The sequence below is a fragment of the Pristis pectinata genome, chromosome X (genome assembly GCF_009764475.1).
Source record: "Pristis pectinata isolate sPriPec2 chromosome X, sPriPec2.1.pri, whole genome shotgun sequence".
Classification (NCBI taxonomy): domain Eukaryota; kingdom Metazoa; phylum Chordata; class Chondrichthyes; order Rhinopristiformes; family Pristidae; genus Pristis; species Pristis pectinata.
The window spans coordinates 6,377,095-6,493,783 of record NC_067450.1 but is presented as its reverse complement, the minus strand read 5'-3'; the positions used below and the strand labels follow the sequence as shown (position 1 = coordinate 6,493,783).

General features: G+C 42.8%; 3 protein-coding genes across 3 annotated transcripts; 2 read left to right on the top strand and 1 right to left on the bottom strand.

The window, feature by feature from the left end:
- Window positions 1-7,284: 7,284 nt before the first annotated feature.
- racgap1 (Rac GTPase activating protein 1) lies at window positions 7,285-46,738 on the top strand. Its single transcript, XM_052009514.1, has 17 exons — window positions 7,285-7,350; window positions 10,739-10,827; window positions 11,974-12,176; window positions 25,308-25,447; window positions 27,018-27,087; window positions 28,307-28,360; window positions 29,046-29,111; window positions 30,468-30,585; window positions 32,027-32,163; window positions 32,597-32,761; window positions 33,046-33,141; window positions 33,728-33,926; window positions 37,538-37,643; window positions 38,465-38,597; window positions 39,082-39,208; window positions 42,445-42,556; window positions 44,659-46,738. Exons 2-17 carry the CDS (start codon window positions 10,743-10,745, stop codon window positions 44,732-44,734), a joined length of 1,887 nt encoding a protein of 628 aa, XP_051865474.1. The 5' UTR covers window positions 7,285-7,350; window positions 10,739-10,742; the 3' UTR covers window positions 44,735-46,738.
- Window positions 46,739-49,668: 2,930 nt separating this feature from the next.
- Window positions 49,669-59,605, bottom strand: si:ch211-210c8.6 (uncharacterized). The gene is made up of 7 exons (XM_052009429.1): window positions 59,596-59,605; window positions 56,191-56,325; window positions 55,089-55,194; window positions 52,268-52,374; window positions 51,194-51,366; window positions 50,395-50,559; window positions 49,669-50,227 (listed from the first exon to the last, which is right to left on the bottom strand). The coding sequence occupies exons 1-7, from the start codon at window positions 59,603-59,605 to the stop codon at window positions 50,183-50,185; spliced, it is 741 nt and encodes a 246-aa protein (XP_051865389.1). The 3' UTR covers window positions 49,669-50,182.
- Window positions 59,606-66,012: 6,407 nt separating this feature from the next.
- LOC127566959 (protein lifeguard 2-like) lies at window positions 66,013-112,581 on the top strand. Its single transcript, XM_052009522.1, has 12 exons — window positions 66,013-66,161; window positions 79,121-79,298; window positions 86,435-86,538; window positions 88,411-88,475; window positions 92,539-92,592; window positions 93,598-93,648; window positions 94,533-94,572; window positions 96,466-96,503; window positions 99,711-99,798; window positions 101,041-101,136; window positions 103,317-103,370; window positions 104,390-112,581. The coding sequence occupies exons 1-12, from the start codon at window positions 66,147-66,149 to the stop codon at window positions 104,537-104,539; spliced, it is 933 nt and encodes a 310-aa protein (XP_051865482.1). The 5' UTR covers window positions 66,013-66,146; the 3' UTR covers window positions 104,540-112,581.
- Window positions 112,582-116,689: the final 4,108 nt, after the last annotated feature.

Here is a 116,689-nt window from a genome sequence, read left to right as displayed (position 1 = left end):
AATACATACTTTCTCCTATTTCCCATGGACCATACGTTGACCACTGCTGGAATGCGACTGATGGAGGAGCGAACAAACCTAACGCTACCATGTGGCATCGTTCATGTTGCAAAGGACAAGATGCAGCGCCATAGGGAAGGAACAGGATGAGCGGCACTAATTGTTCAAAGCTGGCACAAGCATGATGCTTGAATTGCACCCTTTGCTATATGATCCTATATTGTCCCACGACACACATACCCTCATACACTTGCCCAGATCTTGCCCAATGGATGACCAGTTTTGGATGAAATCGATTTTACCATGTGTGCTGCCAGAGGTGTGGGCTGACTGTGGTGCAGTGAGGGTATGAGAACATCTGAGATCTTGGTGAAAGTACAGTGTATCAGCTGGGGATCACCACAGAGCAGAAACAGCACTGGACCGGCTACATAAATACCAAGCCTATAAGAGCAGGTCAGGGGCTGGTTATTTTGCAGCAAGTGACTCACCTGACACTTCAAAGCTTCTCCACCACCCATCCACTGGCTTGCAGGGAAGCCTCACAAATTCTGCTCCAAAAAAAGAGCAATGGGACTAAATAGCACCCCTAGCAACAAAGAAGGGACAACCACCAAGCAGAAGAAGGGCAGCAGGTGCAGGGGAACACCACTCCTTGGAGGTTACCCTCCAAGTCACAAACCATCCTGACTTGTAAATATATCGCCAATCCTTTGTTATTGCCGGGTCTAAATCCTGGAACTCCTTCCCCAACAGCATTGTGGGACCACATTTGCTAGGACTGCAGTTGTTCAAGAAAGTAGCTCACTACCACCTTCTCAAGGGCAATTAATGGTGACCTTGCCAGAAACGCCCATATCCTGAGAGAAAAACTGAAAAGTAACCACTCTAAGCACTGCCATCACCTCTATGTTTTTGAGTCACCCACTCAGTCCTTATTGCTCCTTCTGTCTTCTGTCCCATCCTCACATTTAACCTTGTAGCCACTCTCACTCACTTCTATGCAAGGTTGGATGTCCACAATGTTTTTAACAGAAGGACACTCCATAAGTCTCCCTCAAAGAGGCTGTAGCTTTTGTGATCAGTGGCTTGTTCGTTAGCACCTTTGCTGCTGTATTAGAAGCTCGTGGGTTCAAATCTCACTCTGGAGACTCCACACTTCAATATGACGATGATGAGATAAGATGTTGAACCAAGGCCCTTTCTGTTCTCTCAGAGGGATGTAAAGGATCCCACAGTCCTATTTCTAAGAAATAACCAGATAGTTCTCCCTGAGGTCCTGGCCAACATTTATCCCTCAATGAACACCTTAAAAAAATGGGTTAACATTTCATTGCTGTTTGTGGGAGCTTTCTGTCAGCACAATTGGCTGGCATATTTTCTACATAACAATAGTGACAGTGCTACATTGGCTGTAAAGCACTTGTCATGAAAGGCACTGTTGAAATACAAGCAACACACAAAATGCTGGAGGAACTCAGCGGGTCAGGCAGCATCTATGGAGGGAAATGGACAGTTGACATTTCAGGTCAGGACCCTTCATTAGGACTGCTAGATATGAGGACACAAGTTCAGTGGGAGAGGAGCAGGCTGTATGTGTTACTCCAGATTCCAGCATCTACAGAATCTCTCGTTTCTGTTGAAATACAAATCTTTTTTATTCAGTTTTATTAAAATCATCTATATGAAAGAAAGAAATCATGTCACTTTTAAAGCTTTTGCTTTACTGACTGCTGACAGTAAAATGTGAAAGTCACCGAGTTAGTAAATTGCTAAAAAGTATTCATCAACTTGTCTCACAAAATGTGTGGAACTGATTTGTGTGACATACCTACCACCTACTGGCCACCAGCGATATTGCGAGTGGAATGTTTGTTTACATGACCACATTGCTCTTTCCAACATCCTCACCAGAAAACATTCAGCCATTTTGTTTCAGAGTACAAGCTGCCATTTTAAAGAACAAGGCAACTGTTCATGACCTGGCTCACAATGTATTGGGATTGGCCAGGCATCAGAATTATGAATTAAAAAATTCTCCCATCTCCTACCACCAGCCAGTCTCCACCAAAAGGCATCAGAATACAGCATTCAACCTGCACACAAATGAAACATGCGCATTTTTCTGGAATCTTTCTCAACTTCCTAAAGCAAGTGATGTACTTCAGAAGTGTGATCGCTGCTGTAATATGGGAAAACAGCAGCCAAAATGTGCACGGCAAGCTCCCACAAGCAGCAGTATAACAATGGCAAAATAATCCATTTTCGTGATGATGGTTGAGGGATTATTATTGGCCTAATCCTGCTCTTCTTCAGACAATGTCATGCAGGAAAGTAGAGAGGCATACAGTTTAAAGTGTTGTCAAAAAACAAACACATCAACACGCCCAGAGAACCTCAGGCTCAACTTTTGCCTCTTGTCTGGGCTTGAACTCACACCCTTCTGAAACAGGAGAACACAGTGCCCATACACACAGGAGAGCGTCGTGTCCACACACACAGGAGAGCACCGTGCTCACACACACAGGAGAGCGCCGTGTCCACACACACAGGAGAGCGCCGTGTCCACACACACAGGAGAGGGTCCTGTCCACACACACAGGAGAGGGTCATGTCCACACACACAGGAGAGCGCCGTGTCCACACACACAGGAGAGCGCCGTGTCCACACATACAGGAGAGCGCCGTGTCCACACACACAGGAGAGGGTCCTGTCCACACACACAGGAGAGGGTCCTGTCCACACACACAGGAGAGGGTCATGTCCACACACACAGGAGAGCGCCGTGTCCACACATACAGGAGAGCGCCGTGTCCACACACACAGGAGAGGGTCCTGTCCACACACACAGGAGAGCGTCGTGTCCACACACACAGGAGAGGGTCCTGTCCACACACACAGGAGAGGGTCCTGTCCACACACACAGGAGAGGGTCCTGTCCACACACACAGGAGAGGGTCCTGTCCACACACACAGGAGAGGGTCCTGTCCACACACACAGGAGAGGGTCCTGTCCACACACACAGGAGAGGGTCGTGTCCACACACACAGAGAGCACCGTCTCCACACACACACAGGAGAGGGTCGTGTCCACACACACACAGGAGAGGGTCGTGTCCACACACACACAGGAGAGGGTCGTGTCCACACACACAGGAGAGCACCATGTCCACACACACAGGAGAGTGCCGTGTCCACACACACACAGGAGAGCGCCGTGTTCACACACACAGGAGAGGGTCCTGTCCGCACACACAGGAGAGCATCGTGTCCACATATACCGGAGAGAGCCGTGTCCACACACACAGGAGAGGGACATGTCCACACTCACAGGAGTGTGCCAAGTCCTCTCCCTTTGTGTTTTCCCTCACCTCCATGGCAGCCATTTCTACCACCTTTCTGACTCACTTCCCAGTGGCCAGTGCAGTAATGACTCCATACTGCTCCAGACTCAGCGCTCGGATGTGTGCGCAAAACGTCATGGCGCTGCTTCAAATGGGTTTTTACCCAATTTCACAAGTTTCTGTTGGTTATCCCAGTGGGTGTGAGTGTCACAGGCAGCACGTGTTTCATGCGCCAAAGGTGGGTGAAGACCAATATCTTGGCATAACTGAGGAAGTTCCATCAGGTTATGGGAGACAGAGCAGCATGATTTCAGCAACATTCAATTACTTTTTCTCTCATTTCATATGGGGAAATGGATGGTCTTTGTGGATATGTAAAGGTATGCTTTTCTGCTCAGTTATACAATTGCCACTGTGAAGCACAGGGGTAGATAGCAAATAACAGTTTTTCAAGTTTTAAACATTTTTTTTGCTTGCTTTTGTTCTTAGGACGTGCCCATCACAAGACAGGCCACCATTCTTTGTCTACTCTGAAGAGCCTGGGCATTTCAGGGGGCAGTTAAAAATCAGCTATCTGGAGCCTTGAGTCATATGCAGGCCAGAGTCAGGTCCTTTCCGACACAATATTCATGAGCCAGTGGGGTCTCCTAATAACAATTTGGTAGTTTCACAGTCTCCATTCCTCATGCTAACTTTTTATATCAGTTTTATTGAAATACATGCATTTAAATTTCTCAGTTGTTGTGCTGGGATTATGAACTCACCTCCTCAGACCTCCAGTGTAGGCTTCTGGTTACTAGTACAGGAACTTAACTGGTATACCAGATACCCGTTTAATCAGGCTCCTTTAAAAGGGAGGCATTTTTGCTACAGTACTGTATCACCTTACCTCATACGTATAAAAACAGAAAATGCTGGAAGTCCTCAGCAGGTCAGGCAGCATCAGAATTAATGTTTTGGGTAATTGTGAGATGTCAACTCTTGTTTCTCTCTCCACAGATGCTGTCTGACCCACTGAGCCTTTCCTGCATTTTGTTTTTTAATTTGGAATTCCAGCATTTTGCTGTATCTTTCTTGACTGATTTAGCAAACGGCAGGTCTGGAAAATTTGCAGTTGGCCACATAGAGCCTGCTGGGCCTATTAGGGCAAATGTAAGAGTTTACAGACTTTTCCCAGTTTCTGAACAGTGCCAATGTATGGGTGGGAATATTCAACCCAGAGTGGCCAAATTAAATGCTGAAGTTATTTTGTGACCTGATGTTACAAGACAGCTCAACTATTTTCAGTGCTTCATCTGGGAGAACTTCTTTGTGACATGTGACTTGGACGAAAATGTAGGTTGGTAAATTTGCAGATGACACAAAGATTGGTGGAGTTGCAGATAGTGAAGAAGGCCATCAAAGGATACAGCTAGATATAGATCAGCTACAGTTATGGGTAGAGAAATGGCAGATGGAGTTTAATCCAAGCAGGTGTGAGGTGTTGCACTTTGGGAGGTCAAATGTAAAGGGAAAGTATGCAGTTCATGGCAGGAGCCTTAACAGCATTGATGTGCAGAGGGATCTTGGGGTCCAAGTCCATAGCTCCCTAAAAGTGGCAACGCAAGTAGATAGGGTGGTAAAGAAGGCGTATGGCATGCTTGCCTTCACCAATAGGGAAGTCACGTATAAAACTTTGGTGAGGCCGCACTTGGAGTATTGCTGGTTGCCCCGTTACAGGAAGGTTGCAGAGGCTTTGGAGAGGGTTCAGAAGAGGTTTACCAGGATGCTGCCTGGATTAGAGGGTATTAAGCAATAAGGAGAGGTTGGACAAACTTGGATTATTTTCTCTGGAGTGTCGGAGGCTGAGGGGAGACCTGATAGAAGTTTATAAAATTATGAGAGGCATAGATAGGTTAGATAGCCAGAATCTTTTTCCCAGGGTAGAAATGTCAAATACTGGACAGCAGAGCTTTAAGGTGAGAGGGGAAAAGTTTAAAGGGGATGTGCGGGGCAAATATTTTACACAGAGAGTAGTGGGTGCTGGGAACGCGCTGTCAGGGGTGGCCGTGGAAGCAGATATGATAGTGGCATTTCAGAGGCTTTTAGATGGCGCATGAATATGCAGGGAATGGAGGGAAAGGGATCATGTGCAGGCAGAAGGGATTAATTTAATTTGGCATCATGTCGGCACAGATATCGTGGACTGAAGGGCCTGTTCTTGTGCTGTACTGTTCTATGTACTATCAACGATCTCACTCAAAGTCAGACATATTGCCTGCAAACTGCAACTCACTGCCATTTGAAATTGTGTCTTGATATTGTCTGACCTAGGTAAATTCTGGATGTACTGTCAAGTGCATAAATATAAGGACTGAAGCACAACAGAGGTTATGCTCTAGAGACTTCAGCACAAAGATCTCGGCTGACACTCGAGTACAGTTTGGAAGGAGAGCTGCAACAATGGAGGTGCTGCCTTTTGGATTGCAGAACTGTAATGGCACAGGAGGAGACCATTTGGCTATTCATATCCATGCTAGCTTCATCAAGCAATCTTCTCAGTCCTATTCACCTGCTTTCTCCATATAAACCAAAACTCTATGTGCCTTCTCAGGTGGATTTAGATCCCATAGTTTTACATTATACAAGAGAAGGGAAGTTATCCTCAATGTCCTGGCCAATATTCCTCCCTCAACTTACATTTCTAAGATAGGTGATCTGGTTATTATCATGTTGCTGACTTTGGGATCTAGTGTGTAAATTGGGAGCTGTGTGCCTTCCATGACAACAGTGCGTACATTTCAACAATGCACTGGGCATTAAGTGTTTTGGGACATATGGAATCAGAAAGTTATGACAACAGAGAAGGAGGCTATGCTGTAGATCAATCCAGTCAATGCTATTCCCCCTGCCTTTTCCTCATTGTCCTGCGAATCCTCTCAGGGCTCTCTCCAGTTTCCCCCAGGACAACAATGGAGTCTGTTTGCACCACCTCTTCACACAGTGAGTTCCAAATCATCACCATTCCCATCACATATCTTTCAGCCAACATTTTTAAAGCTGTGTCCCCTGGTCTTTGAACCAATGGGAACAGCTTCCCTCTATTTTACCCTCCAAGAGCAATTCAGGATGGACAATAAATGAAGGTGTTGCTAGGGACATTAACATCCCATGAATAAAAAAAACATAACTTTGTTCTCCTCTGTCAAATTCCCCCTCAACCTTCCTTGCTCCAAGAACAAGCCCAGCAGCCAAAATAGTAAATGACTTCTGCACCCTGCCAAAGCCCTTCAAATCCTTCCTAAGGTGTGGCAACCAGAATTGGACATAATATTGTGGTCTGACAACCAGGAAGATGCTGCAGATACACAAGCCTGTATCCCTTTTCTCTTTACTATGTGGGTCAGTTTCTGATGTGGTTGTGGGGGGGTGGGGTGGAGAAGGGAAGGAGCAGGTGGTCGCATGACAGAATAGTCACAGAAAAGGGCCATTTGATCTATTAAGTCTCTACCAGTACTATGTAAGATCCAGTTATTCCCACTCCCCTCCTTCTCCCCACAACATGCAATGTTTTCCCTTTCAGATACTTACCAAGCTGTCTTTTGAGCACTACCATTGAATCCCCTTCCACTAACACCCCAGCAGTACGTCAAACCCCAATCATTTGCTGTGTGAAGAAGTTCTTCCTCATGTCACTTTTGGTACTTTCACCAGTCACCTTCATTCCACATTCCCTCCACCAATGAGAACAGTTTCTCTCTATCCTAAGAGAATGAATCTTAAGTACCTGTCAGAACATTTTATCCACATAACTAATACACCTCAACCAACTTCCCAGCGCCTTCTTGCGGCCGCCGCCTTTGAAGTGTGCTGTGACGTCATGCGGCGCCGAGGCGGGCTTCGCGGAGCAGCGTCGTCCTGATTGGCCGTTGGGGAGATTTCAAATCGCGCCGCGAAAAAAAGAACCGGTGGAGCGTTAGAGCAGGGCGGGCGGAGAGTAGCAGGCAGCGGAGTCTGGCAGGGCTGGTAAGTATGGGGTTGCTGAGGGATGGAAATTGTGTCATCTACCCGCTGCGTCGGGGTGGGAAAGAAAAAAGTTCCTTTTTCTTTAAAAAAAAAGTAGTCGCCGATTGCTGCCGGCCTTCCGCGGCGCTCTGTCCTTGCTCCGGGGCTGTTGTCCCAGGGCGGCAGTTGCTGTTGTGACTGGTGCATTGGCCTTTGGCTTTCTCGGTTGGTGTTTGTCTCCTCGCCACCGGTAAGGACCCGGCGTCCGCAGTCTTCGCTGACCTCCCCCATCCCATCCCTCCACCATCCCGTTGCACTGATGACCAGGCGGCGTCTCATTATGCACCGTTGTTGAGCCACGCTGGGGGATGACTGCAGGGATGGTCCTCTCTGCCAGCAAAATCCAGCGTAATCTACCCTCTTAACCCGGTTCACAGATGGGGCTGTCATTCGGGCTCCAGTTAGTGTGAAGATCAGGTGGCAGGGCATGTTGTGTGGGGTAGGGTGGGCTGAGGGAGCGAGGAGGGAAGGTTGGGTAGGTGGTAGAAGGATATACCATCTCGTAACACAGACCAAAATTATTATAAATTGGCAGTTTTGATTCTTGCTGTCACGATGGGGAAATTTCACTTTATACTTGTTTTAGTTCTGATGGAGCCGTATCCCACTGGATGGGCACCGCATGAAGACTGTCATTGTTGGATGCACTATTTAATACTTCTGTGGATTTGCTGACCACTTTATTTTCTGTGCCCGTTGCAGACTTGAATAAGAATGTTTCTTCTGTGTGGCATGTAAGAGGCACCAATTGCACATCCTTGTAGAGTGCAGTTTTCCATCAGTTAGCAATTTAACTTGGGCTTCAGTCCAATTGTCATTCAGTACTGTTGTATATTTGAGCAGTTGACAGGATTGCTTCATGCAGTTTGAACGTTTTGGCAACTTTTTTTATTAAGCTAGGGTTGTCTTTGGTAAAAGTGTGCTGCTGTTAGAAACAGGATGATTTTTTTTAAAAAAGTAAATGAATCATCCACTGATCCCATTGGTTTGTGTTACTGGTAGCATTGTAGCCGATCCAGTTCATCTGGGATCCTTGAGTTGCTTTTGGAAATTATTTCTCAAACTTTGATTATTTGTGATCATGCAAAAGTTAGTCTTTCATAATATATTTGTTACCATCTCATCAAATCTGTGTTCTCTTAGTAGGGCTGAAATCTTGACAGGAATGACTTGCTGTTTTAGTTTTTTTAATAAAGTTAATACTCTATGGTGTTCTTGTCATTCCTCGCCCTGAGCTTGGGTTCCTGCATCTGAGGACGGTGACGTTGAACAGCTGTGGTCTCCAACTTTGGGCAGTCAGCCATATTATAATTTTTTTTTCAAGGGAACATCTGGAGTTTTTATTTTAAGTCAGTTAAACTGACTATCTTGAGTTTGAGAGTTCTAGCCAACTGTTGATTTCCAGCAGATGAAAGAGACTGCAAGAAGTGATCTGCTTGACCATGTTTTAAATGTTATTATTTGAAAATGAAGTCTTTTGAAGAACATGCAAATTAGGGGCAGCAGTAGGACCCTTGGTCCCTTAACACTGCCCACCATTTAGTAAGATCATGGCTGATCTGGTTGTAATCTCAACTCTGCATTCCCACCTACCTGTGGTATACTTTAAGCCCCTTAATTATAAAGTTACATCTGCTTGTATCAAGTTGCATCTGTCTATTTACATCTGCTATAAAAAAATATTCAAAGACTCTGATTCCACCGATCTTTTGAGGAAGAGAGTTAAAAGACACTCACCATCTGAAAGAAAGTCTTGAATCTCAACCGTTTTTGTACACTGTAGTCCAGATATGGCCTCATCAACGTCCTTTCCAACTGAAGCCCTGTACTCTTGTGTTTAATTCCTCTCTCAAACATTCTGTCAACTTTTGTACTTTACCTGCATTCTTGCCTCTTGTGAATCAAACATTAGAACACCCTGGTCCCTCTGCATCTCAAAGATCTGTTATTTTTTTTATTTTTCCTACCAAAATGGGCAATTTTACATTTTCCCACATTAGTCTTGCATTTGCCAGATTTTTGCCCACTGGCTTAACCTATTGATATCCCTTTGCAGCCTCTTTGTGTCCTATTCACAGCTTGTTTTCTGACATGTCCTAATGTCAGTGGTAGGAAAAATGCTGGAATCAATAATGAAGGAATAATAGGACCGAGCAGAGTTGGTATGAATTTACTTTATAAAATGATGAAATCCTGTTTGGTCTACTGGAGTTGTTTAAGGATGTAGAATTAATAGGAGAGACTAGTGGATGTGGTGTATTTGCATTATCAGAAGGCTTTCAATAGGTACCATTCAGACAGTTGGCCAATCAAATTTGAGCATGCAGAGTTGAATACTATACCAACAGGGGTTGAAAATTGGTTATTGGAGAGAGAATGGGAATAAACCAATTGTTCTGGGGCTCTAACTCATTGGGGTACTGCAGGGATAATTGCTTGGGCCCCAGCTATTCACAATCTACATTAGCAATTAGGCTGAGGGGACCAAATGCCATATTTGAGTTTGCAGTCAACACAAAACTGGTGAGATTATTAGTAGGGAAGAGGACATAATGAGAGGCAATCTCATTGAATCTTATAAAATTCTTGAAGGGCTCTACAGGCTGGATGTCGGGAGGATGTTTACCCTGGCTGAGGTCTAAAATGTGGGCTCAGTCTCAGAATAGGTGATAGTTTTTTTTCTCCCATTTTTCCTACCAAAATGGGCAATTTTGCCATTTAGGAGTGAGATCAGAAATTTCTTTTTGCAGATGCTAGTGAATCTTTAGAATTCTTTACACTGAAGAGCTATCAAGTCTAAGTTATTCAGTTAATTCAATACAGACTAATAAATTTCTGGATGTTAAGGGAATTCAGAGATGTCCTGAGATAGATCAGCCATGGTTTTGAATAATGGAGATGTGGCCTACTCTTTTTTTTCATTGTCGTATTCTATTGTTGTGTCATCAGCAAATTTAGTGGCCCTGCCTTTTAAAAATTGTAAAAACTTGAGACCCCAGCATTTATCCCACACCACTCATTGTAGCTTGCTAACCAGAAAAGGATCCATTTATGCCAATTGTTTCCAGTTAGCCAGCCAGTCTTCTACGCATGTCAATGTTACCTCCAACACCATGAGCTTTTATATTTTGTAACAAGATGCCACATCAAAGATTATCAGATGCCTTCTGGGAAGCTCAAGATATTGGATCCACCAGTTCCCCTTTATCCACAGCAAGTATTATTTCTAAGACTTGACTCTTCGTTTGCTCTCCCTATGATCCTAATGTGTGCGAGGAGGTATTTCATAATGAAAGCTATATCATTGTTGTGATTGTATTACTTTGTAACATGAATGCTTTAATCTCAGGACAATGGAATCCACAATGGTGACTCTGCGTGGCTCATTCGAACAGATGCTCAGACAGATGGAAATACTAAATGAAGGAATTGAACCCCGTAAGCATGTTTACTTTGGTCATAATAAAATACAGTAGTGATCAGTGCATTTGTGCACCTTGTTTATGGGATACCTAGAAAGTATGTTGCGTAAAATCAATGGGATAGGTTCCATCCTGGTTTAGTGAATTGCATGGCCGTGTTTCATGAAGCCCTGTAATCCATTCAAAATGCTTAGAGTATGAAAGTAATTCATTCTTCTGAAATGTAAGAATTTTAATTGTTAATATTTCTCATGTCACATCTCATTGTCTTTGTTTATACCAGTTGAATATGTTCGTAACTTGTATTAAATTGTGTTTATATCATTAACTTTCTCGTGCCTTAAGAACAGAAGAAATAAGAGCAAAGATAAGCTGTATGGCTTCTTGAAATTGACTGCCTTCAACAAATTCATGGCTGATTCTCTATCTCCAGTGCACTTTCCTGCCTGTGTTGCTTGATTCAGAAATTTCTCTTCCACTCAGTCCTGAAAGCCTGGTCAACAGTTGAATACAGTTAATAAACTCATTTTTCTCGCTATTGCTCAACTTTTCATTTGTTTAAACCAAATGACTCCCATTGTCTTAGTGTGCTTGTGTAGTGGTCCTATCTGATGTGCTCTTATTCATCCACATGCTGGTTTTCAAACCAGTGACAAATTAGTTTTTAATACTTGTTCCCCAACCCCCAATAGTTGCTTCTGCTGTGTATGTGACAGGGTTTCTCCTAGAATATTTTGGGCCCTGGTGGTTTGAATGTATCTGTTTATGACCCTACTCACCTTGGATCTGTGGACTTGTACCAGTGAGCTGGAATGACCCTTCGCGTTTACCTTTTCAAGTAGCTGGGCTTGAAAAGTTTAGGGGGTAGAAGTTGGTAGAATTGGTGACATAAACTTGAAAGAGTCAAAGGCAGAATGACAAGGGATGTTTATGTTGCATCCAGGAGATGTATTCAGTCAGATTTTACATACTTTAACCTCTTCCTTTTCAGGAATAAAATGGTAAATTAATTTTCAGATAGCTTTGATGCCAAATTTCTATCAACATAACATAGCATCAAGAGGGAAGTTTCTTATTAATGACAATAGTCTTGAATTTGGCAAAAACTTGTTTCTTAAACAAAAAAAGGAAAGCAGTTATATCTGTGGTTATTTCCTTGCAGAGTTTATTCAGTTAGCTAAAAACTTTGAAGAGTGCCGACGAAAATGGCAAAAGTCTCAGCTGGAACTGTCCCGTGCTACGGAGTGCCTAACCAAAGCTGAAACAGAGCGGAGTGCCCTTGATGTCAAGCTGAAGCACGCTCGTAACCAAGTTGATGTGGAGATGAAACGTCGTCAGAAGGCAGAAACTGAGTGTGAGCGGCTGGTATGTCTGGATGATTGTAAATTTGCGCTTTAAGCTACCGGTTCTAAAAGCCAACAGGTTTCTTCCTTTCTACATAGAGAATTAACAATTAGATGATGTAGGCACCTCATAACATTGAAGCAGCTTTGCACATCGCATTACACTGTTGCAGTGAGTTTTTTTTTAAATCCTCTCTTGCCTTGACCTGCCACCATGCACCAAAACCCACATCTTTAATTTGGGTGTGCGCTAGCATTTTTATTCCTTCATGAGAGGTGGGCGTCACTGGCAAGGTCAGCATTTATTTCCATCCTGAATTGCCTTCGAATGTAGTGGTGAGATTACACCACAGCAATTCTTTTTTGATGGTACTCCCACAGTGCTTTTGAGAAGGGAGTTCCAAGATGTAGACCCAACAATGAACAAGGATCAGCAATATATTTCCAGTTCTAGGTGGTATGTGTCATGGCATTGGCAGAGTTCTCATGTTCCTTCTGTCCTTTTCCTTGGTGTTAGAAGTCACAAGTTTGGGATGCAGCATTGAAGAAACCTTGGTAAGTCGCTGCAGTGCATCTTGTAGATGATGCACACTATTAGTGTGCAGTTGGTAAAGGGAGTGAATGTTGGGGTGCTGGATGTGGTTTCGGTGAAGCAGGCTGCTTTGTCCTGGGTGATGATGGACTTGCACTCATTCAGTAAAGTGGAGAGGATTCCTGATGTGCTTTGTAGATGGTGGGAAGGCTTTGGGGTGCCAAGAGGTTTACTGTAGAATAGAGAAACAAAGGACTGCAGATGCTGGAACATAGATGAAAAAACAAGAAGATGCTGGTGTCTCCTTACCTTTGACTCATCCCCTGGTGGATCTGCTCTCCCCTCCTCCCCCGCGTCTGCCTATCTCCCCACTATCTCTTACCTGCATCTACCTATTGTCACCTTGTGCCCACCCTGCCTCCCCTCTTTTGTCTGCCTATCACTGCTCTGTTACCTCTCCCACCCCCCCCCCCCCCCCCCCCCCCAATCACCACCATATATTGGGCTTCCCCTTTTCCTATCTTAGTCTTGAAGAAGGGTCCTGCCCAGAAACATTGACAATCTGCTTTTCTCCACGGATGCTGCCTGGCCTGCTGAGTTCCTCCAGCATCTTGTTGCTTTTTGTTTACTGCAAAATGTTCAGCTGTCTCCCATTATCTCTGAAGTTGCACATAATAAAATCAACTGGTCAACATGTGCAGAGTAACACTACTGGACCCAAGTCTACTTGTGGGTTATGGAATATGAAAGAACTTCATGAAATGGTAATATATTCTATGTCAGCAAGCCACATTTTGCTGTCCATTGACATTTGATGGATTCATTGGGTGCACAGTGGTTGCCTTGCATGTTTGTGTATAGATGATACTAGTTTCAATTTGCCCAAAGGCTGAGAGTTCTATATCGTGGGCTTTGTTTTGTATTAAAACCATTTTTTTTGGCAGCATAATTGAGATGTTAAGTATAGTTCTACCTGACTGAGGTGTTAAGCATTGGAGCATAGTGTTTTTGCATATTTCCTTGACCCATTTCACACTTTTTATACACTTGACTCAGTTGGTGACACTCCAACTGCAATCATTTGACTGAAATGGAAGCCTTGCTATAGGATGGTACTGCAATGCAGTACTGAGTACTAAGCATAAAGTTGTTTCCTTTGAATAAAACATCAAGATGCTTGTTCAGCTTCCATTGTATTGTTCAAAAACCAGCGAAGGAATTCTAACATCCCGACTAAATTCGACGTTCAGTCAATATTGTTTATTTCAGATTGACAATTGCATTTTCTGCTGGAGATTCATTGAGCGCAAAGTGGCTCCTGCATTTGCCAAAGTGGTGATCCCACTTAAATATTGCATTGGATGTTGGCCACTTTGAGATGGCCTGAAGATGTGATGGATGCTTAAATGAATGCAATTTCTATCTTTCTAATTTTCCTAATGGCTTCATAATTGGAAAGATGAAGGCTATCAGTGCCATATGCTGTTCCTGTTTTCACCTCGGTTTGTCTGCCTCAGTATGATTGAAAAGAACAGGAAATGTACAATTGCTAGAAATCAGAACCAAAAAGTGAACTTCTGCAGCTGTTAAACAAGTCAACAACAATCATGCAGACAATAGTGAAGTTAATGTTTTGGATGTGTAGTTTTTTGCAGTTGGCAATTGACTTGAAAAGTTAGTCCTACTGTCCTTTCCACTGGTGATTCCTGCTAAGATTTCTGTAGCTGTACTTTGCACTGAAGCAATAAACAAAATTCAAAACATTTTAATGCTATTGACATCCCTTCTGCTTTTCTGTACACTAAATAGATGCTTTACAGTGTGAATGAATAATATTGATGGAAGTTTCAATTCTCTAATATAGGCACTGCAATTCCCTATGATATATTCCTTATGTTTGCTAGGAAATGCCGTATGAATCTGGAGATGATGCATCTTAATGGGATACAGAAACAGAAATCACTAAAAGAAATGATGTAGGTTAATAAAACAAGATTTTTTTTTCTAAAAGAAAACAAGTTAGGTGCCGTGCAGTGTGGGTTCTTCTGAACTGATCTATAACTGAGTATCACCTTTACTCGCTGAGACAGTGTCAAGTGTAAACAGCCATTCATTCCGGTAATCAGATCTGTAATAAAGCTGGAAGTGTTGTACAACGGCTTTGAAGTAACCACATGATGTGCTTTCTTCAGTTAGTGGCAAAGTACCAATCCTGAAAGCAGTATTTTCCTTGACAGTGAATAGGCTTGCATCACGTCGAGCACTAGGTTTATTTCTAAAGGGATAATTGAAAGGCAGAGAAGTTAGACCATACTTGGTATTGTGAACTGTTGTGGCTTCCAGATTATGAAAAGGATTTGAGATGCTGAAGAGTGTACGAAAATTAGATGCCTAGGATATAAGTGGGCAAGCAGCAGAAAGAGGAAATTAAGGAAGGATTTTTGAAATTATGGAAAGGCTTATTGGGATCAAGTAGAGATGTTTCCACCTGTGGGCAGGACTAGAATTTGGAGCCATAAATACAAGATGGTTACTGATAAATCTATTGTGAGAAACATGAGGGGAAAAAGGAATAGAAGAATTGACTTGCAATAAGATGAATGGCAGTGAACACGAGAAAATTGGAGCAGGATCAGGCATGATCATGGCTGATCTTTGTTGGCCTCAACTTCTGTTCTAAGTCCCAAACACCCTCAATTCCTTGATCTTTGAAATATTGATTCATCTCTGCCTTAAATATGTCTGGTCTCCATTGCCCTTGGGAGAGCAGAAAAGTCCAGAGAATTCATCACCCACTGAGAGAAGAAGTTTCTGTGCGCCTCAGTTTTAAATGACCAGCCTCTTATTTTGCACCTATGTCCCCGCGTTTGTGACTTGTCCACTAGTGAAAATGTCTCAATAGCTATCCTGTCGTGTCCCCTGAGGATCTTGTATGTTTGAATAAGATCACCCCTCATTCTTCTAAACTCTGAGGAATACAGACCCAAACTGTAGTCTGTCTTGTTAAGAATTAGCCTGGTGAATTTCCTTTAGACTGCCTCGAATGGTACTATATCTTTTTTAGGTAAGAGGCCCACAGGTGTGCACAGTATTCCAGGGGTGGCCTCGCCAACACTCTGGGAAAACTGTAACAAAACCTCCCCATTATTAAACTCCAACTCCTTCGCAATGAAGGCCAACGTGCCGTTTGTCTGCTTAACTTTTGGTGATTCATGCACTAGAACACCCAGATCCCTCTGAGCTTCACTCATTTGCAATCTCGCTCCATTTAGGTGGTAATCTACCTCTTGATTCCTCATACCCAAGTGCATAACCTTGTACTTCCCCACATTAAACTCCATTTGCCAGGTTTTTGCTCAGTCACTCAATCTATCTCTATCCTGTTGTGATTCTGCAATGTCCTCCTCACAACCAGGGTAGGGGAGACCAAAACAATGGGGCATAGGTTTAGGGTGAGAGGGGAAAGATTTAAAAGGGACCTGAGGGGCAACTTTTTCACACAGAGGGTGATGAGTATATGGAGCGAGCTGCCATTGAGGTTGAGGCAGGTAGAACAGTATAATTTAAGAAGCACTTGGATAGGTACTTGGAGGGGAGGGATATGGGTCGAATGCAGGAAATTGGGACTTGCTGGGTGGGCACCGCGATCGGCATGGACTTGTTGGGCTGAAGGGCCTGCATCCGTGCTGTATTGCTCTATGACTCTCTATAATGTGCCCTTCTACTGATTTTTTTAATATATATCATTGACAAACTTGGAAACCTTGCACTTCATTCCTTCCACTGAGTCATTAATGTGAATAATAAAAAAAAATAAAATAGAGGGCCAAAGGCCAATCCCTGGGATACTCCACTAGTTAAATCCCTCAAGCCTGAAAAGAACCCATTTATTCCTTTTTCAATCTTTTTTTATTAGTTTTCAACTTAATACAGATTAATATATAGCATCAATATTTATACATGTAATACAAAGAGATCAGGATAACAATCATAGCATATATAATCATAAAGAGCAATAAAATATAAAAAAAATCTGTAGATCCAATGATCTCTTAGTAAATTAATATAATATAAAAGAAAGGAAAGAAAGATTTATTATATAAACTTTAAAAAAAAACCCAAATCAATAAAAAAAATTATAAACAATATAAACTAAACAAAAAAAAACTTTTTTTAAAAAAAAAACAAACAACAAAAAAAAAGAGAGAGAAACTGGGCTAAAATTTCTCAGTGGAAACAGAGCAATATTATGTCATCAAGTCCGTTCCTCCAAGTTGGAAAGTTATTGAAAGGGGATCTACATCACGTGAAAATATTGAATAAATGGACTCCAAATATCTTCAAATTTAAGTGAAGGATCAACAGTACCACTCCTAATTTTTTCCAAGTTTAAACATGATATAGTTTGAGAAAACTATTGAAAAGTAGTAGGGGGTATTGGATCCTTCCATTTAAGCAAAATGGATCGTTTGGCCATTAATGTAACAAAAGCAATCATACGGTTAGCGGAAGGAGATAAATGGCCAGACTCTATCCTTGGTAATCCAAAAAATTGCAGTGATAGGGTGAGGTTGTAAATCAATCTTCAATACGTTTGAAATAATGTTAAAAATGTCTTTCCAATATTTTTCCAGAAGAGGACAGGACCAAAACATATGTGTCAAAGAAGCCACATTCGATTTACATCTATCACATATAGGATTTATATGGTGATTAAAAACGAGCTAACTTATCTTTGGACATATGGGTCCTATGGACTACCTTAAACTGTATCAACGAGTGTCTGGCACACATTGAAGATGAATTGACCAAATGAAGAATTTTCTTCCAAGTCTCTATAGGTATAGATGTCTGGCGTTCACTTTCCCATTCATTCTTAATTTTGTCTAATGATTCTAGACGTATTTTCATAATTAAATCATAAATTATTACTATCAAGCCCTTCTGATAAGGATTAAGACCTAAAATTTTTTCCGTAGTTTCAATTTTGTAAGGTGTCGGAAAAGAGGGTATAGTAGTTTTTTTAAAATTTCTAATCTGCAAATATCAAAAAAAAGTGTGATCTAGGTGAATTATATCTATTAGACAATTGTTCAAAAGATGAAAAACGGTTATCAATGAATAGATCCCGAAAACATACTATTCCTTTTCTTTTCCATATGGAAAAAGCTGAGTCAGCTCTAGATGGATGAAGGAAAAAATTAGATTGAATGGGACTTGACAAATTAAATTTATTCAATCCAAAAAATTTATGAAATTGAAACCATATTCGTAATGTATGTTTAACAATTGGGTTAGTCGTATGTTTACTTAACTTGGTAAGTGCAAAAGGGAGTGAAGCACCTAAAATAGAAACTGGATTAGAGCGTATTGAATATGAGGAGAGGCTTAAGGTGCTAAGGCTTTATTCACTGGAAAGGAGGAGGGTGAGAGGAGACATGATAGAGGTATATAAAATATTGAGACGAATAGATAGACAGTCAGCGCCTCCTTCCCAGGGTACCAGTGCTCAAGACGAGAGGGCATGGCCTTAAGGTTATGGGTGGGAGGTTCAGGGGAGATGTCAGGGGGGAGATTTTTCACCCAGAGAGTGGTTGGTGCATGGAATGCACTGCCTGGGGTGGTGGTGGAGGCAGATACATTGGACAGGTTCAAGAGCTTGTTGGATAGGCATATGGAGGAATGTGAGATAGAGGGATATGCGGGAGGAAAGGGTTAGGTAGTGTGAGGGTGGTTTGATGGACAGCACAACATGGTGGGCCGAAGGGCCTGTCTTGTGCTGTATGGTTCTATGGAAAAGTCAAGAACTGATTGGTGCTCAAGGCATACCCATTTGGGAAATTGAATTACATCAGAATCTTGTATCCAAAAAATTAAATATCTAATATTAATTGCCCAATAGTATAATCTAAAGTTAGGCAAGGCCAAACCACCATCCTTTTTTTAATTTTTGTAAATATTTCTTACTTAACCTTGGGTTTTTATTCTGCCAAATATATGAAAGAATTTTAGAATCAATAGTGTCAAAAAAAGATTTCGGGACAAAAGTTGGAATCGCTTGAAATAAATATAAAAATTTTGGTAAAATAGTCATCTTAATCGCATTAATTCGGCCTACCAATGATAAAGACAGTGGAGACCACTTAGTAAATAATTGTTTAACATGGTCAATTAAAGGCAATAGATTAGCTTTAAATAAGTCCTTATGTTTCTTGGTAATTTTAACACCTAAATACATAAACTAGTCAGTTACCAATCTAAAAGGTAATTGGCTATAAATTGGGGTTTGCATATTCAATGGAAAAAGTTCGCTCTTACTAAGATTTAATCTATAGCCAGAAAAAACACTAAATTGATTTAGTAGTGATAATACTACGGGGATAGATTCATCTGGATTAGAAATATAAAGTAACAGGTCATCGGCGTAGAGAGATATCTTATGAATCATCTGTCCGTGAGTAATGCCGCATACATTTGAAGAGTCCAGAAGTGCAATAGCCAAGGGTTCTAAAGCAATATCAAATAATAAAGGGCTTAACGGGCAACCTTGTCTAGTACCTTGAAAAAGCCTAAACAAAGGAGATCTTTGATTATTAGTAAGTATTGAAGCCATAGGTGTATAATAAATCATTTTAATCGCAGATATAAATTTAGGGCTAAAATTAAATTTTTGAAGTGTAGTGAATAGATATTCCCATTCGACTCTGTCAAACGCCTTTTCAGCATCTAGTGAAACAACACATTCTGGAATTTGGGATGAAGGGGTATATATAATATTCATTAATCTAATATTAAAATGTAAATAACGATTCTGAATAAATCCTGTCTGGTCTTCAGAGATAATTTGTGGGAGAACCTTTTCCAGTCTAAAGGCCAATATTTGGAAAATATTTTTGAATCTACATTTAATAAAGAAATAGGTCTATAAGATGCACGATCAGTGGGATCTTTATCCTTTTTAAGAATTAAAGAAATAGTTGCTTCATAGAAAGATTGTGGTAGTTTACCCACTGATAGGGCATCTTTAAAAATTTTGGCTAACCAGGGAACAAGAATATCAGAAAGGATTTAAAAAGTTCAGCTGTATATCTGTCAGGGCCGGGTGCTTTACCCGAGTTCATTGAAAATATTACTTTCTTTATTTCTTCCTCCGAAATGGGAGCATCTAATGTAGAACGTTCATTTAAAGATAGTTGGGGAATCTTCAGATCTCTTAAAAATTCATACATTGATGTAGGATCCTCAGGGGATTCTGATTGGTATAAAGAAGAATAAAATTCTTGAAAGGATTTGTTGATTTGAACAGGATCTATCGTGTAGGTACCATCTGGTTTACAAATTTTATTAATCTGACGTTTAGATAAAGTAGCTCCAGATTCGGAGTATCAGAATATTTTTTATCGATTTCTTTAATCTTGTCAACCAATATACGTATTTCATTATTAGTTCATTTTTTCAAGCCAGCGGAATATGAAATAATTTGACCACTGATATATGCTTTAAAAGTATCCCATATTATCCCACTGGAAATTTTTTCAGTAAAATTAGTTAAAAAGAAAAATGAAATCTGTTCTTTGATAAATTGGATAAAATCTGAGTCTTGTAATAGAGAAGGATTAAATCGCCATTGTCTGACATCAAAGGATACATCTGGTAATTTAATTGATAAAATCAATGGTGCATGATCAGAGGTGGCAATTGCATCGTATTTACAGTCCATAGTAATGGAGCTAATCTAGCATCAATAAAAAAATAATCAATGCTCGAGTAGTTATGGTAAACATGAGAAAAGAATGAAAATTCTTTATCATATGGATGTAGAAATCTCCAAGCATCTAAAATTCCAGATTCAACTAAAAAGGAATTAATAAAGACAGCGGATTTGTTTGGAAGTGCAGGATTTGATACAGATCTATCCATGGAAGGGTTTAGACAACAGTTAAAATCTCCACCCATAATCAGAGTGTATTCATTTAAATTAGGAAAAAATGCAAATAGATGTTTAAAAAAATTCAGGGTGATCTACATTGGGTGCATAAACATTAACCATAACAACTTTTTTATTATGAAGCAGACCAGTGATTAATAAAAATCTACCATTTGGGTCTGATATTGTCTCATGATGAACAAACGAAATTGAGGAGTCTATAAAAATAGAAGCTCCTTTCACCTTTGTGAATTCGAATGGAACCATTGACCCCTCAAATCTAAAAAAACGTTGGTTATCTTTCTTCCTGATGTGAGTCTCCTGAACGAAAATAATCTGAGCATTTAGTCTATGAAAAACTTTAAAAATCTTCTTACATTTAAATGGATTACTTAAGCCATTAACATTCCATGAAATAAAATTAATAGTCTTATCCATTTTAACAGATTAAAAAAAAATTGGTATGTAAAGGGTTAATCTTAATATTTCCAAGTCTTACCAACAGGAAGAAGTAAAAAAAATATTCAGAGGAAAGGGATGTGACGACAATTTAGAAAAATTTGTAGTTTAGCCCAGAAGAAAAGAAACGTAAAAAGAACCCTACCCCCCCTCCCCCAACAGCCCGAAAACTGGCCAATAGGTAACCAGTACGCTACCCTCTAATTGAACTAACCCCTGTTCTATTGGTGGCAATAGTCCAAATTGAAAAAATATATAAACCACCCATGTTTTGTCTTAAAATGAACAACATAATACAAACAGAGATAACGAACTCACAACATAGTTGTGAGATTGAAACGGAGCCAAAGGGCGTTAACAGCCGACAATTAAAAAATACAGTTTAATAATTATTTCGAAAAGAAAGCAAACGATCAGTTATTTTGTTAAATTCTTAATTGTTATTAAAACAAGACATTGAAAATATTAAAAGAAGAAAAAAGAAAGGTTTAAATCTAAAAATTAATTAGATAATAAAGCAAGTAGGTAGTAAATCAAAGGAAAAACACTGTCTCTTCCGTAATTTCTTAGCTTCTAAAATTAAAAGCTAATTCAAAAGAAAATTCTCAGCTTCTTGAATAGATTTAAACCATTTACAAGATTTATCAGGCAGTGTAATTCGCAGCCTTGCTGGGAATAGTAATGCAGGATGATAATTGCTTTGATAAAGATGAGCCATAATTGGTTTGTAGGTCAGCCTTTCTTTCATAACTTCTGGGGTGTAATCTTCAACCATTCGAAACTTCCATTGTTTAAATTGAATCATGCCACGTCTACGAGCAGTACGAATCAGGAGCTCCTTGACGCTGACAAAATGGAATCTCAGTATTACTGGCCGAGGTTTTTGATCCGGAGCAGGTTTAGATCTTAATGCTCTGTGAGCCCTCTCCAAAATGGGCTGAAGAGGGAACATTTTGGAACCAAAAAACATCGACCAAAAGATTAGAGAAGAATTCCGTAGGGTTACCAGTCTCGGTATTTTCTGGAAAATTGATGATCCTTAAATTTTTCCTCCTGCTGCGTCCTTCCAGGTTGCTGATCCTCTGTTGTTGCTTTTCCAGGTTTTGCTTGGTCGTAATTAAGGCTTTTTCAAGTGAGTGGAGTTTGGCATCTCTCTCTTTACCAACTTGGTTGAGTTCAGCAATTAATTGCCTTTGTTTGGCATTCTCCTGGATAAGAATATTTTGCTTTTCTTCAAAGTCTTTTAAAATAGACTTCAATTCGGCAAAGCTCCGATCAAACTTTCTGTCCAGATTAGAAATAGCTTCCAAAGTAGGTTGTTCTCCACTACCTTTACCATTAGCAGAGGCTTTAGATCTGGTGGTCATTTTCACAGTTAAAAATCAAGATTAAACTTGTGCCAGTATTTTAAAAGACTTAGTAAAGGGTGGTAAATAATAGATTGAAAAGTGCCTGGACCAAAGCCAAATTATGACTTAGTCCATGGAGCGCCACCAACAGACTCGGACCCATTTATTCCAACACTGTTTTCTATGTGACAGCCAGTTTTCAATCCATGCCAGCACACTTCCTCGAATACCTTGGGCTCTTAATTTATGCACCAACCTCTTGTGTGGCAGCTTGTCAAATACCTTTTGGAAATCTAAATGCACTGTATCTGCAAGTTCCCTTCTATCAACTCTCCCTGTTATATCCTCAAAGAATTTGTGCAAATTTGTCAAACATGATCTACCTTTTCATGAAACCATGTTGTCTAGGTTTGATTGTATTCAACTTTCCTAAATGATTTATTATTTCCTCTTTGAATACAGACTCTTGTATCATGCCAACAATAGATGTTAAACTAACTAGTCTACGGTTCCTTGCCTTCTGTCTCCCTCTCTTTTTAAACAGTCACATTGGCTGTTTTCCAATCTTCTGATACCTTCCTGGAATTTAGTGACTTTGAAAATTTCAATCAATGGGTCCACTATCTCTGCAGCCACTTCCTTTAAAACCCTTGGGTGCTGGCTAGTGGATCCTGGTGATCTGTCTGCCTTTAGCCCCATGGGTTTCTCTAATACGTTATCCCTTGTGCTTAGGATTTTTGCAAATTCTTCACTGTTATTTTACAGCTTGGGGATATCTGCAGTGGGAGAAAGTTTGTGGAGCATAAATATTAGCAAGAATCTGTTGGGTTAAATGGCCTGTTTTTGTATTATGAATACCATGTGAACTTCTCAAAGGTAAAAATAAATAAAATGCTTTTAAAGCGCAAGTTTAAATGTATAATTTTTGTAACTGAAAATGTTTTCCTTTACCCTGGAATATCTAATGAAAGATGCCCTGCAGTATTACAGGTTTTTTAAGGGTTGCAGCTGATGGATGACAGCAAGGGTCCAGTCCAAATGGCACCAAAGTTTATTGATCCTAGTGTGTTCTCCAGCTACATATGAGGCCTGTAGGAAAATATTGCAACAGTGCATGCAAAACTTTAGTCCTAATCTTTGATGCTGGGCCCTGTCCAATTTTATAATGTGGCTTGCTTTCTCTTCGTGCCCGACCTGATGAGGCTGTAAGCAGAAGAAAGGCTTTCCCCGAGAGGATGGCCTACAGAATATATAGTTAGTGATTGTACAATTGAATGGACTGCACCTTGCTGAAAATGCAGAGGTGGTGAAGGTATCTGAAAAAATTGCTTCATTGTTTGCAGTGGAATAGGGAGATGGGCAACGTTGCTACTCTTTAAGTCTTGCAGGAGACTTGTCAAAGTGTCCCAAATGATACAGTAAATGTCAGGTGTTAACTTCATGAAGGGAGGTCCTGCAGCTCCCATGGCTGCCAAATGAAGTAGTAGTATGTTGTCACAAAGGTGGTGAACGTGACCACTTTTTCCAACATTGGGCAAACTGCATTTTGGGCTTGCTGCACGTCCTATGACAGGTCTCATTCAAAGAACTCTACAGCTCCCTTGAGGTTTTGCAAATGTTGTATTTGAGCTATTTCCCCACACTACTTGGTGCCCAAGACAGCTGGGGTGTTCCACTGCTGTAAAGGGTTTCCCCTGTGTGCCCAGCAACAGTGGTTCTGGAGGGTAGGCCTGTTACAACGTCCATCCAGTTTCTGATAAAGTTGTCACTGGAGTAATGCATAACAAAGTGACTTCTTCATGAGTCAGTCACTGATGTGACACCTGTGCTCAACTGCCAATTGAGAGTAAGCCCTTCCTATTCACTGAATGTCATGGTGCTAATTGGCAGGGTTCTAATGTACTGTGAGCCCTGCCACCTCATGAAAACGATGCTGTTAATCTTTCTGCAGAAATGCTAATAAAAACATTACCCCTTACAAACATGGTGCTTCTTGCTTCTGGAATGTGCATTTGTGTTGTGGACTGTGGCAGATATTTCCAAATGTGATGTCGCAAAAGGGGCACTGAAGCACAAATGTCTTGATTGAAGCTTGCCTTTTGAGTCCTGGATGAGCAGGTGAGCTCTCCTGCCTTGAAGATTTGCACTATGGGCAGAGCCTTTGCTTTTCTAAACAAAAACATAATTTGGGGACAGAAGTATTTCATGTAGGATTATCTCTGATTTACTGTACCTCAATTTTCTGCTTGTAAAAGTGGGCATGCTTTTTCTTGCTAGGTGCAAGTTTAGGACATGATCTTGTGATCTACTGCCTATACACCTTGTTTGCGCCATTATAAATTGAGGCTATAGTATTATCTTTATTGTCTTCAGTCTAAGGGCAATTAGGGATGGCCATCAAATGCTGACCTTGTTTCCTGTGAATGAGTTTTTTAAAAAAATCCTTGTACAGATTCAGAAAATAACTGCAAAATAGAAACCATGGTAGTCATTTGCAAGTATTTTTCTCCCCAGTTAGTCTCCCACGTCACCAATGTTTATTTGCCAGTACTGTGCATACAGTGTCACATAAGACTTCCTTCCCTTGTTGGCTTCCTCGTGCAGTCTAGTTTGATTCTTTTTTTTCTCTCGCTCCCCCTAATGGCATTGAGTGCATAGCAGAGGTCCAGGAGTAAGCTGATACCTTGCCCCAATGATCATTCTTCATGCGCAAGCTTAGATGGTGTGGACAATGGCAGATAGTTTGACTGTTGTAGCCGAACGCAATGTTATCCTCACCAGCCCACGTGCACGGAGAGAATGATCATAAGCTGTGTCCACATTAAACTTTGATTTAACGAGTCAGTGGTTCTTTCCATTTGTAGTAATTGCTTTCTTTCATTTAAGGAACGACAGATTCAGCTAATCCGAGAGCTCCTCATAACAGAAGGCTCGACCAGCATTCAGTTAAATGAAGAACAGAAGTCTGCTCTTGCTTTTCTCAACCCCAAATGCTCAAATTCTAATGGATATGCATCCAACAGACGGTAGTACTTTTAAGTCGCCCAACAATTGTTTGCACTATTGGTTTTAGGGTAAACCTTCATAATTGGGAAAGTATTGATGCGTACCTTCAGTGTTCTAAACAAGCATCCTTTTATAAAATTTCTTGAATAACCACTCTCCCTTCTCTCCCTCTTTTTTTTCCTCCTTTGGCTGCTCCAGTAACTGCAATTATGAAGAGCAAAGGCCCGGCCCACCCCCACTCCCTGTCTCCCCCACAGCTGAAATAGCTGGAGGTGCCATTTAAAGCCAGTCCTATATGGAAGCCATCTGCCCCCAGGAAATGGGGCTGAGAGAAATTTCCCAGTGTGTGTGGTTTTGAGGTTGATTTTTGTCTCTTGCTGCAAATATAACCACTCCAGGGTGCATTTGAATCCTTGTTGCAGTGATGTTGGTCGCATCAACCCTGTCAAGGTGGAAACTTTGTTCCAGTATCTTAATATCAACAAAAAAAATTTATTTGAGATTATGCTTTCTTTTAGAAAGACATACTCAAAAGCCTATTTTTTTTCTGCTGACCTCTTCCCTCAGATTTTGCTTTTTCTTTAATGGTTCCATGGAGCATGAGCATTCAGTACTTGTGAAGTTCCCCAGCTTAATGGGTTTAATGTCAAGTTGGAAATCCTCTCAAAGTACATTGGTGGGTTTCCTCAAATTACTTAAGAACACTTGTGCCAAAGCCATTATTGCATAACATGTATTTGTGCAAGTAATGTTTTCTTGCTTATGAATGGTTCCAAGTCCAATTAGTGTCCTAGATGAAGCATTTGCAACAGAATTGTATAAAACTTGATCAGTAAATTGTGCAGATCTGTGCTAAAGGATTTAAAGTGTCAATTTTTTTTTCACTAATGTCCACTAATACCTCTGAGTGTGAGCATGTGTTCAACCCCCATTCCAGATCTTGAGCATATTACCTAGGCTGATACAATGCTGAGGGAGTGCTGCATTGTCCAAGATATGATCTTTAAAATGAAGGTCTCTGCCTCTTGCACTGGATATTGAACATCCTTTAGCTCTGTTCGGCAGGGAGACTTGGTCAAAGCAATACTACCTCAATCGGTGTCATCAGAACGAATGGACTGATTATTCGTCTGGTCTTTTGTTTGAGAGTTAGCTGTGCGCAAATTAACTGCCGCAATTATCTGCAAAGCAACTGTGACTCCATTTAAAATGTCCTGCTCCTTGAAAAGCATGATACTCTTCTCTATATGTCATTTGACATAACTTTGGCCCCAGCTATGAGTTACCACATCCTTTTGCAATTAACTTCAATCCTAAAGATTCCTTGACAGAGGTGAAAGCGCAAATAAGTAAAAGAGATCTTCTGTAGTAGGCTGTAAGAAGTGACATTTATTTTCAGTGCAGAGAGACCAAATGATTAAGCTTTGTTTTTAATGTTTTTATTTGGGGTGAAGTGGTGGTGTTTGGGATACTTTGGGGAGGTGCGTATGTGCAGTTTCAGATATACAGTATTGCCAGTGTAGGTAAAGCAGTAAGTCAAATGTTTTGGGAAAGTTGATTGTTACTGTATATTTTTCCTCTTTTTATTAGACTGTCTACAATTGATGAGTCTGGATCATTTCACTCCGATATTAGTTACGACAAGACTGATGACTCAATGGTAATCCCTTTTTCATACAGTATTTTTTGAGTAATCTTGGGACCATGTTAATAGGACTTGATTGAAGAATGTCCAGCACTGCCAGTGAGTCTGAAGTGATTTGGTACCTTGTTGCTCAGTTATTTGCATTGCAAAATTGAGTTCTTCAGCAAAGCAAATTGCCAATGTACAAAATGGCACAGAAAAATGTTCTCTGGAAAATGTGATTGCCCAGTGACTTGGGTTAACAGGTTTTGCATTAAGAAGCTGGAGGATAGGTTCTTGTATAGACTGGGGGAGGGAGAATAGAAGCTGGTGTCATTGGATAACCTTCCAAAGTACTCACCCAAAAGGATTGGTGGTCAGAATTTTGATGGCCTGTTCAAAATTATAGGTGACTTAAATTTCTGCAGGAAATTGTTTTTCAATAAACTGTGGTGAACTTGTTCCTTTGGAGCATTGCGCTATGTAAATGGCAGCTTGTTCTTTCCTCATTGTAGAAATAATCAGAAAAATGTTTTACACGCTAACTTCTGACCTTTAGTCTTTTTTGTTTTTCGGTAATATTCTCCACATAGTGGTTACATAGGTTTATTAAAATCATGATTACAGGTTTGCTGCTTTGAATTTAAATATTGAAACAAGCTGAAATTTGAGAGCTATCGTTAGTACCAAAAAAGGATGGTGCCCTGACCTGATTAATGTGGTTGTAGTGTGTTAATGTTGCTCATGTCATAACTCATTATAAATACATTGCATGTCAGAACTCCAATGTGCACTGCTGCAGACTGGTAGAATATGGAGTCTGTCTGTATTTCCACATTGAGTTATTTTCCAAAGTTGGTAGGCAGCAAGATTGTGCTTGTCACTCCCCAGCAAGAGAGGAGGAAATTCAGAACAATCCATCTTGGCTTCTCTGAAGCATCATCAACTGGCTAATAGATTAGGTTATGTAACATGGACAGCCTACAGTTAGAGGATATAAAAGCCTTAAGTAACTGGGTCTTAGTCCACACTTCAACTTGACCTTATGTGAACATTGTTCTGGTGCTTTAATGCCAATCATGATTCACTAAACGACTGGTCCAGAACTAATTAGCAAGCTTGGTATTTGTATTTAAATTTTAAAAGAGCATAACAAGCAAATCTTTCATAAATGTGTTTAGGGTGGAATTTTTTTTGTTTTGCTGCTTTTTGACTGTTGTTGCGAGATCAAATTACTGTCTTTTTCTTAATGCAGGACTGGGATTCCTCCATTGTTAAGACTGTCAAGTTAAAGAAAAGAGAGAAAAGAGTAGGTTCCAGACTTTCATTCTTCATGTTATGGCTCAACTCTGTACATGTTTGTACAGTCAGTTGGCTTGGTTGTTGTCCATAAACAATGGGCACAGTGCATCAAGTCAGTCCAATTAAATTTTTGTTAAAAGTATGGTAACTAAGTCCCCATGTGCATTCCTGCAGTTTGAGACATTTACTTCAAATAAATTGAAGACTTCCTCCTACAAGTGAGGCAATTGTTTAATTATTGCAAATTTCTTTGGAAATTAGTATTGCAAGCACATCAGTTGTAAATCATATGTATGAACTTGTAGCTTGTGAAGCTCTTGATTGAGGCTGTTCAGGGTTGTGTTATCTGTCATGTTAAATCTAAGGAATGGCACTTTTCATTTCATTCTTTTGTGTGTTTTCTCTTCATTGTATGACATTTTGTTTAAAACTGGTTTTGCCTTCAGTAATGGATTTCTGGTTAACAATGTAAATTGGGACTATTTGTTTTTATCTAGATTAAAAACTGTTTAATCTGGCATCTACTTAATTACATTCACTCATGGCTGTCAAACACAATGCCATTTTAATTTATCTGAAAAGGCTTCAATATATTTTGCTAATGTAAAACAGTGTTGCAGTGTACCAGATAATTTGCTGGTTAATCAATCAATTGTGGCTACGTATAAAAGAACTTTGTACCTGCTTTCCAGCGTTCTTCCAGAGTTCTTGTTGATGTCCAACCAGCACCGGCTAAACGGTCACGATCAACTGAAAAGGTGGGTATTAGTGACCAAAATGATATGCAACAATTGTCGGTATCAAAATAGAAGTTGTACAATTGCTTGATTTAAATGGGGCGGGGGTGGGGGGAATTGATCATGGAACTTGACAGAAATAGGTGTGGTAAGGATACAAATATTAGTTTCCATCGTTGCTTGACAGTAACAAAAGCAGCATGAAAATCTGGATAAAGGGGTAATATCCATTCATTTATTACAGTGATGCAATTTGGGATTCTAGGGTTCTTGTCCGGACGTTTGTAATTGCATTCAGCTGCAGTTGAATTACTTCAGTTATCGATGACTAATGTGGGCCCTGCTTTGAAAGTTTGCTTGACCGAAACGGAAGGATTATGCAAATTCAACTGTTATGTTCACTTAAGGTGACATATCGATTTCCATCAATTGTCCAGAAAGCTTGAATTTCATAAATGTAGAGCATCACCTTAAATTTTGTGATAGACTAAGTTAAATGTTGCTATAATCACTTCAGAGGATTAATTATACATGCTGTCATTAGTTTTGCCAAATAAATCGGGTGTTCAATTTTCCTGTCACGGGAATGGTTTCATTTTTTGACTGGTCAATGGCTGCTCATTTTTACTTGGATGATTGGCCATCAGAAATTATTTTGGTCCATGGGCAAGACGGAAGTTCACCTTGACCCTGTGCAGTCTACATAAAAAGGTTCCAGAGTCCAGAAATTGCTGCACTTGAGATCTGTGTTGCAGTGCTTTAACCTGCCATTGAGAAGTCTGTGTCTAACCCCCTACACCATCCAGTTCTAAAGAGTTTTTTTTTGTCTGAACATTGCATTGCTCTGAACTCCAAATAAACCTCCTTGTTGGTGAAAACCTTTGATTTCATGATCACAACATGGCAATTGTATTACTGTGTCACTTTTACTGTAAAATGATTTTTTTCTGCAATTGTTTTTGAAAGACAATTTTTTTTTTGAAAGACTAAAGATCCATTCAGTTGACTGCAATAATATCCCACCCTACCCCTAATGAGTATGTCATCTTGAAGCTGCAGTTGAAATTTCTTATTCTCTTGCATATCAATGAGGACTTAGCTATTTCTGTTTCCAGCTAATTAATGAGGATTTGAACCTTTGACTGCCCTGACAAGCTTTTTGTTAGTGGTCTGCCACCTGATTGAAACGAAACCTCAGAATCAAGTTCTTGAAACACTGTTTTAAGAGGAGTGCATCCCAAAAGTGTACAGAACTAAAGTGCACTGCAGTTTCCAAATAGGTTATGTGGGTAGGGAGAGGACGGGGGATAAAGAAAGATAATATTCTGTAGGCAACAGTATCTGTCAAGGTGGTGATTGGTTTGCTGATCTTTTCAGGCAAATGACTCCATTGTGGCTAAAACAACACTGACATTGCCTAATAATGGCGGACCAATTGAGGCAGTTTCCACAATTGAGACTGTGCCATACTGGACGAGAAGTAGACGGCGAACAGGTAAATTCCATTAACAAAATGTCTGTGTCACAGCTTTATGGTTAGAAATGGAAGACTCTGTTCCTGACAGTTGTTTGTGAGTGTGCGGGGTTTGCTTTGAGTTTTGTGAAGTGTTTCATAGATTTTTGTTGCAGGTATTCTGAGAGTTTGGTATTTTTGGATAAGCTAGAGGATTTCTATAATGGCGTCTTGGTCTTTCCTGCTTTCATACCACTGCTACCAACCCTGTCCTCCACCCTCTAAACAAACTGCCAGGGTATGACTTGTGGAGCTAGGCTTCAACCAAGTAGCTGCTTTTCTTTTCAGAATGACCTTGGGTAGTGCAAAGCAGCAACCAAAATAAGAAAGCATTGTCTCTGCCCAATTCTCCTGACATATGTGTGTACCTTCCCAATTGGAAGTGATGGTTGGGGGCATGGCGGTCAGTATGTTGATGCAATGCATAGCAGAAAAGGGAATTATGCACAGATTATACCCCTTAATTTGGGATGGGATGTGTGCTGCTTTGGACATTCACGACCACTGTTTTGTCCCCATGAAACCTGTGAATTTTGCACAAGCCAGTTGTTAGATTTTGGTGCTTTCACTACCTTGGAATCAATTAGTCACATTTTTAATCAGCTGAACTATTGGGGAAGCACAGGTACTCTGTTTTAGTGGTGGATTGATTTTTTAAAGTTTTTTTAGGTAATTTTAAAATGTGACTTAATAAATCTGTTCAGAATTGTGTCCTTTAATGGAAAGGTTGCCATGTAAATTGATCAAATTAATCCCACTGAGTAGCTTTCAGTTGAATTTGAGAGAGCCAGTTTGAAAACTGGAGTGTTGGATCTACTTGCTGCTCAAAATACTTATTTCCTTTCTATTACATTCCACTTTTGAATTCTTGGGAATTTGGGTCTGATGTATGGGCTTGACATACCTAGAAACTGAGGTATAATTGTCATGCTTGAGAAAGGTTGGTGTTTCCTCTGATTAGTTGTTTCCCGTATTTCGGTACAAGTTTATATATAAATTTAGTAATTGTACCTTGCTTGTTCACCTGTTATCTATCTCTTGCCACGCTCACCACAGACCTGCACGGCTACTGATAACGCTACTATGCTGCTGCTTACTGTTGTAATTTTGTAGGAACTGTAGAACAACTGGGAATGACATGTTCTTGCTCCCAACCAAACTGGGAATTTGTCAGACTGACTTATTGATGACATAGTTTAATTAATAGTAGAGTTAAAATTGTTGACTTTTCGCATTTTATGATTTTACAGAACATTAATAATGGCTGAAAATTGAATTACCAATGGTCTATTAGATCACCTGTAAATTTGGACAATTGTATGTATTTGAATCTTGATGGTGTCAGTGAGTTTTGAATCCTACTCCCCTTCCAGATGTAATGCGAATTCTCCATGACTTTACATTTCCAATTTCTTTCCTGCAGCAAATCTGAAGGAACAAGAATTTGATGCCATTTCAGACACTCCCTCTAGCACACCATCAGCCGCCAGCAGATATGATCACTGTAATACACCTCAGACTAATGGAGGGATGAGGACTCATGAGTTTGTCTCCAAGACGGTATTTCTGAATTCTACTTCATTCCATTTAAATTTTTATATATTTCAATTTTTGATTGTTTTGCTCTGTGCAGGAATTGTTGACTTCAATTTATTTTTTTATCCCAGGATGTTTTTTGAGATTTCTTATAACTTTAAGATGTAATCTATCCTTAAGTACCTTGCTAGATGAGAGCAAAGAAATTTCCAATCTCTTGAGGCCTAATTTAAAATAGCACGGATTCTCAATTGTCACAGGCCTTTACCCATGGTTCTCTGAAGAGGCCTCTCGGAGGCATATATAGTCAGTTTGGGTTCAGTCTCGCTCAGCATAGCAATACAGATGAAAATGGCCATGCATTTATGTAGTACTGTGACCTTAAACATAGTATCCAGTGCCCTCTACCAGCACTACGGTGTTCTAAGTACCAACCTGTTTCTCAATTTTTTTGTAGGTGATCAAACCTGAGTCATGTGTCCCTTGTGGCAAAAGGATCAAATTTGGGAAGTTGGCCTTGAAATGTCGAGACTGCAGAGTTGTGTCTCACCCGGAGTGCAGAGATCGCTGTCCACTGCCCTGCATCCCAACCTTGTCAGGAACGCCTGTAAGAATTGGAGAGGTGAGATTTACGATGATCTAGACTTCAACAAAAATGCATAATTTAAAATCAAAATATATGATATGAAAACGTTGTGTAGAACCCATTTAGTCCAATTTATTCTCAAATACAATGATTAAGTGCTCCATTCGGTTTCCATTGTGGTAAATGATGTCCACAGTTTACTCAATCATTCACTTGGATGTATACAGTTACTTTGACTCAAATGTACAAGTAACCTGGCTTATCTAAATGTTCAGGTAGTTGTTTTGAAATATTATTCATTAAATTTGTGTTGCTTTTAGGGAGTGTTGGCTGACTTCACCTCTCAAACGTCCCCCATGATCCCTTCTATTGTGGTGCATTGCATCAATGAAATTGAACAGAGAGGCTTGTCTGAGGTAGGATTAATTTTTTGCAAAGATTTCTATATTATTTCTCTGAATGATTTTTCATGTACAGGTATTAAATTTTCTAAGCATTTGTATACAAGACTCTTTATTTTCAAGACTAGAGAATTCAGGCTTTGTGAGTGAAGCACTGATGTTTTGTGTCATATAAATCAGAGTAACAAGAGCCCAGGTTATTCTGTTGGGTCTGGAGGAGCTCTTCTGATCCTTGAGGTCCTTCAGAAAATAGTCTTTCATTGATTGGGCCTTGGGAATTGGATTATGCTTAAAGTACGAGCCCGTGGACACTGTGTTGTAATGGGTTACCACCTTAAAAGGAGATGCTGCTCGAGTGATGAGCAGTTGCCACTTTTCAAAACTGCACTTCCTGAATCACTGGGGTTTGTGGGACGCGAGGGCTCCTGACTCCATTTTGAGACCATTGGCAATCTTTTAAAATTGAGTGTTAATTGGGCTATTTGTCAAAGCAGTGTATCATTTGAAAGGGGTGTTAAAGATCTCCAAGGAAATTTCAGTTTGGAATTATGAAGTATTGATTAGGTTTCAATGCTCGGTACAAGTAATTGTTGTCTCCTAGACTGGTCTATACAGAATCTCTGGGTGTGACCGCACAGTGAAAGAACTGAAGGAGAAGTTCCTGAGAGGGAAGAACTTGCCTCTACTCAGTAAAGTGGATGACATTCATGCTGTCTGTGGGCTTCTGAAGGACTTTCTAAGGAATTTGAAGGAGCCCCTTGTCACTTTCAAACTGTATTCGGCATTTGTGAAGGCATCAGGTTGGTAGATCTTTAGTTATAATGTTGAGAATTGAACAGCCTGTGTGTTGAATAACTGCACGTGTAGGTCTCCCTCTGTATAGACAGTGAACAATCCAACTGCTGTGTATTTTGAAGATGCATATGTTCCAATAGAAGCTTTTTCTTGCTATCACTGCTGCTGGGAAGGTCTGGAGCCTTATTGATTCCTTAGAACTAATTGTAGTTGTATAAGCTTAGAGGCAAATGAATCAGGAAATCCAAAGAAATGAGGCTTATGTTCCAAGCAAATTCCTAGGTTTGAAGTCTAGTCAATACTGTCAGATCTTGTTTACAGTGACTTAACGTGACTCAAATTAATCTTGGCCCCTTTTGGATTAGCATTGAGATAACTAACCAGGCAAGTTCCTGATGTTGCTGGGAAACACCTATATAGAAACAGAAAACCTACAGCACAATTCAGGCCCATTGGCCCACAAAGCTGTGCTGAATGTGTCCCTATCTTAGAAATTACTAGGCTTACCCATAGCCCTCTATTTTTCTCAGCTCCAAGTACCGATCCAAAAGTCTCTTAAAAGACCCTATCGTATCCGCTTCCACCACCGTTGCCGGCAGCCCATTCCACGCACTCACCACTCTGAGTAAAAAAAATACTTACCCCTGACATCTCCTCTATACCTACTCCCCAGCACCTTAAACCTGTGTCCTCTTGTGGCCACCATTTCAGCCCTGGGAAAAAGCCTCTGACTATCTACCTGATCAATGCCTCTCATCATCTTGTATACCTCTATCAGGTCCCCCCTCGTCCTCTGTCGCTCCAAGGAGAAAAGGCCGCGTTCCCTCAACCTGCTTTCATAAAGCATGCTCCGCATTCCAGGCAGCATCCTTGTAAGTCTCCTCTGTACCCTTTCTATGGCTTCCACATCCTTCCTGTAGTGAGGTGACCAGAACTGAGCACAGTACTTCAAGTGGGGCCTGACCAGGGTCCTATATAGCTGCAACAATACCTCCCTGCTCCTAAATTCAATTCCATGATTGATGAAGGACAATACGCCATATGCCGCCTTAACCACAGAGTCAACCTGTGCAGCTGCTTTGAGCGTCCTATGGACTCGGACCCCAAGATCCCTCTGATCCGCCACACTGCCAAGAGTTCTACCATTAATACTATATTCTGCCATCATATTTGACCTACCAAAATGAACCACTTCACACTTATCTGGGTTGAACTGCATCTGCCACTTCTCAGCCCGACTTTGCATCCTATCTATGTCCCACTGTAACCTCCTGACAGCCCTCTATACTGTCCACAACACCTCCAACCTTTGTGTCATCCACAAACTTACTAACCCATCCCTCCACTTCCTCATCAAGGTCGTTTATAAAAATCACAGAGTAAGGGTCCCAGAACAGATCCCTGAGGTACACCGCTGGTCACCGACCTCCGTGCAGAATACGACCCTTCGACAACTACTCTTTGCCTTCTGTGGGCCAGCCAGTTCTGGATCCACATTGCAATGTCCCCTTGGATCCCATGCCTCCTTACTTTCTCAATAAGCCTTGCATGGGGTACCTTATCAAATGCCTTGCTGAAATCCATATACACTACATCTACTGCTCTCCCTTCATCGATGTGTTTAGTCACATCCTCAAAAAAAAAATTCAATCGGGCTTGTAAGGCAGGACCTGCCCTTGACAAAGCCATGCTGACTATTCCTAATCATATACCTCTCCAAATGTTCATAAATCCTGCCTCTCAGGATCTTCTCCATCATCTTACCAACAACTGAGGTAAGACTCACTGGTCTATAATTTCCTGGGCTATCTCTACTCCCTTCCCTGAATAAGGGAACAACATCCGCAACCCTTCAATCCTCTGGAACCTCTCCCGTCTCCATCGACGATGCGAAGATCATCGTCAGAGGCTCCGCAATCTCCTCCCACAGCAGCCTGGGGTACATCTCATCCGGTCCCGGCAACTTATCCAACTTGATGCTCTCCAAAAGTTTCAGCACCTCCTCTTTCCTAATATCCACATGCTCAAGCTTTTCAGCCTGCTACAAGTCCTCACTACCCAGATCTTTTTCCGTAGTGAATACTGACATAAAGTATTCATTAAGTACCTCCACTATTTATTCCGGATCCATACACACTTTCCCACTGCTGCACTTGATAGGCCCTATTCTTTCGCATCTTATCCTCTTGCTCTTCACATACTTGTAGAATGCTTTGGGGTTTTCCTTAATCCTGCCCGCCAAGGCCTTCTCATGCCCCCTTCTGGCTCTCCTAATTTCCTCCTTAAGCTCCTTCCTGTTAGCCTTACACTCTACCAGATCTCTAACATTACCTAGCTCTCTGTACCTTTTGTAAGCTTTACTTTTCCTTTTGACTAGATTTATTATAGCCTTTGTACACCACAGTTCCTGTATTCTCTCATGACTCCCCTGTCTCATTGGAACATGCCTATGCAGAACTCCACACAAATATCCCCTGAATATTTGCCACATTTCTTCCGTACTTTTCCCTGAGAACATTTGTTCCCAATTTAAGCTTCCAATTTCCTGCCTGAGAGCCTCATAATTCCCTTTACTTCAGGTAAACGCCTTTCTAGTCTGTCTGTTCCTATCTCTCTCCAATGCTATTGTAAAGGAGATAGTGATCATAATTCTATCTCCAAAATGCTCTCCCACTGAGAAATCTGACACCTGACCAGGTTCATTTCCCAATACCAAATCAAGCACAGCCTCTCCTCTTGCAGGCTTATCTACATATTGTGTCAAGAATCCTTCTTGAACACACTTAACAAACTCCACCCCACATGTGTGGGTATTATGACCAGGAATGGCCGTGGTGCCTTCTGTGGGGTCAGATAGCTTGCTCACATTTTTGTGTTTAAAAAAAACATGTCGAACAGCCTTTTGCTAGGCTACCCAAAGTCTATCTTCTGCTTCTGAAATCATACCCCAGGGAGGAGTTGACATAACTGACAGTGATGACTGATTGGGGCGGGCTGGAAACCTGATGAGAAAATTAATGTAAAACTTGCATTTCACTTAATAAAAAAGACAAATTAGGCTGCTATTTAGTTGGTTTAATGGCATAATTTCAATACCTTTTGTGATTTTAACATTAGGTACAATGGTTATAGGAAATCATTTTGTAAATGGAAAGTAGTCACTAGTGTTTGCTGGAAATCAGCAGGTCAGGCAGCATTTTGTTTCTCCAGATTCCAGCATCTGCAGAATCTCTTGTGTCTCTGCTAGTGTTTGCTTTTTCTTTAAGCTCCTCTCTAGCACTATTTGTTTTCCCTTGCTATCTAAGCACTTGTTTTAAATCTCTTCAAATCTGCTTTTAAAGCAAGCTTGCGAGTTGTATTCAAGGAGCCACGTGATTATCTGGCCTACCTAAAATTGAATATTTTATCCTAAATAGTGATGTGATATATCATTGTGCTCAGTTCCTTTGAAGAGGTGATGGGATGAAGTTATGCAATATAGATTGATACTGCATGTTTTCTGTTTTGGGAGACGTAAATGTGATCAATTTCTCTCAAAGTTCACCATCTTTGACCTGTGCCCAAGGGCCTGGATGTTGCACTGGTTATTTCACCAATGTTGTGTCTCATTCTGCAGAAATCCCTGATGAAGATAACAGCATTGCAGCAATGTACCAGACAATCAGTGAGCTGCCACAACCCAACAGAGATACTTTGGCATTTCTGATAATTCATCTGCAGAGGTATGTTTGGGATCTGTTCAGAACATGACTCCAGCTTTTTGCAGTACCTGTCTTAGCCAATGAGTGGGTCACTTAAGAATAACACCTTGGGTCAGAAGCCTGTCTATCCAATTCTCATTTTAGCTATATATGTTTTTCCTTTATTTCTTTCTCACTGTTGGTGGTAAATGGTGACCTCTGGTGGGGAGGGGGGTGTAGTTTGCAAATGTTCAGGTTTCTTGCTTTCACGGACTTGGAGTTAACGTGCATACCCAAGCTTTATGGGCTGCTTTAAGGATTACGCAGACAAAGGCTAGCCAACCTCTCTTAGATACAGACAGCACTTAAAATCTAAAACCCACCAGAAGTAGATGAACTGGGCAGATCAAACTCCTAGTGTCCAATTGCAGTTGTGATTGTAGCATTAAGAGGTAGGTAGTTATAAATCTGCCTGCTTCATAATTCTCCACCACCTGGGCACCTTCTCCAAGTAGTTTGTAATTTAGAACACTTTATGTAAATTGGAACTTCAGTTGTGCTGATTTGTACAGCTTCAAAGTGCTTTGAAATAGTGAGTTTGATGTATTTTTAAAGCACTTTAACTTTTCTGTTCCAGAAATTTTTATCTGAATATTCAGAGCCATTTATTTGGAGGTCTAGTATGTCAGTCATTTTAATTGAAGCCATTTTAAAAAGCTTCCTAGCAGAATTTCATTACATCATAATTACTTGTGTGGTCTGTGCACCTGCTAAGTGGTTCTGTACCCATGTAGTGCTATAAAGTAGCAAAATTTTTGGTTCACATTTGATATGAAGATCCAAACTCTATTTTTCTCTTTTAGAGTAGCTAATAGTCCGAACTGCAAGATGGACATAATCAACCTTGCCAAGGTCTTTGGCCCAACAATTGTGGGTTTCTCCACACCTGATCCATCTCCTGTATCAATGCTGCAGGAAACCAAGCAACAACCAAAGGTACATAAATTGTCATGTTTTTCAACGAAAGTTGAGGAAGAGTGAAATGAATGGGTTGTTTAGGCTTTGAATTTGGTTCTTGGCCAAAGCTTCTGGTAGACAGAATCTGAAATCCTTTGGTGTGTGTACTGCAAACTTTCTAACATCGTACCATCACTGATTCACTGAGGGCACAAGACTGTAAGGAATTCTGGTTCTTCCTATTGAAAATCCATCTGATGTTGCCACTTTGTGCATTTTTGCTACATGCAACATTCTTGGGAGTGATACTGTTTTGTTTTACCATCATTGTTGTGAACCTTGCCCTTTTGCTGTGGGCTAACAGGGAATTTCTCCAACTCAATCTTTTGACCAGAATGCAGTTTTATGGTCTTGTTAGTTATTCATTGCCACAAGGTTTGCAAGTAAAATGATAGCAAGCAGGCACTGTTGTGCATCTCTCTTAAAACCTGGCTAATCAAAATCTCTCTTTTTTTGTTGTTAGGTGGTTGAGCGCTTGCTATCTTTGCCAATGGAGTACTGGAGCCAGTTTACAATGGTGGAACAGGAGAATATACATCCAAATCATATCATTGAAAATTCCAATGCTTATAGCACTCCTGAAGTAAAAGGTACCACTTAATGTCTCTTCTAATTGACAGTATGGTTCTATGCTTTTTTTTTAAGATGTGCGTTTGAGTACATATTCTGATAGTTGAAATAATTTATGGGATGTCTAGCTGGATATAAATTATCTCATGGCACTATTCAAAGATCAAAAAGTTATCTTGTGCTATGATCAATTATGCAGTTGGCAGAATCTTGTTGCATGCAAAAATGGCTGTGCTCTTCACCAATATTGTGGGGCTTCTAAAGTGGCGAAGTCTGACAAACTTAACATGTTGCTTTCTTAATCTGGGTTTTTTCTATTATGATTGGCACCTGATAGTGAGTTACAAGTCAAAATCTTTTAAATGCATTTTTGTTTACTGCCAATTAAGTAATCATTAGTTACTTGTTAAACTGATTTCTTCAGTATTAGAGAGAAAAATCTCTAGACTTTATATTGCTTCTCATCTAAAGATGAGGTCTAGAGATGCACTAGTTTATACTTGTCATGTGAAGGGCTTTGCTCTATTGTAATCCATGTATCCATTTTGTTAAAAAGCTGTCGTTAACAGCAGTTCTGACATTCAAATAACAAATATAGCGTCACTTTGCTGACTAGATGTTTTGAATAAACTAAGTGTGGTTCCTCAGTAGAGAGAGACTGGCTGAATAGACAGACAAGTGGCAGCCAAAATTTAAATCTGAGCAATATGAAGTGATACACTTTGGCAGGAAGAACAAGGGGCACAAATATGGAGTAAGTGGTGCACTACTAAAGGCTATGCTGGGACAGCAGGTGTACATGTGCATAAATCCTTCAAAGTACAAGGTCCCGTTGAAGAAGTGATTAGTAAAGCATATGGGATTGTTGGATTTGTGAATAGAGTCACAGTGCAAAAACAGGGAAGTTACATTGAACCAAGACACAATGCTCGTCAGGCAAAACCAGAATATTGTCCAATTTGAGTCGGCATACTTTGGGAATGATCTGAAAGTCTGAGGGGGGTGGGGGTGGTGTAGAAGTGATTTACTGGAGTGGTGCCATGGGTGAGAGATTTCAGCTGTATGGAGAGGCTGGCGCAGTTCCTGGAGCAAACAAGGTTGAAATGAGATTTGATAATGGTGAACAACATTAGAAAGTCATTCCCATTATCAGTTAGTTCAAAGACTTGAGGATGAGGTGGAGGACAGATATGCCCAAAATGTTATAAGATACAAGGGGAATATAAGGAATGCTTTTGTTTAAAACTTGGGTGGTTAGGGTCTGGAATTCACCACCTAGGATCGTGGGGAAAGAGTGGGGTGATGGAATTATACACAAATTGATGGGAAAGCTCAAACAGCAGCCAGCATAGACACAATGGGCTGAATATCCTTTCTGTGCCATAACAGTTCTATTCAGTGAGAAGATTCATTTATCGAGTAGCTGTGAATTATTAATAACTACAAGAAACCACTGGAGAATTTTAACGTTCGTGGAGAACAAGTCTTGGTTTTGACTCTTAAATTTTACCCTCTGCCTTATTCAGTAAATATTCTGACTCATTTTGTCACATGAAACTCAATAGGTACATACATAAGTAAGTGAACTAATAAAATCATAAATACAAGATGGCAAATATTTTAATTTCAGAATTGGGTTTATTATCACTGACTTGTATGACGTGAAACTTGTTGTTTTGCGGCAGCAGTACAGTGCAAAGACAAAAATTACTATAAATGACAAAATAAATGGTGCAAAAAAAAAGGAATAATGAGGTAGTGTTCATGGATTCATCGACCGTTCAGAAATCTGATGGCGGAGGGGAAGAAGCTGTTCCTGAATCGTTGAGTGTGGATCTTCAGGCTCTTGTACCACCTCCCTGATGGTGGTAATGAGAAGAGGGCATGTCCTGGGTGGTGAGGGTCCTTAGTGATGGATGCCACCACCTTGAGGCACTGCCTCTTGAAGACGTCCTCGATGGTGGGGAGGGTTGTGCCCATGATGGAGCTGGCTGAGTCTACAACCCACTGTAGCCTCTTGCAATCCTGTGCATTGGAGCCTCTTTACTAAGTGGTGATGCAACCAGTCAGAATGCTCTCCGCCGTAAATCTATAAAAGTTTGCAAGTCTTTGGTGACATACCAAATCTCCTCAAACTCCTAATGAATTAGAGCCGCTGGCATGCTGCCTTCATGATTGCATCAGTGTTGGGCAGGATAGATCCTTCGAGGTGCTGACGCCCAGGAACTAGAAGCTATTCGCCCTTTCCACCACTGACCTCTCAATGAGGACTGGTGTGTGTTCTCCTGACTTCCCCTTCCTGAAGTCCACAATCAGTTCTTTGGTCTTGCTGACATTGAGTGTGAGGTTGTTGTTGCAATACCACTCAACCAGCCGAATGACCTCACTCCTGTACACCTCCTCATCGCCATCTGAGATTCTGCCAACAATAGTGGTGTCATCAGCGAATTATAGATGGTGTCTGAGCTGTGCCTAGCCACATAGCAATGAGTGTAAAGAGTAGAGCAGTGGGCTAAGCACACGTCCTAGAGGTGTTCCTGTGTTGATTGTTAGTGAGGAGGTGTTATTACTAATCTGCACTGATTGTGGTCTCCTGATAAGGAAGTCAAGGATCCAGTTGCAGAGGGAGGTACAGAGTAATTTACCAGTAAATTAGCTGTTAATCGGGTAAATGACTCTGCAAGTGTCTGGTAAAGTTGTATGTTTGTCTCTTGATTTCTTAAAAATGGGAAATGTGACTTTCTACTCCCAGTCTTCAGTCTCCTACAGTAACTGCTGTGATATAAAGTCCCAATGTACTCTGATCTTTGTTCAAGGGAGGCCAAGAGCAATAATTTAAGAGGAAAGTATTTAGTACTTTCTTAATGTGGCTCTATTTACGCAGGTACAAGTTTTTATCAGTTTCATAAACCTTCACCTCTTGAGTTTACCAGCCTCTAGAATTGTTCTAGTAACGCATGTGATGACATAAGTGCTGGTCCAGCAAGAAATATTGACCTGTGGGATGTTGCTACATAGGAAGACACTGCAGGTTTCCTGGGGCAAGACTCTTCCAAAATACAGCTTTAACCTGCTGATGGAGCTGACCCAGTGTTTAAGGGTTGCCTGTGAGCAATCTTGGTTTAAATGCAGACCTGAGAGAGCAAGTTTACAAGGAAAGATAATGGAAAAAATAACCTAAACCCATTCAAGCTTGTTACAGTTTTCACTTTGGGTCTCATCTTTGCATCTCCTAATTCATCTTTTTCTTCCTTAGTGAGCATGCTTGGACCACTAACCACCCCTGAGCACCAAATGATTGGCAAGACTCCCTCATCCAGCTCTTTATCAGCACGAGTCAAATCCAGTCTGACCAAGACCACCCCCAAGTAAGTACATCTCCACTCCTGCATTTTGGAATCCATTGTGAGAAGTGATAATTGTGTTATGTATCAGCAACAAAAGAAACACACCAAGTCATGTATAAGTGTTAGAAACTATTTTATTAATAACTACTTATGATAATGAGAAAAATAAAAAATGTTAGATCTTAAACATTAACCCCAAAAACTAAACTCGAAGTGTGTGGCGAATTCCCAAACTCCAAGTCCAGGAATAGTTCTCAAAGTTCAGTTTAGCAAGCCACAAGGTGAAACGTGAGCAAAGGCTTTTGCAAAACCACCGTTGACTGAAGAGAAAATGTAGAGAGAGAATAGAGAGAAATTACGAAATCCAAATGTTCCACGATGTAACCCATACGACACCTCAGTCACTGATGATCTCCACTGCTTTGTTTCGAAGTATCTGCCACCCCGAAAGGCATTCGAGACGTGGCTGTCTACACAAATACCTGTTTCCTTCTACAGGTTAACGACAAAGTGGACTCCACTGGATTATTCCAAAAATCCATACGTGGATTGTGACAGACAGTTATTGTTTTTCATCCATCGATACAGAGACCAGCAGGCAGTGTCTCTCTTTCTCCTTTCTCTCTTTCCTGACTGCCAAAACGTCAGCACGTCATTATCTCCTGTTGTCGTAATAACGCCACACAGACAGGGACACAACTGTACTATATCTTAAAGGGACATTCACCAAATAGCAACCTAATCCGTAACAATTGGAACATGCCATTTATTTGTCATGTTATGTGCCAGCTTTTATTTTGGTCACTTCTGGGACAGAGTGGTTGACTTGCAATCAGTTATCTGTTGCATCCAAGTGATTTGCGATGATCTGATGTTGTGTATTCTCCCTTGAGTGTCTCGCACACAAGCTTCTCCCTTGACCTCGTTTCTACTGCTCCTCATCTGAACTTCTGAGTAGCATTGTTGACTTCCATTTGGTTACACTTGGGAGTAACAGCTAAAATTGGGAATATTGTGAGCACAAAACTGCTCCTTTCTCCTCCGTTATTAAGAATATATTGTATCTGCACAACACAATTTCAGAAGGTAGAATATGGTATATTCTGAATGGTAGCCACTTAAAATTTTGTTGATTGGTCCATTCAAGTACCAAACAACGCATGTCAAATAGACTTGCTATAAGACAAGATGGTGTAATCTTGTGCTCCAGCATCTCAAGTTACAATGATGAGTTGTTTTTCTAGTATCTCCTATTAACAAACACCAGCAGGTTACCTGTCCTAACAGTGATAGGACAGGTAACCTGCCGTCTGGCATACAACCAGGACATGATCAGCTCCCATATTTTATCCATTTCTTTTCCCCCACCCTTGCCTTTTGTATGAAGTTCTTAACTCTGCAAGTGAGCCTGTCTTCTCAATCCATACAGCAAATTCGAGCACTGCCCCAACAATTTATTTGCCCAAAGCTAAGGATGAGTGAAGGATCCTTGATTTCTTGTAATATTTTATAGAATGAACATTAAAAACAAAATCTATGTTCTGAATTGTTGTACGGGCAGTCACCAGGTTACGAATAGGGTTCTGTTCCTGAGAAATGTCCATTAGCCAATTTCTCTAAGTCAGAAACATCTGTTTTCTATAGCTACTCATATCGTATAGCTCTACATACACCTGCTATAATTTAATTTCATTGAATAATCACCTGAACGCTACCCATAATTAAACTAATGGAACAAATGCTGTATTCAGTCATTAATGAATACCATGAAACATTTTTATTATTATCACTAGCTTGAAAAATACTTTAAAAATGTATGGTAGAATTTGTGTCAAGTCAGATTTACGTAAATCATATCATTCATGAGCCCCTGCATATAATTGGGGCCTGACCTGAGATTCTGAATGTGGCTAAGTTGTTTGGTTGAAGCAGAAGTGACCAATGATTTTGTATGTGTACTCAGTACTGCAGCAGTCTTGTTATTCTTGCTTTTTAAGGGAATTAAAGCTCTGATCCACAAACCACTATGGTCAGTTTTTAAGCCTGTAAATTTTACTTGCAAAATAGTAAACAGTTGCCAGAAAAGGTCCCTTCCCAGATTAATGCTCTTCTGTTTCTTGCAGGTTTGGAAGCAAAAGCAAATCAGCAATCAACTTCAATCGAACCGGAACCTTTTTTGCATCCCCAATGTTGAAATAATTGCAAATTAACCAAAATCTCTCACAGGTTCCCTGGAACATCATGTTAACCAATTCTGTGTTAACTGCAGTTTTTATTATCAGCTGCATTATACTATTCTAATATGATAAACTATACTTTCCATATGAGATTGATAATGTGTAATCACTAATACTTTAAATGTAGTTGATGTAGTTAGTGATTGTACTTTTTTTTTTAAAAAAAGTGCTGAGACTATTTTTAAATAGATGGCTAAAATTCTTGTAAAACTATTGCTAACCAGTACAGTATGGGAGGAAACTAACACTAACAGCCCAGAGTAAAAGCTTGTTTCTCAAAGTCCAAAGCTTTGGGAGCTGTTAAATGCAGAATGGGAGATATTTGCAGGTAAATCAAAAGATTATTATAATCCAGGAAATAATTCATGCTGCTGGCTGAACATTTGTCTTGGTCTGCCAGGATTTTCTTTCTATAATTGCCTGCTTGTGGAGCTAATAATTAGGACTTCAAAAAAAACATGGTGCCTGTAGCCCTGAGATTAGGCCTACAAAATCGCATACAAAATGTTATCTGTTAAATGCTTGCATTTTTTATTTTAGCAGCTCTGAAGGTTAAAGACCTTTTAACGGTAATCTATGTGTAATTTCGTACTATTAGCAGTTCCTTGAATTTGACTTGTATGTTTACTCTGCCTTTCCTCTAGTGGGAGTCTACCACAAAGCGAACTGCCACTGAATTGAGTTTGCTGCCTGCAGGCTTTCAACCCATTGTAGGCAAGCACCAACTTCTGCCAGTTTTTAACCCAATTAATCATATTGGCAGCAGTTTTTATCCAGTTACAAAACAATCCTTGTTTTTTTAAGCCTATTTGTTGTGCTACAAAGCTGTAGCTTTGACATCAACAGCTGTCAAGCCAATTGAATCACCACTGCCTGCGGGTGCATGAGGTGCTAACAATCTGGACATGGCGATGTATTTTTTGAATTGTCAAAGCAAAGAAATTTGTTTCATGAATGCACTTTTTACACCAGAGTACTGGACTCCAAAGTCTTCAAATTTAAGGTTACCATACCATTTAACAATAGTTGTATTGCAAAACCTTTGATTATAATTTATGTTTGATATAGTAAATTTAAATCTAATTCCTCCAAATACTTTCTAATCTGTGATGACTGGAGGCTTTGATTTTGGCGGGGGAGAAAACACTTTTGTACTTTATATATTCAATCTGTGTGTAATGCCTCTGTGTATGTGTGTGAACATTGTAACTTCTCTGTTTTGAAGTGCAGAATTTGTACACAGAATGATGTTTATCTTTATGATTTGAAATATCACAAGTATATCAATGCCTACACAGTAATATGCTATATTGTGATAGTAATATTGTGCAGAATTATTGAATACTTTCGATGCCTAAGTAGAATATTCTGACCAAAAGTAAAAGCACATTGCCTCCAAGTTATGCAGACTGGATTCCAAACTAGATTATGATGTAATATTGATGTAGATTTTATACAGTGTGTAAACACCTTTTCTGCTTTACTTGGTCTTTTTTATATATAAATAGCTCTTTTGGTTATTTGAGTGACAATTATAAAATAGTCTGCACCAAAGATTTCTTGTCCATTTGAAATTTGCCTTAGCAGTACAGTAGTGTCCTTTCATCAGCAACCATATTTCGTCGAGCTGTGGTAAAACATGTTTTCTTGCAAACTTTGAGTCATCCATGTTAAATACTAATGAAAATTAATGCAGCATGTCAATTCATGGCTTTGTTTTCATTTTGCTTGCAACAGAAGCCACAGGATTCTGTGAAAGTGTAAAGATTTAGTTTTGGAGATTTTTGTCTATGAAGTGCTCATAACCAATTGAGGATATCTGTGATTGTTGCAGCTTTATTGATAAATACTAAAAATTGAATGCCATTTTAAATGGCAAATTGCTTTGTATGTAATTTTCACTGTACTCTTGTGCAATGAATGCCCCAATGTTTCAAAAGCTTCAGTTAAATAACTGCAGTGATGAACTCTTGTGTTTGCCTTTTTATTTTGCTGTTTATTGTGGGATCACCTCATCCTCACTGGGACATGTTTTCTCTCTGCAAGTAAATGAACTAAGTTGTGCCTGAAGTTGCTCTGCTTTAATGAATTGTAGTACTGACCAGTGCATCTTCACAATGATAATGTGCCATTTTGAAGGTTTTTAAATGCTGGTATGTTTTGAATACAAACGCTTGCAGGGAATTGTTGATATCCCAACATTGAGTTGTGTGCCCAGATCCACTTCACTGAGCACGAGTCTGTCCTGTAGAATTTGCATGTTATTCGGCCAAACTGTTCCAATTGCTGTTGATGCTCCATACCATCCGCCTCTCACCATTGTCAACTAACCCTTGCACATATAACCCATTTCTTTCTCTGTTATACTTATCTGACTGACCCTTAAAAGCATCTGATATAGTCTTCAGCCACTCTAACAACCCTCTGGGACAAGAGCTTTCTCCCGACCGTTTGACCTGAAATGCTAATTCTGTTTCTCTTTCCACAAATGCTACCTGACCTGAATATTTCCAGTATTTCATTTGTCTGCATTTTTTTCATTAACTCTTGATTTCTTGATTGGATTCATTAGTATGTTGCAATTGGTGTCCTTTAGGTTGCGGAATTTCCTTACACGTGGAAACAGTCACCCTATGAAGCTGCTTTGTAATTTTAAAGATTTCTATCAGATATTCTTCCCAACCTCAAAGCAGCATCCTTTTCTAGTGAAGGGCTGTGGTGTATTCTGCCTTTCCTGCTAGTCAAAACCACTTAGTTCTGCTATCCTTGTATTATTTTGCAACTTCCCCAGTGCCACTGTCCCCTTCATAATATGGACAGTTCTCATGTGGCTTAACCAAGGTGGTGCATTCATTCCTCAGAAATGAATCCCTGTCATTTGTTTGCAATCCTGCTTACCTGGTGTCCTACTTTTTTTGACTTGTGAATCTCCACCTAAAGATCTGTTGATCTCTCTGCTTCATTTAGACAATTCCAAACAGTATGTGACTTATTTCTCCTGACTTCAGTATATTGGAGTAGATGAACACTTCAATATTTTGTGAAGCAAAAGACCCTTTGAACAATGCATGGCTGTCACTTGTTTTTGTGTGGGGTGGAATCGAAAAGACCACAATATGTAGTTTATGCTTGTGTGCTATTTCAGCAATGGCAGCAGCTGAGGGTAGTCTCTCAAGACTGGATAAATTTCTGTCGATCCTTTTCCAGGATTTCCTTTTGAAGGGTGCACTGATCTAAACAATGGGCCACGTTCTGAATCTTGCATTCCCTGTAATCTGTTTGTTTATTTAATCGCACTCCAACCTAACATGAATTCGTGTACCAAGTCGGCACTGAAATAGCAATGCTTAAAATGGTAAATCGACACTTGGCAAAAATGTGGCTCATTGTGCAAAGCAAGTGTATTAACTGGATACAAGGGAGTCTGCTATGTAATCTTATGAATATTCGACTTCACAAATGATATTGGAGTGATTGTACCAAATTATCACTCCAAGTCACTTTTTTGTGCACTAAAAATGGCCTTGAGTGGTATTTGCTGCAAACTGGTTATACATTGTTTTATGAGCTTTATTCAAGGATTTCTGCCATGTTGGAGCTCTCCAACTTGTATTTGAACAATATATGCCCATAAACATGTGGTCACTTAACAGAATTGAAAATAAATCCTGTTTGTGCTGTCTTGAACTGGTAATGCAGTGACAGAAGTTAGTTCCACAAGTCTTGCAACTTGAGTGAAACCAACTGAACCTAAAGTAAATATCTGTGTAGTCTTAAACTAAATGCCGATTTCTTTCAGAAGAATGTTCAAAATTTACAACACTGATAGCCTTTTATTGTTTAAGGTCAACTTGGCAGGCTGAACATTTGAATTGAAAGCTCTAATTTAATCATGATATTAAATGTCCCCCATCTTTGGTATAGTATATACCAAAGATGGAGAACATTTAAAGGAAAAGATGAAAGCACTTATCAAAGTGGCTAAAAGACCATTTTCATCTGATTCCAAGTTCTCTGCTGGACAACTAATTGTACAATACAAAAGTAAGGGGATCATTCACTATTGACCGCTACAAATTAGTCTACAACAGACACATGCATTAGGCGACAAAATTTTGACTTGTTTCGCTGCATTACTGAAGGACTAAGATTCCTCAGTTGCTGCAGACAAGTAGGACATGGATACAGTGAGACACAAGTCTTGGCCCTGAAGTAGCTGAGCCTGAATTTCATCTTCTGAAAGGTTGCTGTTTCAGTTGGAGAGCTCTGATGTAATCCTGCACTAATTTTAGTGGATAGCCTTATGGTAGAAAAATTCCTGGCCACGTGCAATCCTTGATTGGCACACAAGATTAAATTTTGGTCCCTGGTACTAGAATGCAGGCTTGCTTAAAGACTAAGGCAAAGACTCAAGCCAATTATGCCACTGATGATCATTATCATATGAGCCTCATATGATTTCATCTTATCTTCAACCTATTCCTCTCACCTGTGTTCTTCCAAGTTTTGCCTTAAGCATGCCAATGTGTGTCACCTCCCCTATACCAAGTTCCATCTCATGCACTTGAAGATGTAAAATTCTGAGAAGCTGCTGATTGTTCAGCATCTGACTCATCACTGGGTGCTGATTCCCATGCCCCCTTTTGCAAACCAAGGCCCTGGTTCCTGTACTTGTAACTTACCAGGTTCACTGAAATGTATCACTTTTTTTTTGAAAAAGTGAAGTATTAATTGGAATAACATCTAAAGTGCTGAGTATGCCAGATTGTTTTGCTATACTCTTGAAATCCTATTGAATTGACTGTAGTAACTTGAATTCATACAAGTTTAAGATCCCCAACCAGTGAAAACTGTCTTTTGAAATGAGCACAAATTTATAAGTGTTGAAAGCCAGAATTTATTTTCTTAAACAGTTGAGGAACTTCAAACAATGTCACTTGGAAAATCTGCATGACCTGTTCCATAGATCTCACTTTGTAAATCAGGCTGTTGTGCAGGTGTAACAAGGCAGCAGTTCATCCTACATCAGGCTATTTGTGGATTTTAAAAATATGTCTCAACTTCAATGAACATTGTGCAAAACTTGCTAAATTTCTCGCTTAGATTGGTCCTTGATTTAGTGGGAGTTCTTTATTCACCTGAGGGTGAGAAGTTGTGTACAACTGTTGCAAAAATTCCTGATGAATTGGTGACCTTTTTCCTTGAATAAGTGACATTGAGAACTATTAACTTCCAGTAACTTTTTGTTCCAAAACTATTTTTAAACTGAGGGTTAGAAACAATGTTTCTCCTCACCATTCCACTGTAATTCTATTACATCAGGGTTGTAAAACAAAATGTAACACGGTAAGAATCTTAAGGCATTGGGGTCATCAGTTGAGAAGACATGTTCCGGATCTCCTTTTCCTTTTTAAAAAAGTGGCTTGTTGACCGAGAAACCCATTGACCACCAGTTCTAGAACAAAAATATACAAAATGAATAGGGGTAAGGGGTAATGAAGGAAGCTTTCATTAAATTCCGAATGACCACAGAGGCAGAGTATGGCTGATATATTCAAGGTAAGCGGGATCATGTCCCCACTTCTTCATGGCTTGCTTTTCCAGAATGGGAATTCTACTTACATGGGTGAGTAAGAACCACAGAAATACTGGAGAGAAGACACTGATGTACTCCATTCCCTTCATTACAGTGGAAGCAGAGATGAACAGGCCAGTCCACTGAAGCATTTCACCGAAGTAGTTTGGATGTCGGCTGTACGCCCAGAGCCCATGGCGAATGAATCTGTCCTGATGAGAGAGAAGAAAATTGCAATGCTGTGAAATCCTTGCAAGAACATGGCCTTGTATTTGCCTTTGCCTTCACTACTCCACAAAGCAAAAAAAATAAGTCACAAGAATTAAGTAGGTCACTCAGCCCTGAGCCTTTTCTGCCATTCATCAAGATCATGGTTGATCTTCCACTTCAATCCTCAGTTACCTTAATACTTCAGAACATACTCACCTTTACAACTTGCTGCATAGAATCATTCCTTGTCTCTGTCCTAAATAGCCAACCACTTGCATGAAAACCACTCCCCTGTTCTACTTTCCCAAGCAAGGGGAAAACATCTTTCCACTATGCAACAATGTCAATACTTTTAATAACCTTGCTTCAAATGAGATCAATTTCTAAATTTTAGGGGATATTGTCCTCACCTATGTAATCTCCTAGATCAATCCTGATACCCCTATCCCAGGAATTGACCTAGTGCACTTTTGTTGTACTTTTAGGGAGATGAAAACTATAGCTACGATTCCAGCTGTGTAATATCCCTTTATGGTAAAGACTAACAAACCACTTATTGTTTACCATACCTGTGCATTATCTGATTTGGGTACAATTGCATGCAGGTCTCTCAATGTACAGTACAAGAGCACTTACAGCACTTATAATGCTACTTCTGAAATTCCACTTCTGCTGGTCTGCAATTGCTTCCAGAATAAAGCCGAAAGCCCAGATTGCCCATCCTATGAAGTCTCGGGCACACAGAGGTATGTCCTTTTTCTGAGTGTTTAAAATTAGTGTTGGAAGGAGTGTGAGGAAGATCCAAATACCTAGAAAGCAGAAACATGAGGAACAGGAGATGGAGACGAGACTGCAGACTCTGGAATCTGGAGCAACACACAATCCGCTGGAGGAACTCAGCGGGTCGAGCAGCATCTGTGACGCATTGTTGACTTTTTGGGTTGAATCCCTGCATCCTGTCCTAATACAGATTTTTGACCTGAAGTGCTGACCATTCCTTTTCCCTACGGCTGCTGCTCAACCCACTGCGTTCCTTCAGCAGATTGTTAGGAACAAGAGCTGAGATTTCAACAACACCCCTTGAGTCTGTTCTGCCATTAAAAGGGAGTATGGCTGATCTGGAACCAAACACCTTTTAAATTCCTCCCACCCACCCCCACCCCCCCCTTTCCCCAACGGGATGTAGGTGCTGCTTGCAGTTGTTACCCATTCCCAACAACCCCTTCAACTGAGCAAGGGTGAATGGGACCGTGTGAGATGGGACATTTGCAGCAAAGCTTTGGACAACCTCGAGTATACAGAGAATGGAACAGGGATTGCAGTGGAGTAACTGAGTGGAGGTATTAAGTGCCCCATTTCTCCTGCAATATAATGAAATAAAAGCTCATTATTAAATTTATTTAAAATAAATGCGTTTATGGGATGTGGGCATTCCTGGCAAGGCCAGCATTTATTACCCATCCCTAAATGCCCTTGAACCACGACTGAGTTTCTGATCTGACTGATACTATGTGGAGTCAACATGTTTCCCACCCACCCACCCACCCTTTGCTGCACCCCTCACTACTCACAGTCCTTGGTTCCTTCCGGTATCTGACGCAGTGGTGACCACCCTGTCAGCTAGAGGAAAGGGACTCAAAACAACTGAATGTGAAAAGCAGACAATCGGTAAATAGACTTAAGGAAACTTAATCTAAAAAGGAAGCTCACCTTGAATAGTCCAATAAACAAATAAGTTTTTAGGATTGTTGCGAAGGTGATTGAAGCGTCGATCCTGGCTTTCCTTTAACATTCTTAGGAACAGGAACAAGCCCAGTCTGGAATCGAAAGAAATAGTCCTCAGACGTTACGCTGGATTGGGCTTTACAATTCATTTCCTCCACTGAGCCACTGCATAACTTTCCATATGTATTATTCTTGTTGTAGTTAGAGGTGCTCCTCTTCCCATATTGGCCAAGGGAACATAAAGTCATAGAGAGACACAGCACAGTCACAGGCTCTTCAGCCCAAGTCCGTGCTGACCATTGCACGTGCCAGCTGAAAGAGTCTTATTGAAACTAATCCTGCTTCCCAGCTCTCAGTTCATAGTGCATCAAGTGTTCATCCCGATACTGTTCATACACAGTGAGGGGCTGTGCCTCCACCACGCCTTCACGCAGTGGCTTCCAGATCCCTGCCGTTCTTTAGATGAAAAAGTTAATTCACTCAAATCCTCTCTAATCTTCAAATAATCAATTTCATTCTCTATCTCCTTATTGATCTCTCTGACGAGTAAAGTAGATCTTCCCAGTTCACCCTGTTTTGGCTTTAACTTTATAAAGCTTGATTTGTCTCCCCTCAGTCTCCTGTTTCAAAGAAAATGACTCCAGCCCAGCCAGCCTCTCCTCTTTACTATAATTCTCCACTTCAGGCAACAATCCTGAAGTCTCCCTACTGCGAGCATATCCTTCCCAAAACAAAGTGATAAGACTCCCTGGAGGGAGAGTAGCGCCCCGTATTTCACATGGAGAGCTGAAGCCACAACACACCGTGTGGCGTAAAGTGATGGATACTTGCTATGGGTCCAGAGGTACTTTGTCCCCATTTTCTGACAACAATCTGTGTAATTACACTCCAGGTTGAAACTCTCAGGTCTGGGACTCTTGGGACCTGATTGATGCCAGACCACAGAACTTGCCCCTGAACACCTTCCTCTGAGCAGAAGAACTGCTCTTTTTATGTATAGACACTCCCCAGGTCATGTAAGGGTTCTAAGAACTGTCAGTCGGACATGCTGTCAGCTGAGATCGCAAAAGTTGCACTGGTAGGTTAACTAGCTACAGGTTAGTACAGATCTAATTTTAAATTTTAGTTAATAAGTATACATCTGTACCACAGATTCAAAACATGCTGGACCACGGGAGTTGCCAGACCACAGAATGACAGTTTCAACCTATAGTTGGTCCTGGTCAATATTAGGATTGAATTAGAATGATTTCCTGGCTATTGGTAAAGGCATTGTGTAAGAGAGATGACCATCTATTGACCAACCTCTATTTAATTTCACTTTAAACTTACAAAAATATCATCCCGACAATAATGAAGTGAGAAGATGGTCAGAGGTGATTCCCCAGGAGCGGACGGTGCCAGTTTGGATAATGGTAATGGCATTGAATGCCAAGGGGAAATGGTTTGACTGCCTTTTGTTGGAGATGGCCATTGTTAGGCACTTGTGGAGTGCAATGAAAACCTGGCACTTGCCTTTGCACTTCTGATTGTTGGCAATGTCTTGCTGCATGCAGGCAAGGACTGCCTGAAGGAGATGAACGATCACTTACTTCCTACACTGGTATGGTCAGTAGTGGATCATGCCACAGAACTGGATTTTTATCACTTTGCACAAGAGTAAATTCATGGCTTGGTACATGGGACCAACTTTTCTTTTCGTTACTCATTCATTGGATATGGACATTCTTGGCAAGGCCAAAATTTATTACCCATCCCTAATACCTGCTTGAACCCGATAGTTAGCAAGGCCAATTCAGAGGGCTGTTAAGAATCAGCCATGCTAAGTGGCTTCGGAGTCACATAAAGGTTCAAGTGGGTTAAGGACACCAGATTTCCTCTCCTGAAGATCAGTAATGAACCAGTTTGGGCTTTTACATTGTTCGTGATCACTATTACTAATCCCTTTTCTTCCAAATTTATTTAATTACTTGAATTTCATCAAGAACCTGACACTTTTTAAATTGGTCATAAATCCAGAAGAAACTGTATTTTGAGTAATTCCATCTTTGCCTTGAAGTGACCATTCCAATCATTGCCAGGTGTCATGGAATCAAGAGAACAGGGCAGCACAGGAGGAGGCCATTTGGCCCATTAAGTGTGTGCTAGTCCCTGTTCTTTCCTCCTATCGCTATACTTCGTACAAAAACTTAGTAACATAGATTGGTAGCTGGCTGTTTGACTGTAGCGTGCTTCACAATTAAACCCAGTCCCGCCCATAAATGTGCATCTTCTAGCAGGTACCAGAGCCAGAAACATTGCTCACCACCCTTCCCTGTGGAGAAAGAAACAGTATTAATGTTTCAAGTTGTTGGCCTTTTGTCAGAAGGTCACAGCCCTGAAATATTAACACTGTTTCTTTCTCCACAGCCTCTGCCTGAGGTGCTGAGGGCTTTACACCATTTTAGTGCATATTTCCAAGTGCAATTGAATTTCTAACTCTCCTCCCACCCAAGAGAAACAAAGGACTGCAGATGCTGGAAGCTAGATGAAAATCACTGTGATGCTGGAGGAACTCGGCAGGCCAGGCAGCATCCGTGGAGAAAAGCAGGTGGTCAACATTTTGGGTCAGGACCCGAAACGATGACTGCCTGCTTTTCTCCAATGGATGCTTCCTGGCCTGCTGAGTTCCTCCAGCATTACAGTGATTTTCTCCTCCCACCCAACCTCCCATTTCATCAGACTGTACAGAACAATAAGGCAGAATAAGGCAGGATGGAGACTTGGTTCAGATTTACATTCTCAATCTGTTCTTTTGCATTCTCACCTTAAGCCCCATGTAGTTATCAATGCACCATGTATTCGCTGTCTCAGGAAACTAGTGCCATTCCACCTGTAACTCAGGTGAGTCAATATGATTAAAGTCCCCGATCCTGTAAACAAGCAAACATGTTAATGGAAGTGAGGAATTTGAAAGATATTTGTCAGCAGCATAGAGACAAGATGACAGATCCTGAGAAACAGAAGAGAAACACCCATTGTAATTGTTATACGCTTATGGCACAGAAATTACAACGCGCAGGCTGCGGAACCTAACTAGACTACCCATGTATCTCCTTGGTGTGAATGGTATTCACATCCCACATGCCCACCTGTTCTCATATCCCTTCCTAATACTGTATTCAAATAACTCCAGCTAAAAATTGGAGGGTGGCCAATCAATCCATCAAGCCTCTACTGTTTCTTTGAAAAGCTATCAATTAGTCCCACTCTTCCTACTACTTCCCCAGAGCTATCAAACTTTAGCCTTTCCAAATATCAAATTCAATGTTGCTTGTTGTTTTAGGATCTGGTCTCCCTGCCCTTCAAGGCAGTGGGTTTCATTACTGTGAAAAATTCTCATGTCGTCGCTTTTTCCTTCACTCATCAATTGCTATGATATTTTCTACCCCCATTCTCCATCTAAATCGTTAAACCCCTCCCGTCATAATTTAAAGTTCTATCGAACCTTCTGTTCTGAAGTAAAACGGTCTCAATTGTTCGAGTCTTTTTAAAAAGCAGCGTTCAACGGTCGAAGCGTGGCCGAGCACTATATTTTTCTCACATGATTTGAAAGGATATTTGAGATTAATAAAGATTTACCAACTGACAGATCATGACAAAAGTGTTTGCGACGGGCAGATCCAAAAAATGTTTTATAACATTCAAACAGACTATTACGTAAAAGCCCGCTCGAAGTCCTTCAAAAGATTGAGAGGAGAAAAGGTTTTATTAGTATTGAGCCAGAGGAAAAAAAGTCAATTCACACTCCTGGTCCATTGCCCCAGCTTGTGAGAGACCACCTGTACATTTCTTTGTAAATTGCTTGTCAATTTTCACCACTCCACCGCGACAGTCCAGTACCGCCCGGCCCCAACTCAACACCATACCTGCCAAATCGTAAAACTTCTCGGTCTGGAGAATGGTTGACACAGCCCAGAGAGCCCACTGAATGGCCAAATCTGTCACCGCGCATTTAACCACGATGCTGCCCATATTTCTGAACCGCACCGAGGCTGGCGCCTCTGTCAATCAACAGTCCGAAGTCACTCACAGGGCGGAAATACCGCTCCACATCCTTCGTGTGACGGGGAGCGACCTCTCTTTCCAAATGGCGTGCGTTTCTGTCCGGACCAGCAATCGGACGTTATAGAATGTGCGTTTTAGAATGTGCGTTAGTTGCCCAGCAACTAACGTTCATTTATACACAAGAGAGTAGCACCTGTTTAGTTTGGGAATCATGGCTATAATGCAGAAATGTCGTCAAATGTCTGCTGTATAATTGCAAAAAAAACTGATGCACGATAACACTAAAAATACGCTTTAACGCTGCAACCCCAATTCATAAAATAAAGAAAACCCGTCACTGATGTTGTGTAATATTGCACTGTCAGGCTGGCCTAGATATTAGATAACAGTCGAACTGTTTTGCGTTGCAATATTCTAAATCGTAAAGAAGTTATTTCAGTAATTTTTCAAAATCCCATTGGATCAATTTCCATACGTTTTAACTTGACTTTCAGAGTGGCTTAACGCTCTGGGCAAATTCTTAAATGTTCCTACTCATTAGTTGTTACGTCTATTAAAGAAAAATTAAAGGCTTAATTATGGATTTTTAAAAAAGGAATAATTAAGCGGATTTAAGAAAAATCATGTCGATCTTACATGTTGTGATTCTGAAACTCAATGCAATTCTGTCAGCTTTTATAGATACCAAAGTAGCAGTGGGAAACGGCCAAGGAACAGCATAGGGATCCAAAGATAAACAATAAAATCAATTCTGGCAAGCTGTAATTCCCACATTGAAATATTAGTATTGTTTTAAAATGAGCTCCTAGGGAGCACACCCCCGCTCTTCTTCAAATAGTGCCATGGGATCTTTTACACCCAACAAAGAACGGAGAAATAACCTTGGTTTAATGGCTCTTTGAAGTACAGCATCTATGTGCTGTGGTGGGGCTTCAGCCTAGGTTGTGGTTGAGACTCTGAAGTGGTGCATGAACCCACAATCTTCTGACCAGAGGTAAAAGTGTTGCCAATTGAACCAGAGCCAATATGAATTAATTGTGTATGTTAAATCACAGATTTATTTTTTTTTAAAAAGAGATCTGGATAAATATTTTTGGAAAGGTTATGCTGAAATACAGAAAGAGGTAGTTGAGTCGTCGTCGTGGCTATCCCTCGAGGTCGAGAGATGATGGTCTTCGTTCCGTTGATCTATTTATGGGCTCTCAAGTGGCTTATGTAGTTGAGCACAGTGCAGAACAAGCTAATTTCGAATGTCTTGCAGTTAGCCCAGGAAGGCTCATTCCCCATGCCTGGTATAGAAATGTTAAATGTTTAATTGTCTTGGGTATCTTCGATGGTGTTTCTTGGCTAATTTTCTCCTGCTAATTTGGAATCTGGAAAATCTGACAGAATTGTACTGAGTTTCTGAATTACAGTAGCAAGAAGGATTAACATGAACTTATTTTTTAAAAATCCACTTTATTACACTCCATTTCATATTTCTTTTGTTCTCATTTCAATTGTGACTGAGGTTATATTGCCCCAATCCATTTCCTGGTGAACATTTTCTCATGGGATAAAGTAGTTAATTGTTTTAGGTGAGAGTTAGCCAGGGCTGGAGCAGATACTCCTGGTCTACCAGAAGCCGTTAATCTGAGCATCCCAACACCCTGGGCACTGTGGATTGCTCTATAATGACTTCTACCACTGAACAACTTAATTATGTTTCTGTGGTTATAACCCACCTGCACTTTAACTAACTTGAATCACTTGCCACTGATGTAAGCTTCAGGGTTGGGGTAGGAAGTCTTGATGCCACGAAGCTGCCACTTACTGGGCACCCAGCCCAGTGAAAGCTCTGTGTCCCAAGCAGCTGCTGCCTCCCTTCCATAATGTAAGCGACGGTGGTGTCCCTTTCAAGTATTTTATCTGTCACTTCTTTGGCGTGAAAATAAAATCCTGCAGATGTTGGAAGTCTGCCACAAAATAGTTGCACATAAAAGGTGAAAACAGAGAATGCTGGAAACACACAGAAGGTCAGACAGCCTCTGTGGAGAGAGAAACAGAGTCAATGTTTCAGGCCAGAAAAGATGAAGGGTCACTGGCCTGAAGCGTTAAGTCAGTTTCTTTCAGCCTGACCCACTGAGTATTTCCAGTATTCTCTGTTGTCACCTTTTATGTGGATATCCAACATGCTAACTTGGTGGATGTCCCCTCTGATAGTTTGGATGGATCCACTGTCATAAAAGATTAAAGGAGTACTGCACACTCAGAACTATGAGAAAAAAAACATCCCTGTCATGAAGGATATCTGCAGGTCAGCCTGGACTGCTCAACTCTTGCAAAACAACAACCTGAGTGGTAGAAGTAGCTCAAGGGGCTGAATGGCCTTCTCCTGTTCCTAAGCTCCTGATGATGGTAGAGAGAGTCAAACTTGCCATTACATAGAGTGGATGAGGTGAATAGCACATTAGTATTCAAAAGGAAGCTGGATTTGTACGGGAGGGAGAAACATATTGATGATACAGTTCAACGATTGGGGAGACTTCAGTGGAGCAGAAATGCCAGTGTGCACCTTATGGGCCAAATGGTCTTTTTTTTGTGCTGTAAATACTTTGTAAAGTCCTGACGGGGTCTTTGACATGGTGAATGTGGAGAGGACGTTTCCTCTTGTGGGAGAATCTAGAACGAGGGGTCACTCTTTAAAAATAAGAGGTCGCCCATTTAATACAGATATTGAGGCTACACTTTCTCTGTAACTTTAACTGTAACACTCTATTCTGCATTATGTTACTGCTTTTCCCTTTGTACTACCTTGATGTACATGCTTTGAAATGATCTGTATGGAAAACAACATTTTTCACTGTATTTTGGTACATGTGACAATGATAAACCAATTACCAGTTTTTTTTTCTCTCAGAGAATTGTGGGTCTTTGGTGCTCTCTTCCTTAAAGTGCAGTGGAAACAGAGCCTTTGAATATTTTTAAGGTGGAAGTGGTTAGATGTTTGATAAGCAAAGAGATGAAAGGTTATCACAGGTAGACAGGAATGCAGAGTTGAGGTTACAATCAGATCAACTAGGATCTTAAGTAGCAGAGCAGGTTCGAGGGACTGAATGGCCTATTCCTGCTCCTAATCCGTATGCTCGTATGTACATTCTGTAATCTCATCGCTTCCTGGGGTAATCCTGTATTCTCCTTTGGATTTATTAGTGACTATCTTATATTCCTTGTTCCTATCAGTTGTGTGGATCTCCGAGCATCAATTTTCCAGTTCATACTCTCACCTTTAGCCATCATTCCCCTGACCTTTGGAGTTCTTGCCCTAAAGCTTGGCTCCATTTCTTCTTTGGTCTGAACCTACCTCTTCAACCACAGCTCTTTGCCCACCCTTTGTGAGAAACCAAAGCACTCTGCTAGGTTTGTCCAGGTTCTGCAATAAGTAGCCAGCCTCTTCTCGATTTCACAAAAGCAGAAGTTTTTACTTTCTTCGATCAAACTCTATTAACCTTAGGGGCGGCCACATGCTCTCTTTGAGGACGCTATTACACAGCTAAACTAGAAAGCCCGTCACAGATGCAAAAAGTTTCAGCAGATGGAGAGCCAGTTAATGCTGTCATAGTTTCAAAATAATGCTGCTACATTCACAATAAAATATTCATCATTAGTGGGATTGATTACATGGAAAAGTGACGTTGGGATTGGTTAGAAAATCAATCAGGCTCTCGTGTTTTTCCCTGCTAGTTCATGTTACTGTCTCTGAGATCATTTTGAATTTGAATCCCTGTAATTCTGACCCATATGTTCTGAAGGAGTTAATGGATCTGAGCGTTAACAAGACAATGCATAGAGCAATCTGTTTCTGTAACACCATTTATATTTCAAAGTGCTTCATTAATCGTTGTTAGTAGTGTTACGGAGGAAAGCTGGCAATCGATTTGAGCAAGCTAGATCCCACTAAACAGCCGTCCATCGTTTAAGAGTTCCACATGGCGTGGGAGGTACAGAGTATAACCTGTTACACTGTGACAGTGCAGTGGTGCAGCAATTAGCACTGCTGCTTACTGCTCCGGGGACTTGGTTTCGATCCTGACCTTGGGCGCTATGTGTGTGGAGTTTGCATGTTCTCCCTGTGACCGTGTAGGTTTCCCCCGAGTGCTCTGGTTTCCTCCCATATCCCAAAGACCCACGGGTTGGTAGGTTAATTGTCTGCTGTAAATTACTCTTTAGTGCAAGTGAGTAGGAAAAGAATGAAAGGGGAGCTGATGGGCATGTGAGGGAGAATAAGTTACAGTGTCACAGGGAAACAAGGAGACAGGGAATGGGACTGATGGGGTTGCTCTATTAGGACTTGATGGGCTGAATGGCCTCCTTCCGTGTTTGCTGACTCTTACTGAACAATCTAAGGTAGTGACACATTGGGGAGGGCTTGCTCCTCCAGTGGTCTGCCTCGTAGAACAGTATGCTGGATGCCACTAGACTTTTACATCCCCTTAACTTCTGAATTAAATACAATAAATAACATACATAGACAACGAAAATCATGGCGCGTCATTGCAAAAATGGACACAAAAGATGTTTCACTGCTGCTCTTTAAATATTTCCTTCTCCTAGGTAATCATTTTAAATGATTACCCTCCTTAGCCTTCAACTGTCCCCCTCTTAAAATCGATGTACTGCTATGTCATTAATTTGCCTCAAGGATACCCATGTGTTTTAACTTCCATCTCATTTGTTTCAAATTCAATTTCTCTATGGACTATGCATCAGTGCCTTGATGATTTAAACAATTATCTCTCTCTCTCTCTCTCTCTCTCTCTCTCTCTCTCTCTCTCTCTCTCTCTCTCTCTCTCTCTCCCTCCCTCCCTCCCTCCCTCCCTCTCTCTGGCCACATTAACCATTTCATGATATGGTTTTGTCAAGCAGCTGTGCATGTCTGAGACCTGCTCTTCAGTGCCAATTTACCATGCTTGTTTTCTCACTTGCAACCAATTGCATTCACACACTCACTGCAGTATCCCAGTGTCATGCCACATGCATCATCTCATGTAAACCAACCTTTGGCTTTCAGGAGGTCCTCAAAAGAACACAAAGGGTCTGGGTATCGAGACTTTTCTCTCCATGCCTCAGGCAGGGGTCAGGTTACCAAATGCAGTTCTCTTAAAATGTTGATAGACAGGAAAACAAACTTCTCCAAGAGAAAGTAATTAATTACCTATTCTTAACAACATCTTTCCTGACTTAAACTTTGGAATCAAACCAGTATCTGTTGGTTAATTACATCCAGGTAACTTAATCCCTTTCCGAACAATTTTGAAAAAACTTTCCATTGAGTGGATTAACTTCCACCTATGTAATCGAGAAGACACAATTGAAATCACTATTCCGTCTTACTCAGGAACTTTGGAAACCTTTAAATCCCAGAAATGTCCTGCTATATCCTCTTCCTTTCCAGTCCTGGTGAAGGGTCTCGACCTGAAACGTTGACTGTTTATTTCCCTCCATAGATGCCGCTTGACCTGCTGAGTTCCTCCAGCACTTTGCGTGTGTTTCTCCTGCTATATCCTGATTAGATTGTGCCTTTGTTCCCATTTCTAAACCAAAGACAAAGCAAAAACAATTTCTGAACTGTAGCTAAATTAAAGCACTTTTTCCTTTTAAAAACCTAATCGACGAAACCAAATACTTTGAACGTCACCTCAGGCCTTATCTCTAGTTCCCGACAGTGGTCAAGAACTCTGTTGGTTAAAAGAAAACATGCCAATATCTGCGATTAAACCTTTAATCTTTAGTCTTCAGTTCACAATGCCTTTCAAGACTTGATGTGCAGAAGGGGAAAGGAGGTGATGTTAAGTTGGCTAACACAAGCTTTGTAAGGCCGGGTACAGTTTTATGATCAACCCATTCTGACACCAGACTGATATGATCCATTAAAAAGTGCCAAAGACCAGTCACCCTGGCCTGGGTGGGAGGGTTGACGGATTTACTGGGCCCTTTTCGATGGTGGGACCAGTGTACAACACAACGCAGAACGTTACATGAAAGCAGTCTTCATAGCTATCCAGATGAACACCTCCTCCAATCCCTAACTACCTAGGCACAAAGGGATAGCAACTGTCAACTCCGCATTGACCTATCCATCCTCCCTCCTACAGCTTAACAATGGGCCAGTTCTGGTCCACACTCAAATATCCATTTACCACGATATTCAGCATGAGATGGTGCCCCTGATTAAACTACCTGATTGGTACACTGTGCTCACCAAGCAGCCAATCACAGCTGTGACCAACAGCCCTATCTTAGGATACTGAGACCAAATGGGTGAGGATAAGGTGAGGAGAATGAGAATGAAATATATGCAAGTTCCAGGAAGATTAGGAAGCAACAAGATCTTTTTAATGATGCCGCCACTACATTTAAAACGGGTGCCTCTTAAGTCAACAGTGTAGATCTCTCAGGGGCTAGGTTGGACTGTTAATGTCAGCTTGCAGCCGGCTGCCAAAATCATGGAAGAAATGAACTGTATCCAGGAGGGTGACCTGGAAGGGGATGGGGTGGTAACAGCTGATCAACAATTTCCAACAGCATGTTGTCGCTATCAACAACGATGACTCTAGAACTATGTCGCACAGAGCGGTGCCGAAAGATGCATGTACGTTGAACAGTCCAGGGGTAGTAGATCAGATCTCAGCTAACCTGGACTGAATTTGTGAGTGCCAGCGACTCACTTGGGAGAGCGATCATCATCTGACTGCAATGGCCATATCAACAACAGAATCTAATGATTAGTGCAAGTGTACCCTTTCAACACTCCTGTGAGTGCCAACCCTCCTCAAGAGAACAGATCATCGTGATAATCTTATGCTACCTGTTGCTGACAGACACACATTACCCCAACCCTAGTTTTTGAGTGTAGGGGTAGTTCAGAACAGTCGTTTAGTCCCAATATGACAAACTCCCCATATGTTTGACTTAGATCATACCCGTGGCCCTGGATCTAATAGAATACACTCACACCAGAGGCCTGTTCCTTTGTTAATAGATCACAACAGATCCCAGTGGATTTAACTGGGATCATTCAGCCTGGAACTGCACTTGGGAGATTACTCAGGGGCAGCAGCCTGCAACTCAAGTGACACCACAGGCAGGAGAACGTTGAGATGTTTATTCACAGGATGTAGACAGGTGTCTATCCTGAGTTGAGCTGAGCAGGTGGGGATGGTCTTTTCACCATGAAACACTGCAGTCCCCAGGGTGAGGGTACTGTCTGGTGGGGAGTTCCAAGGCTGTGACTCAGGGCGATGAAGGAACGTGCAAGACCGGATGTTGATCACAGAAGGTGAACTTGTTCTGATGGGGTCCCATAAGATTTCACCTCTTATCCTTTTCAATGGTAGGTGCCACGGGGATGGTAATACGATGAAGACAGGATTCTTGCTGGACCTTCATATTTATTGAGGTAAGGAAGAAAAAATATGAATTGCACCGTACTGTGCAATATTATTAACATGTGATGAACCTGTTGGCTTTAACACCGATTAGACATATTCCCAGAGGTTTGATCACTTGACGCTTTACCCAGAGTTTGGAAATGCTTTTGCGTTTACCTCACGTGAACATCCAGCTCTGTCACTGTTGGTCTTTGCCAGCAACAGTACCCCGTCGATTCCAGAAGACTCCCTGAAATTGAGAAGGTTGGCACTGCTAGACTTATTTCCTACGTGTCTTCAATGAAGGCACCAACCAGTTTTAATATGGGTTGACGCTAGCCTTTGAAATACACTTGGAAGGAGTTCACGCAAACATGCTGTGGGCTCCTGTAGAAATATTGCACGGATGATCTCAGTGCCTTCCATACCAAAAGCTTTTACACTTCCCTGCACCCACTGAGAAGTTACTCACTGCTGTCATGCTTGAGTCACAAGATTATGGAACTATGAACTGTTGGCTATGATTCCACTTGCCTTAGGCAAAGAATCCCACCGCGCTATTTGAAGAGCAGAGCGGCTCTCCCTGGCATTCTCGCTGATATTTATTCCTCAACCAACATCAGTAAAATCTGACTACCCAGTCATGACCTTATTGCTACTTGTGGGAGTTTCCTGTGCACAAACTGGCCTCTCTGTTTCCAACATTACAACGGTGACCAATTACATCACCGAGAGGCACCTCGAAGCCCTGGACAGATCCCACCAACACCGCCTCCACAACATCCTCCAAATCCACTGGAAGGACAAGTGAACCAACATCACTGTCCTCTCCCAGGCCAACATCCGCAGCACTGAGGCCCTGGTTACACTCAGTTAGTTACACTGGGCAGACCACATCATTCCCAAGCCCAACACCAGACTCCCAAAACAGACACTCTATTCCGAGCTCTGTCATGGGAAGAGGTCACCAGGTGGACAGAGGAAAAGATTCAAGGTTATGCTCACAGCTTCCTTGGAGAAAGTGCAACATCCCGAGGGATCCTGGGGTCAAGGTCCACAGCTCCCTAAAAGTGGCTGCACAGGTCGACAGGGTGGTACAGAAGGCGTACGGCGTGCTAGCCTTTATTAGTCAAGGCATTGAGTTCAAGAGTCAGGAAGTTATATTGCAGCTTTATAAAACTTGGCTTAGGCCGCATCTGGAGTATTGCATTCCATTCTGGTCGCCCCGTTACAGGAAGGATGTGGAGGCTTTGGACAGGGTGCAGAAGAGGTTTATCAGGATGCTGCCTGGATTCGAGGGCATATAAGGAGAGGTTGGACAAACTTGGGTTGTTTTCTCTGGAGTGGCTGATAGATGTTTATAAAATTATGAGAGACATAAATGGAATAGACTAGAGGGCATGCATTTAAGGTGAGGGGGGTAAGTTCAAAGGAGATGTGCGGTGGGTGCCTGGAATGCGCTGCCAGGGGTGGGGGTGGAGGCAAATACGATAGGGGCGTTTAAGAGGCCCTTAGATAGGCACCTGAATGTGCAGAGAATGGAGCGATATGGACATTGGGCAGGCAGAAGGGATTAATTTAGTTAGGGGTTTAATTACTAGTTTAATTAGTTCGGCACAACATCATGGGCTGAAGGGCCTGTTCCTGTGCTGTACTGTTCCCTGATCTATCCCCACTGCCTCCTGGGAAACCCTGGCCCATGACCACTCCATATGGAGAAGGAGCATCCAGGAAGGTGCTGAACTCCTGGCATTTCTAGAGCAGGAGCACACGGGAGTCAAGCAGGAGTCCAATCTATGCGCCCCATCTGTGACAGAGTCTGTGGGTCTCACATTGGCCTCATCAGTCACCTCAGAACCAGAGTGGAAGCAAGCCACCCTCGATCCCAAGGCACTGCCTATTATACACAAGAAGACGAAGACAATTGGCTGTAAAGCTTTTCGGGACCTCCTGAAGTACTAAAAGGCGCTATAGAAATGCAAAGCTCTTTCAGTCCCAATGAGAGGACGCCCCCTCTTAAAATTAAGCAGGCCACTCTCGGTGAGAAATGCAGCACCTAATTAAATAACTGGACGTTACCACAGGGGCTAATGGCAGCGACCACACTTCTGCAAATCATTGTAGTTGCTTTTTCAGCACACCACGTGTGAGATTGCAACTGTTTCGAACTATCCTATTATTTTCGGGATTTTGCCGAGATCCCATTGTGCATATCAAAAAAAAACGAGTCTTTCCCCGTGTGCTGCATGCACATGGTACCTCCCAGCTGCCTGCTCCTAGATATTGCTCGAAACATCACGGATTTACTGCGGTATAACAGGCGGCAGCTCGGTTTCACTGGAAATTAACCTGCGCACCGCAAGTGCACTAGCGGGGCTGCACTCCTCGCTGCAACTACACCCCTGAAAATGACACAAGGGAAAGTGAGTATATCCCTATCGCCGAGCACCTCGAATTTATTAACTGATTGACAGATTAGTTTATCCCAGATGTGTCGTCGGTTGAATGCGTTGCTATGGTGTGATTATAAAACTGGGTGCTTAACGAAATGCATTTTTAATCTATTTAAAAGCAGATAAATATATGACACCCTTTTATTACCCCAGACCTTCGACTGCCGCCACCATTTTAAACGAATTTATTCAGCTGTGTAGGAAATGCTTTTATTTTGGAGATTTTGGTCGTCAAATATGAAACGGTGTGTGATGGCAGTGCTAATAATGGCTTGAATTATTAAGGTTTGTTTTTTTTTTGATGGCTTCCTGTCTCATTGCTAACTTGCATATCGGTGAGTGTGGGGTCCTTAATCCTGCTTACCTTTGATGCAAGCCGATGGCTGTCCAGAGCGAGCTAGACAAACAACGCTGCAGCCTCTGTACCAAACCTCAACGTTATTTAGCCCTCCTGTCTTTCTTCCTCTCCTCTTTCTTTCTTCTCCATTCCCCCCCCCCCAATAAAAAGGGGGCTCGGACTCATTGCTGAAGATGGTGCCATTTACTTATCAGCATCTTCGCGGGTGTCGGCCGACCATGAAAGGTATGCTAGCCAAACCTTGCCTAGTTCTGCAACGCAAGTGGGGTTCCTGCGGACACAAACGTCCGCTCCCTCGTCATCCAACTCTAGTGGCGCCAGATCCTTGTATCTCGGTGTGAAGGCATCCACTCACTGGGCTAGGATCATTAATGCTGATTAAGACTCTGCAGCCTGTACACAGTGACCTTGCAAGTGCTAAGAGTTCCCAGAGCTCGGGTTACCCAGCCCTGGCCTGTCTCGTCTTGCACCGGCTGATTGGCAGCTTGTTGAGGTGTGGCCAAGGGTCAGATTGACAACCAGCCTGTGACAGGAATCCCAAGGGGGCAAATCCCAACGGGTACACAACAGACTGCAGATGTTGGAATCTGGAGCAATACTCGATCTGCTGGAAGAAATTGGCAGGCTGAGTAGCATCTGTAGGCCCTGAATCAGGGTTTTGAGCAGGAATGCCTCAATCCCAATGGGTGCTTGGTGGGCATGCTCGTTGAAGACCTGCAGAGTGATGCTGATCTGTGTCCTGCTCTAGGCTCCTGGTGCAGGGGAGAAACTCCCACTTGGAGATGGGGTGGGTGCACCTGGGACTGATCCCTAATTCTCCCTCCAGTCAGGGCTCCTCTATGGTGTAAATCCCTCTGCCCCTTCCCCTCTGTTTCTGTCTGCATTGGAATGTTTCCACATGGAGGAAATCATCAAATAGGTGCTAATAACGTCCCCACAGCGCATCTAGGGAAGAGGGTCGTAGAGGTACAGCACAGAAACTGGCCCTTCGGCCCACTGAGTCCGTGCCGCCCATCAAGCACCCATTTACAAGGATCTCACTTTATTCTCCCCAGATTCTACCCCTCACCCACACACTAGGAACAATGTACAGTGGCCAATTAACCCACCGACCTGCACGTCTTTGGGATGTGGGAGGAAACCGGAGCACCCGTTGGAGTGTACTGTCTTAGGTAGCTAAGACTTTTGGTAATAGGAAACGGTGAATGTTGGGAATGCTGAGCAAGTTGGGCAGTGGCAAAATGGTCGCTATTTCAGATCAGATGAAGGGGCATCAACTTATTAAGTCTGCTTCTTTCCCCACAGATGCTGCCTGACCTGCACATTTCTAGCATCTTCTATTTTTAATTTTGCATTTCCAGCATCTGCATTGTTTTGCTAGCCAAGTTGCTTCTCTGGAGTTGTTGGGGTATCAAGGGACAGATCTGCCATGGTGTCTTCAATGGTGAAGCAGGCTTGAGGTGCTGAATGTTCCCACTCAAGAATCAGGCTCTTTCTTTCTGTTTGGATCCTATTTGGTTCCAATCTCACCAGAAATGGTTTAGTAATTAAAAGGCCAAAAAAAAAACCTGTAGATCCTGCAGTCCAGGAAAGGGTTCATGATTTGCTTCTGGACTAAACTGCCTTGGCATTTGCCCCCTCTGTAGCTTTCCTTGCTTGTTCAGTGATTCCTCCCTGTGATGTGATGGGAAGCCAGGTGGGATGAACCTGTGCTTTTTTTTTTCTGCCCCATAATACCACCTCACTAGCTGGTGAATGGATAGGAACAAACATCTCCCCGTGACCCCGAAGTAGCTGATTGATGCCCCTCTACACTGCCCTGCACCAGCACACCCACCCATGTCTCCACTGTATCTGTAAAAATGCAATATGTCTATGTCAAACACTGCTATGAAGGGTCATTTGCCCTGATTGCTTGTGGCATTTTCCTCTCTGTGCTTTCTCTGTAATCCCCCTATTGTTCTGTGGTTTCCTTGATAGCTTGTCCTCCATGAGTGTGACAGTGACACAGCTCGTAGGGCTGCTGCCCCACTGCTCCTGTGACCCTGGTTCAATCCTGACCTCTGGTGCTGACTGTGTGGCGTTTGCACATTCTCCCTGTGACTGTGTGAGTTTCCCCCTGGGTGCTTGGGTTTCCTCCCACATCCCCAAAGACATTCCGGTAGGTTAATTGGCTGCTGTAAAATAACCCTTTAGTGCAGGAAAGTGGCGAAAGAATCAAATGGAAGTTAATGGATGTGTGTGAGAGAGAATAAGTTGTAGGGTTGCCAAGAAACAAGATGGGAGTGGGGTTGTTCTGCTAGGAGCCAGGATGGACCTAGTGGGCAGAATGGCCTCCTGTATTGCAGTGAGTGTGTACACTTTGGTTCTTTTAAATAGATTGTCATTTAATAAGATCATGGCTGCTCCTCTACCTCAACACCATCCTCCTATCTAATCCCTTGGTTCCTTGAATGTTCAAAGATCTATCAGTCTGTCTTTGAATAAACTTGATTGATTGAGTCTCCACAGCTGTCTGTGTAGAGAATTCCAGAGATTGGCTACCCTCTGAGTTAAGAAATTCTTACTCTTCTCAGTCCTGAAGTGCTGACCCCCTATCCTGAGATCATGTCTCTCATTCTGGGCTGTTTGTTCAGTGGCCTCTCAACAAAAACTGAATGCTTGGAGCACTCAGCAAGTTGGACATCAGTAGGGAAATAAATGGTGTTTTGGGCCTGAGGAAAACACTTCCAGAATTTGGTGTCTTGTTTTTGATTTCCAGAATCTGCAGTTTTCTTTCTGGTTATCTAAGAATGTCTTGCCTGCTGCCTCAATCCTTCTCCGAATCCTGTCTCGATGAGATCGCCCCTCATTCTACTCGGTGCCGGTGAGCTGAGTGGCACCCTAGTCGATCCCTCCTCGTATGTCAGTGCCCTTCCTCCCAGGAATCCATCATGTGAATCTGTTTGTTGACATTTAGATGAGCAAATTCAGCTACATCCTGGAGAAAGCTATACATCAGCAGTGTTCCAGATTGTTTAGAATTCTATAGGAAGGAAAATGCATCATACAAAATAACTTTTACTAATTTTTCTATTTTGTTTCTCCCACTGCAACTCTCCCCTATGATCCACCTTGCTGAGGTAGCAGAAGGAGGTTACCTGTCGGTGCCAATGGCTTTACACTGGCTTCAGTGCACAGGAGCAGTTGGCGGATGAATCATCTGGCACCTTTTGATTTGTCTATAAGCTCTTAGAGCCAGCTGTACTGTTTCCATGGTATTCCAGGCATTGAGGTCTTTCACCTTTACAACTGGCAACTGCAGGGTACACTTCTGCATTGACATCGATGTTCCATGGAGGTAACAGAATTGAGAGCAAAACTGCGTTGTTGCCAAGTTACACTGTTCCTATATGAGAGATGTCCATCAGACAGTGGTGGAGGGCAGGTTCCCTGTAACAATGTACTCTAGACTGAGATGGGTTGTAGGGGAATGGGGTAATTGGGGGAATATTGTGGCTTGGGAAGAGCAAAGCTTTGGCTGGAGATAATTGATGGTAAACCTTTTCCGGCAGTGAGGAGGTACTTGCGACAAGAAGTGAGGAGGAGTTAGGGGCTACAGTGTGTATAGTTTTGCAACGTGTTCTGCCATGATGGTGTGGAGTTGACTGGAAGGGTGCAACAGATACTTTGAGGAATGAGGGGGTGTGGCCTACAGCATACTGCAGGAGAAAATTGCAGTTTGACACAAGAGAGCTCGCCAGCTGAGATAGTGGGTGACGCTCCTGCCTCCTGGTGGTTCATGGGTTTAAATCCTATTTGAGTACAAAATCCAGATTAAGTATGGATCATTACATTGACATCCTGCCTGCTGCTTTAGCTGGATGTGAGAGATCCAGTGGCACCATTTGAGGAATTGTAGGCATCCTGGCTGATATCACTGGCTCAACGGCACTAAAACAGGCCATCTGGAAGCAAGTGAGCTTAGTGGCCACTGTGCTTCCAACTATTTGGCTGAAGGCTAGTATGTTTATCTTTAGGCTTGAGCCCAGTAGTTGTCAATCATAGAAATGACACTGGGGCCCAAGAGTAGCCCAGCCTTGGTGATGCTGAGGAGATGGGTAGAAGATGGTGTTGGCTGGCTGCTGAGGTCTTTGTTTGTTCTGATATGCCAGTTGGGACAAAGCTGGCATGTGGAAGCATTTCATCTGGGCCACGTGACTAAGTCTGCTATTGAGTTCTGTGTCCTAACAAAACATCAGCTGTGCCTTTGCACATCTGATGAGGCAATGAAGGATCTGAAGTTGCATTGTGAAGAAGGCTTGCATTTGTATGGTGCCTGTCAGCACTTACCCCAAGCCTGCTGCAGTCATGAGCCACTTTTGAACAGAGTTGCTATTGAAATGTTTACCATGCAGTAATGTTCATGCAGGGCTTGCAGATAAAGTGCCCTTCAGGCACTGTGACTGCCAACCCTTGTACTTGGATTTTGTGCAGATGGAAGTGTAAATTGCTGCTATAATGCATGGAAAATGGGGCAGCCAATTTGTGCACAGCAAGGTTCCATAGACAGTCCAGTTCAAAATAGTTTATGGCTGCAGAGTGTGTGGTGGGGGGGGGGGGGGGGGGGGGGGTGGTGGCAGTGCAGAAATACTACAGAATTGTCAACCTCCTGTGATCTGGCCCACTGATGAGCACGCTGCACTACTTTCTGCCCATGTCATGATCCGGCTCCTTCCAACATTGAGGAAGACATTTCCAGCCACACTTTACATCTGCACATGGATTGACCCTTGTAGTGCTTGGAGGTAATGTTATCTGTAAGACCTATGTGGAGCCATAGTTCACTCCACTGACTCTTTCACCAAGTTCCTGGGTCTTGGGTGGAACTAGAGGTCATATCTGGGTCTGCCATTTGCCCTTGGCCAACATATACACTGAACAACCTCCCCTAGAATTCCAGATGTTTCTCTGGTTCTTATTCTGCTGTGTCCATTTCTAGCTCTTGGTAGCTCTTCCTGCAGTCTAACAAGGGATTGCTGATATCCAGCCACTCCAGCTTGCTTCATGTAAGTATTTAGCCAATTAATCCTTCAATGTGCATGCTGTGTGGTGAAAGGAGGAATTTGCATCTGTGTACGATGTCCTTCATGAACTTCAGAATGTCTTGTCCTTTTTCCTTTTGTAAGTATAACCACTGCTATAATGCAAAAAAAAGCAACTAACTTGTTCACTGGCAAGGTTGCATAGACAACAATGTAATGAGCATTGCTTTTCTGATAAAGACAAAATACTTGGAATGCTCAGTAGGTCAGGCAGCATGGGGGAAAGAAGCAGAGTTAATGATTTGGGTCAAAGACCTTTTGTTGGGAGGGAAATCAAAGCAGGTATTTTTTTTAAGGTGTAGGGAGGGGGTGGAGAGAACCAAGGGAATGCCTGTGATAAGATGGCGACCAAGAGAAACTGAATGATGCAAATGGTGGTGTCTGTTGCAATTGGTTTATTATTGTCTCATGCACTGAGGTACAGTGAAAAATGTCTTGCACACTGTCCATGCAGATCAATTCATTACATGGTGCATTGAGGCAGCACAGGGTAAAACAATAACAATACAGAATAAAGTGTTACAGCTACAAACAAAGTGCAGGCAGACAAGGTGCAAGGTCATAAGGTAAATTGAGGAGGTGGAGGCTTGTTAATTATCTTTCTGGGGGAGGAGTGGAGGGAATAAAGCTGGGATGGTGAAATGCAGAACCCTGCAGTCACTGGAAATCTGAAATGAAGAAGAATGCTGGGAAAACCTAACGGGTCAAGCAGCATCTGTGGAGAGAGAAACATGGAATCAATGTTACAACTTGATGGCCTTTCATCAGAACTGGCCAGTTCTGATCTTAAGCTGGAAAGGCTTCAGTGATAAACACTGACTGAGGAGCACAATCTTGTGCTCCTTTTGTAAAGGCAGTGGGATTCCTTGCATCCACCAGCAGATGGCATTTCTGATAACGTAGCTGAGAACTGGATCCATTGGTGCTTGCTCTTTAAGTGCCAGTTGTGCGTTTTGCCTGTTTTTTTTAAAAATATGATGGTGACTTTCCAGTGACATTCCCACCCTATTGGGGAAATTGGACCTGACCCATCTGGATGCAATCTGCCCTAGCACCGCTGATGTTCATTTGTAAACATGATGACATCGTCAATGTACATGTTGCTCTTCTGGCTTGCCAACAAGAATGAGAATGATAATGTGCAACTTTTTGTTATCACTGATTTGTATGTCATGAAATTTGTTTTGCAGTACAGTGCAAGGACCTATAAAATTACAAACTAAATAATACAAAAAATAACAAGGTAGCTAGCGTTCATGGGTTCTTGGACCATTCAGAAACCTGATGGTGGAGGGGACTTGGATGACTGTTTTGCCCTTGACCTCTGCCAGACTTGCTTACCCATGCTCTACTTTTGTCCACAGAGACCACAACATCTACATGCACCTCATGACAAGATGGTGTGAGCACTGGTGCTTTAATAAGCCTGCACTTTGCAGTGGCTTGGGGCTACTGAGACAGGTGAGGGGCACAGGAATACAATAAAACGGGAGCCCCTCTGCCCCTTGAGGCTTTGCTGCCATTCAATGTGATCTTGGCTGACCTGCCCCAGACCTGGACTCAAGATTTTATTTACCTCCTCTTTAAATATCCTCAATGATCTGCCATCCACATCACTCTGGAGCAAAGAATTCCAGAGATTCACCACTCTGCAAGAAGTTGTTCCTACACACCTCTGTTTTGAATGGCTGCCCCCAATCCTGTAATTATGTCCCCTCATTTGAGACACTCGCACTAATGGAAATGTCTTGACACCTATCCTCTTGTGTCCCCCTCAGACTCTTGTTTCGATAAGATCACCCCCCCAAAAATACAAATTCAACTTTCTGTAGCTGCTTGTAATAGGATAACCCTCTCATCCCAGGAATTAACCTGGTGTGTTCCCTCTGGACTGCCTCCAATGCCAGTATATCCATCCTTAAATAAGGGGACCAGAACTGTACACAGTACTCAGAATTGGATTTATTATCACTGACTTGTATGATGTGAAATGTTTTTTTGCAGCAGTACAGTGCAAAGATATAAAATTACTATAGATTAGAAAAATAAATACTGCAAAAAAAAACAATGAGGTAGTGTTCATGGACCATTCAGAAATCTGATGGTGGAGGGGAAGATGCACTTTCTGAATCGAGTGTGGGTCTTCAGGCCTCACCAACACCCTGTAAAACTATAACAAAACTTCCCTATTTCTAAACTCCAACCCTCTTGCAACAAAAGCCAGCCTACATTTGCCTTCCTAACCCCTTGCTGCATCTGCCTGCTACCTTTTTGCAATTTATGCACAAGAACCCCTAAATCCCTCTGTACCTTGCTCATTTGCAGTGCTTCTCCATCTTGATAGGGTAGATAAATATTTGCATGTACTTGCCCACCCATTTCTGCTTGCTTCCATAGTGACTATGCTACCATACTGTGGCTGCCGTGATCTCCAATTTCCAGGCATGCAGCTCTTCCACAGTGCTGCACTGGGCAGCATTGGTCTGGATTGTATATTTGAGTCCCCAGAGGTTTAAGCCTATGACCTTCTGGCAGAGGTGGGAGGGCAGCCTGCTGAACTGCATGCCAGGAAGTACATGACCCACTTGGCACTTCAGTTGGTGCCCAAGAATATGCCAGGTTGATGACCAATGAAACGGTGTTCAGATATTGGAAAAGGTCAACTGATCCCAATCTCCATAATTAGTGTCATATTTTGTTTTCCAAATCTGTGGTTCCCTGTGCTGTAGGAAATCAATTTCTCGCTCATTGCAGCACAGAACCAGACCATTCAGCCCATCAGGTCCTGTTCTGTGCCAGCTTGCAACAGAGCAATTCCATCTGTCCCAGTCCATGTCGTGCAACTTGTTCACTCCCGCATGCCCATTGATTTTTTTTTTTCCCCCCCTTTTAGTTTTCTTGCTACTTTCATAGTGAAGGAGACTATCCAGTAGAACTTCCATGTTATAACTGGGGTGTGGAAGGAGCAACAACTGTTTAATTGAATAATCATCTAGATATGTCACTTTCACGTCACTTGATTTTTAAAAAAAAACAAAAATGGAGGCTTCAGAATATTCAGTAGTCAGTTAATCCCCCGCCAAAAATCAACCTGTCTTTGGAATGTGGGAGCACCTGGGGGAAACCCACACGGTCCCAGGGAGAACATGCAAACTCTCACAGACAGCACTGGAGGTGATGGTTGAACCTGTGTTGCTGGAGCTCTGAGGCAGGGGCTCTACCTCCTGTGCCACTGATCTTTGTGTTGGTTTTTGGTTCCCATCTATCTATTACCTGAGTGCTTTTACCCAGCAAAATTCACCTTGTCTAAACCCCTCAATGTTGTGGGTTTGGATTCCTTTTATTGTTATTCAGTCAAGAGATAAAGGATGTGAGCATTGCTGGATAGACCAGCCTTTACTGCCCATCTTTCCATTTTAATTTCCCTTTTTCCCCCATTTGCCCCCCTATTTCCACAGGCAATTGAAAGTTAACCACATAGGCCAGACTACAGGGTAAGGACAGCAGGTCCCCTTTGAGTCACATTAACAACACTGGTTTTTTTTTTGCAACAATATTGTAGTTTTGGATTCCTAGATCTCATTGGATTTCCATTCCCCAGTGACCAGGGTGGGACTTGATCTCACCTCTGGATCAATAATCCAATGTCTGGATACCAGTTCAGCAACCTAACCAATGATGTTCCTGTACTGTGTTCCCTTTTGATCCTGACCTTGGGAATTCTCTCCTGAAGCTGCCACTTGTAATTCTTGAATAAACTGTTCTCTTTATTCCTGTTTGTATGAGGAGCGTTTATATAAATGGGAGCATTGTTGAAATAATTGCATTGCTCTGATTTCTCTGTGACGTTTTGGTGAGTTTGTTGTACCAATACTGAAGTCATTTATAAGCCAAAGATAAACAAATACTTAAATTTGTTGTCATTTTAGTTTAAAGGCAAACTGTGATTGTCTTTGGATGACAAATGACATTCTCAAAATCGGGTCTTTTGTTTTGGGGGGAAAAGTAACTGCTTTTGTGTGACCGCCTCAACTGAGGTGGTGTAGAATATCCACAATACATCAATGATGTTGGTATTGCAAGGGCTAGTTACTCCCTCCTAATGGAATCCTGATTTATTTCCGAACAGATTCCTGTTGAGTCCTCTGCAAATTCCCATGGGTTCTCTAATAACTGGCACCCTGTTTGGCTTCCTGAATCTGCAAACATTACAATTCAGGACCAAATTGCTCAAGAGTTGCATTTCAATCAAGATTGTTACACAGTGCACACTTTCCCTCGCAAGTTAGCCTGAATGCACAAAATATCTATAATGTGTATACTTGTTCCATTTCAATCTTGGGAGGATATTTTGGAGGGGGTGGTGGTTGGAGACTGTAAACCAATGCCAAATGTGCATGCACAAGGTCGGTGGCAACAATTGGGAACATTCTGAATGGCTTTCAGTTGCTGTCAATGCCAACCTTTATTCTCCACCATCACGACCGGCGCAGGAGACTGGGAGATCTTGTGCTTAAGTATTAGTGTAATCTCCATTTATGGGAATTGATGAGACCATATGACCCAGCTGACTGACGACCTAATCCTCTTTGCTAATAGAGTTTCAGAATGTAACTCTGACGAAAGGAGGGGGTGAATCATAACTTCAAGACCTCCTGTTCGGCTTGTTTTCGAGTAGCTCTGTTTCAAAGTAACTTGAGCGTTTGTGTACAAAGGTAAATGTAACAGAGAAGCTTAAAGGTAAGTTTTATGTTAGACTTGAGTCGGGGTGGGCAGGGTGAACAATCTTGACTTTTTTTTCCCTAATCTGTCCTGTAAGTAGGAAGCATCTGATTAAGGTAGTGCAGTATTTTGGGGGGGCTTGGCCTCATTATCTACAAACACAAGAATTGTTGTTATTCGGTATGGCAATGTGGTTATATCAGCAGATAATATACCAGCTTGATAGTGAAGGTGAAGAGAATTTTCATTTCTATAGTGCCTTTCCCAGTCTTGGGGACATCAATGTTTTGTAGCCAAGGAAGGACTTTTTCTCCTTATTTTCTTATAACAAAGGAGGCGGCCACTCGGCCCATTGCGTCTACACTAGTTCTTGCAGCATTTCTGTCAGTCCTGTATTTTCCCCCCCACTTATTTCCAAGTAACCTATTCTCTCTCGCATACCTGCTCTGATTCTCCTGCCAACCATCTACACTAGTGGCAATTTACAGCAGCTAATTGTATTGGACGAAAACTGAAACACCTGGAGGAAATACACAAGGAGAACATGCAAACTCCACCCGGACGGCACCAGAGGTCCGGATCAAACCTAGGTCTCCGGAACTGAGGCAGCAGCACTAACTGCTGCACTACTGTGATGTCCCTTTTCCTATAGAAGTATAGTCATTGTGACTGTTGGAAATGTTGCTACTAATTCTACAAACAGCAAAGTGATATCCCTTTTTGATGCAGGTTGAAGCACTAAGTATTGTCCAGTTCACTTGGGGTAGCCATCCTATAAAGGATCCCCAGAGGCTATTTTAAGTGTCAGCCTGTGAGAAAAGATGGGGCCTTGGCTTAATGTCTCACTTGAAAGATAACACAGCACTGCTCTGAACAGCCCAGATATGTGTTTGAGCCTCGAGTGGGACTTGAACCCACTCCCTTCTGAAGCCAAAGGCAGATGAGTGTAAAATTGCAACTGATGCTTCATGGAGCTTGTTTATGGGACTGAAATTGAGTTTAGAAAGCTCCTAAAAGCAAAATACTGCAGATGCTGGAATTGTGAAATATAAACAGAAAATGCTCAGCAAGTCAGGCAGCATCTAAATTTATTTACAGTGTGGTAACAGGCCCTTTCGGCCCAATGAGTCTGCATCGCCCATTTTAAACCCAAATTAACCTACCTGTATGTCTTTGCAATGTGGGAGGAAATCTACGCAGACACGGGAGAACGTACAAACTCCTTGCAGACAGTGGGAATCGAACCCCGATCGTTGGCGCTGTAATAGTGTTGCACTAACTGCTATGCTACTGTGCTGCCCTGAGGGTGAAGAGCAGAGGAAAATAAACAGCAGATGCTGGAAATCTGCTCCTGTGGCTCTTAACACCAACTAGTAAAATCTCAGCTGTTCAAGCTCTGTGCTTGTCTTCGCATTTCCTTGTGTTGACTGAGGATTGCAAGGGGCTGTTCAAGGCTTTAAGCACAGCCTGAGTCCCCCTTGCTGAGGTGTGAACTTTTGTAATTCAGTGTTACTTGAAGGAAAAACAATGAGACACTAGGTATATTTTCTCTCCTCTCTCTAATCACTCGACCAATTACACCAAACTCTATGCCCCTTGTTTCTTTTTACCCCTCTGATTAAGGAAATGGGTCCTTCCTAGTTGCTCTATCCAGGGGCCCCTTATGATTTTTAAACATTTGGTTAACCCCCCCATGCTGTCTCCTCTGTTCCAAAGGAAATAACCGCAGTTTCTCTGATTGTAATGCACAGGTACAATATTCAACTGCTGGCAACATCCTCCTAAATCCCCTCTCCAATGTCGCAGGTGACTAGAACTGGGCACAGTACCCAAGACTTGGTCTGATTAGTGCTGTACACAGCTCTGCTCTTGTATTCTATACCTTGGCTAATAAAGGAAAGGACCTTTTGTGCCTTTTAACCTCTTTACTGATGTATCCTACTTTTTTTTTAAAAAGATCTGTGACATGCACATCAAGATTCGCTCTTTATTTGCTTCCCCTCAGAGCTGCCAATGCTGAACCTACTGCAACTTGAGTGGGTAGAAGGGAAGACAATGTGTGTGGATCAGCCAGGTGGCCATTCAAAGGCTTCTGTGGTCCCCTCAGCTACTCAACATGCTAATGACCCACCTATCTGTGGGGAGAGGTGTAGCCTATCCCACTTCTGGAAACGTTCCCGCTTCCCAGATGAATGAGGCAAGATTCTTCAGAGGCCGATGCCATTTGCAATGGAATCCACGACACCAGCCTGTGACCTGTTGGCTCTGCTGCAGTGGGATTTGAACTGATCATTAGACAAGAACCTGTGGATCATCTGTCTAGCACTGTGAGCACTCTGCTGCTGAACTCTCCTGGGTAGTGTCCTGCATTCACATGTCAGTTGGTCTTGGATATCGTTGAGTTGGGGTCAAAATATCAGCCAAGGTTCTGACTTTTTAAGCTATCAAGTGACCTTCTGGATCAATTGGCAGGGTATCTGCCTACCACAGGGCCATACCACAGTATGTAGGTGTTTTAATTTGGGGCAGAAAATGCTGTGGTAGCTTGTTACATTATAACCATGATTTGCACCCCTTTTTTCCCCCACCCAGCCAGCCTTTTTTGAAAACTGCCCCAGTAAATGTGGCAAAACCCTGATCTCTCCAGAATAGAGGAGAATTTTTAATTTCCTTTTAACAACAAGGTGGTTCTGTCACTGAAGAGACTCCTGACCAATACTGCAGTTCTAAACCACTCCCACATAAACTTTTTTTTGTCTTTTTAGCTCTTTGCCATGAACAAAACCCCAAATCCTGAAGGTGAACAGGGAGGTCCTGAGAAAAGAGAGCCCATGGCTGCATCAACTGCACCCCCCACATATGAGGAGGCAACAGCGGGGGCCAAGAATAACAGCCCGTCACCATCGGCACCAATGCACCCCAGCTGGGCTTATGTGGATCCAAGTAAGTGAAGCTCTTTGAGTGAATTGAAGTCGTAGCTTTGTATTGAGTTGATATACTTGTGTAAAATGAAAATAAGCATTCTGCTTTTTTTTGCACAAATTCTCTCCTCCCCCCCCCCCCCCCCCCCCCAAGATTCTACTACACCCCCACACAGTGGGGGTAATTTACAGTGGGCAATTGACCCACCAACCTGCACATCTTTGGGATGTGGGAGGAAACCAGAGCACTCCAGTGAAACCCCTGCAGCCACAGGGAGAACATGCAAACTCCATGCAGTGCCTGAGGTCAGGATTGAAGCTAGGTCTCTGGAGCTGTGAGGCAGCAACTTTAATAGCTGTGCATCCTTCTGTTGAAGGTGCCCTCACTGTGCTGTTGTGGAGAGTGTTTCAGGGTTTGGACTAAGGGTGATGAAGGACTGAGAACATGCTTCCTAATCTGGATGCTGCTGGATTTGGTGGTGACCTTGCACTGTGTGTACCTAAGTTCTTCGCAAGGCAGTTATTGATGCACTTTTTTTTGGTGAATGCCAAGATTATGATGTCACATTTGCCAATTGTTTTTCATGTAAACAAATGTGGAAGTGTCTTGCAGAGCAATGACTCTGACTGGAGTATCATGCAGTGTGATCTGTTGTATTCAAGGCTGGCAGGAAATTAGTTGCACCCTGGTAGAGAGACTGGGTTTAAGATGTAACAATGACAGATGGTCCCCAGTGTGTGTTAATCCTCTTCTCCTGCTTGTTGGGTACAGCTTCTTGCAGCAAACAGGGCGCAAAGGTCCTCGAGCTCTTCTCCACATGGTCACTAAGGTTTTTTTTGCAGGCAAATCTGGGGTCATAAAGTTGCCAACACAGAAGCAGGCCCTTCGACCCAACTTGTCTCCTTCAAATCTTTTCCCCTCTTGCCTTTAAACCTGTGCCCTCTAGTTTTAGACTCCCCTACTCTGGGGTTGTGGGGGTGGTGAGGAGACTGACCATTAACATTGTCTGTACCCCTCATGATTTTATAACCCTCTAAGGTTGCCCCTCTGCTTCTTTCACTCCAGGGAAAACAGTCCCAGTCTCTCCTTGTAACTCAAGCCCTCCAGTCCCAGCAACATCCTTGTGAATCTCTTCTGCACCTTCCCAGCTTAATTGCATCCTTCTTACAGAATGGCAACCAAAACTGCACAATACTCCAGGTGCAGTCTCACCAAGGTCCAAAACAGCTGCAACATGCCATCCCAACTCGGTACTCAATTCCCCATCCAATAAAGGTAAGCTTGCCATATACCACCTTGTCTATCTGTACCACCACTTTTAAGGTACTATATACCTGTCCCCCTAGGTCTCTGTTCTAAACACTGTCCAGGGCCCTGCCATTAACTGTAAGTCATGCCCTGGTTTAATTTCCCGAGCTGGATTCCCTTCTCACTTGTCTGAGCTACTTTCCCAGTCAATCGAGATTCTGCTGTAACCTCCGACCACCTTCACTGTCCACCACACTGCCAATTTTGGTGTCATCTGCAAACTTATCATGCCACCTAATTCTCATCCAAAGCATTAATATGTACAACAAACCACAGTGAACCCAGCACCAATCCCTGCAGCACAGCACTGGTCACAGGCCTCCATTCTGATAAACAACCCTCCACTACCACCCTCTGACTCCTACCACTGTACCAATTTTGTATCCAATTGGCTAGCTTGCCTTGGATTCCATGTGATCTCACCTACTATGCAAGACCTTGTCAAAGGCAGTGCTAAAGTCCATGTAGACAACATCTACCCACCCTGCCCTTAAATCCTCTTGGTCACCTCTTCAAACAAACAACTCAATCAAATTCATGAGAAGTGATTTCCCACCCACAAAACCATGCTGACTATCCCTAATTGGTCCTTGCCTTTCTATACTAATTCTATTGACCAACACTTGGTCCATAGATTGTCCAAATGCTTGAATGTTGTGGGCACCACCCCCTCAGGCGATGTATTCCAGTCTGTATTGCTTGGTGAACTCGGGACTGGGAATGTTGTTTTCTTTCGAGCAGTGTAATAAAACCAGCATTTCAACCAATCCTAACAAAGTAGCTCTTGCCCTACCTAATTCCTGGAAAAGCTTGGCAGCTCCCATCTCTTTAGTTACTGACATTTGATCTGTGCCCCTCTTCCTATTTGCTGTCCCTTCATTGGCTCCATCTCTGCTGTAGTGTGTAACAAACACCTATTGCATTAAATTGACAGGGCAGGAATGGTCAGTCAGCCCATTAATATTAAATTATGACCTGAGTGCCATGTTGACTCCATTTCACCCTCACTTTGGAATGCTCTGGGTCTGTTAATTGAATTCCAATGCAATGGTCACATGGGCCCCACTTCAATTTCATAGAGAAATTGTGCATAAAGGAAAATCTGAGGCTCATTCCAAGTTTAGTAGTGTCTGCGGTTGTCCCTGCACTGGCTGGAGGAGCCCTGATGGGTCCAACTAGATGCCATTTCCACAACTCCGGTTCAAGTGTGCGAGCTCCTTTGTATAGAAGCAGGTTTTCCTGGCACCTGTGATGCCTACTTGTCCTTGCTTAAAATGGAACTGCTTGACTAGGTCCCAGTCTGGAACTGGGAGCCCTAGGGATCCAAGGCTGCAGCACTGGGGATGTGCTCCAGGTAGCTTGTGTGACATACTTGCCCATCGTGGTAGCTCTGCCTCAGCTGATAGGCAGAACTCTGCAATAATGGGATTGAGTAAAAGGGAGGGGCTTTGAGTGTAGAAGCTCAAGACTCCCTCTGGCTCCAGTACTCTGTAGAGGCAGACCTTTGCACCTCCTGTTCAACACATCTTTGCAGGCACTGTATAACTTCTTGGCCTGTGAGTCCTGTTTGTATGCAGAACACAAGGTGGGTTTGGCTAGATTTAATGTATTTCTAAGAGTCAGAGGGCCTATATTCAGCTAGCTTAGTGACTCCAAATGGCAGATGTGGCACTGAGGTGATCAAATCTGTGTACCTGGACTTTGGTCGGCCTCCATAAACTCGGCTGCCTGGAATCTGCCTGTTTCCTGGCTTGCATTGGCCAGTCCTTCAACCATTGCACCTCTGCTGCTGACCAACTGGTGTACCCACAGGCTCTGTTGTATCTGAACAGAAGGTGGAGGCTGAGTTTTGTCCTCTGAAGCCTTACTTCAGGTCTGCTGAGTGCAGATGGCTGTAAACACAGCCCTTTTATCAGTGACCAAAATGGCATCTGCCAAAGATCCAAGCAATCATACAAGTCCCCAAAAGCACTATGATCTTTACTGGCTTGGAGGACAAATATTACAGCTTCCTTTCCTCCATTGGTGTTTGTGCTTGAAGGAATCCAGCCCTAAACCTCTTTCCTCCTTTAACAGCTGCCTTCACTAGATTGTTACTTGGGTATTATGTGGCTCAGTGTTAAGTTCTGTTTGACCATGATCCTTGGACCACTTTCTATGCCAAAGCTGGCATCTATTCAGTTGAAAGCACTTAACTCTGAAGTGCAAGGTTATGGATTAATAATCCTCTTCCAAGGAATTCGGCTATGGTGGTGTAGTGGTTAAGCTACTAGACTAATATCAAAGACTGGTCTCTTTGGAACCCTGAGTTAAAATCCCACAATAGGAATTTAAGTACACCGAGAATATACGTACTGGTGTTGTCATTGTGACCATGAAATAGAAACCTTGGTCCACTAACATTTAGAGAGGAAATCTGACTTTTATGATTCCAAACCATTATGCATGACTCTTGTCTTCTTTCTGAAATCACCTGCCTGAGGCACATTGTTCAGAGGGCAATTAAGGATGGAGAATAAATGCTTGCAGGATGAAGGCATAAGTAAATCTAGACTTGATGTTTCAGTGCAGTGAGGGAGTACCACAGTGTCAAAAGTCTAGTCTTTTGTCTGACACACTAAACTAAGGATTGCCTTCCTTTCCTGATTTGAGTGGAAAAAGATCCTGCAGGACAACTTCTATGAAGAGAAATAAACAGTCGCTGTTTCAGGTTGAGATCCTTCATCAGGACTCTGAAGGGTCTCTACCCGAAACAGTAACTGTTTACTTCCCTCCACAGATGCTGCCTGACCTGCTGAGCTCCTCCAGCATTTTGTATGTTGCTCCAGATTCCAGCATCTGCAGAATCTCGCGTCTGCAGGACAATTTGGAGTTTTTTCCCACCAACACCTTTCTTTGTGTGTTTCTGTTCACAAATTGGTTGCCATGTTTCCTGCATCACAACAATTCAGATTGTTTCATTGGTTGTCATGTGCTTTGGAACATCCTTAAGGATGCTATATAAACATACACTCGAAGGTCTTGAGGAATGAGCAGCCACACTTGTTACCAATAATATGCAATTAACACAGTAGTATAGCAGTTAGTGTAATGCTTTACAGTGCCAGCGACCTGGGTTCAATTCCAGCCACTATCTGTAAGGAGTTTGTACGTTCTCCCCATGTCTGCGTGGGTTTCCTCCGGGTGCTCCAGTTTCCTCCCACATTCCAAAGCCATACAGGTTAGGAAGTTGTGGGCATGTTATGTTGGTGCTGTGTGGCAACACTTGCAGGCTGCCCCCAGAACACTCTGCACAACAGATGCATTTCACTGTTTCGATTATACATGCAACTAATAAAGATACCTTAAGAAATTAGAAATTGCCGCCGACCCTTGTAAATAACTCCACACAAGATGCAAGTGATCTTGGTATTTGCCACAAGGTGACACTGCATCCAATTTTGAAGGTAAACCCTGTAATATTGTAGTGGTGTGCAGCCACCAAGGGGAGCTGTTTACTGTTTCATGACCTGTACATCACAGTAGCAACTGGTTTCTGCCACTGGCTCTGCAGTTAATTTCAATACTCTAATAAATGACCATGAACTCCCAAAAACCAGTTGCAGAATCAGTGTGGGAGTTGACTGAACATTTCCTAGATTATTACAACGATGTCTTTAACACTTGGGTACTACATTGGTTGTGAAGCAGTTTGGGGGAAATGCAAGGTTATGAAGACGTGGGACTATTTGGATAGCTCTCAAGTAGGCCTGATTTGGCTGAATGGTTTGCAGCATGATTCCACAAATGTAATGGACTCTGTAATTGGGTGGTGAAATATTGTGGGTGCATCAGTCCTGATGCAGGGTTTTCACCTGAGATGTTGACAATTCCTTTCCTCCCACAGATGCTGTTCGACCTGCTGAATTCTTCCAGCTGTTTGTTTTTGATCCAGCATCTGCAGTCTCTGGTGTCTCCAATGTGGGTGGGGAATTGGTCAAAATGTGGTTCACGCTGTTTTCACAGGAGTAGGTGTGATTGTCCTTGAACATCATTATGCTATTATCACTGAGGTGCCAGGCTGATCATCAAGATGAGGGGTGCACCAGTACTATCCTTTGTTTCTGGACATGTGAATTGGAGTGAGTTCCTGTGATAGAGACACAAGAGATTGCAGATGCTGGAATCTGACCCACTGAGTTCCTCCAGTAGTTATGTTTTGAGCTCCTATGATACCAGGAGAGGGGTACACTTGCATCAGTCCGACATCCCTCCCATCTGCTGTCTGGTTCATCCCAGTTCTAGGAGGGTGTGCACCCACCAAGAGCTTCTGAGTTAGTGCCACTGCCTCCCAGCTCCAGTGACCCAGTTTCAATTCTGTCCTCCTGTGCTATCTGTGTGGAGTTTGCATGTTCTCCCTGTGACTGTGGGTTCCCCCAGGTGCTCTTGTTTCCTCCCGCATCCCAAAGGTGTGCAGGTGGGTAGATTAATTGGCCACTGTAAATTCCCCTGGTGTAGGATGGATGGGAGAACCTTGGGAGTTGATGAGAATGGGTTGCAGGGGAATGTGTTTGCTCTCTGAGCTGGCATAGGTTCAATGGGTTGAATGGCTTCCTTTTTATGTTGTAGGAAAATGAGTGGTGTGGACTCCACAGGGCATTGCAGTGTTGAGGATGGGGATTTCCACAAGATTTGAGGCAGGGAGGGTGGTGCATTTGCTCATCGAGAGCTGCACCACTCTGTTGTTCCCACAAACCAATCCCCTGCCAGGGGCAAGTTTACAATGTTGGTTGCAGTGGGGTCACTTCAATTGATGTGGGGTTAGAATGAGAAGTGGATGGGAGCTTGCCAGCCCATGTGCTATTCACTGGATTGGGGGAGTGGGTTGTAGGTGGAAATGGCTGTATTTGGTGACCATAACTCTTGAGGTTTGACATTTGGGCAGTGTGGCTGGGTTTGTTCTCCTTCCCTATTATCTCCCCACCCCAGTCAGGATTCTGAATGTATGTCATGTCATGCTCCTGGGATCCCTTGGTCTCCACTGGCTCTCAGAGCATTCTGGCAAGTCCCTTATTTCTGATTTCTCTCCCCCCCCCCCTGCCCAACTTATCTCCCTGTAACCCACACTCTCTCTCATGCCCAGCTCCCCCTGAATTTCTCCTCTTTTTTTCTCCCCCCCCCCCCCCAACTCTAGTAGCAGTCATTTGCAGCAGACTGTTAACCTACCAACCTGTATTCCTTTGTGGATGTGGGAGGAAACCCACACTGTTTACTGTAATGCCTGCAGTAAAGTAATGGGGGATTCTTATGAACTATTTGTACTGCATATGTTTTTTCTTAATGTATAGTTGGTGGGGGGTGGCATCAAATCCAAAGGTGTGGTCCAAAGTGCAGAACCATACCATTCCATTCCCAATGGTCAAGACCACTCAATGTGTTCTAAAATGTTGGGAGTCTTGGATGGATCAGACTGTTAGGAAGACTTGCATTTCTGTTGCACATCTCAAAGTGCTTTATAGCCACTGAGGTAGTTTTACTACCTGGTCACTATTTTAAAGTGGGGAAACACTGTCTGATTGTGCACACCAAGCTCCCACAAGCAGCGATGTGATAATGACCAGAGGTTTTGGGCAGGACATGCAGAGTGTTCCTCCACTCTGCTGTGTTATAGTGCCATGCATCCTCCTCAGTAGACAAGACCTCCATTTGACATTCCAGGCAGAATTCAGCCCATTCAACAGTCTCACTCCCTCTGCGTAAGAAAATGTGAGGCTTGAAGTGAGCTGTGGCTGACCAGGTTGTTGACAACCTTGTTTTGTAAAAGTGCACGTCAAGAGCTGATTGGGTATTTTCCATATCTTTCTGTTTAGGCCGTAGCCCTAGTTATGGAAGTGGGGGCTTCTCCGGCGAAAGCGAGATGTTTTCCTCATTCAGCTGGGACGATAAGAATGTTCGCCGGATCTTCATCAGAAAGGTAATGGGTTAAACACGAGCTCCAGTCTTCACCATGGGACTTGGCTTTTGTTCCCATCCTTTCCCTGCCCCTTTTGTCATTATTTTGGCTTTCCTGTCTTCTCTCGTTTTCCTTTTTCTGATCCGCACTTAGAGCGGTTAAAGGCTTGCCGTGTGGTGCAGGAGCAGACCCTTTAGCCCATTGTTTGACGGTCTGTGCTGACACTCATTTATATTAATCTTATTTCGTTTTCTCTTCCATACCACCAACAATGCAGATGAAGAAAATCTGAAATAAAAACAATATCGGGAAGGACTCAGCGGGTCCGGTAGTGTCTGTGAATCGGGGAAATAATTAACATTTTGGGTTTTTGACCCTTCATTAGAACTTTTCCAATTTGGACTAAGGGTCATTGGCTCTGTTTCCCCTCTGCACAGATCCTGCTTGACCTGCTGGGTATATCCAGCATTTTCTTTTTTTATTATGTGTTTTGCTTTGGTGTGGACTCAAAGGGCCTTTTTTCTGTGCTGTATCTCTCTGTGACCCTCTAACTTCACCCTTGAAATGATTTGGCCTTTTTTTTTTCTCCCAGGCTCTAATTCCTTGACACAGGCTTCCCAGCCAATGGAAATAATTTCTCTGTCTCCCCTATCAGTTCTCTGAAATATTTTACTCAGATCTTTGTTAACCTTCTATGCTCTTTTGGGGGGGGGGGGGGGTGGTGGCAGCAGGTGGGAAGGGAGGGAAATACCCTTGTGTTTCCATGGCTCTGAGTTTAGCAAGTGTGGCCTTCATTTGAAATTGATCAATCACAACATCTGGGCTTGAGCCAAGGTCTGGCCATCTGTCTGTCATCCTTCACCTATCCATTCTGGTTTGCACACAACTCTGAAGCCTTTTAAATGAAGGGTTGAAGCTTGTTTTGGTATTAGAGTTCCAAAACCATCAATGACCCTGCCTACGCTGCCAGCTTTAACAGCCCTTGTGTCTGTATCACTGGGGATGCTGCTGGGGAATCAAAGGTCTCCACCTTCCTTCAGATAGCTGCCTAACTTTCCATCATTACTGGTTGCTCCAGTCTGGCTATCCTTTGCCATCTTCACTCTCTCTGCAGTGGTGGGAGACTGCACAGAGAGGGTCCTCTACTGCATGTAGGCCTTGACTTAGGTTGTTTTTAACTATTTGAAGATATTCCAATGCAAATCAAAGGCAGTTTGAGTGTAAAGGGACATCTAAACAGTCACCTCTTTCATTAGTGCCCATGAACACAATTCCAGGCTGCCCTGCTATATTTACATACAGTTACTGAAATGTTTGGAAGGATCTTGTGTTATTAAAGTGTGACCGTTTCATCAGCCATCTGTGTGGGTGCCAATGGGATCTCTGTAAATGCCACTAATAACGGTGATGGTGAGTGTGGAACTCTGCCTGAGGAGATCATGGAGCCAGAGCCCCTCGTGTTGAAAGAAATGAGTGCTTGGTGTGCCTTTTACCTACAGAGCTGGGAAGTGGACCAGCCTAAATATCTTCTTTTCTTTTGTTGGCACAGACATGATGGGCTGAATGGTGTCCTCTGTAGCAAATGTCTCTGCTATAATTGTTGTCAAAGGACTTGTAAAGCAATGAGGAGTAATGTAGCACAGTATTGTTTCTTTGGTAAAGTGGTCTAATTAGTCCCACTCTCCTCCTTTCTCCATTGTCACGTACACTGCCGCATTCTAGATTATCACAACTCGCTACTTGTATTTTGTTTGCAAATAAACTTGTGCATGAATTTTAAAGTGATTTGGTAAACATCTGTTGATTTCTCAATGTAATTTTAATCCCTTTTGTTGCTTTGTTTTTGTTTTTTTGCCAGAGGCTGATGTCTTGTCTTGTTCTTCCCTTCTGCAGGTCTATATTATCCTGATGATTCAACTCTCCTTCACGGCTGGGGTTATTGCACTATTCACATTCTGGTAGGAGGTTACTGTTTCTAAATGGTTTTCAGTTGAGCTGGTCTCCCATTGACTTTGTGGTGTCACTACAATATGACTGGTGTATTAAAGGATTCACTGTGGCAAAAGTGAATAAGCAGGCTGCAGTTATTTTGCTTGAATTAGATTTCTGGAATTACACTTTGATACTTGTTTTTTCTTAAATCAAATGGTGTACTTTTGAAATGAAGGCTTTTTGAGCTGGGAAATGAAACACTTAGGCATCCCCAGTGCTGAGAAGTTGGCAAATAAACCTCCCTCTGGCCATCTCCAACTGGTTTTGATGCTAATGTTGGAAAGGTGCTCCTCCCACAATGAGAGAGGAGCAGTGGGCATGGAGCTGAGCTGGCATGGAGCAAGGTGGCATGCATGTTCTTATGGCATCTGAGCAAGTGTCAAGTTGGTGCCAACCCATCGAACATGTGCTGAACCCACACTGAACTAAGGATGTCCAAGCTCACTTTGGACCAGTGGAGAGGGGAGATCTTCATTCCTTCTGTCCAGTCTGGAAGCCAAACCCAGCTCTAGAGATGTGGGGGCACCAAGTACTGATCACTTTTTTTGCACTCTTCTCCCCAAATCCTTATTGGACTTGCTGATTGATATGAAGAGAGCACATACTTCTGAGCCTCTATCAATGTTTTACATCTGGTTTCCATTGGGTGCTGGACCCAACATGCTGCAACTTGTCAACCAAGGTGTGGCTCCCCACCACAACTTGGTAGCCTGGCCTTGCCCCTTCCTGTCCAACCCTCCAGTGAGGACACGAGCTAAACTGTGAAGCATCTCGTGCTTTTGTCACCTTGACTCCTGACTGTAACCAATGTTGAATTCTCCACATTATTTATTGTCTCCAACCCTGTTCAATGATCTGGTTGGTATTCTCTTCTCATCTGGATTGACTATATTCAGTAGCCACCAGTGTGGAGGGAGTAGGTGAACAACTGGCACCAAGGGAGTGCAGAATGTGTGCCAACTTTTCAGGCCTGCAATTCAGCATTTTGCCAGCTGTGCCATTTTGGCCACCTGCCTCAATCTTGTCGCAAAAACGAAACAAACGTCTTCCTCAATTCTGCGCTATCCTTTGGATAGGGAGCAAAGACGACATCGCTGGTGAAGCAGCTTGATTTCAGGCTGTCATGTGATGAGGACAACTGTTCTTGCCTTGTCCATCAGCAGGACACAGATCTGTTAACTGCCAAAAGGGCACCAGCCAAATGACGAGGTTGAAGATTATCACTGTCCTGGTCCACTATTGCTTGCTTCAAGCTGACACTGCCAACACTTGGGCCAAGGTGGTAGCTGATGTGTTAAGCTGAACAAACAGTACTTGCTGTTGTTTCTCAATGAGCCAGCTGTTCAGTCACCACACCACTGCTTCCCAAGTGCAGGATATGCTTGCCCAATGGGCAGCAATGTCTAAGCAACAATATGAAGCCTCTGAGGTGATGTGAATGGGGCATGGCTTTTAATTAGAAGTTGCATCCCAACTGTTTGCCTGAGGGGGTGGGTGTACATGAGGCAATGGGCAGTTGGGTTGCCTGGCTGGAGTGCGGGTTGAAGAATGGGATGGGTGATGATCCGGTAACATCCTAGATTCCTTGACATCTGTAACAAAAATGCTGGATGAAGTGTCACTGACCTGAACCTGTTGACTGACTGCTCCTCTTTCCACGGATGCTGCCTGACCCATTGAGTATTTCCAGCACTCTTTTCATTTCAGCTTTCCAGCACCTGCAATATTTTCTTTCCTGGCCATATGTGCGGGGTCTGGCTGCCGCCTCCTTCTGGTTCACTGGCATATTCTTGAGGCGATCCCTGCGATGAAACATGGCATCAGTCTACCTGTGTCTCTTGTGCTCCTGCATGGTCATGATGCCAGCTATCCACTTGGTTTGGTGCAGTCTGCCAGCAGCCCATCCCTTGCCCCACATCCTTCTGCCTTCACTCACTTGCCCACATCCAGTAACCTTCTAAATTAGCTCCAGTCTTAAATTAGACCAGCGGTTCAAGGACTGTATCCACTGCATTCGTTTGGCCTAAGACCAGGCTATGGTTGTGCAGGAGAACTGATTTCCTCTCTGCAGCTGATGAAATGAGCTAATCAGGGTTTACACACTGCCCTGTGGGTTTTTCATTTGTGTGGCTACTTCCCTGTAATAAGAAAATGTTTGAACTTGATAGCTGGTCTTCAAATGCAACTGAGCATTTATAGAAGCTTGTGATGTAAAAATGACTCGGCCCTTTAATGGGGCACATTTACCTTTTCAACACTAATGCACAGCAAGATCCCACTAATAGCAGTGTGATGAATGATTAGTTTTTTTTCATGCTGGGCTACTTCTGGGGGATGTGCACCACACCCAATTTGTTCCCAGGTTATTGATACCCTGTGCAGTTTTTTTTTTTGCCTCTGCCTCCGTTGTGACCTGCTTGTCTAATTCCCTAGCCAGAATACATTGGGTTCTCCTACAATTGAAGAAATGAGAGTCTGTTTCCTCTGGCTGAACATCAGAAAATAGCAGGAGTAGGCCACTTGGCCCCTCGAGCTTGTCTCCTCATTCGATATGATCATGGCTGATCTACCCCAGGCCTTGTGTCCTCCTCTGTACCAATCCCCCATTGCCCTCAATTCCCTGATCTTTCAAAAATGTATCTACTTTTCAAATGCCCCCAATGATCTAGCCTCCATAACCTTGTGGCACAGGAAGGTCCAGAGGTTCACCTTCACGCCTCAGTTTTAAATGACTATCCCCTAATCCTGTAACTGTCCCCCTTTTCGAGACTCCCACATCACAATATCTACCCCATCATGTTCCCCAAGAATCTTGCTTCAATAAGATCACTCTTCATTCTTCCAAACTCCAAAACAACATGGGTCTCATTTCTTTAGCTGCTCGAGTTGGGACAACCCTCTCATCCTGGGAATTAGACAAATGAATCTCCTTTTGGGCTGCCACCAATTCTTAAATCAGAGGACCAAGACTGTGCCCAATACTCTGTGTAGCCTCATCAGTCCCCTGCACAACTGTAACAATGTGAAGAATCCAGAACTAGGTGGCCTAATAATGGGTCAGTGGTTTACATAGCACAGCACAGGGACAGACCCTTCAGCCCACAATGTTGTGCCAAACTAATTAAACACATAACTAAACTAATCCCTTCTGCCCACACAATGTCCATATTCCTCCATTCCCTGCACATTCGTGTGTCTATCTAAGAGCCTTTTGAATGTCTATCATGGTTGCCTCTACTACCACCCCTGGCAGCAACTTCCAGGCACCCACCACTGTGTGTGTGTGTGTGTGTGTGTATATGTGCATGGCCCCACACATCTCCTTTTGAATTTGCCCCCCTCATCGTTAATTGCATGGCCTCTAGCATTAAACATCTTGACCCTGGGGGAAAAGATAGCAGCTGTCTATTCTGCTCATAATTTTATAAACTTCTTTCAGGTCTTCCCTCAGTCTCCACTCCAGAGAAAACAACCCAAGTCTGTCCAACCCCCTCCTTATTAGCACATGCCCTCTAATCCAGACAGCATCCTGGTGAACCTCTTTTGCACCCTCTCCAAAGCCTGCACATCCTTCAATGGAGTGACCAGAACTGAACTCGACACTCCTGATGTGGCCTAAAGAGTCTTGTAAAGCTGCAGCATAACTTCCTAACTAGAACTCAATACCTCAACTAAAAGGCAAACGTGTCATATGCCACTTCTACCATCAACCTGTGCAGCCACTTTTAGGGAGATTTAGACCCAAGATGAGGAGAAACCTCTTCACTCAAGGGTTGTGACTCTTAAATGTACTTTGGTGGCAGGGGGTAGAATTCTGAGGCAAGGCTGCCACAGATGGATTTCACTACGATGTCATTGAGAGAGATGGGGACTGGGTGAGGTGGAGATCAGTGATTTTTTTTTTATTGAATTGCAGAGTAGGTTCAAGGGGCTAAATGGTTTACTCTACTATTTCTTTTATCTCTATTTCCATTCCAAATGATTCACTCTGAAATTGTATTTAACTGTGCTTTTTTTCCTCGTGTACAGTGACCCTGTCAAGGTTTACATTCAGGCACATCCTGGCTGGTACTGGGCTTCATAGTAAGTGTGAATTATTTGTGTCTGTGTTCCTCTGTCATCTGTGTGTACTGGTTATTGTATACCTTGTGTTTAGGTATGAATGCCTATGTACTATGTCTGCATCTCCTGTAGGGAAGAAAATATTCCCACATTCTAATAGGAAGCTAGATATGTCAATGAAGGGGGGAAGGATTTGATAGGGGTGTGATGAACTCGCAGGTGGATCGGGTAGTTAAGAAAGCTTATGGGATGTTAGCTTTCATAAGTTGTGGGATCAAGTTTAAGATGCGAGGTAATGATGCAGCTCTACAAAACTCTGGTTAGACGACACTTATCCAGTTCTGGTCACCTCATTATAAGAAGGATGTGGAAGCATTGGAAAGGGTGCAGAGGAGATTTACCAGAATGCTGCCTGGTTTGGAGAGTGTGGATTATGAGGAGAGACTAAGGTAGCTAGGGCTTCTCTCTGGAGAGGAGGATGAGGGGAGACATGATAGAGGTATACAAAATATTGAGAAGAATAGATAGAGTAGACAGTCAACACTTCTTTCCCAGGGCACCAATGCTCAATACAAGAGGGTATGGCTTTAAAGTAATGGGTGGGAAGTTCAAGGGAGATATCAGAGGAAAGTTTTTTACCCAGAGTTGTTGGGGCATGGAATGCACTGCCTGGGGTGGTGGTAGAGGCAGGTGCATTGGTCAAATGCAAGAGATTGATAGCTAAGCATATGGAGGAATTTAAACTAGGGGGATATGTGGGAGGAAGGGGTTAGATAGTCTTAGGGGAGGTTTGAAGGTCAGCAAAATGTTGTGGGCCAAAGGGCCTGTATTGTGCTGTACTGTTCTGATTCCCTGAATTAAGGCTGGTCTGAAACACAAACCAAGACCAATTAGTTGGTCTGGATAAGGACGGCAGGTTGCTTCCCTGAAGACAAAAGTGAATCAGATGATTTGTAAATTCCATGTTTTAATTCACTACAGTTCCTTTTAACACCCTTCTTGTATTTTGTCCTTGTCTATTTGCAGTGCTGTGTTCTTTGTCACCTATCTGACCCTGGCATGTTGCAGTGGACCAAGGTAATTATAATGTGGCAGATATTGCTCATTAATTGTCAAAATGGGATGACCGGAAGATGTATGGATTGTGTGCTTAAACTTCCCTCTTCTGAGTTGAGGGATTAGTACAATGAATGCCTTTTTGTAGGTTGTGTAGAGAACACTTTGCATGCATAGTGCAAATTTTCTTGGAATGATGCAGTCAAAGTGATTTGAGTCAACGCTAGTTTGATCCGGAAACAAGATCTATCCCTCCACTTGCCAGATGCTTGCTTTGCTCAAGTTGAGACTGTCTATTGACAGCCCTGTAGGCTGGTTTTTTTTTCCCCATCTCTTATTCACTAACTTGTTGGCAGAGCCAATGTTTTTGTTTTGTATTCATTTTTGGGATCTGGGCATGGTCTGCATTTGTTGCCCATACCTAATTGCCCTCGAAGGTGGTGCTGAGCTCCCACAGGTCAAGGTGCTCCCACAGCTGTTGGGGAGGGAGTTCCAGGATTTGGACCCAGTAACAATGAAGGGCTAGTGATATCATCCCCAGGTCAGGGTGGTGAGTGACTCCAAGGGGAACCTGCAGGTGATGGTGTTCCCCAGACACTGGTTGTCCTTGGTGGTAGAGGCCAGAGGCTTGAAGTGCTGCTGGAGTAGCCTGGACAAGTAACGACAGTGCATTTTGTAGACTGCACACAGTGTGCCTGTGGTAGAGGGAATGAATGTTTAGGCTGGTGGATGGATTGAACACACTGATTCTGCCAGAGTTGCACAACAGATTAACAGAGGAGGGTTGACAAGTCTTGAAGCAACCTGCAGCATTCCTTTAAAACTTCCAGCAAGTGATTTGATTGAACTGTAATGATTTAACCTGCAGTTTGTGTGTTAACCACAACCTGATTTTTGTGTTACAGGAGGTATTTCCCATGGAACCTGATTCTGCTGGGCATTTTTGTAAGTATTGAGGCAGGAAGACTACTCCACTTGCTTTACTCACCCCTGCTGTGCAGTTAGTTGTATGCTTGTGTTGACTGTGACTTTGCTCTGCAGTAATTTGGAGATTTCCCCCAAAAGGCCAACCTTCGTGTGAGGTCACCAAATCTGCTGGAAGAACTCAGCAGGTCAAGCAGCATCTGTCAGGTCCTGATGCAGGGTTTTGATCCAAAATGTCGACAATTCCTTTCTTTTCAGATGCTGCTTGACCTGAGTTATTTGACCAGATTCCAGCATCTACAGTCTCTTCTGTGCGTGAGGTTGGTGGGTGTACTATAACTACTTGCACTGGAGAACTAATACTTGTTGGAGATGGTTGTGAAGCTACTCTTTTAGAAATGTCAAACCTTGTCAGTTCTCTTCTGATGGTTTTATTCCAAATAAAACCATTGCAGGATGAGGTTGTTACATGGGTAGTCTAGACCCAGCCAGGAGGGAATTGTTGGCTTTTTTTTGAGGGTTTGGGGTGTCAACATTTCTTGCCTATTCCTAAATGCTCTTGTAAGCAGCAGTGGGATGCTGCCTTGAGCCAGTTATTTTTATCATGGGGAATGGCTTGATACAACCAAGTGGTTTGAATGATTGCTTTGTCATGGTTACACTTTGTGTGATTGGAGTTGCGTGTGGACCAGATGCAGAAAGAGTGACTGGTTTCTTTCCTGAAAGAATATTAACTAGTGAGCCAGTTTGTTACACTGGCACCTTTTTTAAAAAAAAATGTGGGCACCTTGTGCTGATACTAGTCCAGCAATGTAACCACCCTCCACTACCAGAGGTTAGCAAAGGCATAAGAAACTCCTTGGCCTTGAATGACACATTCAAGAAAGAAGGGTGTTGCCAATTCTTTGAAACGAATGTTAAAGTTTGGGGGGGGGGGGGAAGGGGGTGTGAAATTTTGGACTGGAACAAGCAAGCTATTGTACCTCTTGAGCCTCTTCCTCCATTCAGTTAGTGTCTAAACTGTGCCACAATTCCATACACCTACCGTGATTCCACAGTGCTTTATAATGTCACTGCAAAAAAATCTTCTTCCAATCTTGACTTAAATTTTCAATTCCTCCGCCTTTCCACCCAAGCAGTTCACACCTAGCTTTAAGATTACACCACTTGTACTGGGTTCCCCAACCAACCCACCCACCAGAGGAAATAATTCCACCTCCCCACCCCCCCCCCCCAGCATGCAGTGGTTGCTGCCACTACTTTCTCAGTGTCTCCCAGTGAACTGACATTGTCCGGATTACCCATTGTCACCTCTGTCTTGTAAGGCTGTTGATTTGGGTTGAAACCCTGTCAGGAATTGGGATAGAGGCAGTAAGTTGGCATTGCTGCCTTGGAGATCCAGAGACCTGGGTTTGATTCTGACCTCCGATGCTGTGTGGAGTTTGCACGTTCTCCCTGTGGGTATTTTCCATCCACCCCCCACCCCCCGGCACTATGATTTCCTCCCACATCCCAAAGATGTGCAGGTCACTGGGTTAATTGGCTGCTGTAACCTGCTCTTGGTGGGTAGCGGGAGAATCGATGGGTTTGCAGGGAGGAAAGTGGAAGAATGATGGGTGTCCTCGGCCACCATGAACCTGATGGGCTGAATGGCCTCCTGTGTTGAAATGCAATGTATTACAATGTGAAGTGTTGAAAGGGTCTACATGTCATTCCACTGTGCAATTCCCTTTAACCCTTTTTTCAATGATGGCACATTGCCTCCTGGCTATATGGTTATTTGGTGCGTATTTATTCAATATATTAGGACTTCTAATGGTGCTGTTTAATTCCCAATTAGGTTTTGCTTTGATTGGTAATGGTTATTTGGTGTCTGTGTATATTTAACCAATGGTGTTTCTAATCACTCTGCAGACTCTGGCCATGTCTTACATGACAGGAATGATGTCAAGGTATTCCAATAATTAGCCATGGCAATCATTTCATGCTCTTGTTATTAACTGCTTTCCTTTTATGTTTAACCCTTTCCAAAGACCACAAGTTTTGCATGCATGCTTGGATTTATTTCAAGGTATTTTTATTTTTAAAGAAAGTAATTCTTGCTTTGAAGTGAATGCTCATTAATCAGGCAATCTCTTTTTATTTTCATCCCATTCACCTGGTTTTCTCTGAAAGATTAAATTAACAGTCACACATGTGACTTTAATTTGTTATCTCTTCATTTGGCAATGCAGCCAATTAATGGGAAAGTGAACACCCCAACCCTGAATTGTGAACTGATTCTTAAAGGGCCCATACAGCCTGTAAACACATGAAGAGAGTATGGTGGGCAAACGTTTGGGAGAACACAGTGTGATTTTTGCATAGGAGTAGAAAGGCCTAAGCAATTGAATAATATCCAAAGTACACAAGCCAATGAAATGCCTCGCTAGCATAAAAAAAAATCTAACCAGAGCAAATGAGCTGTTTTCATTGGTGGTTGAGTTGGTACCTCTGGTCCTTGAATTGAGAACAATGGCCAAAGGATGAAGCCAGGTTTGGAGTCTTCAACCACCCCCTGCACCTCCAATGAAGCAGGTTAAGACCTAGAGCGTAATCTGCACTGGCTCCCTGTATATCCTTATCCCTGCCATTTTAAATTCCTCCATGGCCTTAGCTATGCAATCTCCTCCAGGTCTCCCCATCTCCAACTCGGCATCCTCGGTCCAAACCTCTTCGCCTCACCGTTGACAGATCCTTCCACTGTCTGGGTGCCACATTTGGCAACTACCATCACTACTCGAGCCCTCATCGTCCTAAGTTGTCATCTTCTCTCCACCTCCTGCGAAGCCACTTTCTCCAACCAGACTTCCCATTTTCTCCTGCCATGAATCTGTCTGTACCACTTTTAATTCCCCAAAGGGATGTACCTTGGACCATCTTATTGAGTGTGGTAGGTTTTTGTAAAGCACAGCTGTTGCTGTCATGAACTCCAGCTGATCAATGACTAATGTCAACTGTTAAGCAAAAAGTAGTTTGCCTCTATCCTTTATTGTCTGAACAGTGGCAGTAACTTCTACAGCAGCAGTGTGGCCCTAGGGTTTTGTTGGTTTGTTGACTGGATCTAGGACAGTGGGGAGGGGATGGAAGAGGAAAGGTTAGGATCCTTTTATCTCCCTGTGTTTAAGAAGGGGTGGGGGGCGGCGCAGAAGAATGGTGGTTTGCTTCTCTCCATGTGTCCAGGTACCGGACAAGGGCGAGCTGGGTTTGGCTGTGACTGCACAGCGGTGCAGTAGGTAGTGCTGCTGCTGCCTCACGGCTCCAATGACCGGAGTTTGATCCTGACCTCCAGTGCTGTCTGTGTGGAGTTTGCATGTTCTACCTGTGACCGCGTGGGTTTCTCCCAGGTGCTCCAGTTCCCTCCCACATCCCAAAGGCAGGCAGTTGCTTGGTGAATTGGTCACCTCGTATAGGTGCATGTGCAGAAAATCACGATGCAGACAGTTTTTCTTGGAATGCAACCCCCTCCGTGACACAGGCCACCTGTGGGATCCCCCACTGCTCTGGTTCCCTCCCACATCCCAAAGATGTGTAGGTTGTGTCGTTAATTGGCTGCTGTAAATTGCCTCTGGTGTGTAAATGAGTGGTGGAATGTGGGGGAAATTGATGAGAATGTGTGGAGAATAAAAATAGGATTAATGTAAAAAGGTGATGTCAGCATGGACTTGATGGGGCCGAAAGGCCTGTTTGTTGTGTGTCTGTGGTTAAATAGCACATGTAGCAGCTTTGGCCAGCAGTGGGTCTCGGGGAGAAGGAAAAGACCAACAAGGCAATTGTATGACTAACTTCAGTGATAGTTGAAGTACCTCAGCTATTGAATCTCATTTTATCAGCTATAAAAACAGGAGCCTGCTCTGACATTCAATAATATTGTGGGTGACCATGTGCCTTGAATTTGCTTTCCTGCCATATTCCTAATTCCTTGACTCCCTCCTTGTAAATAGTGGGCAGGACAACGTGGATGCAACTCCCCTGCCCCCTAACGTGCTACCACAGGGTCTTTTGCATCCAGCTGTCTGCAGTCAGGTCATTAAATTTGTCACCCCACTGGAGGACTGTGGATGCCATTACAGGCATAATTTATGCACTCGAGACTCCTAATTATGTGTAAGTGATACTTGCACAGGCCTGCAGATTAAATGTTGATAATCTTCTATTGACTAATTCCCAAGTGTAATCTCCCCTTGAGTATGTCATCACCCATTCACTGAGGGGATTGTTCCAGTTAATACTGCTTAGGATAACTACAGTGGATGGTTTGCCATCTGGGGAACCATGGGCCTCTCTATTTGCTACTGGACTTCTGTAGATGGTTGGAAGTCCTCCCAATAACAGCAGTGTACTGTATTCCACCGGGCCAAATCTGCACAGTAGACTAACCCCATGGATATCGGATGGGTTGTGGGGAGATCTCTGCTGCTTCCCCCTCTTCTCTGACCTCCTAACTACTACAGAATTAAATGTTTCCTGCAGGATCCAATGTTGTCCTCTGTTGCCACTAGTCTTTTAGAATGCTTCCATTCTCCCTTGTTGACTTATTCATCTATGGGATATGGGCATTGCAAGCAAGGCCAGCATTTATTCCCCTTGAAGTTGGGGAGCTGCTGCCTTGAACTGCAGCGGTCCTTTGGGTGAAGATGCTGTTGGGGAGGGAATTCCACTGTTTAGGACCAGCGATAGATGCCTGGAGCTGGGGATGTTCACACACTACCTTTTGTCCTCCCACGTGGCAGAGGTTGGAAGAAGTCATCTCTTCCTGTTTTGCTACCTATCCGTCACACCATCCCAAGCTGACTCATTCACTACTAGGGAACGCCTTCCCCTGGGTGTTCACTTCTTTCTGTCCTTCCCAGACTTCTTTTAAAAGGAGGCTTTTTGGCACCTTGTTACCATTGCCTGGCGTATCTCTCTTAATCTGGGTGGGATTCCTCCACAATGAAATCTGGGTTGTTGGATAAGAGGGGTAAAGGGATATGGATGTTGGTGCTGAGGCTATTGACTTGGGAGCGCACACCCCTGAAGGGAGCCATATCAGATGCACGGCATAAAAGAAAACCTTGATAGTTACTGATGTTTTTACTAATCCTTCTGTATTAATCTTGCTTAATATCACTTTCCAGCTACTACAATACAAAATCTGTCCTCCTTTGCTTCGCCATCACAGCACTGGTGTGTTTTGCCGTGACAATATTCAGCTTCCAGACAAAGGTAAGCTGGTGTGAAGAGGCTGAAGGTGTGTGTGATCAGTTTCTCCCTGCCACTACCCAGTGTCCTTGTAATCCAACCATTCTGGGAGCTGAGGGTCAACCAGTTGGCTCAGATTAGTTGCCAGGGTGTGGAATTTTTAGCCCCTTGGTTTGCGAGGTCACCTGTTGTATTTCCACTGCCTGCAATGGAGATGCTATAAAAGCTGTTGCTGCCCAGGGCAATTTGCAGCTTCATCCTGCTTTGGGTAGAAGTCGGATCCTCTCTCTTCCCTGCCGTCCATCGTAGTTTGGAGGCTCGGTGATCGCAGGGGTTCAGAGGGAGAATGGGCCAGGGTAGGAGGTGGAGGTTGCAGGGGAGCAGGCTGGATTTGTTGGTAGTGCCACAGGAATAATCTGCCTGGAGAGCTGAGGGAAGCACTCCCTCTCTTTCTGGCCCCACAGCTAATACTGGAACTGTACTTGCCTCTCCCATACTGCAGTCCATGCCTCCATTTTAACTGCAGTTTCTCAGTCCAGTCAGCCAGTGTTCAAAGCTTTGTTTAATATTTTAATGCTGCTTCATTAAAATAAACAAGGAGCCCACATCCTGGTGGAGGGGTGGTCTTTTCTCCAAGCCCCACATCAAATAACCCACCATTGAAACCAGAAGTGGGTGGTTTCAGCAGGATGATTTATTTTTCCTGGTGTTGTACCAAGGTGGTGCTCCTCCTGTTTTGCTCTTGTTTTTTAGTATTGCCTGTGTGTGTGTGTGTGGTAAAGCCTTAGCATTCTCTCCCTAAACTCTCTCATCGTCTCCACTCCTCCCATTCTGCTCTTTTGACCAAACTTCTGGTCCCCTGTCCTAATGTCACCTTGATGTTGCTTTCTGCTTGATTTTGATTGCACTCTTGAAATGCTTTGCTACATTGAAAGGTTCTGCTTAAATGTGAGTTTACATTGCTCTGTCAAACATTACAAAACTGGGGAAAAGCCTGCAGTAAAATGTATCTAAAGTGAAGCATCGGTTTCCTTGAACACTGATCTTTGTCACTTGTGGGAGCCAGTTATCTGAATGTTGGTGAGTGTACATTGCTTTAGTCTGTACTGCCTAACCACTGAACAGCACAGGGTTGAGACAGTGGAGAAGTTCTGCCAAGGATGTTGGGCAAATATTTGAGTGGGGAAGGGAAACAGAAATTGGGTATTTGTTGAGTGAACTTGAATCTAAGCAGAGATCTGTGAACCAGGATTTTCTCTTTTACAGTTTGACTTCACCTCCTGCCAAGGGGTCCTGTTTGTACTGTTGCTGGTCCTTTGCATCAGTGGTTTTGTCCTGGCGATTGTGTTGCCATTTCACTATGTAAGTAAACTCTCCCACTTTCCTTCCACAATAATAATTGGCTCTGCCCTCTGCAGGTAGGGGAGCTGATGCTGATCCTATGCAGCTCTGCATTTAATTCTGCCAGGAAAACAAAGAAAAATTGAATGGTGCAGCTATTGGCATGGTGGGATCCATGTTAGTATTGAGGGTGCTTCTTAGTTTATCCTCCCACTTTTTTTTTCACCCTCCACCTTACTGTACCCACCATGCACCCCCTGCCCCCCCCCCCCAAATTCCCCAGGCCCAGATTAAATGTATACAACATCTAGCCTTGAGGTCTTCCCCAGGTTATAGCAGGGCTCTGTTCTGTGAACTGTTCATAACCTAAACAGTTCACAAGTCAGAAATGTGGCTGTGGACAAAGTTCCTACACGGCAGAAGATGCCTGCAGCAAGTCCATTCCACCGATCTCCCAAATGTTTGTTTGTTGTGTACGGGCTGTACACAGGTCTGCTGTTCATAAGCTGGGGAGGACCTGTATAGCTTTCACAGAACCAAGTCCATGTAGTCTGTGCCAATTTGCCATTCTGTGCATCTCAACCCATTGTAGGCTTGAACATGTAGAAGTTCTCTCCCAGTTCACTTCTATCTGCCCATTCCACATTTATTTGTTCTCTATTTGTCACGACAGCTCGTGATTTCCTCGACTCCACCTTTTGAGTCTCCATTAAAACTTTCCCCTGGCTGCTCCCCTTGGTACCACCCTTGCCTCTGCTCTCTCAAGACCAAAGGATGTGCTGGATAACTGCTAGCCTTTTGCTGCCAGCTCTGGCTGGACTACAACAAGAGCTGTCAGACCCTGCTCTCATTTGTCAAAACCACTATTCCAGAGTGATCCTTGAGAAACCTAGTTCATTCTCCACCACTCACTGCCTTTTTTTTTTAGTCCCTGCTCCTCTATTCCCATCTCCAATAATGTGTATGAAGGACAATCTCAGACTGAGACCATCTAGTCTATCATCTTTGGCTCCTGGTGGTGGGGTGGGAAGGGGTAGGGGAGCCCTCATGTTCTGACACTTGGTGGCAGCAAAATCTGAGCACACTAGTGTCTGTTTCAACATGTCAGGTCATACAGCATGGAAATGGGTACTCTTGACCACCACATTCATGCCACACCTATTTGCACCCCCCGCCCCCCCCAAAAGATTCTACCCCTCACCTACCCACAAGGGGAAATTTACAGTGGCCAACTAACCTACTGACCTGTGTCTTTGGGATGTGGGAGGAAACCGTAACACCGTGGTGGGGGGGCGGGGGGCGAAGACCCACAGTCACGGAGAAAGTGTAACCTCCATGCAGACAGCACCAGAGGTCAGGATCAAACTTGAGACACTGGAGCTGTGAGGCAGCAGCTCTGCTACCAATCCCCCAGCCTTGCCTCACCATCACCGCCTCACTTGAATGCCCCCTTTTCCCCACCCCTCCTGTCTCCCACCCCATAGACTCCCAGTACCGGATGCTGAGATTTCCTTCAGCTAAACAATGGGAAGACTGAATCCATTGCACTTGGTCCTTTCCTTGGCTACTGACTCCATTTCCACCACCAAGCCCCTGCCCCACTTCTTCCCTGGTGTCTGTCTGGAGCTGAGGTCAGACTGTTCAGTCTTGCTGTCACATTTGACTCCAAGATGAGCTTTGGATCACATCTGTTCCATTACTAAGGCCCCCCTCCCATAACACCCCCCCCCCCCCCCCCCCCCCCCAACCCCCCAACTCTCCTCCTGTTTAACTCATTTGCTGTTTGAGACCCTTGGTGCATTGGGATGTTCTGTGATTTTGGGGGGTAGTAAGGAGTGCTTTATAATTGGAGATTGTTATTATAGCAAGGAGGTTGGATTCTGGCAATGTGGGGATTGTTACCATTCTCCACTGTGTGGTCTAAACTGGTATCTCTATTGTCTACTGACCATATGGGACAATGGTTGGGGAGGGTGGGTGGAAAAGGATCAGTAGCAGTGTTGAAGGCCACTGTTAATGTGCAGTGGGTGCTATTGCTGTTGTCAACAGGAGCCAATGGCAGAGACTGCTGTTACCAATGGGTACCACCATTATTTTATGTGCCATTGTCCTGCACTGTGTAGTTGACTATTTCCATCACCCTTAAATGCAAATACTTTAAGCAAAAAGTCATGACTGAAGACACCTTTTTATCTTTTTAGGTTCCTTGGCTTCATGCTGTTTATGCAGTGCTGGGTGCAATCATCTTTACAATGGTGAGTCAATCACAGGGCATTTCTGTACTTGGCTGTTTAGGGTGCAGCCTCTGCCATCCCCAGTTTAAATTGCTTGGGGCCCCCCCCTCCCCCCCCCCCCATATCCATCAATGAATCTTCAATCTTGCTCTAAAGATTTGAGAGAAGTTGCTTCTCCTGCTGCCAAAACAGGGTAAGTTCTTCATGTTGCTATCCTGCAGTGCACCCAGCGGCCAGTGAAGGTTTGTGTGTTATGAGCAGGGTACCTGTAGGTTTTTTATTGGTGTTTTCTCCACTTGAATGTCACTAGTTTGGAGGGGAGTTGCAGGTGCTCAACAAGTATTGACTTGTCGGCATTGGCTCAAAGACCCATTCCAGACCCTAGCACAAAATTTAGGCTGATGCTCTTGTGCAGCATTGAGGGATCTGTTATCTTTTGAGAAATTAAACCACGAACGCCTTCCCATGCGATGCAAAAGATCCTCTGGCACTTATCAAAAGAGTTGGGGTGTCCTGGCCAATGTTTCTCAATCAAAATGTGGGTATAATAGCATTGTTCCTTATTGGACTCTCATTCATAGGCCTAGACTATTGATTTGGAGATGGGAATTCAAATCCCAGTTGAGGAATCTACTAACTAAATCTGGAATATAAAAAGCTGGTCTAATAGTGGTGACTAGATGGTTGTAAAGTCCCATCTGGTTTACTAATGTCCTTCAGGGAGGGAAATCTGCCCATGTTACCCAGTCTGGCAGAGATGTGATTCCAGACTTGCTGACAAGGTATGAAGGAAAAAAGGCAGGCATCCTAGATGTCTGTCTCACTGCATTTGTGGGATCTTGCTGTGCGCAAATTAGCAGCTGTTTCCTACCTTGCAACCATGAACGTGTTTCTTGGGCAGTCCTCAACTTGTAAGCATAAATCCATTTGAATTTAATTTTTTTTTAGTGCATGCAAACTTGGTAGTTCCTGCAAAATCTATATGGGTACTAGAGAGGAAAGACCATTCAAATACCAGATGCATTTTGCTTCTTCTCCAGTTCCTGGCCTTTGACACACAGATCCTGATAGGGAACCGTCGGTACGCGATCAGCCCTGAGGAGTACATCTTCGGGGCACTGAATATCTACTTGGACATCATTTACATCTTCACCTTCATGCTGCAGATTTTTGGCTCCAGTAGAGAATGAGCTGGTCAGAATGAATCACCTCCACTTGAGATGGACCATTGGGTGTTTTTAAATCAAAAAATTTACCAGCAACAGCAGCACTTAGAGCTAAAGCAAGTGGCGTAGCTGAAATCCAATTTCTCCAGCTTGTCCAGTAACTTATTAATGGTTTAATCCATTTTGTGTTAATGTAACAGTGAATCTAGTAAAAGGTGGATCTGCACAAGCTTATAGATATACGCATGACCACAATACATATGCTAGTGCATTTTTGGCTTTCGGCGTGCATCCTTTCCAAGAACACAGCTGATGTACTTGCTTTCTTGCAGTTTGAGTCAGCTGCCAGCTTGGCTTTCTCGCTCCAGTTTTAACTGGTGCATGGTGATTTATCTGTAAATGCCTTGGAAGGAACTTTTTTGGATTGTGTTCGCTGGCGTAGGGCAGTGACCTCCAAATCTACTTGGTCTGGGGATGGAATGTTTTATTTCCTTTCTCGTGCAGAGAGGGTAAGTTGCTCCTGCTGGCTGTTGTGTACCTGAGCCTCATGAACCAGGAGTCCTGCCCTGAAGCCTTGAACACTAAATCCAGGCTTCTGCCTTCTGGCAGCACTGAGGAATTGCTGCACTCAGAAGTGCCAGATTTCAGCTGAGCTGTTGAACTGAGGCTCCCACCTTCCTTTTTTTTAAAGGCAGTAATAGTTCCCAAGGCACTTGTATGAAGACCAGTAAGGTCATTCTTCTATGTATTTTCCCCCCGCGCAAATGTCGCTTTGGCAATCTGATCACTTTGTTTAGGCGCAAAATGGCCACTGCATTTGCCAATCATGACTATTTGGACAGCAAAGAATTGAAGCATTTCAGGAGGATGCTAGAGGCGCTATATAAATGCAAATTCCTCCTTTACACGTCTCCTCTGCAGCGGCTTGCATGCTTGTGCTGAGCTTGGTGTTGGTTTCTGGTGTACTGTGGAAAGGAAAAGGGAAGCTTTTTAAAAACTGGGAAAGGTGATGAGTTTCTGTTAAAAGGCTGCATTAATATGGAGAGCCTCTGTGGTTTGTCAGCTGTTCATAATAGACTTGTGTAATAGTCAAGCCAATAGGCTGTCTTGGTGTACTTTATTAATCATCTGCTGCAACATGAGTGATTTTTAAATCTTACCCATCTACACCTAACAATAGCTTTGAACCAAGGTCACTTCCAATTTACCACTTTAGGCTTGATGCATAAAGTGCCTCTCTTCCTTCTGTGTACGATGCTGATGTATCCTCCAAATCCTGTCCAGCATTTGGAATATTTTAAAGGTTACCAGAAAATCCATCCACTCATTTTGGGTCCTGAAGACCTGGGATGCCTTGCAATGTCTACCCTGAAGAAAGCAGGGGAGGGGGCAAATTCATCTCGGTCAATGATAAGAATTGGGAGATGATTCAGTGCCCTAATTATGATCTTGCAGCAGAGGCCTTCAGTACAGGAATAAGATGGGTACATTTAACTAAGAGCTTGCAATGTTTAGAATTTGTGGGGGGGGGAGAGTAGCTGGTCCATTAGGATGGTGCCAGTTGTGGCTTGTGCCTCTGCCTCTGAGTCAGGAGGTTGGGAGTTCAAGTCCTGATTTGAAGCTGGCAGCCCAGCATGGCACTGAGGAAGTGTGTGATTTGGAGATGGTGAGGTATTAAACTAAAGCCCTGCTCCTCCTCTTGGGTGGATATAAAAGATCCCACGGCATGGTTTCCACACAGAATTGAGATTTTTGCACTGGTTGTCGTGTCTAATAATCATCCTCGATCAATATCACCTGGAAAAAATTATTTTCACTTCCCTTCATTACATTTCAAAAGTACACCATTGGCTTGGGAACATCCTAAAATGGACATGAGAAACTTGTGCATCTATGCAATGCTTGAAAATTCAATAGAAATTTTATTTCAGAGGTAGTGTACAACTTGCAAACACAACTATTTAGTGTTACGACTGCAAATTAATTTCTGCTGAGGTTTAATTTAAAAAGCACTGGTCATTTGCTGCTCTGACAACTAAACATTTGTTTAAACATTCTTCTCTGGGATATAATCTGCGAGAGGCAGCTGAGAACTTGGGGCCAATGCAGAGCCTAGAAGATTCTCCTCTGCAGCCCTCAATTCAAGGTCTACCTTTGGGGCATTAAATATCAATCCAGGAATCAAAGGGACCAGGTAAAAATGTATACAGGAAGCAACAGAATAAATGCTTCCTATTGACCAAGAAAAGGTGGTGAAATGGGAAAGGAAGGTTTGCAAATGAAATCTTGCATACAATGCTCTGTGTGTGGGGAAAAATCGGACAGCAGTCGATGTAGGGTATAATGGATGTACCACGTTGTGTGGATCAAATGCTGGTTAAAGACACTGGTGAAAGAAATCCTTCTGGGCAAAGAAACTTAAACTTAATTTAGAAACTGATTTTTAACTTTCCCCTCTTTTTCAACTTTCCCCTCTTTTTCAATCCCACTTCTATCACACATTTGAGATTTGCAGCTAAGGAAGTTTCTGGTTGTAAGTGTCTTGCAAGTTTAATTTTCTTTTTTAATCCCTTGTTTCTGATTTGGTAATTGCTAGATCCATAGTAAAATACCTCCTCAGTGCAGTAGACATCGATGGTGATTTAATCTGCAAATTGGACCCTTTTTTTAAATTATTTTAAAAGCAAGTTAGACTCAGAATACTGCTCCCATGTGTGCTGGTGAAAGCTGTCAGGAAGAGCCTCTGAGTGTTTTTGGGTGATGCTTTATTGGCATTGCAGTAAAGGTGCAGCAAGGAGGAGGGAGGGCCGATATTTTCAGATTTGTTTGGGGCGGGCAGGGGTGGTCACACAATCTCAGTGACTAGATTGTTGGCACAAATCCCATGCTGCACTGCATGGTCTGATTGACAGCAAACTTCAATGTGCTGTTCTGTGCAGGAAATGGTGGCACAGCTTGTGGAGCTTCTGCCTCAGACCTGGGTTTGATCCTGACCTCTGGCACCATCTGTGTGGAGTTTACATGTTCTCCCTGTGACCATGTGGGTTCCCCAGGTGCTCTGGTTTCCTCCCACATCTCAAACATGCAGGTTGGTAGGTTAATTGCCTGCTGTAAATTGCCACCAATGTGTAGATTAATGGCAAAGGAATTAGGATGGTGGATGAGCATGAGAGATGGTAAATTGCTGGGGTACAAGGAAGTAAGGAAAGGGGGAATAACACCTGCCATAGATCTGATGGGCCAAATGCCCCCTCCTGTATTGCAGAGTAGGTAATAACAGACTGCTTCATGTGCTGGAGTGGGTGTGGGATGCTAATGGTATCTCAGATCCTGGTTACTTTCTGCTTAGTTTAACTCCTTGTTGACCTTTGCGGCCAGTGTGAGCAGGTGCGTCACAGTGAGCTGGTCTTGGTTCCTCTACCCCTGTACTCTTCTTCATTGGCAATAGCTCCCACTTTCCACATTTGTTAAGTCTCTAGAGTCTCAACCCCTCCTTCCCGATCTCTAACTCTTCCTGTCCTGCAAGCCTCCAGTCTCTGCACTCTACAATTCTGGCCATGTGATCATCCCTACTTTTTGCTCCAATTGCTTTCCTGTGAATTCCCTTCTTCCTTGGGGAATTTGCCTTTAATTGTCATATCCATCTATGTCATAGAAACAGACCTTACCTGAAATCGATATCTGTGACTTAATGTTTTGAGGGGAACTATTTCCTTGTGCAGGAGGGCTCAGTAACCAGAGGAAACTGGTTTAATTACCCAAAGAGGCAACAGCAAAGATTTTGTTTTAAGTAATGACGTCATGATCTGGAGTGCACTGCCTGAAAGAGTGGTGGAAGTGGATTTTTAACTTTGAAAAGCAAATTTAATGTCTATTTGACAATGTTGGTGGGACAGATCTGCAAGGCTCTGGGGGAATGAACGGGAGTGAGATTTTTAGAGAACTTGAAGGGCCAGGATAGACACAAGAACTGAATGGCCACCTCCTGTGCTGTATGATTCTGGGATTCTAAGACTGTTCTCGAAAGAAAACCCCTGAAGAGGAAGCAACATTTCTGAATAAAGATTTTAATTTCTTTTGGTGGGCCATCAGGAGCTGTGCATTCAAATAACCTGATGACAATCAGCTTTGACCTGGAAAGTTACCAGATGAACAGAAGCATTGCATTGTTGTTGGCTGTGAACACTACTGCTGGGCTGCCAGTTTCATGATCTAAAGCAAGATGTGTGCATTTTGTGTGACTGAAGGGTTGTATCCCTGATTTGTGCATAATTGTAGCTGGCTGCAGTTGACTCCTGTCAATGGTCTGACTTGCACAAGATGCCAGGAAATGGCTGATCTCCCAACCACTAGTATCTTCCTCAAATTTCATGAACTGGTAGTTCATAAATTTGGGTACAACAGTCCAGCTAGTACTCTTAATCTGTCCATCTTTGCTCCCACCAGGTGCTGCCCTGTATAATTTAAAAAAACCTAGTAGAATTAGTTGCTGGATTGCAATTGGGAGCTTAACTTGGGAGATGCCTCTCTTCTGTTACCTGGTGAGCTGCTTCAGAGTTTCATTGAGTTAATCGGCATGTGGGGTGTGGAAAAGCCCTTCAGCCTGCAGATTCCAAGCACCCATTTGCACTAATCCCAATTTTTTTCCACCCCCCTCTCCTTGCAATCCCATTTCATTCCCACCCCCCCCCCCCCCCCCCCCCCCCCCCCAAATTCTACCACTCACCTGCACAAAGGGTAATTTACAGCAGGCAATTAACCTATTGACCTACACGTCTTTGTGGGAAGAAACCAGAGTACCCAGGGGAAATCCATGTGGTCACCGGGAGAACATGCAAACTTGCGGTACAGCACCAAAGGTCAGGATCGAACCTGGGTCTCTGGAGCTGAGGCAGTGGCTCTACCAGCTGTGCCACTCTGCCACCCATGAAGAACAATCCATGACATGCCATAATTCCCAGGTCTCCAAACAAATGGGTGTCCTCTTGCCCAGGAGAGCAGGCTCTAGGGTCATGCAGCTATGTTTTTATTCAGTGTTCATTGATTAAAGAACAGTGTGGACCAGGTGGGGTGGAGCACCAGCATAAAGAAATTTGGTGTCCCTGCTGAAGAGTACAAAAAGATAAATTTAAAAGGCTTTTAGCAGAGATTTGTGGTTCAGAATGCACCGTCTGTGAAGGTGATGGAAGCAGAATCAAAAGGGAATTGCGTAAACTGAGCAAAATGGGGAGATAGAGTGGGGTATGTATTGGAGAACTGGCCCAGGCCTTTGGAAAGGCTTCTTCTGTGCCAGATGGATTGGGAAGGTCATTTGTGGTGTTCTTGGTAATTGGTTTGGAGCTCATAGTGGCCAAGGCTTGATCAGTTGAATGCAAGTGACATTTTCTGGAAAAAGCCAGTTTGTGTATCTAAAAAAAAAAGTAGGTGAGAACTGCAATATAAAATTAATGATCAGATGAGAGGAACTCCTGCACAGAATCTGATGGGTTGACAATATAACGTTGCCCATGAGTTAACACTGAACAGTTGTGAAGTCTTGCTAAGGGATGCATCTGCTTTATTAGGGTTGAGTTCTGTGTGTGTGATCAAAATCTAAAGGCCCAGCTTAGTCTTTATATAGCCAGTCTGAATGCACTTGAGTAGGTTGTTTGGACAAGTTTATGCAATAAGTGCTCGCTCTTTTCAATTTGTGCTTTTGCTGAATATTCTGCCTCACCTGTGTATTCTTGACCCAGGATTTAAGTAGGTTCTTTGTGGTCCCTCCCAGTGTAACTAGGTCAGCACAATACTCTGCAGACATAACGTACTTGGTTAGCTTTTTACTGATCTCTTGTGCTACTTGCATTCTGACATAATGTGGGGGAAAAGAGCAGGGGAGTGAATTCAATTCCATAATTCCTAAGAAGCTGCACAGGATTGATGGGTTGAATGGCCTCATTGGGCTGTGTTTTTCTGCGATTTATTTGTATCTTTGTCTTTTGATCGAAAGCACTGCGGCACCGTGAAACATAACCTCCTGTTACAGATCAATGGGACACAAAGTAGCTTAGTCTCCTCTTGTTCTTCATCTTTGTCCCACACACTAAATCCCAGCACACTCCCCTTTCTTTACAAACTTCAGTTGGGTTTTTCTATTGTGACACCTCATCTACACTTTTTAATGGGCTGAATTTCCTTTTTGAGGCTTGTGTGTTTGTCACCCTGTATCCTGAAATCTGAAGAGGCAATGGCTTTCAAAGAAACCATATCACCTTTAGTGCCCTTTTCCTTACCAGGGCAGAGGTTTGAAAGCAATGGAAAGATGAAATCCTTTGTACAATTGAAAAGCAGAGAAAGGATTGGTAGGTAATCCAGAGGTTATTGTTGTCTAAACTGCTCCTTTCTATTGCATTGAAATTTAAAATAATGATTCTTAAACCTATGACTCCATACTAAGCATTGTCCTAGCTAAAAAGCAAGCATAAATCAACCAATGAATGTCACAGAAGACCTGAGGGTGTAAGAGAAGCCTTCATGGTTCAGAAGTAATTTGGTCATGGACAATATTACTTTCATCTTTTGATTATATATTAGAACTTATTGGTGTACAAATCATCAGCTAGATTTTCTTTAACATTGGTGTTATTCCCAGGGACTGACAGTACATTAGTGACCACTGCACTGGGACAGGAAATTTTGTGGTGCTCCAGCTGTATAACATTGCAGTTCAGCAAATCTGTACTGTTACTGATCTGTAACACTGATTTATTTTCATCTTCCCTTTTTAATAGTAAGAGGCAAGCTTGTTGGTAGCATTGAATTATACCTTTTTTTAAAAGTGCTATAATTTACAAAAGGTTGGCTACCTCATTGGTTTGTAAGCAAACACTGGCACAGCCATTGGTGCTGCTACATCTTGGCTCCAGTGACCAGGGTTCAATCCTGACCTCTGGTGCTTTCTGTGTGGAGTCTGCATGTCCTCCCTGTGACTGTGTGGGTTTCCCTGGGTGCTCCAGTTTCCTTGCACATCCCAAAGATGTGCTGGCTGGTAGGTTAACTGGCTGCTGTAAATTCACCCAAGTGTGTAGGTGAGGGGTAGAGTCTGGGGGAGTTGTTGGGAATGTGGAGAATCTGTTGCCAGGAACTAAATGGGACTAATGGGAATGTCCTGAGAGCTGATTATAGACTTGACGGGCTGAACAGCCTTGTTCTCTCATTCCTGAGATGTGAGTAATGAGAAACTATTTAAATGGTAGTGTTCGGTCACTGGCTGTTTGAGTATGTGAGACATGGGAATATCTGATTTTTTTTTTTCTCCATTGGGTAACTGAAATGAATAGGCAAGTAGCAAGGCCCATCGTACAAGTGGGAGGAGGATTGAAACACGTGTAATAGAAGCAGAGCTAAATTTGAGAGGTGGTCAAACACAAAGCCTACAAGTTTGTAAGAAAGGGAAGATGAGGACTTCCTTTTTGTCTCCTTGCAAAAAAAAAAAAATGATTTAAAGGCATTTATTCTTACGATTTGAGTCAAAGTTTGCCACACAAACTTTCTTGGAAATGCATTTCAGGACTGTCTGAATGGAGTGACTGAGCCCTATTTGCCTAGATGTACTTGTTAAATTTTTGTGGTTTGCAGTACAATTTCAGAAGTACAAATAATGGGAGATAATCCTGCAACATTTGATCTGATTGTAAGGATGTTTGTTTTTAGCAGGGATGAAGAATTGGCTAACAGAGAACCTGAGTTGGGATAAATGGGTCACTTTCGGGTTGGTAAACTAACAGGTGGCACAGGGATCAGTGAAGATGCAAAGTGCTGGAGGAACTCGGCAGGTCAGGCAGCATCTATGGAGGGAAATGGACGGTTGACATTTCTGCCCTCATCCTCTCCACTCCTGACACAGGGTCTCAACATGAAATGTTGACTGTCCATTTCCCTGCATAGATGCTGCCTGACCTGTGGAGTTCCTCCAGTGTGTGTTGCTCCAGATTCCAGCATCTGCAGAATCTGAAGCAAAAAACAATCTGGAGGAACAGGAACTTGACAGGCTGAGCAGCATCTGGGGGGGGGGGGGGGGGGGGTGAGGAGGGAGGAATTATTGACATTTTGCATCAAATCCTAGTCCTAATACATGGTTTTGACCCAAAATGTCAACAATTCCTTTCCCCCTCCACTCCCCACTTCTCTCCCCCCTCCCCACCCAATAGATGCTGCTCAACCTGCTGTATTCCCCCAGCAGACTGTTGCACAGGGATTGGTGCTGGGCCTCATCTCCAGTTTAACTCTGGTAATCCAGCATCCAATTTTTTATTCAGAAATCCTGACAGTCTGGCATTTGGCTCACTCATTCATCCAGCATGCGAGTCAGTCCAGAGTGAAAGTGAGGTGTGTGGCCAGTGCTGAAGTTCTGAAGTGTGGCTGGAGTCCCTAACACCAGGAGTCAGGAATGTGGTTAGCTTTGGCCAGAGAGAGGATCTGGAGGGGATCTGCAGTGCTTGTATATTTGCTCCTGTTTAAACTTGCTGGGTTTACTTGTATATATAAAAAAAAAACCTGGTTATTTATAATCTGCTTGTCTAGCATGAAAGTCAGAGTACCAGATTATTGGACCTTTTTTACTGTATTCTCAATCTATATCTATGACTTGGATGAAAGTATTGTAGCCAAATTTGCTAAGGATGCAAAGGGACATCAATGGGTTAAATGAATGGGCAAAAATTAGATGGCGTACAAGATGAGGGTATACACTTTGGCAGGAAGATTAGACAATCAACATTTATACAAGTAGAGAGTTGTTGTACAGGGATATCCAAGGGGTCCTTTTACATGAAACACAATGTTAACCTGCAGGTACAGCAGTAATTAGGAAGGTGAATGGAACATTAGCCTCTTGTATAGGGAGATAGAGTGCTGCATGATGAATGTTCAGTTGATTCCTGGGATAAGGATTTTATGAAAGATTAAGCAGGTTGGGCTTTTACTTGGTGGTGTTGAGAGGTGATCTTCTTGAAATGTAAGATTCTGAGGGGGTTGGGTGAGGTGGGTACTGAGAGGATGTTTTCCCCTGGGGTAGGGAGTATAGTTGCAGAATAAGGAATAAGGTCATTCTCTTCAGATGGAGATGAGGAATTTCTCCTCGGGTTCTCCATCCACAAGAACTGGAAGTGGTCATGGAATATATTGAAGGCTAGATGGACAAATTTTTGGTTCATGGGAGTCTAAGATCAAGGGCAAGAAAGTGAGGCAAAAATCAGATCCACAGTAATTTTGTTGTGGCAGGGCAGGCTCATGGGGGTGGTGGGAGACTCTGACCAACTCCTGTTCCTATTTTGTTTGCTCAGGGTTGGAAGCTGGGGCTGGGTTTGCCATGTGACTTATTTTTCTTAATTAAAATGGGTGGTGCTAATTGCCTCTGGCTAGAACTCTTGAGAAATGTCTGATATGCATTGGGGTGGCATATCCACTAGATCTGCTGCCTCACCACTCCAGTGACCTAGGTTCAATCCTGACCTCTGGCACTGTCTGTGCAGAGTTTGCACATCCTCCCTTTGACTGTGGGTTTTCCCCAAGTGCTCTGGTTTCCTCCCACATCTCGAAGACAGGCAGTTGCTTGGTTAATTGGCCACTGTAAGTTGCTCCTAGTGTATAGGCAACTACTTCACAAATAACTACCCTGGAGTCCTGATGGAGGGTCTGAATCGGCAATGTCAACTGTTTATTTCCCTCTGCCGATCCTGCCCGACCAGCTGAGTTACTCCAGCATTCTGTGTGTGTTGCTCTAGAGTCTAGCAGCTGCAGCATTTCTTGTGTGACTCAAATTTGAGTTGGTAATAAAATTCTCTCTCAGAATTTGTGTGTGTGTGTATATTTTTTTGGGGTGGGGAGAGGGGGGGCGGGAATCTTTTCAACAGGCATTTCTTGACATAATGCACAAAATCACGATACAGAGGTGATCCCCTCCGTGTGGGTGGTAGAACTGGGAGGGAGGAGAGAAAAAGTTGATGGGGAATGTGGGGAGAATAAAATGGGTAGGATCAGTGTAAATGGGTGGTTGATGGTTGGTATAGACACTGGGCCTGTTTCCACTGTGTATGACTATGATTCTTCAGATTTGACACTGAAGTTTTAAAAACTCATTTATGGCAATCTGCTTTTAAAGTAAAAGGAAGAAGCAAGGCATTTTATGATGACTGATGTCAAGGGAGATCTCCTAGTTCTTAACAAAGTGCTTGTTTCAAGTGTGGGACAAAGTGTTTTAATGTGATGTTAAGTTAGTTAGCACAAGTACATATGAAAGTGACCCCCAAACAGAAATTTAAACCAATGCAATACACAAATATCTTGGACACAAACTGCAAGGTTTTGAACACCTGGAATATTTCTAAATGTTACTGAGTGAACATGAATAGATGGTGTAATGGAGGCAAAGGTTTTGGGGTGGGGGGGAGAATGGATTGGATAACCATGGTAGTAAGAGAATTGGGTGTTTTTATATAAGAATGAGTTAAGATGGGTTGGGTGGTCTTCCCCATCCATAATGCCACTATTATTGGGATGGAAGTGGTGTGTGGCTAACATTTTTATTTTGTTCTTTATGGGTTGTTAAGGTGACAACTCTGAGAATGTACGTTGTAAAAGAAACCAGCTGGATGAGTGTGGGAACAAAATTCTGCTCCCCTCTAAATCCAGAATGAAATGGATATTTTACCACTGATAAGGTTGTCTCAGTGAATGGATAGTCACCTGCATTGTTTGGATTAAATATCACTGATGATATCTGAACAAGCCAAGTTTCCTCATATTCACTTGAATGCTGAAAGTGTTTTGCTTGTCGCTCTGCGCTACCAATTGCACTTTGCCTCTCGCTGGAAACCCTGCATTGATTCTTTTTCTCTCTTAATGAACGCCCTTCCCTCTGCCACTAATATATGGGCTGTTTAACAGAAGCCTGCAGTAAGAGGAACTGGAATGTGAGACTGGAGGCCGTCAGCTCCTTTCACAGTTAGTTTGGAGTGGGTAGTTATAATGGAGAGAAGCTGTACTCCTCTGGGGTGACTCTGAGCCTTGTTTAATCTAGAATCGGGAGCACTGGAAATTTTTCATATTTTCTTACAATGCAGAGGGAGGCCATTTTCCCCATCAAGTCTATGCTGGCTCAGAGAGCAGTCCCATCAGTCCACCCCCCCCCCCCCCCCCCCCCCATTTTCCAATAACCTATTCTCTCTCGCATTGGAATTGGTTTAATTATTGTTACATGTTACAAGATACAGTGAAAAGCTTTGTTTTGTGTACTGTCCAGACAGATCATTCCAAACTTAAGTACATCGAGGTAGTACAGAAGGGAAAATGATAACAGAATGCAGAATAAAGTGTTAACTATATTTATGCCCACCACCCCCTCCCCAGATTCCACTCCTTGCCCACACACCAGGGGCAACTTACAGCAGCTAATTAACCCACCAACTTGGATGCCTTTGGGATGTGGGAGGAAACCCACACAATCACAGAGAACGTGCGAACTCCACACTGACAGTGCCTGAGGTTGGGTCGAATCTGGGTCTCTGGAGCTGTGAGGCAGCAGCACTACCTGGTGCACACCTGTGCTACCCTTGTGGCATAGAAAAAGCCCATTGTGCCCATGCCAGCCAAGGCTAATCCCGCCAGCTCACTTTCAGCTCAAACTGTTGGTTACGGCACACGAAATGCTCACTCAAGCACCTTTTAAATATGAAGGTTTCTGCCTTCACTAGCCATTTTAGGCAGCCAGTTCCAGACTCCATCACTATTACTGTGATGTGTTTATTCTTTCTGTTGAGGGTTGTGGGGAACTGGCACAGAAGAGTTGAGGCCAGCAAGATCAGCCATGATCATACTGAATGGTGGGTCAGGCTTGAGGGGCCGAGTAGCCTACTCCTGCTCCTATATTCTTGTGTTCTTGTAGTTACTGACCTCTTTGCTAAGGGAAGTGGATCCTTCTTCACCTAGGCTCGACCTCTCATAATTTTGCACACCTCTGTTAAATCACTTTGCAGCAGCTTCTTTTCCGAGGAAAACAACCAGCCTAGCTGGGCATTCTTTCCTCACAACTACTTGTAAGTATTATAATAAACGTACGTACAACACAAGTATCTCCAAGGGAGCCACCTCCTTTAGGTTGACATTACAATGCTGGATTTTCATCAAGAATACAGT

What these genes read in the sequence shown, in the direction of transcription:
- si:ch211-210c8.6 (XM_052009429.1), bottom strand. An exon ending in GAAGTAGCATTATAAGTGCT is followed by an intron (nt 50,560 to 51,193) that starts GTAAGTGCTCTT and finishes CTCTCTCATCAG; the next exon opens with GACAGATTCATTCGCCATGG. An exon ending in TGTGGTTCTTACTCACCCAT is followed by an intron (nt 50,228 to 50,394) that starts GTAAGTAGAATT and finishes TTTTTGTTCTAG; the next exon opens with AACTGGTGGTCAATGGGTTT.
- racgap1 (XM_052009514.1), top strand. Translation starts at nt 10,743, where the DNA reads ATGGAATCCACAATGGTGACTCTGCGTGGCTCATTCGAACAGATGCTC. An exon ending in GGATATGCATCCAACAGACG is followed by an intron (nt 25,448 to 27,017) that starts GTAGTACTTTTA and finishes TCTTTTTATTAG; the next exon opens with ACTGTCTACAATTGATGAGT. An exon ending in TAGCACTCCTGAAGTAAAAG is followed by an intron (nt 39,209 to 42,444) that starts GTACCACTTAAT and finishes TTTCTTCCTTAG; the next exon opens with TGAGCATGCTTGGACCACTA.
- LOC127566959 (XM_052009522.1), top strand. An exon ending in ATTGCACTATTCACATTCTG is followed by an intron (nt 88,476 to 92,538) that starts GTAGGAGGTTAC and finishes CCTCGTGTACAG; the next exon opens with TGACCCTGTCAAGGTTTACA. An exon ending in TATTCAGCTTCCAGACAAAG is followed by an intron (nt 99,799 to 101,040) that starts GTAAGCTGGTGT and finishes TCTCTTTTACAG; the next exon opens with TTTGACTTCACCTCCTGCCA.